Source organism: Jaculus jaculus, unplaced genomic scaffold, assembly GCF_020740685.1.
Source record: "Jaculus jaculus isolate mJacJac1 unplaced genomic scaffold, mJacJac1.mat.Y.cur u25, whole genome shotgun sequence".
Classification (NCBI taxonomy): domain Eukaryota; kingdom Metazoa; phylum Chordata; class Mammalia; order Rodentia; family Dipodidae; genus Jaculus; species Jaculus jaculus.
Window position 1 is genome coordinate 4,941,022 of NW_025423515.1, and position 144,179 is coordinate 5,085,200.

The following is a 144,179-nucleotide window of genomic DNA, read 5'->3' on the forward strand; positions in this document are numbered from 1 at the left end:
AAAGGTATTTGTATCATTTAACAGGGGGCATATGGGTGATGTCTGCTTGCAAATCCATGGATGGTAGAAGGTACTGCATCTGGTGGGTAGAGATTTGAGGGTGTTGATGTTGGAGTTAGGGTTTTTTCTTTGGCAGATATCATATGAGTCTGTAAGAGCTTTGAGAAATTGTTTGTCCAAGGTTTGAAAGGAAGAGAAAATAGAGCTTGGTTAGAAGGATGAAACAAAGAATGAAGGTATGAAAGAATCTCTTGAGTGAGGGGGACTTGCTATGCTAGGAAAGATGGGGAGGTGGAGGAGAGGTCTGGGTGTGTCAGGGTGATTTCATAGGCCAATTTTTCAGCATGGTTGTTTGAGAGGGAGATCTAGCGTTTGTCTTTCTGATGGCATTGGCATTGGATGAATGATTCCTTAAGGGGAGAAGAGTGACATCCAGAAGGTCTTGGATTATAGAAGCATTAATAATTGGGATCCCCTTTTCTATGAGGAAGCCCCTTTCCCTTCACATTGGAATATTTGAGTGGATGATGATATAAGCATATTTTGAATCTCTATAAATGTTAATGGAAAGAACCTTAGCCACAATTAGGGTTTGACTCAGGGTTGTTAGTCAAGAGTTTGGGCTTCTTGGAGAGGGTGATCATTGATGTGAATAAACAGTTAAAGGAGAATTATAAAATTCAGAACATAAATGTAAGTGAGCTTGGGGAATGGTAGAATGGGGGCAGCAAGCAGGTTAGGTGAATTGAATGTTGGGCAGGGCTGGAAGGACAGGTTATGATCAAGGAGGTATGCATGCAGGAATTGGGAGGCAGGGCCAGGAAGGCTTGATTGGTGAGGAGGCCTTTAAGGGAGTGAGAACAGTAGATGTTTAAGGGGCTATGTAAAGAGATGTTATTATTTTCATGAATTATTACAGGAGCTGCTGCCAAAACATGTAGGCAAGTGGGCCAGCCCTTGGTGACCATGTCCAGTTGTTTGGATAGAAAGGCTCCAAGGTCATAATTATCTCCTGCCCACTAGCAGAGGAGTGCTAGGGCCTGCCTCTGGTTAGTGTGAAAGAAAAGGCAAAACAGCTTAGAAAGGCCTGGTAATTTGGGGGTGGTAACCCCACCTAAAGCTTGTCTTAGGACTTTGATGATTGTATTTAGCATGACAGGAGTGAAGAGGGCTTCATCAAGGGATCTTCTACCGGCTTCACAGAGGGGTCAAGTACTGAGAGAGCAATTAGGTATCCATATGTGGAAGAAGTTCAAAAGGACCAGCAGTGACAGGTTCCTTTTTTGAGGCAGACATGGGGAAGTCTAGGAAAGTTTTTTTTTTTTTTTTAACCTCATTTGGGGGAATAGCTCAAGTCTGCTGTGAGAGAGATCTGATTAAGCTACAGTCTGCTGACAGGTCTCAGCTTTGTCTTTTGAGACCCGATAGCTGCACACAACTAAGGGATTAAGGAATTTTAGCAGTGTGTGTAACACAGATTTCATCGGCTGGACTACATAGGAGAAGGTCATCTATGTACTGTAAGAGATGGCTGGAATGCTGGAATGGAGCCTTAGGGATGAGAGATGCCGTTAGAGGGCCTGACCAAAGTAGTGGGGACTGTCCCTAAAACCTTGTGCAGGACTGCCCAAGTTAGTTGCTGAGCTAAAAATGTCTCCAGGTCCTCCCAAGTAAAAGTAAAAAGAGGATGTTAGTCTGGGTATAGGAGGATGGTTTAAAAAAAAAGGGCATCTTTAAGATCTAGGACAGTCAAATGGGTTTCAGTAAGTGGGACAGAGGAAAGGAAAGTGTAAGTTTTAGGGATGAGTGAGTATGTGTGTATATGTGACTCATTTATATTTTTGATGTCCTGGACTAACTAAAAAGATCATTAGGGTCTTAACCCCAAGGATGGGGATTTTGTGAGGATAGTTGACATGTGTTAAAAGTTGGGCCTTTAGGAGGCAAACAATTAAGGGCTTAAATCCCTTGTCAGTGGTAGGGAGTAGAGGGTATTGGTCTAGAGTAACAGAGGGGTGAGGATTTTTTTAAATCAACACAGATAGGCTCACAGTATTGAGCAATTGAAGGGTTTTCAGTGTCCAAAACTGAGGGGTTAATGGCAACAGGGGGAAAGAGGAGGCAATGTGATTCACAGGGTCTTCCATTCAAGTTCAACTGGAGATTTAAAACATGTTTATTGTATCAATTATAGGAACGTGGATGGACCCAGACTTTGAATTTTGAAATAACTTCCCTATGAAAGAGAGGCATAGAGCATTCAGGCATGACTAAGAAATAATGAGTAAAGCTTGAGACTCCAAATTGGCAGAATAAAGGAGGCAAAGGTCTGGGATTGGAAGGAGCACCTGAGGCCCCTATGACCATCATGTTAGAACTCAGTTTTCCCTTTTCTGGAAGTAAGAAGCAATAGGTAGGCCCCGGTGTGTAGGCTAAAGAGACTTTGTTCCCAGCCACTGTCCCAGTCACCCTGGGTTCATTTGGCGAATTGGAATTCCCAATGTGGGCTGAAGAATATGGGCTCCTTCATTAACCCTGTGGGAGTTGGGTGTTCACCAGGGTGTCCACAATGGCTGTCCCAAAGCAGTGAGGACTTGTGAATTGAAATTTCCCAATTGCAGCCAGGTGTGATTATTATCCAATTTTGGTTGTGGCCATTATTTGAGTGGAAATCTGAATTAAATGATTGCTGGTGCCCACCTTTAATGCCAGCACTTGGGAGGCAGAGGTAGGATGTTGCCATGAGTTCAAGGCCACACTGTGACTAGAGAGTGAATTCCAGGTTTGCCTGGGCTAGAGGGAGACCCTATCTTGAAAAACAAACAAACAAACAAAAATTGGTTTTATGGTCAGTCACACCTGATGATTCTAAATCTGATTTTATTCAACCCAATGTAGTATCCTTGTGAATGGAGAATTTAGAACTCATTTTAAGGATAGGCAATGCAGTGCTAGATCTTGGTATCAAGTTATCACATTATATCAAGGTAGATTGGAGACTTTACAGCTTGATGGAGATTCCAGAAATAGAGACAGGTGTCCCTAATCTTCTCCCTCTGGGAGGCATACAGCTGGAGGGAAGAGAGCAAGAGGACCCCTGGGGTCCAAGAGGACAGAGAACAACAGTTGAGGGTACCTCTGAACCACGTTTGAGCCTACCTTAATGATGTTTGGAAGGTGTTGGATGGATGGAGGATCAAATGGCAAGTGATGTTTGAGCTGGGAGTGGAGGGGATAGGAAAGGGAATAGGAGCTTGGAGAGGCTAAAAGACTGGGGGCTGAGTTATTCAAAAGTGCCCATAAAACCCAACTCCATGGGGCCTGCACCGCTTGCAAAGACAAAAGCTGCAAAAGCCAAAGCTCCAGTTAGTGTGCTGGCCTTTGTAGAAAATATGGCCAACATTTTAGCTCTTGATGGCACCCAGTATGAAAGGGGGAAAACTAGGGAGTGGGGAGAGTAAGAGGAGAGTTCAGTCCTCTGCAAAGAACCATCGGAGGTCTGGCTAAGCTCTAAAGTCTTTGGACTTTTGTCAGAGAGTAACTCTGATCAGAAGGTCCTTACTCTCCACAAGCAAGCTGCCAGTCCCCATGTAGTCCAGCAGGCTGAATGTAGGGAGGACAAAATCACCTGGATAGAGCCAGATTTGGCACCAGTTGTTTGAATTCAGGATTGACTAAGGTGAAGTGAGTTACCGAAGAACTGGGGAAGACCCAACCTCAACAGCACAGACTTTAATGGAGTGTATTGAGATGCAGCCTTCTCCCACAGGAAATGAGAATGGAGGGAGCATTGGGGATTTTAAGGAATTAGGCTTCAGATCAGCCTGAGATTGGGGAAGTGATAGAGTTACACAACTTTAAGTTGTCTCTATCTGCTGTTTCCCCCACCCCACCTTGGGAGTGAATAATAGGAAGACAGAAGCTCTTTTGTTAAGTAATTACCAACTGAGAAGGGATTAGGGCTGTTTCATAAGTGACCTGATAACTCTAGGAGTCTAGCCATCTTTAAATTTACCAATTTTGTGGTTGAAAAGAATTTTCCAGCAAGGTCATTGAGTCATAAATCCTTCAGTAGATAATCTAACAAAGCCAACATCCCCAGGGGTGTGTGTTGCTCCACACCCGTATTCCTGTCAACTGGGAAGTTCAGATTTCTGTTCTGAAATGATTTCCAGGTCAGCTTGGTGCCAAGTCAAACCCTGCCACCCATAATGACAGAAGAAAAAGAGAAAGGTATTATGAATCAGGGAATATCAAAGGCAACAATAGGTAACACCCAAATACCATTTATTTGACTATGGTAAAGTCAACCAAGGTTATGTGACAGTAATCTGTCATAACATGAAAGGGGAGATTAGCACTACCATTGCCGGCCTATATACCTGACTGTGTGGTAGTTGGCCCTGTTTGCTTTGGGTATGGCTTCCAATCATACCAGTGATGCGTGCTCACCTTGGTCCCTGTCTGTTTCACTATGGATCTAGTCTTCTGACCATTTGTGCTGGATGTGTGGCCAGGGGAGAATGAGTTCTCTGATGGAAGAGTGATGGGAGGGCATGCAAGATGCCTGAAATTGTACTGGAGCTTCTCAGTTGTTTCCATTTTTGTTCTCCTTCAGCGGGTGCTCAGTTGGTCCCTGTTGTCTTCTCCTTCAGGTTTGTTGACTTTTCAAGGAAGCTTATGTGATTAGAAAATCCCCTCACCTGGTTTCTGCTCTTCCAGCTATGTGCTGGCTGGGTGAGTGGGCATGTGAATTGGGACCGCTGGTGACTAGGAAGGATTCTAGCCAGTTTCCTCCTTTATGGAATATTTTAGTCGCCCCTGCTTCTCTGTGGTTGATAATAACTTGTACACCTTCTCTTTTAGCTAGAACAGTGCGTTGTGCAGGGTTTTTGTTTTTTTGTTTGTTTTAATTTTTGTTTTGTTTATTTCCTTCCCTAGCTTTCTTTGGCATGGCTGCTATGCCAACATCTTGCCTGGAGGTCTTTAAAAAAATTTTTACATTTTTCAATTAAAGAAAAAATATCACCACATTGGGGAAAGATGAAATATCGAGATTAGTCATCCTGTAGCCTCAAAATTTACTTTTGGGGTCCAGACATAAGATTTGTATTTAAATAATGAATGTTTTGCGTAAGTAATCAGTCATGATCAGTATTCATTTATCCATTCTTTTCTTAATTCAGTTACCTGTGCAAGGTGTTCTGAAATTCATGTTGTTTCATTGCCGGAATATTACGTAAACGTCCTCCAGTTTAGATTCTCATAGAGACATTTTTCCCCTCTGAAACCTCTTCAAGCCTCTATTCTTGTTCTTGGAACTCCCATGAAAATGGCTTCTTACAGTATTCTAAGTTTCTTCAATCTAAACTCAGCCACATGTCCTCAGATTCAAATGCTTACAACCTACATCATCACATGTATCACTATGATACCCCACTTTTTCGTACCCGTTTCTGTGTTAGTTACTTTCTCAGTGTAGGAACAAATACCTACCAGAACCAACTTGGGGTAGAAAAAGGGGTTTTGTTTGTTTTGTCTTAGGTTTTGGAGGGATCTCTTTCATTATGGTGAGGAAGGCATGGAGATTATTTTGTCCCATTTTCACTAGGAAGCAGAAGAACAGGAAGTAATGTTGGGATATAAAACCTTAAGGACCATTGTTCCTCTCAGTTACCCAGTTTCTCCAGCAGGTTTCCATCTGTTGATGGTACTATAACCCTGTACCTACAACCATCAGCTAGGGATCAAATGTTCAAACATAGGAACTCATAGGTATAGTCTTTATTCAAGCCACAGCAATCAGTAAGTTTTATGTTTAAGGTTTCATATTTTGTAATTTGCACCATAAGCTTATGATATCTTATGATATCTTGAATATATATGTTAGAGGTGTTGGCAAGTTGTGCTACAAAAGTAAATTGTGGAAAATTGAATTTTCCTCTTATTTCTGCAATAAGCCATAGTTCATTCAAAAGTAGATTGTTTACTCTTCAACTATTTGTAGTGTTTTTGGACTCCTCTTGCTATTTATTTCAAGCATTAGTTTTTTGAAATCTGATAAGAATTAAAAAATTCATCTCATTTTCGTGTTGTGTGTGTAGCCTTGCTCTGGGGACTACAATCTGATTATTTTTGAAAAGTTTCTATGTATAGCCAAGAACAATGTGTATTACCTTTTTATTGAACACAATGAGGTGTATATGTTTGGAAAGTTCAGTTGATTTAGGGTTTAACTTCTTTGTTATGATTCTTTGTTGATTTGTAATTTGAAAGAGTTATACCAGGTTGTTAATGGTTTTCATTTTCTTGTATGATTGTTTGCATTCACTTTGTTTTGTGCAGTATTCTTGCTAAGTTTCTTTGAAACAACAGGTAGTAGTGTCTTATTTCTCTGTCTTATCAGTTAGATTCTTTCATTTAATTGATCAATTGTTATTCATATTTATAGTTACTATTAAGAAGATATTGTAACTTATCATTTTGCTAGTTGATAGTCTGGTTGTTTGGATAATTGTTAAACTTGCATTAGCAGTTTGTCTCAGTAGCAAAGCTATCCTAGTCCTTGTTAGGTATATCCAGCTACTCACTAAGAAGCAGCATCTGTTTTTAAATGAAATCTATCATGCAATCATGCTCACAAGGTTAATCATTTTATGTTCTTCTTTAAATATTAACAGCATGATTTGTATCTTTACTTTTATCCTAGGAACAAATTGACATTAGTATCTGTCACAGTCACCTCCACACTGCTGGGATGAACCTCCAAACCAGATACACTTTATGAATAGAATAGTATTTACTGAAGCCTGTAGCTCCAGGGGAAGTTCCATCATGGCGGAGAACCTGGCATCCTTTCATAGGTCCATGCAGAGAGAAATACCACCAGTAGCACCTTACGCAAGTACACTCCAGGAACTCAAGGCAGAGCTCAAGCACTCTGCATATTTTTACATTGTATTTCAGTCCAGCTCCCAAATGTACCTTCAGGTTAGACCCTAGGATCTGCCCACAGTGACACCTCTGTCAGCCTGGTAGCTTTAAATCCAAGAAGCGTTAATAAAATCAATCTACTGGGGCATATCCATTCTAATGGCCACAACAACTTTGAAGGTTTAGATGATGGCTCAGTAGTTAAAATTGCTCATTTGCCACACTTGCCATGTAAAACATGAAGCACTGGTGTCAGATACATTTGGTATTCACTTTAGTGTCAAGATTCACTGGTGTTTCCATATATACAGGTTCATATACATTAAGATGATTAATTTATCAACATTAAAATTAAGGATTTTATTTATTTACTTATTTAATTATATGGGGGGGGAGACAAAGAGAGAGAGGCACAGAGAGGGAGCATGTGAGAGACAGAGAGACAGAGACAGAGACAGAGAGGGAGAGAGAGAGTGAGTCAATGGGCATTTCAGGGCCTCCAGCAATTGCAACTGACTCCAGATACATGAGCCACCTTGCGCATCTGTCTTATGTGGGTCTTGGGGAATTTAGCTGGGAAATGGAACCAGCCTAGATGTCCCTCAACAGATGAGTGGATAATGAAGATGTGGTACATTTATACAATGGAGTTCTACTCAGCGGTAAAGAAAAATGAAGTTATGAAATTTGCAGAAAAATGGATAGACCTGGAAAGTATTATACTAAGTCAGGTAACCCAGGCCCAGAAAGCCAAGCGCCACATGTTCTCTCTCATATGTGGATCCTAGCTACAGATGACTGGGCTTCTGCGTGAGAATGAAAATACTTAGTAGCAGAGGCCAGTAAGTTGAAAAGGAGACATAAAGGGTGGAGAAAGGAAGGGAGGAGGATACTTAATAGGTTGATATTGTATATATGTAATTACAATGATGGTAATGGGGAGGTAATATGATGGAGAATGGAATTTCAAACGGGAAAGTGTGGGGGTGGGGAGGGAGGGAATTACCATGGGATATATTTTATAATCATGAAAAATGTTAATAAAAATTAAAAAAAAAAAGAAGCTTCCCTTTGGTACTGTCAGCTAAAATCAAGCCTTTCTTTCCACGATCTGATCTTAGTCTGATGCTTTATCCGAGAATTGAGAAGGTGACTACAGCACAAACTTGGTGCCTGTTGGGCCTTGCCATGATCAGGCTAGAGCCGTCAGGAGATGGGCCCAAGCTGCCAGGCATGGTTAAGGAACACTGGACTACAGGAGGACATTCCCTTTCCAAGCCCAGCACACCTAATCTTGGGCTTTGCTCATTGCCCCATGACCCTTGGCCATTTATCTAGGAAACTCTTATCAGCCAGCAGCCTTCACACATCCCATCTCCCTGTGACCCTCTTTCCACCACTCTGTAGATCACCTGACTCTCTCCCTACATGCTGAACCTGACTCTTTTCTACATGCTTGAATGACCATCCCTAGGTATTTGCTAGTCAGTCCTCTTAGACCCTCTTCCAACTTTCAACTGTTTTTAAACCCATTTCCCTATCAATAAACTGAGCTATTCACTGGAGACAGCCTCATAAAAGTGGTTCTTTACCCATGCGCCTGGCTGGTCTCTCATGACTCTGTTCTCCACGGATGCCTGGAAGATCCAGGGACCTTCTGCTGGTACGTGAACCCTTTGAGATTGGCCAGGATAGGTGAGTACTCTCCCATGTGCCCTTCCTCCACATTTTTGTGAGCTGCCAGGTTTCTCTTTTCCCTCCTTTATTTTTGGTTCATGTCATTGCCAGGGAGCAGCCCCAATTAACTGTCAACTGAAGTCTCTTGGCCAAGGCCACTTTTGGCACTGACTAAAGGCCAGCAGTCTTCTCTCTGGGCCCTGACAGCTGGTTGGGTGTTGTCAAAGACCTATCTACTTTTCTGCAATACAAAATACAGGTAATACATGTACCTCTTAAAAGCCTGTTGGACAGGTCGCCGGTCTCTTAAACTTGTGGACAGGCTTATGTCCAGATCATTGGGGCATCCCCTGCAGTACTACTCAGGCCTGAGGGATGTTGCCCTCTTTTCTTGGCATTTTCACTCTTTTTCTGCCATGAGTAATAATGTCTCTCACCAAAAGGTAGATTAATGGCTCTGCTGAAAGTTAGAGGAAGTAATCTATCACAGAGGGAAGCTGCCTACTTCAGGGACTAAGTCCTCACAGTCACCCCTGGATGATTTCTGGGGATGCACGCAACCCCAACATTTGGACCCACATAGCTTATCTGGCTAGGAAATGAAAAGTGCAGGAAGGAAATTTCCCCTCACTCACTTGTCATCTCCTTTCAAGTTTCTTTGCTATGCAAGTGCTCCAAAGCAGCTTGGGACCACTGGCAGGATCATGCATACTGAGATAATGGTGCCTTGGCCCATAAAGGCACTAGTTTCCTTGGGCCCCTGGTGGTCCCACGGCCCCCTCCCATCCCAGCAGGCCCTGATGGTCCTGTGGACCCCCTATTTTCACAATGGCCCCTGGCTGTCCCAGGGCCCCCTCCCTTCTTTCCCCTTTGCAAAGCTAGACTAGGTGATACTTAGATCAGAATGTTAAAGTGTATGGATAAAGATGTGTGAGTGCAGGAAAGAATTTTTAGTCTAAGCCTAAACACCATGCCTAAAGTTAAAGAATTTTCAACTGTTTACAAACTTTCAAGGAACAAAAAGCTAATTTTCAGACCAAAATGTGTAAAATGCTTAAGCTTTACCAAATTTAAGACATAGGTAAAACATAAAATTTCTTTATGTTAATAAAAATTTCTATGGTACATAAAATCAATGGCTATTAAGATAAAGCTAAATTCATTAGTTGTCAAATGATAATTGTTCATTTAAAAGAGATTTGTTTAGCGTTGTCCTAGGATTTAGCTGGGTGTTTTGGCTCAAAAAGGACCAGATTCTGCTCTATGGTATGTAAAGTAACTGTTTCATTTTTGGCATCTTATTTCCAGTACTTATAACAAAATTAACTCTTAAGATACATTTACTACTGTAGGGTACAACCTCATGCTCAAACAGTGGTCCTTATCTGAATAGAAATACAAGCTCTGTGGTTCTGTTTCCAATGTTCTCTGGGTATTTGCTAACCACACAGGTATCTAAATTAATCAATTTTCAAACACAGGTGCTAAGAGTTTATATTGTCTTATAGTCCTTTTCTGACATGTTATAGGTTAAATTAATTGGTTTGTTTTTTAAATTAATTGGTATTATTTTCAAGATTGTTAACAGGTTTTTCTGTATTTAAAACTGTTAGGTATTTAAGTATAAGATGTAAGTATTATCTGTACCTCTGTTGTATGGTTTGTGCTGTCACAGAACAACAAAATTTTAAAAGGTTAGACAAAATGATTTTAAGAAGCTCTTGTGCCATTCTTTAAGTAAATTTATTTCATTAATCAAATGTACATACATCCAAGCTGGTGTAACTTCCTTTCTAAGTGTATTAATCACCTATGTAGAAGCCAAAGCCGATTGGAATCATTGGAGCAAAAAAGGGCCAATATTTTGGCCTGTGCTTCCAGGAGATGATGGGACACTTCTACACTGTCCTCCCCCCCCCCACAAGTCACCTGTCTTCCTGAGCAAGGAGAATACGGAGACACAAGCAAAAATTGGAGTACATGAGAGTCACAGTTGGGGTCCAATCAGTCCTTCTGACTTCCAAAGAGAAAGGAAAACTACTTGGTCAACACATCCCTGACTCATCCTAATGGAGAGAAAACACCAGTAACCTACAGGGCTACTTATGGGTCTCTAAAGTGGACTTTGAAGAGCCATCAGTGACCTCCAAAATTAATCCTTAATTAAATTTTGGCTAACTGCTTTGTCTTAAATACTCAAAAAGAAATGTATAGCCAAAGATAAAAAATACCTAAATATGCAAATGACCTATTAAGTAATACAACAGGAGCTTCCCAAGAGGGGAAACCAACAAGACCTTAAGACATTTTTTTCCCCATCTCTAATAGTTGTACTTCTGTAATAATGAAACACAGCAATAGACATCAAAGGGATTTTCTTTTTTTTTTTAACTTATTTATTTGAGAGTGACAGAGGAAGAGAGAGAGAGAGAGAGGGAGGAAGAGAGAGGGAGAGAATGGGTGCGCCACGGCCTCTAGCCACTGCAAACAAACTCCAGATGCATGTACCCCTTTGTGCATCTGGCTAACATGGATCCTGGAGAATTGAACCTCAAAGCAGGGTCCTTAGGCTTCACATGCAAGCACTTAACACTAAGCCACCTCTTCAGCCCCAAAGGGTTATTTTCAAATCTAGAATATTTAAGTAAGTTCTGAACCCACAATATATTTGTACAGCCTTTAATGACACCCAATGGCTCTCTATTGTTAAGATTAAATATTGTTTGTATGCTTCTGATAACTCGGCTAATATCTCATCTGTTTTACAAGCCATTTGGAAACAGATTAAGGCCATGTTAAATACTATTGTGCCATTCAATGAAAATTTCTGGAATTAAATCTCAGCCAGCTCATGCTCAGATGGCCCTGAGACAATCCAATTCCATCTACCTGGGTTCCCTGAACCACACGAAGGACTAATTTGCTATTGCATATTTCTCATAAACTCCTTACTTTTATTCTTCCTCCCCAATGTTCTCTTCCAAGACTATCTTTCTGCACTCCATCAGTGCACTTCCAGGGTCCATTATAATAGTTCCCCTCTGTGGGAGAGAATCTAACTGCCAAAATTTCATGCGCCATTCAGCAGGAAGTAGTAAATGATCTTCCTCCCTTGTCCCCCAGTAGCATTGAGAGTGTCTTCTCAAAAGAGGGTGAAATAAAGGGGGGTAGAGTTGGAGTGACTGGGCCTTGGAGGTAAAAAGAGTGGGAATGTTTTTCTTATCTCTTGCCCAATTCTAAAGAATTGTTTTTCCATCATGAGCACCATGTCCCTGGCTCTGTAAAGGACAGGCCTCACTCTCTTTGATGTCAGTCAAGATGTGCCTGTCTGCTTGTCCAGTCCAAAGCTGAAAGGAGCTGATATTTCGATAACCAGGATCACTTGTGTCAAGAGACCCATTTTCTTTTGGTGCAAAGGGGTAACCACCCCATGCATAAATGTTTCCTCTCCCACTTATTGTTCCCCAGTCTTGATTGCTTCACAGGCGTATCTCTATGAGGAAGAAGAAACAGCCTAAAAACTCAGCTGGTGGGCCTCTGTCTCTACATGCCTCTGTTGACCAAAAGCCTCTAATCTCTCCAGAGACAATTGAATTCTTTTGTGGTTGTCGTACTTCAAAACTGTTTACCCTTAGACTTCATTACTGTTGAATATTGGGGAACATGTGTGGTCTGAAAATAATGTTGTTTTTTTTTTTGTTAATGAATCAGATGTTATTAAAAAAATGTTAAAAGTTCCAAAAAACTCTAAAAGTAGCTGCTGGACCACTACAACCCTGAGCACCCCATCACCTGGTTCAAAAAACCTTTAATAACTTGGCTTCTCTCCCTCATTAGCTCCCTTCTTGCTATAGAAACCCTATTGCTTGTAGCCCCCTGTCTCATCAAATTTGTCATATAACAAATGACTAAAATTGCTAAGGTTGCTACTAATTAGGTCCTCATCCACCACCTAACTCTATCTGGACCTATGGTTAGTTATAAAGAACTCAGTCAGAATGACACTGCCGCATTACAAAAACAAAGGGGGAGTTGCTGGCAGGCACTTGTTGGAGCCTTCAGGAAATGCCCTGAGATGCCAGGCATAGCTAAGATTCCCCCCGCTACAGGACGCCACTCCCTCTCCAAGCCCATCCCACCTGAAATTAGGCTTTGCTCATAGCCCTCTGACCTTTGGCCAGTTGTCTGGGATACTCCCTATCAGCCAGTACCCTTCACAAATCCCATCCCCCAGTGATCCTTTTTTTGCCACTATGTAGATCACCTGACTCCCTACATGCAGGAATGAATGTCCATAGACATAGGCTAGCAACTTTTTAGTCCACCATCCCTGTAGGACCCTCTTCCCACTATCAACTACTTATAAACCCATTGCCCTATCAGTCAAGCAAGCTGTTCACTGAGACTGCCTCCCAAAAGTGGTTCTTTCATCGCACACATGGCTGGTCTCAAGACCCTGCTGTCATGGTTGCCTGGACGATCCAGGTACCCACAGGTGTAGGCAAGTTTCTGCTCTAAGAAACATGACGTTGTGGCTTTGGGTCTTTTGGAACTTATTTGCAGAAGGAATTTGTAATATTGGCCCAAAAGAAGCCATGTAGTGTGTGCAACAATGTTTGATGGACTATTCTGGTCAGAGTTTAGAGATCTGAATGCAGTAAGATCTATGGTCTCTGAGGTTTGGTTTATGATAAAAATTAAGAGATTTTTCTTGGCTGGAGTAGAAGAAATTTATGTGGATGTCTTATTGAAATTTTCCTGTGTCTTAAAAACTTGTGTGGGGTTGTATTTAGAAAAAGATAGCTGTGAGTAGATGGAGGTGGCACAGAAATATATAATCATTTCATGCTAGAGACAGTTCCTATTCAGCTGTAGTTCCTTGAGAATTGCTTAACAAACCATTGGGAATGAGCCAGGTGCTCTGCATTGCGACACCAGAAAGACTGTTGTCTCTTTAAAGTCAGGGTGCCTGAATACTTAAGGAGTGTCTTGCTGTTCAAATTCATCTTTATTCCCCACAAATTTACCAATTTCATAGCCCACCCAGTAGTATAAAGCATATGAACTGCAGGAATGAAATCATCATTAGAATTGCTGCATTTTCTTCAACATGGCCCCTAAGTAATGTGTAGCACAGACATAGTCCCTAAATGTAGACCTTTGGGGCCATGGCATAGATAAACAATTAGCTGCATTAGAAGCCCCAGTATTTTATTGATATCCCATATTGTAAGAGATTGGCAAGGAAAACCAATGCTTTGGGATAGGTTCTTCCCCAGAGTGTGAGCAGCACAGCTATAGGCAGCACTGGAATACCATGAACTTTTTCAGTGGTTACACACGTCAGAGTTGGAGTTAGTAATTGTACAGAGATTCTAGGATGAATAATGCAGATTGCCCAATTGGCAAAAGGTTTTTTTGGGGGTTTTTTTTTTTTTGGTGTTTTGAGGCAGGGTCTCACTCTGGCTCAGGCTGACCTGGAATTCACGATGTAGTCTCAGGGTGGCCTCGAACTCACGGCGATCCTCCTACCTCTGCCTCCCGAGTGCTGGGATTAAAGGCATGTGCCACCACGCCTGGCTTTTTTTTTTTTTGGTTTTGGCAAGAGTTTTTTGAGATTGTTGTTAGAAGGATGGTTCAAAAAATTGCCTAGTGTGTATGACCTGGAATTATCTGAGTTTTCATTGATTAAAGTATACTATTATTGGTTATTGATTAAAGTAACAATTGTATACTAGTAGATGACTTTCATTATCTAGCCACACTATAGAGCTAGATAACAGTTTCATATTTAAATGCTGAGTAATAATGAGGAAACTTCAAAAACTTCTTTATTTGTAACAGCCTTAAATATATCCAGTGTACCTTGATAAAAATCCTATCCCACCACCCTCTATTTTCTTCCTCTAACATCCAATGTACATTGAATCCCTTCTTTCCAATTAGTCTCTCATCTATTTTAATTTCATTTATTTTGCACTTATTTTGCAGGTTTTGTGCAGATAGCATCAAACACTCTGAATTCCTTTTTTTGTGTGTGGAATTTAGATGTAGGGTCTCACTCTAGTCTCAGATAGCCTGAAATTCACTATGTATTCTCAGCATGCCCTGAAACTGCTGGTGATCCTCCTACATTTGCCTCTCTAGTTTGGGGATTAAAGGCATGCACCACCATGCTTAGCTCTGACAATTCTTTCTTTTTTTTTTTTTTTTTTTTTTTTTTTTTGGTTTTTCAAGGTAGAGTCTCACTCTAGCTCAGGCTGACCTGGAATTAACTATGTAGTCTCAGGGTGGCCTTGAACTCATGGCGATCCTCCTACCTCTGCCTCCCGAGTGCTGGGATTAAAGGCATGCGCCACCACACCAGGCAGCTCTGACAATTCTTAACCCACCTCTTCCACAATGGTTCCTAAACCTTGGAGTAGGTGATAGTGATGTCTCATTTAGTACTGAGTATTCTACTGTCTACTCTTGTGTGTTGAACATACCCAGTGGTAACCGTCATATGAAAAAGGAGGCATGAACATATTTAGAGGGCAGATTGGTGAAAATAATATATCAAATTAACAATATAAGACAAGTAGTTCTCTAAAACTTATGGCTTGTTGTGGTGTTATGATTCAGCTGTCTTCTATAAACTTAGGTGTTCTGAATGCTTGTGTCCCCAGCTGCTGGCAATTGGCAATTGAAGCCTCCTAGATGCACTGTATTGTTATAGCCATCTTTTCCTTGCCAGTGTTTGGCAGACCCTCCTGATATTGATTTGCACGTGATGTTGTCCAGGAGGTGATGTCCACCCTCTACTGATTACATTATTTACCCTGCCATTTTGGAGCTTCACTTCAAGTGTGTAAGTCAAAATAAACCCCCTTTTCCTTAGAAGCTGCTCTTGGTTGGCTGTTTTCTGCCAGCAATGTGAAAGCAACAGCAACACCTCCCCAGATAGTGCCTTTTGATTAAGTATTCAGTACCAGGAAGAAATTCCCTCTTATGGAGTATGCCTCAAGTCTAATCACAGAGCATTTGATGTGCCCCATAATTGACATAGCACTATTGTACCAATTGATACATTTGACCTGGTTGAGTATCAATAAAACTTGCATGGCTCACCACAGGCTAACACCATTGATTACTTTTCTATCCCAACAGGTTACATAGCTCTTCCCAGAACATTGGTAGCCAGCTAACTGGGAGGAGGCTTCCATCTTTGCTGCAGCTTGATTTCCCAGAGAACTGCATCTCACGCATGTGGAGTCTTTGGCAAGATAGTCTTACCATTTGGTTCTGAAGGATAACTAAGGGTCTTGGCAACACTTGAAGTATTCAGTCACGTCAGTGGATTTTATGGCTAATAGTCAGTGAAAGACAACCTACCCTGGCACTGAATTTTTCTAATAACAATGCATTGCTTCTTTGTACAACAATATCTATCCCTAAAGTACTTCTGCTTAAACTGTATTTTTACATGCAAATTATGAGCTAGACAAGAAATAGGATTTAAATACCATTTATCTGTCAGTAAACCATTAGGGTTCAAGAGAAGAGAAAAAGCCCTACATTATTAACACTATTTGTAACATACATTTGAGCCATGATGTTTCAGAGTGTGTGTGTTCATTGGATTGGAGTTGCATGGCATAGTGGCATGCACAGTGCAATATGCTTGTGTGGATTCCTACAGAAACTGCAGTGAAATTGACTGATGTAACATGGTAGATTGTTGGTCAACAGCTTGAGTTTATTGTTTATAATATATTTGATCTTGTAATAATATCTGGTTATTATTTGTACAGAATCCTTTTAGGTTTGCCATATTCATTATGACCCGAGCATTGGTAACCAGACACCAAATGGAGTCAAAATCCACAACTTTATTGAGAACTTCTGTTACACTACTAGTATTAGGAATTGAACCCATGGCCTTGTATCTTCTCGGCAGGCATTGTACCATGTTGTTATGATACAAGCCCTAATATACATGCCTTTCCATTCCATTTCACTTTCATTAAAAATATTAATAATCTTAATTCAGGTATGGTGGCACAAGCCTTTAATCCCAGCACTTGGGAGGCTGAGGAAAGATTGAGTTCTAGGCAACCCTAATATTACATAGTGAATTCCACATCTATCTGGGCCGCCATGAAACCCTACCACAAGAAAACAAAAGCAAACCAAGAAAGAAAAACAAAACAAAGAAAAAAAAAAACAAAAATACTTATTTCGTTGAGTCACTACAGCAATAATCAGGAATGTTATTAGTCTTGAGTCTTTTCTTCCATGGCACAGCATATAAACTTTGTGGTTATTGAATAAGTCCCCACCAAGGTACACATAGAAGCATGAATCCCAGTTTACTAGTCCCTCATTTGTAGTCTTGGGTTGAAGAGAAATATCTCATTATAGGAGTTGGTGTCATTTGAAGACATAGCTGTGGACTTCACCTGGCAAGAGTGGCAGCACCTGGATGTTGTTCAGCAAAACCTCTACAGAGATGTGATGCTGGAGAACTACAGCAGCTTGTTGTTCTTGTGTGAGCTAAACTCCCATGAGTTTCTGAGTAGCAAATCCTTTCTTTTTGATTGATAAGTATAGTCATTATTACTAACATTTAGTATTGTTTTGTTATTGTACTCTTAAAGTAACATACTTAATGGAACATGTTTTATAAAACAAAGTGGCTTTACAGTGTACCCATATATAATGACAACAGTCTGTCAGATCAGCATTAGTTGCATGGTGAACACCCAAAAATTCTAGTAGCTATTTTGAAATGCTAATTTAAGTGTTGCTAGAAGTATACTAGCTTCTATGCTTTACAACATTAGAAATAGTTTCTTCCAAATACATCCAGTTAATTCTAACTATGCTCGTTCTATCCCTTTCTTGTACTCATTTTCCACATTTTAATTACTTGTTATATTTTCTACCTGTATTATGTAAACCTGGATTTGTAAGTATAATGTGAACATGCAAGATTTTTGTTTCAGTTTGTCATATTTCATTTATATCCCATGAAATTTGGGGGGAGACTGAAATCACATCTAATTCACTGTAATCATGGGGAGATGTGATAGCCCAAAGGAAAAATTATAAATTCCCCTTTCTGAGTGAGCTTATTGGGTTACTTAGAAAGCAAATGCTTCTATGATGCACATTTTCACTGCCAAAAAAATCAAAACCATAATATGTTTTTTATTGCTTATCTACACATTTCCAATTGGAATATCAAGTGAGAAATTTATAGCATTTATTTCTGGTTGTTAAGTGTTGATTGTCTATTTCCATTACGATAGACTTATGTCAGTATTGCAGCATTCTTGATTTCACTGATAAGACTGTTGAAAATCTCTGGACGGTCAGTAGAGATGCTTTGATTTAAGATTATGACAGTCAATTGATAATGCAGGAAATAGCTATATATTGTTTCATATGATACTCTACAATTACCTTCATACCACCATTGTTAATGTTTTCTTTTTATTTGGAGGCTGGATCTCACTGTATCCTAAGATATCTATATCTATATATCTATATCTATATTTATCTATCTATCTATATATATATATGTATGTGTGTGTATGTATGTGTGTATTATGTTAACGTTGTAGTTAACCTAACAGGGATCAGTTATAGAACTACAGCTGTTATGTTACAGAAGTCCACTTAATATAACATAGTAGTGACACAATTTATACAATATTTCCCAATGACAGGGAACTGTATGACCAAGCCAGATTTGATCTTCAAGCTGGAGCATGGATTTGCACCATGTAGTGTCTTAGAAGTCACAAGTCAAAGGCGTCCAGGCAAGTAAATGCATAATGTGTAGCATAGGTCAGTGAGATAGGAACCCACCAGGAATTGTCATGATAAATGTATTACTGTGACTCATCTTTTATGACATGGAGAAAATTCTACTCTTTTTCTGATATTGAATCATGTTTTCTAATTTGTTCCAAAAATTAATTCCCTGTATAGGTTATCTGGGAAAATGTGTTAGTTGTTGTACTACATTGTCACCTGACCGTCTTCTATATATTTCAGTACAATGACACTAGTCACTTTTCACTCTGCAACAAAATCAGAAGAAACACCTTAAGGAAGAAAAATATTTATTCAAGTATACAATTCTATAACAGTGGTTACAGTGTTGACCAAAAGAAAGTATTTAGCATAATTATATTCATAATTACCTGTGAAATTTAGGTGTAACTGTGAAAAGGCAGCGTCAGAGATTCCATGACAAGAAACAAGAACGCGTCTGTACAATGTGCCTGAGAATGAACATGACAAAATTATATTAGGTTCTTGAAATATAGGAAGTGTTTCAGAGATTTATAAATAAGCATTTGGGACTTTGAGGAAAGAAAATGTAAATGACAGTACATATAAAAGTAAGAAATCATCCATTCTCATGTTCTATATGAAATTAAAATGTAAAACCACATGTACAACATCAGGCCAGACTGTACAAAGAGCTCTTATGTCAAAAGTGGTATCTGTAGTGTTACTAGAAGTATGTGTCACTCGCATGTGTTAATTCTAGAGATACAGATCAGTATGGTTGTCACTTAATCTGTAACAGCAGACTCACATCAGAGAAATGCTACAATTAACCATTTAAAATTTTTTTATCCTGAAAACTTGGGTAGTCCAGGGCATCTTTATACATTAAATATTTATTTGTGGGAGATGGATACAAGAAGAAATATTCAATCTGACATGACCAATTGGAGAATTGCTGATCATGGTTTACATTAGAGTGTCCAAGGAGGGAAGTCTTGCTGTTCTCACTCTTCATGGTGGAGAGTCAACCATATTGCTTACTGATGTTCAAAGTATAGAGAATGTTAAGCCTATATTGATTATGCTGTTTGCCTTTAGACATTCTTATATAATAGTCACATGTTTATTTGTGAAATGACTGAAAATTATAAAACTGGGTCAATTATATGGGTGGAACCTTCCCCTTACCACATGTATGTGATTCTTGCTTGGGTACTTAAATCCCTGAATTGAACTAAAAGTAGTTGGTTCTCATTTTTCACTGTCTGATAGACAAGGTAGAGCCCTTGTATTTTTGCCTGTATGTGGAATAAATTTAGGACTCTTCCTGTTACGTCAATCTCAAGGTTGTCTAGTGGCTTTGTCTATAAAAATAGAATTTCATTTGCCTGCAGAACTGCCATTGATCTTACTTATGAGTCCATCCATCAAAGCATATACAATACCAACATCAGCAGGGAGCATAGAATGACTATATCAATCTATAGGTGAAGCAGCATTACTTCTGCCAACAATCACTTGTATAAAGAATGCAGGTGTGGGCTGGAGACATGGCTTACAGTTAAGTGCTTTCCTGTGAAGCCTAAGGACCTCGGTTCAAGGCTTGATTCCCCAGGACCCATCTTAGCCTGATGCATGAGGTAGCTCACATATTTGGAGTTCATTTGTAGTGGCTGGCGGCCATGGCATGCCCATTCTCTCCAACCTTTCTCTTTCTCTGTGTCTGTTACTCTCAAATAAACAAAAAGAATATAGGTGTTCTTCAACTTGTTTTTTCTCCTTACTTCTCAATTGTTTTTTCTGCATTTATAGCTTTGTTTTCATGTTACTGATAGTGTCATGCTTTTCATATTCATATGTTCATCTTTATTTTACTATTATTATTTTTCATATTCTAATGTCTTTTGTTTTTGTTCTTTCTCATGCAGATTTTTTTGAGTCATTTTCCTTCTCCTTTTCACCTTCATTCAGAACACTAATGATTGAAACAATGTTCATCTGTGATTATAATTGCATATTAGTACTTAAAAAAATAAAAATATCATATCCACAGACATTATGAAATCCAACATTGGGGGGAATCTCTGTGGGTTAATATGCTTTTTACCTAAGCATGAGTTCAGATCCTCACAATAAAACAGAACACTGAGAATCCTCATAGGGCAGCATTTTTGCAGATACAGTCTTTTACACCAGGAGGCATTGTTAAACAAAGGTAAAGACAATGAATGTCACCCAATCTTGACTTGTTATCACAAAGCATGCATTTTGTAACACACATTTCCAAACTGATAAACATTCACATATAAACATATAAGAAAAAAAAAAAAACCTATCTTCAATAAGTACCATAGAGAAAGGTGGTAGTCGCCAGATTAGAAACAAAAACATAACCTGCCCTAGGTTTTTGTAGAACAATATTATTGTAGAATTTGGAAGTAGTTGTTGTAAATAAACCAAATATCTGTAACGAAAATTTACACTCAACGTGTGCTAAAATGATGTGTAAACACTTAGGCAAGTAACTTCCAGTGGTAAATATCAAATAAAATATTTCACTGAAAGTTAAATTGTTAAATAAACTAAAGCCAAAAGAATTATTGTCTTCACAATAAACTAAACCAGAACTTATTTAGGAAGCAAGAAAACCAAACACCAAAAAAGTCTTACTGGACATGGTGGTGCATGCCTTTGATCCCAGCACTTGGGAGGCAGAGGTAGGAGGATCACTGTGAGTTTGGGACTACCTAGTGAATTACAGGTCAGCTTGAGCTGGAGTGAAACTCTACTTCAAAAAAATAAAGTTCATCTCACTTAGATGTCTCTATTAAGTTCTGCTAAATAGGAAAGTATTTATTGCGTTTGCACTTTGTTTTTTATGATATGCCCTAAATCAAGGAACTCTTTGTAGATAATATTAAAGAAGTGAATTGAAAAGTAGTATTATTAGAATTATTTTGAGTGATGTTTTTGTAAATTATAATACTGTACCAAATACTATGAAGCCCTTGTGAGGCAATTTATTTTTAGTATTTTGAATGTAATGTTTGTTTTTATTTCTCAGAAGTAACAAGTCAACAGAAAATGTACTGGACAAAGTCTGATCATTTTAAACAATGCCAGAATACCATTTACCAGAAGTTACATAAGATGTATTATCATGGAACAAACACAGGTGACAAGGTATATGAATGGAAGACAGGCTTTATCTCCAAGTCTCACTTGACTAAGCATCAGAGAACTCAAGCAGGGGAGAAACCTTATGACTGTAATGTATGTGGAAAAGCTTTCCTCACCCAGTCACTTCTCACTGTTCATTATCAAACTCACACTGGTTATAAGCCCTATGAATGTAGCAAATGTGGGAAAGCCTCTGTTCTGAACTCAGATCCTAATAAGTATCAGAGAACTCATACAGGTGAGAAGCCTTATGAATGTGGAAAAGCTTACATCACCAAGTCACAGCTTACTGTGCATCATCAAACACACACATGTGAAACGCCATATGAATGTTTGGAATGTAGAAAATCTTTCATCTCCAAGTCATGCCTCATGATGCATCAGAAAACTCACACAGGTGAGAAGCCATATGAATGTACTGAGTGTGGGAAAGCCTTCATCTCCCGTTCAAAACTTAATAGGCATAAGAGAACTCATACAGGTGAAAAGCCATATGAATGTACTGAGTGTCGGAAAGCTTTCTTCTCCAAGTCATATCTCACAGATCATCAGCTAACTCATGCAGGTGAGAAGCCATATGAATGTTTTAAATGTGGGAAATCCTTCCTCTACAAGTCAAAATTAATTACTCATTTTAGAATTCATACAGGGGAGAAACCATATGAATGTACTGAATGTGGAAAAGCATTCAACTCCAAGTCATATCTTATTAAGCATCAGAGAACTCACATAGGTGAGAGGTCATATGAATGTACTAAATGTAAGAGATCCTTCATGTCCAGGACACACCTAATGACTCATTGGAGAACTCATACAGGTGAGAAGCCATATGAATGTACTGTTTGTGGGAAAGCCTTCATCTCCAAGTCAGGTTTTAGTGTGCATCAGAGAACTCACAAAGGTGAAAAGTCATATGAATGTACTGTATGTGGGAAAGCCTTGTTCTCCAAGTCATGTCTTATTGTGCATCACACAGTTCACACAGGTGAAAAGCCATATGAATGTGCTCAATGTGAGAAAACCTTCATCTGTAAGTCACATCTTATTACTCATCAAAGAACTCACAGAGGCGAAAGGGCATATAAATGTACCGAATGTGAGAAAACTTTCATCCACAAGTCATATCTCATTAGGCATGAGAGAACTCATACAGGAGAAAGGCCATATGATTGTGCTGAATGTGGTAGAGCCTTCACCACCAAGTCATATCTTAAATTGCATAAGAGAACTCACACAGGTGAGAAGCCATATGAATGTACTGAATGTGGGAAAGCCTTCAACTTCAAATCACATCTTAATAGGCATCAGAGATCTCACACTGGTGAAAAGCCATATGAATGTACTGAGTGTGGGAAAGCCTTCACCCAGAAGTCACATCTCACTAACCACCAGAGAACTCACACAGGTGACAGACCATATGAATGTACCAAATGTGAGAAAACTTTTTTCTCCCAGTCATGTTTTATGACACATCAGAGAACTCACAGGTGAAAAGCCACGAATGCACTGAATGTGGGAAAGCCTTTATCACCAAGTCTTGTCTAAGAAGGTATCAGAGAACTCATACACGTGAAAATTCATAAAAATGTACTGCCTGTGGGAAATCCTTCATCCACAATCCAAAGCTCACTAAAAATCAGAGAACTCACAAATGTGAAAAGCCATTTGAATGTGGTGAAACTTTCATCTCCAAGTCAGATCTTAAGAAGCATTGGAGAAATCACACAGGTGAGAAAGCCATATGAATGTACTTAATGAGGGAAAACCTTCAACCACAAGTCATATCATAATAGGCATTAGAGAATTCACACAGGCAAAATGCCATATAAATATACTGAGTGTGGGCAAGGTTTCATCACCAAGTCATGTCTTATTATGCATTTGATAACTCACACAAATGAAAAGCCTTATGAATGTTGTAAATGCAAGAAAGCTTTCATCTGCAAGTCAAATCTTATTAGGCATCAGAAAACTCATAGAGGTGAAAAATCATATGAATACTGAAAGTGGAAAAGCTTTCATCTACCAGTCATGGCTTATTAAGTGACAGAGAACTCACACAGGTGAAAAGCCATATGAATGCACTGAATGTTGCAAAGCCTTCACCTCCAAGTCGTGTGTTAATGGGAATAAGAGAACTCACACAGATAAGCCAGATGAATGTAGTGAATGTGGGAAAACTTTCATCTGCAAGTCATGCCTAATGATTCACTGGAGAGAAAGCCTTCATCTGCAAGTCAAATCTTACTAGGCATCAGAGAACTCATACAGGTGAGAAGCCATATGAATGTGGTAAGGGTGTGAACACCTTTATTGGCAAGTCATATCTTAATAGGCATAGGAGAATTCAACACAGGTGAAAAGGTATGTCAGTAGGGGAGTGTCAGAAAGCTTTTCTCTCCACATCCCAGATCTTAATGATTCATTCATCAATGAATTAATACAGTTGAGAAGCTATATCAATGTAATGAATGAAGAAGAGCTTTCTTTGCAGAGTAAGACCTTAGGAAATGTCAAAGAGTACATATCAATGTATTAAATTACTCTGTATAGTTTCATCTTCAAGACATATCTCACTCTGCACTAGAGAACTAACACAGGTTTAAAGCCATATGAGTACTTAATTTGGGAAATCTTTTCTTGCTACGTTACAGCTTTTTAATAATTAGAGAATTCATACAGGTGAGAAGCTATATGAATATAATGTATGTGTGAAAGCTTTTATTGCTAAGTCAAATGTTATTAAAATTATAGAACACCAGGTTAGAATCCATATGAATATACTACTATAGGATAGTTATCAACTTCAAGTCACAGCTCACTATGCATTAGAGAACTCACAATTTAAAGAAACCCTATGACAATTACCCAGGACCCACATTAGCTAGATGCACAAGTGGGCATACACATCTGCAGTTCATTTGTAGTGGCCTGAGTCCCTGGCACACCCAGTCTCTCTGTCTCTGCCTCTTTCTCCCTCTGTTACTCTTAAATAAATAAGTTATAAAAACAAAAAAATAAAAATAAAAAGCCTGTGCCACTATCCTCAGTTGTTATTCAATTTTAATGTATGTAATTGATATAAGAGGTGATGGATGTAAGAATACTATCTGATATATGATGATCAAAAATGTTTTAATGGACTTAGGAGATGGTTACTTGGGTAAAGTTCATACCATGCAAGCATGAGAGAGTGACTGAATCTCCTTAACCCATGTAAAAATGCTAGTTGTGGAGTTGGCAAAATTATTCAGTGATTAATGCATTTCCTGTAAAGCCCTGTGACCAATGTTTAATTCTCCTGTACCTACATTAAGACACAATGAGAGTGTCACATTCATGTTGTTTGTAGCAGGTAAAGGCCCAGGCATTCATTCTTTCTTCCTCTTCTTACAAATAAAAAAAGAAAATGTGTGTGTGTGTGTGTGTGTGTGTGTGTATAGGTAGATAGATAGATACATACATACATATATATGAGATATTTTGCAATATTGCTTGTGGTTGTCCATGTTTGTAATTCCAGAAAAAGGAAGAAAGTACACACACAATCCCAGATCTGAGTATTTCAATTGTCTAGCTGTACTGATGATCTCCGAGTTTAAGGCAAGACTTGGTATGGATATATCCAACCTCCCAATGTCTTAAACAAGAGATTTTGCTAATAATTTAAACATGTCTATAACAAACACTAACATTTAATGGCCGTTCTCTTAAACATAGAAGCAAAAGTTTCAAACACTCCTTGCAAATAGATACAAGAATACATCCAAAATATCACTTATGACAGCAGCATGGCTATATTCTACAATTATAGGTATGATTCATAAGGTGTGATAGTTTATTTTAGTGTATTTTATGACCTATTCAAGCTTGTGTGTGGTCCTCGTTGTTTCCTCTGGATCCTATTAATGTTCAGTCTCTCCAGGGTCTATTTCTGTTTTCTGTTTGGTGTGAATGACTGAATTCAGGTATTGTTTTAATATTTATGTATATTAGGGATTTATTAATGGCCATCTCTTCCTCATATGTGCCATTTTCTCCCTTTTCCACCTCCACATTTTTTTTTTCCTTTTTGGTTTTTGAGGTAGGATCTCACTCTAACCCAGGGTGACCTGGAATTCAGGAGTCTCAGGGTGGCCTTGAACTCATGGCAATGTCAATTCTCCTACCTCCACCTCCCAAGTGCTGGGATTAAAGTTGTGCACCACAATGCCTGGTCCACCTCCACATTTTTTTCTTCCATCTCGTTTATTTCTTACCTATGTCCTATGTCTTAGGCTCAACCTCCACTCTACAGAGTATACCAAATCTTGGGTTCTCATGCAAACAACAAGGTGAAAGTTTAAGGTTGACTGGAACTTAGCTTTGCTTCATTCTTTTATCACCTGAAAATGTTCTACCTAAATAGAAATTATGATGTCCTATGCCTAGAAAAGAAAAATCTCACAATGTATACTGGAAGTTGAACATTTTGGTTTTTCTCCTGCAGTGCAAGCATTAGAAAGGGCATACAAAGAGCCATATTCCAGTAAAAAAAAGATTAAAAAAAATGTTAGTGGTCTTTTTGTTAGGTTTCCTTTTGATTGATTGGTGTCTTATTCCTGTTTATATCCTATATGCATTTTTTTGATTTTTATTTAATATAAATAGCAAGATAATATAGTAAGTTACCCACATATCTGAAACCGTCTGAAAGGCTACTAGATCACTAATATGCTTCACAAGTTTTAGGTGATTTTTTCATGCAATTTTATAAATTTTACAAATTTATAAAAAATATATAAATTTTATTAATTTTATTCCTACAAGATATAAAATATTTAAAGGCAAATAAATCAATAAAAACAATCAGTATTTTCAATCAAAATTTAAATTTGTGGCTGCAGAAATTGTATGGTGGCTATGGCACTTGCCTGCAAAGCCTAAGGACACAGGTTTGATTCCACAGGGCCCACATAAGATAAATGAATAAATTGGTATATGCATCTGGAGTTTATATACAGTGGCTAGAGGCCCTGGCATACCCATTCTCTCTATCTGCCACTCTCTTTCAAATAAATACAACAAGTAAATTTAAATTTCTTGTGTTTAGATACAAGTTTGTTATGGCCATATTAGAAGTTAAGTTTTAGTTTTCAGAGAGAATTTCAGTATGCTAAAATGAGAGAGAAAATGACAAAATGTGCATATTGATAGTTAGAAGTTCAAATCAGATATGTTTTATTTTCACAATATTTTAAATAACATTTTTACTTACTTAGATGTGAGGATATACATAAGACAGAGGGGAGAGAGTAATAAAATGGGTGTGCTAGGGCCACTTGCCATATTAAACAAATTACAGATCCATACACAACCTTGTGTATCTAGGTTTATGTGGGTGTTGGGAAACTGAAACTGGCTGACAGGCTTTGGAAAAAATGGACATCTAATCATTGCACTTCTTGCCCAACCCCTCTTTACATCCTTACTTAAGATTAATTTTATTTCATTTATCTTCAAAAAATATGTTCTTTTATACAAGTGTATACTCATTCCTTTTAATGTAGACACAGATTCTATTAGAATATAAGTGAAAAAATCATGAATTAATTTCATGTTTTCTAAAATTCAAGTAAGGAAAAGACCCACCTAAAGTTATCTGAAGACTAAACCTTACATAAACTCTAGAAACAATAAGAAATAATGACATCTTTGAGTCAAAGATGAAGTGTCACATATTTGAAAACAATCACCTATTCTCAGCATTGTAGGCATGATATTTTGGGAAAAAAAAAATCTATTTTAGGTATTCATATTTACTCATACACAAACTTTTAAAAAAGTCCCTCAGTATCTATAAGCAATTAATGTTGCTAGAGGAGGTGTTCACATGGTTCCATCTTTACACTTAAGATTATGGGATGGGGCTCAAAACACATCCTCACTAATGAATCTATGAGAAGTTAATTGTTGCTAGGAGGCAAAGACATTTTATTCAGCAGTGCAACTGCTTGGTAAGTTGTCTATGCTCGTGTAGGTAATCGCTCAACCCTACTCCTATTAAGTAAATAACTCCAATTAAACTCACTGAATTATCAATAGACTTGAGCATTGTCATTTCTTTGGACTGTTATTGATGCCCACTCAGTGGTGAACAGATGTTTTCCATATATTCCCAGGAGACAGTCACATAACACCTCTGAAAATATAATTACATAATATAGCTACATTTTTATATTTTGTACTAAAAGGCTTTTTAACAGGACTGTGGATATTTTTTCCAGTTTATAAGCTAGAATAAAGTACTCTAGGTTTTTCTTCTCTTCCCTGCCTACTGGCCTCTGGATAACTTACATAATAAGCTATTTCTATAGCTCCTTCTTAGGTTTCTACAAAAAAGTAATTCCTACACTGAGGAAGGTAAGTAGAGGACCTTCATGAGTTTGAGGCCAGCATGAGATAGTGAGACCCTGTCAAAGACAAAAATGAAAAGTAGAAAAAAATCCACAAAACATAATTACTCTAAATGTAGATCCATGGAGGAGCAACAACATGTTAAGTTTTCTCTTTAAGAGGAAGGATTGGGGCTGGAGAGATGGCTTAGCGGTTAAGCGCTTGCCTGTGAAGCCTAAGGACCCTGGTTCGAGGCTCGGTTCCCCAGGTCCCACGTTAGCCAGATGCACAAGGGGCGCACGCGTCTGGAGTTCGTTTGCAGAGGCTGGAAGCCCTGGCGTGCCCATTCTCTCTCTCTCCCTCTACCTGTCTTTCTCTCTGTGTCTGTCACTCTCAAATAAATAAGTAAAAAATGAACAAAAATATATTTTAAAAAAAAAGAGGAAGGATTGCCTTTCATAGAAGTTATGAAGAATAATGGTTTGAGCAACTGTGTTTATGTAGGTTGACTTGTGACCTTTGAACTGAGAAGCTACTAAAATGGTTTCTCATTTATGTGATTAGCAGCTTTACATATATCCTCTACAATGCAGACCTTTGAATTTCTGTATCTTCAACAAAAACTATTCTTAAATGGTGTCTTTAAGCATTTTCATATTTTTAAATTAAATCTTAATTTTGTAAGGTTACACTCTTTTTTGCCTTGTCTTCTGCCCTCCTACTGAGAGCTCTCAGCAGTGGAGTTATTGGTATTCACTGTGGATATCCTGAATACCTCAATCACTCTGGGGTTGGACATGCCTATGGACATTCCTATACACTGTTGGGCTGTTAAAATATGTCCACCCCTGCAGCAATGTTCCTTGAGCTTTGACTGGCATTTCAGTATTCTGATTTACTGTTGAATCTTCTACAGCAGCTAGTCTTCTGCTTTGATTAGTTTTAAGTGATCACAGTGGTTGATACCATCTCCCTGGAGGATGTTCTCAGGCTAAAAATGAGAGCAGTACTTGTATCTGTGCTTCCTCTGCAATGTCACTTGGCCCAAACCAAATGCAGTAGAAGTGACACATATTGTGGTAGGTAGTCAGCTATCTTTTCTTATCATATGCAGGTGAGGCCTGGGGAGACTTGATCATCACTGTGGTACAGATGAGGCCTGGGGAGATACAATCATCATTATGTTTCACTTGAGACCTGGGGAGTCTTGATATAATTATGTTATATAATAGAGCTGAGGACATATGAACATCATTGTATTAAAGATGAGGCCTGGTAGACCTAATCATCATTGTCTTACATATGGGGCCTGGGAAGACATGATCATCACTGTGTTACAGATGAGGCCTGGGGAAACGTGATCATGGAAACGTGATCATGATTGTGTTACATTTTAGGCATGGAGAGACAGGATCATCATTATACTACAGATGAGGCCTGAGAAGATGAATTTATCACCACTGTTTTACAGATGTGCCCTGGGGTCATGATCATCATTGTGTTACACATGAGGTATGTGGAGACATGATCATCATTGTGTTATAGAGGAGACCTATGCAAATGACTTGATCATCATTGTGTTACAGATGAAACCTGGGGTTACATGATAATCACATATGAGACCTGGGAAGACAAATTCATCATCATTATGTCACAGATGAGAACTGCAGAGACATGATCATCAATGTGTTACAAATGTGGTCTGGGTAGACATGATCATCATTGTCTTACAGATGAGAAGTGTGGAGACATTATCATTGTGTTATATGTAAGGTGTGAGGTGACAATATCTTTATTTTGCTACCGGGGATGACTGGGTAGACTTGATCATCGTTGTGTTACAGATGAGGCTTGGGGAGACTTGATCATCATTGTGCTACAGAAGAGGCTTGCGGAGATTTGATCATCACTGTCCTACAGACTTGATCATCATTGTGCTACAGACGAGGCCTGTGGAGACATGATAATCATTGTGTTACAGTAAAAGGCCTGGGAAGATGTGATCATCATTGTGTTATATTTGGGCCCTGGAGAGACATGATCATCACTGTGTTACAGATGAGGTCTGAGGAAATGACTTGATTATCACTGTATTACAGATGACATGCTCATCATTATGTTGGATATGAGGCCTGGGGGAGTCATGATCATCTTTGTGTTACAGATGAGCACTGGGGATACATGATTATCATTTTGTTACAACTGAGGTATGGGGAAACAAGATCATCATTGTATTGCAGATTGAATCTCAGGAAACATGGTCATCATTGTGTTTCAGAGGCCTGTGGAGACATCTTCATCATTGAGCTATAAAGCCTAGGGAGATGTCTTGATCATCATTGTGTCACAGATGGGGCCTGCAGAGACCTGAGCATCATTGTGTTACAGAACATGGCCTGGGGATATCTGATCATCATTGTGTTACATTTGTGCTCTTGAGAGACATGATCATCTTTGTGTTACAGATGAGGCCTGGGGAGAAATTATTATAATTTTGTTACATCTGAGATATGGGGAGAAAAGATCATCATCTTATTGCAGATTAGTCCTTGGGAAACATGATCATCAATGTGTTACAGAGGAGGCCTGTGGACACATGTTCATCATTGTGCTATAGATAAGGATTGGCGAGATGACTTGATCATCATTGTGTTACACATAAGTCCTGGGGAGACATGATCATCACTGTGTTGGAGATGAGGCATGGGGAAACGTGCATTTTGGTGTTAACCATGAGTCCTGGGAGGCATGATCATCATTGTGTTGCCTATAATGCCTTGAGAGTCATGAGTTTCATTGTGTTACAAATGAGGCCTGGGGAGATATAATCATCATTGTGTTACAGATGTGGTTGGGGGAGTCATGATTATCAGTGTTTCAGATGAGACCTGATGAAACATGGTCAATATATTACAGATGAGGCCTGTGAACACATGATCAACATTTTGTAACAGATGATGCCTGGGGAGACATGATCGTCATTGTGCTGCAGATGAGGCCTTGGGAGACATAATCATTTTTGTGCTACAGATCAGGCCTGAGGAGACATGATCATCAGTGTATTACAGATGAGGCCTGTGAATATATGATGAACATTTTGTTACAGATGAGGCCCCTGAAGACATAATGATCAATGTCTTACACATGAGGCCTTGGGAGATATCATCATGGTTGTGCGACAGATCGGGCCTGAGGAGACATAATCATCATTGTGTTAAAGATGAGGCATGGAAAGACATGATTATCATTGTGTTATAGGTGAATCCTAGAGTGACATGATGATCATTTTGTTACAGATGATACATGGTGAGACATGATCATCATTGTGTTACAGATGTGGTCTGAGGAGTCATATCATCATTGTTCCACATGAGACCTAGTGAGACATGATCAATGTACTACAGATGATGCTTGTGAATGCATCATCAACATTGTGTTACAGATGATATCTAGGGAGACATAGTCATCACTGTGTTACAGATGAGGCATGCAGAGACACGATCATCACTGTTAAAGATGAGGCCTGCTGAGACATGATCATCATTGTATTTCAGATGAAGCCCTGGGAGACATGATCATCATTGTGTTACAGATAATAACTGTAAAGACATGATCATTTTGTTACAAATTATTCCTGGGGAGACATGGTAATCATTGTGATACAGATGATACTGGGGTATACAATATCCTTGTGATAAAGATGAGGCCTTAGGAGACATGATTATCATTTTATTACAGATGAGGACTGGGTAGACTTGATCATTCTTGTGTTATAGATAAGGCCTGAGGAGTCATGATTATCAATGTGCAACAGATGAGGTCTGGTGTGATTTGATCATCATTGTATTGCAGATGAGGTCTGGAGATCACATGATTTTTACTGTGCTTCAGATGAAGCCTGTGGAGTAATGATCATCATTTTGTTGTAGATGAGGACTTGAGAGAAATGATCATTATTGTGGTACAGATGAGGTCTGGGGAGACAACTTGATCCTTATTGTGTTACAGATGAAGTCTAGGGAAACATGATTATCATTATATTGGATATGAGGCCTGGGAGTCATGATCACCATTGTGTTACATATGATGCCTGGAGAGACATGGTTATCATTATGTTAAAACTGACCCTAGGGAGACTTGATCATCATTGTGTTAAAGATGAATCCTAGACGACATGACCATCATTTTGTTACAGATGATACCTGGGGAGACATGATCATCATTGTGTTGCAGATGTGGTCTAGGGAGTCATGATTATCATTGTTCCTGATGAGACCTAGTGAGACATAATCATCAGTGTATTGCAGATTATTCCTGTGGGTATGTGATCAACATTGTGTTATGGATGAGGCCTAGGGAGACATGATCATCATTGTGTTACAGCTGAGGTCTGGGGAGACAAGATCATTGTATTACAGACTAGGCATCAGAAGACATGATCATCATTGGTTTACAGATGAGGCTTGAGGAGACAGTCATCATTTTTTGACAGATAAACCTGGGGAGACTTGATCATCATTTCGTTAGAGCTGAGGCCTTGGGAGACATCATCATTGTATTGCAGATTAAACCTTGAGAGACAGGATCATCAATGTTCTACAGATGGGGCCTGGGTAGATGACATGATAATTATTGTATTACAGATGAAGCCTCGGGAGACATGGTCATCACTGTGTTACAGATGTGGCCTTTGGATAGATGAATTTTACTGCACTTCAGATGAGGCCTGAGGAAACATGATCATTATTGTGGTACAGTTAAGGCCTGCAGAGTAATGATCATCATTTTGTTATAGATTAGGCCTTGGGGGACATGATCTTCATTGTGCTACAGATGAGGCCTGAATAGACAACTTGATCATTTTATTGTTTAGGTTTTTGAGTTCTTTGTAGATTCTAGAGATTAGACCTCTGTCAGTTGCATAATCAGCAAATATTTTCACCCAGTTTGTGAGTAATCTATGGTTTTGTTTATTGTATGCTTGTCTGTAACGAAACTCTTCAGCTTCATGTGATCCCATTGGTTGAGTGGCTGTTTAAGATTTGTTCATGAAGTCTTTTTTCCATTCCTACATCATGGAAAGTTCTTCCTGTATTTTCTTCCAGTAGTACCCGAGTTTCTTGTCTTAAATTGAGGTGTTTTATCCATTTGGACTTGAGTGTAGTGCATGGCAAGATGTGTGGATCAAGTTTCAATTTCCTGCATATGGTTATCCAATATGTCCAGCCCTATTTGTTGAAGATGCTGAGTTTTCTCCAGCCTATATTGTTAGGGCCTTTGTCAAAGATTAAGTAGCTGTAGTTGCTTGATCCAAAGTGCGGGTCCTCAATTCTATTCCATTGGTCTATACTCCTGATTTTATGACAGTACCATGCTGTTTTATTACTATGGCTTTGTAATATAGCTTTAGATCAGGTGTGGTGATGTATCCAAAGGTATTTCTTTTGCTGAGGATATGCTTGGATGTCTGAGGCCTTCTGCCTTTCCATATGAAATTTGAGAACTTTTTTTTTCTATCTCTGTGAAGAACACTGTTAGGATTTTAATTGGAATTGCATTCAATCTGTATATTGCCTTTGGTAGGATTTCCATTTTCACAATGTTAATTCTTCATATCCAGGAGCATGGGAGGTCTTTCCATTTTTTTAAGTGCTCCTCAATTTCTTTTTTGAATTTTAAAAATGTTTTCCTTGTATAGATCTTTCACTTCCTTGGTTATCATTATTCCAAGGTATTTTCTTTCTTTCTGTTGCTATTGAAAATGAGATCATGTCCCTTATTTCTTTCTCTGTATCTTTGTCATTTACATATAGAAAGTCTACCGATTTCTGTACGTTGATTTTGTATCCTGCTACTTTGCTATAGGAGTTAATCCCCTTCAAGAGTTTTGGGATGGAGTATCTCAGGTTTCTTACATATACAATCATGTCATTAGTTAATAGAGCTAACAACTTCTTCCTTTCCAAATTGTATCCCTTTTATTTCTTTCTCCGGTCTTTTTTCTTGAGCTAGGACTTACAGTACTATATTGAAGAGCAGAGGTGAGAGTGGACAACCTTGTATTGTTCCTGATCTCAATGGGAATTCCTCTAGTCTCTCCATTAAGTCTTATTTGGGCCTTAAGATCTTTGTATATTGCCTTTATTATGTTAAGATATGAACCAATCATGCCAATTCTCTACAATGTTTTGATCATGAAATGATATTGTATTTTTTCAAAGGCCTTTTGGGCATCTATCGAGATGATCATGTGGATTTTGTGTTTACCCTTATTTATGTGATGTGTTACATTGACAGATTTCTGTATGTTGAACCACCCCCGTGTTCCTGGGATGAATCCTACTTGATCAAGGTGGATAATGCTTTTGATGTGTTGTTGGATTTGATTTGTGATGATTTTATTCAGTATCTTTGCATCTAAGTTCATCAGGGAAATAGGTCAGTAGTTTTCTTTTCTTGTTACATCTCTGCCTAGTTTTGGAATTAGGGGTGATTTGGATTAGGGGTAGCTTCATAGAATGAGTTGGGGAGGTTTCCCTGATCTCCAATTGTGTGGCACAGTTTGAGAAAGATTGATTTGAGTACTTCCATGAAGATTTGATAGAATTTAGCGAGATGCCATCTGGTCGTGGATTCTTCTTTTGGGGGATTTTTTTTTTTTCTTACTTTTTCAATCTCAATGTGTGTGATAGGTTTGCTTAGAAGATTAATCTGCTCTGAGTTTAGGTTTGATAGATGGTATGTGTCCAGGAATTTATCCATCTCCTCCACATTATCCAGTTTTGTGGAGTAGAGATTTTCAAAACTTGGTGATTTCTCCCAATTTCAGTTATGTCTTGTGATATCTCCTTTTTCATTTCAAATTTTGTTAATTTGAAACGACTACTTTTTTTTTCTTGATCAAACTGGCCAATGGCTTGTCAATCTTGTTTAATTTTTCAAAGCAACAGCTATTGGGTTTGCCAATTTTTAAAATTCTTTTCTTAGTTTTCAATTCATTAATTTCTCTACTGATCTTTTTTTAAAAATTTTGTTATTTATTTTTATTTATTTATTTGAAAGTGACAGAGAGAAAGAGGCACATAGAGAGGGAATGGGCGCACCAGGGCTTCCAGCCACTGCAAACGAACTCCAGACGCGTGTGCCCCCTTGTGTGTCTGGCTAACGTGTGTCCTGGGGACTCGAGCCTCGAACCAGGGTCCTTAGGCTTCACAGGCAAACGCTTAACCACCGAGCCATCTCTTCACCCCTCTCTACTGATCTTAATTATGTCTTTCCTTCTGGAGCTTTTTGGGTTGTATTTTTCTTGCTTATATAGTGCCTTTGGGTGGATGGTTAGGTTATTGATTTGGGATCACTCTGTCTTTGTTATCAAAGCATTTAGTGCTATGAATTTTCCCCTGAGGGCTGCCTTCATTGTGTTCCATAAGTTTTTGTATAATGTGTTATCACCATCATTCATTTCTCAAAATTTCACAATTTCATTTTTTATTTCATCCACTATCCATTTATTGTCTAAAAGTTTGCTGTTCAGTTTCTAGGCACTGATGAGATTCTTGGTAAGTCTTTTGTTGTTAATTTCTAGCATTATAGCATTGTGATCTGATATCATGCAGGGAATTATGTCAATCTTCCTAAATATATGGAGGTTGGCTTTGTGACCCAGAATATAATCTATTTTAAAGAATGTCTCATGGCCTGCTGAGGAGATATATAGTCTGTGGATTTGGGATGGATTGTTCTGTAGACGTCCATCAGGTCTAAGTGATCTATGGTTTGTTGAGCTCTCTTACTTTCTTATTGAGTCTGTTTGGATGATCTGTCTATTACTGATAATGGTGTATTCAAGTCTCCAACTATGATGGTGTTGGTGGTTATTTCTGTTTTATTGTCAAGTAGGTTTTGCTTTATGAACTGAGGTGCCCTTGTGTTTTTGGTGCATAAAGATTTATGATTATTGTATCCTCTTGATGGATTGTTCCCTTGATAAGTAGGAAGTGGCCTTCCTTGTCATTTTTGATTATTTTTGGTTTGAAGTATATTTTATCTGATATTTATATAGCTACACCTGCTTGTTTCTTATTCCTGTTTGCTTAGAATATTGTTTTCCACCCTTTAACCCTGAGCAGGTGTCTGTCTTTAGTGGTGAGAATGGGTTTCTTGAATACAACAGATTGAGGGATCTAATTTTCTGATCTATCCTGTTAGGTTGTGTCTCTTGATGGGTGAATTAAGGCCATTAATATATAGGGTAATGACTGTGACATTGGATTTGATCCTTGCCATATTGTTTTGGTGTATGTGCTTTGGTGTTTTCATGGACTTTGAGTTTTGTTTTTTTTTTTTTTTTTGTGCCTTCTCTGATTTTGGTTACTGTGATCTGCTTCTTGTAGGCATTTGTGTTTATTTGATTCTTCTGTGTGGAGAAGTTCCTGAAATACTCTCTGTGGGTTTGATTTTGTGTTCATATAATTGTAAAGCTGAGTTCTGTCATGGAAAGTTTTTCTTTCACCATCTATTATGAGACATTCTTTTTCTGAGAAGGATAGTTTGGGTTGGAAGCCATAGGCTCTTAGACTTTGCTGTGTTTCATTCCAGACCCTTCTGGCTTTCAGGGTTTCCATTGAGAAGTCTGAAGTAATTCTTATGGGGTTACCTTTAAAAGTGATATCCTGTTTTTCCCTAGCTGCTTTTAGGATGTTCTCTTTGGTGTCAATGTTTAGAGTCTTAATGACAATATGTTTTGGAGAGTTTCTCCTTTGGTTCAGTCTGTTTGGAGTTCTGTTAGCTTCTTGTATCTTGATGGGCCTTTCTTTTGAGAGAGTGGGAAAGTTTTCTTTGATTATTTTGTTAAGTATGTTCTCCATACCTTTGTTTTGAAGTTCTTCTCCTTCTGGTATTCCAGTTATCTGTATATTAGGATGTTTATGTGTATCCCACAATTCCCTCTTGTTCTGTTCACAGAACTTTTTGAACTTATTGAAACTTTTGAACTGTTGTACTGTTTCTTCATCTTGTCTTCCAGCTTGGAGTTTCTATCCTCTACATGGCTGACTCTATTCTTGAGAGCTTCTAGAGAGTTTTGGACCTTTTAAATTAGGTTTGCATTTTCTACTACTTTTCTATGTATTGTTTCCATGTATTGTCTCCCTTTTCACATCATTTTCTGATTTTCTTGATGCTTCTTGGAATTCATCCTTGCATTTCTTTATATCTTCATTTAGCATTGCCAGCTGATTTTTGAGGTCCTCTTTTGGTTTTACTGTCCATCATATCTCTTAACTATGTAGTCTAACTATGTAGTGTAGTCTAGTGATGGCAGCATCCATGCCATTATCGGTCCTTTGTTGCTTTTCTGCAAGTTCTACCAGTAAGCTGGCCAGGGTTACATTGCTCATAGCTTTATTTTGGTGTTCTCTACCTAAGGTTTCTTCTGTTTTGAGTAGAGATGTTCATTGTAGGGCTGGTGATTTAACTGGATTTACTTGCATTTGATTTTTTATGTCATTTCTTTCGTGCTGTGGTCTGCCCATCACAGTGTATGGGCAGGGAAAGTTGAACTGTGGTTTAGATGGGCGGGTGAAGTGGTGCTTCTTGGGGGAGTTGGTCTGGGCTAGCTGGCAGGCAAGAAGATGGGCTGAGTGCCCTTGAGCTAACATGTGGGTGGGTGTATCAGCCTGAGCTCAAGTACAGTTGGAAGCTGTAGCTGCCTGAGGCCAGATAACAAAGTAGTCTGAGCTCTCACTTGGCACAATGACAAAGCAGCATGAGCTCCTGCATGGCAGGGGTGCCAAACTTTCCTGAGTGGTCAGAGGGAAGCTGAAGCACCAAAGCATCCTAAACTTGCATGGGGCGGAACACTGGGACACAGAAGAAGTCTGAGCTCACCTGAAACAAGACATTGGCAGTAAGCTAGTACAGCAGACAAGCAGGGGCTTGCACCTGAGGTGGTGCAGGCAGACCAGCAGACTGAGCCTGAGCTCACATGGGCAGGCAGAATGGGCTGGAGCAGTAAGTGGTCAAATGGATAGAGCAGGCTAAGCTTGCACAAGCAGGGATCAGCTGCATGTGTGTGGCTGGCAAATGGACCAATGGAGCCTGAGCTCCAGCAGGCTAGTGGGCAGAGCCTGCTCAAGATCACATGTGGGCAGGTGTAGCAGGGAAATCGCCCTGTGCAGTGAGGCAAGTGAAAATATGTTAGCCTGGGTCCCCTTTCCTACCTTAAATGCAGGGGTATCCTGAAGGTGGGATTGTGGTTATGGTGGCTGCTTGGGGGGGGGACTGTGGGACTCGTGGGCTACCTGCAGCGAGGGAATCAGTGATTCCCTTTTGTCACTTCTGTGCTGTCCCACTGGCAATCTATTAGAGATTGCTCTTCCCTAAAAGACTCTGTGAACCCTTAATTCCTTGCATTTCTTTCCCAGAGATGTGCAGCGAAGTTAGGAGGTTGCCATCTTGGCCCGAAGTCAGATCAACTCTCTTGGATCCCACATTGCAACTTGGTTTCCTTGTCTCACTCATCTCATTCTCCATAATGTCCCCTAGGATCCTCTGTACTGTCTTTGTGATATGTGATAGTATTGTGCTCCACATACAGAGCATGGTTCCTTAATTCATCCAAGGATAAACACTTCTGACATGTTGATTCTGTGCCATGTTCATTGGAAACAGTTCTAAAATAAACACAAGCGTGTACATATTTCTGTGATATAATTACATTTTTCATATTTGGTGGAATCTCCTTAGTGTGTTCATAATGTCTCTACTTATGTATATTTCATGAAAACTGTGCCAGTGTTTCCTTTGTTTCATATCTCAACAAACAGTGCTAATTATATTTAGTTCTCTCTTTCTTTGCTTATGGGTATACATATTTGTCCTTCCAGTTTGCTGGAGGGCTTGAAAGAATTAAAACGGTTAAAAACTTCCATATTATCCAAAGTGATTCACAGATTCAACCTAGTATTGAACAAAATTCCACTCTTCACAGACATTGAAAGAAAGTAGTTGTATGCTGGGCTTGTGAATGCAAGGTTATAATCCTTGCTATCCATGCAGGTAAGACAAAAGAATGTTAAGTGCAACAATTGTCTGGAGTACCAAGTGAATTCTAGGCTAGCCTGGACAACTTAGCAAGGCCTTGTCTCAATATAAAAAGTAAAAAGAGTGCTAGGGATATACCTCAATGTGGAGCCCATGCTAGCCTGTGCAAGGTCCGTGGATCAACTATGTTCAAGCCCCCATAATGGAGTGGAGGGTGCAAAATGAAAAAAAATGCTAAAATTCAATTGGAACTACAAAAAACCTTGGTTAGCTAATGTTTGGGTGGGGACACAGTAACTATATACATTATACTACTTGGTTCCTAAGCAGAGTACAACATCATAATAAACAAAACATCAGAATGTTAGAATAAAATCACAAACACTCATGCACACACATGTACATGCACACATAGAACAACATATAAAATGTACAAATAAACATACATGCTTCGTGGGAGGACTAATTTTCAGCAAAGGAGCCATAAATACACAATTTGAAAATGAAGGCCTCTTCAGTAACTGGAATTGAAAAAAAAAATAGATTGTAACCTGAAAAATAACTTAATTAAACCTTTATAGTATGAATACAGAACCAGCCTGAAGTTGATAAAAAATATGAAACCTAACACTAGGAAGCTACAAGAAGAAACAAATAAGAAAGTGAATCTTAGTAGCATTAATTTAGGCAAGGACTTTGTTTTCCCTTTTAGAGAAGAACCCAAAAGGAAAGAGGACATGTAGATGGTCCTAGTGTGCTCAGTCCACATCAGCAAATTTTCTGGGTTATTCCATTATTTTTATGTGTATAAAGGAACACTGAGTTGAAAATATTTGAGGTCTGTTTAAATAATTATCTTTGTATTATTTTATTTAGTTATTAAATATTTTTAGATTAGCATACAAAGTAATGGGCTTAATCATGACACTTTCACATAAGTATGTCATTATACTTTGTTCTCATTGGTTTCCCCATCATTTGACATCCCTTGGCTCATTCCCCCACCAGCTTGTTTCTTTTCTTCTCCCAGCTATTCCCCCTTAAACTTTATGACATGGATTCCATTACTATCTCTCTTTCCCACCTCCTATAATATGACCCCTTCCTGCCACAATTCTCTTTCTAGTTTCAGCACACACAGACAGACAGACAGACACACACACACACACACGCACACACACACACACACACCCCTTTAAATCTAGCTTCTACATATTAGAGAAAACATGCAGCCTATGTCTGTCTAAGAGTGGTTTATTTCTCTTAGAAAATGATTTTCAGTTACACCCATTTGCCTAAGAATGTCATTATTTCAATATTCTTTACTGCTGCACATAAGACACCAGAGTAGAAAAGGACTAGAAAGGAATAAGGAGAGGTTAAGCAAAAATACGTACAGTATGAAGAGCACATGTGCTTCTTGGTGCACAACCGTGCCCCTGAATGTCCCTTCTGTCGTCGCCTATAGATATTTTCTAGATATCTTCTCTCTCGTCTTTGTCTGTCTCTGTCTGTCTGTCTCTCTCTCTCTGTGTAGATATGTTTTCCCTCAGCATTTTGTGATTTTGTATCATGTGTACCCTGGCATTCTTACACAGGCTTCAGATGCTTATTGGAAAAGGTAAAAGTGAACTTCATGTTAAAAAAAGCACACAGTTGGACTAAAAGGATAGATTAAAAAGTATTAACTCCACATTTAATTCAATATTTAAATCTGCACTTTTTATCAGTTCATGGTCTGAGTTCAAGACCAGGATTTAATTTTGATTAGAATCTTCAAGGTGTAGTAAAAAAAAAAAAAAAAAAAAAAAGATAAATGGTTTGTTTAAAAGAAGTCATGATATGCAGAGACATTTCTCCTACCCATTACTGTGGGCTTACTCCACAATGCATGACCCATACCTCAACAAGGAGGTGCCAGGGGGAGGGGGTGGTACATGGATGAGCCTAACAATGGTACCAACTTGACTGTATTCACTGAGTACAAAACTAATTAGTAAAAACATAATAAATTTTTAAAAAGTGTGAAGAGGGCTGGAGAGATGGCTTAGTGGTTAAGCACTTGCCTGTGAAGCCTAAGGACCCCTGTTCAAGGCTCAATTCCCCAGTACCCACGTTAGCCAGATGCACAAGGGGATGCACAAATCTGGAGTTAATTTTCAGTGGCTGGTGGTATGCCCATTCTCTCTTCTGCCTCTTTCTCTCTCTGTCTGTCATTCTCAAATACATAAATTATACATATAATTTATTTTTATTTATTTATTTGAGAGAGAGAGATGGGCACACCAGGACCTCCAGCCACTGCAAACAAACTCCAGATGCATACACCCCTTGTATATCTGGCTTACATGGGTTCTGGAAATTGAACCTGGGTCCTTTGGCTTTGCAGGCAAATGCCGTAACCACTAAGATATCCCCCCAGGCCCATTGACAATTTTAAGTAAACAGTGGGATCATTTAGTGTTCACAGTTTAGTATCCCGCTTATTTCATTACCTGTATTCCTGGAGAGCTTTATTTCAACCAAGTAGAGGGTTTGTCAATGTCAGCTTCACTGCCTGGCAAATGTTCATGTTATTCCTATGCAGTAGACCTATGCTTCACATATTCTAAACATGTAGTACTGTCATGAAAATAGTTAATTTCAAAATGTTAGCTATGTCATAATGTTTTCATTTTAATGAAGGCATTAATCTAGATGCCAAATACTACTTCAATTGGATAATGTCATAAACTGCATGTTTCCCTTTTCATAGCTTTTAGTCTTCCACTTCTAAAAAGTTTTCTCTCTGTTGAGTTCCAGCAGTTAATTCTTCCTTTTGCAGCAGGATCCTCAGTCTGACATTTGGAATGTGGGAGTCCCCACGCACCAACCAACACTATACTCATTGAAAATTATAACTGGAATTTGATATAAACTGTCAAACTTTTAAAAAAAAAAAGAAGAGACAAGATGGAGAAATGGCTTAGTTGTTAAGGCACTTGTGTGCAAGAACTCTGTTCATATCTCCAGGTCCTACAGAGTGAGGCAAGTATGCATTGTTGCATAAATGCCACAATGGGGTACGTGAGTCTGGAGTTCATTCACAGTGGCTAAAGGTCCTGGAAACCTGTTCTCTTTCTCTCCTTCCCCCGTTCTTCCCTCTTTCTCCGTTTCTCAATAAAAGTGAGAGAAAAATCTAGAATACAGCTGTTATTGGTAACACTGTGGTCTGGTTGTCTGTGTTTTCTTTAGAAGTTAGGGCTGACATGTTAATGGACAGATTGTTAAAATAATGAAAGTTGTTTGGGGTCCTAAGAACAACCATTGTCACTCTATGAAATGTAGGTAGGATGAAATGAAGATGTGTCTGAAACATGGAGGATTCACAACTGGCCCTGACTTTGCAGCCATTTGTGTACAAGGGTGTTTATATATTAATAAAACAGGTTAGTGTAAGCAATTGAAAACTATTATCATTTTAGTTCTTCCTTTTAACTTAATCATAGCATTTGACTTGAGATATAAGATACTACATTTTGCAAAAACCCTATGTAGTCCATCCTATTTTTGAGAAAATATATAAAAGAGAAAAAAGGGTGTTTCATATTTATTAAGCAGTGACTTTTCCACCAGTAGGACTGCCTTTAATGAATTTTACTAATGACTCTGTAATACATGCTAAAAACTATATGAACAGACCTTCAAAAATTTTTTTTAATTTTTATTTATTTATTTGAGAGTGAGAGACACAGAGAAAGACAGATAGAGGGAGAGAGAGAGAATGGGCGTGCCAGGGCTTCCAGCCTCTGCAAGCGAACTCCAGATGCGTGCGCCCCTTTGTGCATCTGGCTAACGTGGGACTTGGGGAACCGAGCCTCGAACCGGAGTCCTTAGGCTTCACAGGCAAGCGTTTAACCACTAAGCCATCTCTCCAGCCCCAGAACTTCAAAATTTAATATGGGACAATAAAAAAGAATGCAGTGAGCCACTAAAGACTTAAATACTATCATTACTGTCAATAAATTGAATACTATCAATAAATTATTCAATGAGTATACCTTTAATATGTGCACATGCACATATATGTACATATATGTACATATATTTGTATATATGCTGTACATATTATGTATAATGCAAATATTCAAAATATATGTATATAAAGAGTAAGAAATGCAACTAAATGGAAGCAATATGTGAAGTATATCCATATCTGAATAATTAAGCCATATATTTCAGAATTAATTCCAAATAATTTAGCCATAATGGCAAATACTTACACTTGGACTTGGACAGTTGCTAAACCTCCTCATTACTTAGGACATTACCGGAGTAAAAAAGAATAATGTTTCTCCAAAAATGTCCATGCTTTTATCCCTGAAATCTGTGAATTCATTCCATTACAAAGCAAGAAGAATTGGCAAATTTAATTAAATTTATGGAGGTTGATGTGGAGCAATTTGTTCTGGGTTGTCCAGATGGGTCCTGTCAGATCCTCTGAATCCTGTAAAGCACAGAACTTTCTTCTGAAGCTGGCACATGAGCTGGATAACAACCAGGAAAAGTCAAACATAAAGGAGACTTGACTTGGCCTTGAAGAGGAAGCTTGATGTTCTTCAGAAGCTGAGGACTAGTCCTGATCAAAAGCTAGCTATAGGGGAAATGGGGGCCTATTGAAACATTCACCTGGAGATGCTTTCTGTAGGCAACCAAAGGATCCACAAGTGGATGCAGCCCAGCTCCCAGCAGAGAACACAGAGCACAGAGCTCTATTTTCAGTCTTGTGAGACCAGAAGCAGATATTAGCCAGGCCACCTGGGTTTCTGCCCTACAGAATTATACCCTGTTCAATCTCTGTATTTGTGATGACTTGTCAGAATATTAGGGGAACAAACTTTGGAGTACATACAATTATTTGATCCTTTATTTCTCTCAAGGCCATAGCTGGAATGTCTAAACAGTGTGGTTTCTTGCCTTCTGCTAATAAATCTTATTTTGTTGACCAAAACAAACACAAAAAAAAAAATGTAGGGGCCAAGATATTCTTAAGTAGGAGCAAATTTACCACAGTGGCTGTGTTTCGTTTATTTTTCTCTGAGCATAGACAAGGGTGCTATGTTCTTTCAGTTCTTGTTCTAGATAAGTAATATCAAGTTACCTGAAACAATAAGAGACATTGAGTATAAACTAAACATAATTGTGGTACACTTAGTACACCATGGTGAATGTCCTCATTTTCAGTTCTTCTTGAACATTTTCCAAGCTTAGACAGAGGTTTATTTATAACTCTTTTAATGACTTTGTTTTCCTGCAATGAATCCCTTCTCAGTATCTTTTTTGCATGTGTATGTGTTTACATATGTGTTTTTACATATGCACATGTGTGTAGCTGTGCATGTACATGCATTTAAATATATGTAGAGGCAAGAGTTTGAGGTCATGTGAGTTCTTCCATCATCATACACGTTATTTGCTGGGGAAGGACCTCTCACTTGAACCCAGGACTTGCCAGTGTGGCAGCTTAGCTAGCCAGATTGTCCTGGCTGCCCTCTTTCCCCCCCCCCCCCCAGCACTAGGATTACAGGTGGGTGGCCATGCATACCCAGAATGCATGTTGGTTCTGGGAATCCAACCTTCAGCTCTCATATGTGTGCAGAAAGTGTTTTGTCCACTGAACCATCTTACCACCACCTCTCAATATCTTGGTTGATAAACTTGAATTTAATCTTTTTCTTTCAAGTTTCTAACCCCATACTTATAACCTTAACACCATGACACATTTATATTTTTATGAATTTCAATAATAAATTATTTTTGACCATGTCAGAATACACAATTAAAACACCTCTAGATTTCCCTTAAAGCACGTCACTTTCTTTAAGTTCCATGAGCACTCTTGGCACTGTGACACATTTTTCTCTAAACAATATCCATTGGCTCATTTTTACCATTACCTCAGAGTCAACAATCTATTTTATAATGAATAAAATAGTCAGAGCTGCTTAAACAAAAATATTTGCTCCTGACTCCGTTGATGAAGCTCTGTTTTCAGTGGTATAAAATGTTGTCAACATAAAGCATTATCAGAAGTTTCACCTCTTGAATACATTTGACCTAACAATAAAATATACTCTTATGTTTAATGTAGGGTCTTGATATTTTTCTTCCTTTTTTCCTTCCCAATTCTCATCAGCACAAACACAACAATGTAGTGTTGGGTGGCCCTTCTGTGACTAGAAACTAGTGTGGGAAGATGAAAACAGGCCATCCTAGGAGATGCAGATTTTCGAAGGGCACCACTGATATGTAGAACAGAAATTCCACCTCAATCATATCTTCTTAAGTGAAGAAGTTCATAAAAATCATTTTTCTCTATATAAAGTCAGTAAGAACATCTCAGATCATGAAAGCTGCTGCAGTTAGGTTTGCATTGCTGGTAGAAATCACCCAACCAAGAACAGCTAATGGGAAAAAGAGGTATATTTTGGCTTACAGGCTCAAAGGGAAGCTACACGATGGCAGGGGGAAATGATGGCATGAACAAAGGATGGATATCACCCCCTGGCCAACATAAGGTGGACAATAGCAATAGGAGAGTGTGCCAAACACTGGCAAGGGGAAACTAGCTATAATATCCATAAGCCAGCCCCAACAATACACTCCCTCCAGGAGGCATTAATATCAAAATCTCCATCAGCTGGGAATCTACCATTCACAACACCTAAATTTATGGGGGACACCTGAATAAAACCACCACATTTGGCCTCTGGCCCCCATAAACTGATAATCATCCATGATATAAAATGCAATGCATCCATTCAACTTTAAAAGTCCCCATAGTTTTTATCAATTCCAATGATATCCATAAATCCCCATAATCCAAGGTCTTTTAAATGACCAATAATACCAAAAATAATAATCTCAAAAAAACTCATAATGCCACAGAATAAACATTTACACTGCAAAACATGGCATTAGGCATAGCTAGGAAATATTCACCTAATACAAGATTTAAAACAACCAGGGAAAACAGACTCTATAGCTTCAAGTCCAACAACCCTAGCCAGTGACAAAACTCCAAGCCCAATAATTAACCAGCAATAAGTTTCTAGCATTCCAATTCCACTCCTCCAGCTAGGCTACTCACCGTCCTCGAAAATTTCATCTTGGGCTGGCAGCTTTCCTTAACAGCCATCTCATGGTCCCAGAGTCTCCACTGGGTCTCCTTTGCAACCCATGTTTCACCCTTGTGGCCCCATGGGGTCACCATGCAGACATCCAGCAAACCTGCTTCACACTGCCCATCGCTATTTCCAAAACACAAGACCAGGTTGCAAACTCAAAGACCCTCTGTTTCCTGCATTTCTTATATTCCACAATAACAGGTAGGGTGCCAGTTGGTTAATCCAGTGGGTATAAAGCAGACTTTGAATAATAGGACACTCCTTGAGCACTCAGGCCCCTTCAAAGGAGTCTACATTCTTCCTGTTGCCCCAGTGCAGGTGAGCTGGCCAATCTCAAAGGTTGTAATCTCTTAATTGCAGTTGAATGGTCAGCAATTTACATGAAGATTTTTTTTTTCTGTGCCATATCCCTCTGCTCACTCCAGTTCATTTCTATGAAAAGCAAACCTGCACAACTTCTCAGAACACGGCAATAACTGCAAGCTTTCCACACAAACTGCCTTTAACCCAGTCTGAGCCTCATAAAGCCAAACCTCATAGTCCACAGTTCTTATTGCATTCAGATCTTTTAATTCTGGCCAGAATAGTCCATCAAGCTGTACTTACAGCACTACATGGCTTTCAAATCCTTCCACATTCCTCTTGAAAATCAGCTCCAGAAGGCCAAAGCCACACTGTCAGATGTCTAGCAGCAATCCCACTCCTTGGTACCACTTTAGTGTTGCAGTCAGGTTCACATTGCTGGTGGAAGTCACCCAACCAAGAGCAGCTTGTGGGAAAAAAGAGGTTTATTTTGGCTTACAGACTGAAAGGGGAAGCTCCATGATGGCAGGTGAAAATGATGGCAAAATCAGAGGGTGGACATCACTGCCTGGCCAACATAAGGTGGACAAGAGCAACCGGAGAGTATATCAAACACTGGTAAGGTGAAACTGGCTATAATTAATATCCATACACCTGCCCCTAACAATACACTACCTCAGGAGGCATTAATTCCCAAATCTCCATCAGCTGGGAATCTACCATTCAGAACACCTTAGTTTATAGGGTACACCTGAATAAAACCACCACAAAACCTCACACAGGTGCTGTTGTCTATGGCAGTGGTAATGCTTTAATTCCTAAGGTGGTAGAGACAACATCAAATAGCCTTTCATAGTATTATCAGGTGTTTTTCTGTTTGTCCAGTATTAATCTTAAGCTATAAAGGTCCCAAAGGAAAGTTTAATTAAGAAACAAATCATGAATAATGTATTTATGTAGGAAATACTAATTAGATGAGGAAAAGGTGTTATTTGCAATTTTACTGAAAAGAAAAGCAATAGTAATTACGTAATATCCCTGGATCAGGTCTTAGTCTTCACAGGACATTTCTCAGCACAAGGCAGAAGTGACCACTGTTCAGAGCTGAAGAGCGGGATTAACTAGAGGACAGGGTCAAGGTTGGAGTGGCCTCCATTCCTAATGCCTGGGCTGTAGCCCATCATCATGGTCTCAGAGACTGGCCCAGGTAGAGATGCTGCCAACAAGTGCACAGACTTCCTAATGAGGAGTTAGGTGTCTTAAATACTTAGTAATAAGATTTTTCACATGGTGTGTGGAAGGCAATATTTTATAGTGAACATTTCACACTGAAATCTTAATTGAAACTTAGCTAATGTTCTTATCCCAGAATGTTACATCAGCCTCCCTTCCTTCTATTATATAATTTGTTTCTCCCTCAATGAATGCCTTCAATTTTCAGGAGACATTCTGAAGGAAGAGATGCTAAATTGGAAAGTGTGAGCTATCACCCTCATTCCCACAATGGGGTTGTCAAAAGAGGCATTGTGATGGCTGACTCTCTCCTGTTCCAAGGCGGTTCTCAAAGCTTTTCCTGAAAGGAGGTTCCCCCCCAAAGTACAAATATTCTGCATATGAGGGCAAAATATTTCAACTGAACTCCCTGCTTAAACATTCCAAACAAACTCAGTGCCCAACAAGAAGCAATTCCTTCAGGACAAAGCCAAGAGAGTACATCCAAGCTTCCCTTTGTGCCTAGGTATTGATTCATTGCTGAAGTTGCTTGAATAGGTGTGTGGAAACAGAATTTAAAACTAGACAACAGACTTCAGATTAGCTCCTTTAAAAGCTATTAATGAGGAGTGCTCAGTGCCATATGTCTGAGAGCATGGAGGTCCTGGCGGAATTTCAGGATAGGAAGGAAAGATGTGTAAAGATGTGTGATTCCAGGTAAGTCTTTCCAGTGGTGAGGCAGTCCCAGGTGGAGAAGCAGGAGCTGAGGTGCAGATGCTGACAGCCAAGATGAGAACAAGCACATGGAATGCTGTCTCAACAAGAAGCTCATTCTCTGGTGAGGAGAGATGCCACCTCATTTCTCCGGGCTCCTAGGCCATGGGACATTTCAGAGAAACAGGCATGCAAGTACTTGGCCAAATTCCAGGGTCCGTATTTCCCAGGAGAGTGAAGAAGGAGTTCTCCCTAGTACAGAAAGAGCTCTCCACATTCCTCTTCTTACTTCACCTCCCCCGACCCAGCACCCACCAACGATCCCCATGCTACGTGTTCTCACGTGCACACCTTCACTCTCAGAGACGTAGGCCCTATTTATAAGCTGAACCTCGTATCCTCACACACATCCACTGTGGCTGGGACAGAATTCTTGAAAAGAAGCACCATAAAAGGGGGAAGTGTTTACTTCTGCTGTCAGTTTCAGGCTACCGTCCATCAAGAAGTGGGAGGCATGGAGTTGGGAGGAGGAAGCACCTGACCACATTCAATTCACAGTCAGGAAGCAGGGGAAATTCTGCTGCAGAGCCTGTTTGCTCCTTTATATTCAGTCGGGGACTCAGTCCACTAGGAGCCACCCACAATTAGGCTGGATGTTCCCAACTCAATTAACCTAATCTAAAAACTCCCACACAGACCGACATGCCCAGAAATGGTTTTCCCATAGTGATTCCAAATTCAGTGGAGATTAGCCATCACACCTACCCACCCACTCCAACACATTTACAAATGCTTTCTAATCCATGCATGCCTACTCTCTCACACTCATTGCAGACTCACACACTCACAAACAACATTTGAAGCAGGCAGGCATAGAAAAAAGCTTAGCAACCTGGGTTTCCATTTGGCTTGGCAATCAACACCCTTCTGTCTTAACAATGCACATAGCAACCTGTAACTCTCATCGGCATCAAGCTGTAAGCAATCAGTTACTCCTACTATTAACCCCTCGGCAATGCTTTGTTTCTATTTAAACATGTTCTAGTGTATCTCTAGGGTCAGGAGATGGTGGACAATTCAGCCTGAGCTGGTTTTGGCTGTGCACGCAGTCATATGCCCCATGCCCAACATAACTGTGGTGTCATGCAGCTGCTATTTTATAAATTTTATGATGCTGAATTTTCTGGGAAAACTTCGAAGGAAGATGTCTGTTTACCAGCTTCTACTTATGTGTGATTACATAAGGTTACTCATGTGTACATAGGGTTACAATTAGATTCATCCTGAGCAGGGACATGCACAGCAAAGAAAAGCTCATATGATCCAAACCAAATCAAATCAATCAAAACAGAGAACCACCCTCAGATCTCCCTAGAAACCAGACCCTTCTTTTCCTAGACATAATGTAAAGAATTCCCGGCAAGATCTCAGGCCCTTCAATGTCCCATGCAGGCTGCCTGCTACCCCTCTAGAGTGTCCCATGTAGGTTGCCTACTGTCCCCCCCCAAATGTCCCATGCAGGCCATTCACTGCCTCTCTGGAGCATCCCATGTAGGCTCCCAGCTGCCCCACGTGGCAGTGTATCCAAACTTGTACTTTCACTTTTCTTGTACTGAAACTTCTTCTGTTTCACTTTTTGTGTGTTCACCCTTTCCAATTATTTGAGTAAAGTGATAAGAACATTGAAACATCCACACAGATGCCAATAATAACAATTTTCCATGTTCTGCAAGCTCATGCACTCACGTTCTTGTTCTGATAATCTCGCTCTCTCTCTCTCTCCTCTGCTAACTCATCAACTTTTGATCTTAGCTCCAGTCAATAATGTTGACCATACAGGGAAGCTGAGATTCCACTGTGTACTTTCTCATCATCAATGTAATTATTGCATTCCAGGCCCTTCATGAGTAACATGGTTACAGAGAATGCACATCAAACATATGTGCAGCTTCTCACATTGAGCACTGGAGACGGGTATTTGTTGTGACCCAGAGGAATTAAACATCATGTGAAATTTAGTCTCATGTCAATTTTCAGCTTTGTGCTTCAAGTGATTTGCCCTTAAAAGAAAACTGGGCCTAGTGTGGAGTATAGCTTTTCTTCAAAAACTTGGGAAAGCTGTGTACAAGCACCAGTGGTGGGTAAATATTATCATCTTTAGAATTCCATCAGTTTAGCTGCTGGAAGAAGTCAGGTGCAAGGCCCTGGGGAGGTAAGGGCATCCATCGGATCCCGTTCTGTCGCCAGCTGGTTACAGGACAGCCGTCATCTCACTTCATCTTTTCACTCAGGTACTTACAGGGTTGAGTGCCCTCCAGAACACTAACTCACTCCTGCTGCCTGCAGGAGACCCAGGCAGAGCAAATGTCACTCAGCAAGGAGTGCCTTTCCATCTCCTGAGCTGGCTTCATGGAACAACGAAGACATATTCAACTTCTCCTTTTAACTCCTCCAGCAGAACATGCAGGATAACGACTTGGCAGAAAAGAACTTAACATATGAAGTGTAGACATGGGGGAAACAAGACTAGGAAACAGAGGGTTAAGAGACGTGGCTGCTGGGAGTGTTTGCGTCACTGTGGCATATATAGGACCTAGGGAGTTATTGAACATGAGTCATTAGGCTTCACAGGCAAGCATCTTAACTGCTAAACCATCTCTCGAGCCTCAGGTAGGAAGTTTTGAGCAAAAGGAATTGTGTGAAGAAATTGGGTATGCTCCACCACAGTCTTTGGATATGTATTCTTATAGTTGTGGTCCTAAATGATGTTGAATTCTTAAGTTTCGATTCACAGAACCCATGACAGTGTGATATAGATTGTTTTTTTTTTTTTTTTTTTTTTTGGACAGAACGATTATATTTGGGGCTGGGAGAAGGTAAAGTGTTTGTCTCATAAGCATGAGTATCTGAGTTTGATCTCAAGCCCCTATAGAAAATGCTGTGCATGGTGGTACACACCTGTAATCCCAGTGCTGGGGAGCCAGAGACAGGAGGATCATTAGTATTTGCAGTCTGGCTAGTCTGGCCTAATTGGTAAGCTCTGAGCCAATGAGAGATCATGTCTTTAAAAGAGTTGGATACTATTCTCAAAGCTAACACCCAAGGTTGACTTCTGGCCTCCATATATACAAGCTCATACATGTACACACACACCTGCACACACATACACATACATGTAAACAAGCATACCTACATATATGCACAGCACATGCAAAACGTAAAGAAATTATCTTTGATGAACACACACCATTTTATAAACAGAAATCACTTTAGATTCCCAGTACTATCACAATCAAAAAGCAAATTTGGAGTTGGAGATGGCTTAGCAGTTAAGGCAATTGCTGGCAAAAACAAAGGACCCAAAGCCGGGCGTGGTGGCGCATGCCTTTAATCCCAGCACTCAGGAGGCAGAGGTAGGAGGATCGCCATGAGTTCGAGGCCACCCTGAGACTACAGAGTTAATTCCAGGTCAGCCTGGACCAGAGTGAGACCCTACCTTGAAACACCAAAAAAAAAAAAAAAAAAAAAAAAAAACAACAAAGGACCCAGGATTGATTCCCCAGTACCCATGTAAAGCCAGATGCACATGCTTGTGCATGTGTCTGAAGTTCACTTGCAGTGGCTAGGAATCCTTGGTGAAACCATTCTCTCTCTCTCTCTATCTATTATCTATGTATGTATCTATGTATGTATGTATGAATCTATCTATCTATCTATCTATCTATCTATCTATCTATCTATCATCTATTGCTTCTGCCTCTTTCTCTCTCAAATAAATAAATAAAATATTCTTTAAAAAATAAGCAAGCTATTAAATAGGTGGCCAGTGTGTGGTGTGATGATGTTGTCACTAACTCATCTTATACTTGCAAATGCATGCTCATCTGCCTCTGAGAACATCTGCAAATGAGCACACACATGTGGCTGTACCTTCTCTGTACAGTCTTTAACATTCTGCCTATTGTGTGTCACTACCTTCCCATTCCAAACAACTACAATCAGTGTCACCACAGCCCACAGGTCCACTGGCTGAGACCCAGGGACAGCTTTCCCCCAGGTGTGGTCTCACCCTAGTAAGAGGTCTCTGCTGGATCATAACAATCTGTGACTCCACTCCAGATGAATCTGATTCTGCTGTCCTTGGAAGATCCCTTCCTGTCACCCATAAGAGTGATCTTTCCCCTTACCTTTCTTTACAGTGTTGCAGACTCACTCAGTATTAGGCAGCAGCTGCCACATTTTGCTTGAAAGGAGCGTCTGTCCTGCTAGAGATGAACCCATCCATTTGTCTTGTATCCAAGTTCAACAAAGAGAGGCTTTTAAACCATTTTATTCAGGAATCACCTTTATCTGTTAACATTCAGATTTCTAATGGGCAGACTTTAGCTACCAGGGCTTTTGAGAACTCTAAAGTGGTTCCTGTACCCAGTGGTGACAAAAGACCAAGTCTAGTAACAGATCAGTCATTGTGGAGAATTTACACCAGGCAGCACCACACAGTGTCTCAAAGCAGATGACTTCCTTGTTTGTAAAAGGAGCCAGGTCCCATTTCTGGTTTCCACATCAATAAGTTTCCAGCATCCTCCATGTCTGGAACTATTCAAGGTCTACTAAACTCTAAGCAATAGTGAGACCCCTCTGCTCCTGGTAATAGAAAAGTTTCTGAAAGTTACATATCACATTTTACCTTCCAACTTCAGTTGGGGTGTTTAATTCTTTACTTGTAAGCAAGAAGAAATGGTGTTGTATGGCTTTCGTTTCTTACTTCTTCCCCAAATATAGCACATATTAAAGGGTAATGAATGGCCTCCAGACTCATGGAACATCACAGAAGCTGGGCCTTCTTCATGGCAGAAGAAATGTAAAAGCTGAACGATGGAGAAACATGCTGGAAATACTGTCTTCTAGACATGACATGGGTGTCACACCCATGTACTCACATCAAGTGTGGTTTCCTGCACAAGTGTAAACCCATCAACCTTCTATCATGAATAGGGGAGGGTCCCAAGAGACCTCGCTACTCCTAGAGTGGCTGTTGGCAGTTAGTGGTTGCTAAGTTGCTTGTACTTTAGTAAATAAGTGCATACTCATATGCATGCAAGTGACCCTAATTTAACTCAGTAGACCATAAGACAGACATGGAAGTCAGGAGGGGATTAATTGGTAAGAAGAAAGGATTTTGTAGGAGTGAAAGGGGATAAGAGAGGGAAGTGTAAGGTGATTATGACAAATACATTACATACTTGTATGAAACTGTAAAAAAGTAATTTTTGGGGGGGGGGGGTTGGGGTAGGGTCTCACTCTGGTCCAGCCTGACCTGGAACTCACTATGTAGTCTCAGGGTGGCCTTGAACTCATGGTGATCCTTCTACCTCTGCCTCCCAAGTGCTGGAATTAAAGGCATGTATCACCATGTCTGGCTTAAAAAAAATAAAGTTTTAAAGTAACGAATCGTTTCTGTCTTTCACAGGTCTCCCATGTGGTGTTTATCGGCAGAAACAGCACAGCTCAGATATTATTTCAGACAACCTAGCCCAAAACCGTTAAGGTTCCCCAAGTACGTAAGTATAACCTCCTTGTAATTACTCCTCCAGGTGGCGCTGATGAGCTGTGCTTGTAGGGGCCACACCCCTGAGATGCTCCTCCCAAACTGAGTAGCACTGGGTCCCATACAACCAAGAGCATAGCGTCATGATGCTGCATAGCTTTCAGAGAAATTAAAGGAGGCTTCAATGGCCCTGTGGAATTCTAATCCCCTTAGATGATGACCAGAGGAATTCCAAGCCACTAATAGTCAGAGGGATCTGAACTATATCCCAGCTGTTCCAGTCACCACAAGAAACCTGAGTGAAAAGGCCTTCAACCCCAGTCTACCTACACTGATGGGGTCTCACTCCAGAGAGATGTCCACGTGAACCACCAATTTCCATGATGGGGACTGTGATCATTAACTTTTGTGTCAACTTGATCTGTTTAGGAATCCACATACATGCCCCTTAAGTGGGTCTCTGAGCTTGCTTCCAGGGAAAATTTACTAACTGAGGAATCTTTCCTCCAGGGTGAGTCCTTCCACAGAGTGGGTGCCCTGTCTTGGACAAGGGTCTTTATCTAAGGAAGCTTGGGGAAAGAAAGGATCTCCTCCCCCGACCTGCTTGCTGCTTTCCAGTGTGAACTGAAGACCAGTGTGTACTGAAAACCAGCAGCTTTCCAGAACACTCCAGGCTGGATTGGCACTGCTGAGGCATCCAGCTTTGTAGACTGAACAGCTACCAGCTTCTTTGGCTCTCAGGCCAGCATACTGCTGTTGTTGGACTGCTGTGTGCTACTCCAATAAATTCCTTTTTAATACAATTCATTTTATTGGTTCTCTTCCCCCAGAGAACCCTGATTAATACAGATTGTAGAACCAGAATGGTTCTAGAGAAACAGAATTGAAAGGACGGATTTCCCTAGTGGGCTTGGTGCTCTCCAGAGTTGGTTATCCAACTTCAGTTTTCCTAAAGGCTCTACTGGTAATAAGGAGAGCACTTTTACTGGTAAAACGAGAACACTAATAATTCATGGTGTGAACTATCTACAAAGCTCCATGTGATAGATGCAGTGGGTGATCCTGAGTCATATCTTGTGAAGAGCAGAAAATTTAGTGACTCTATGTCTAAAACTTTTGAATATTTGTGGAATAGTATGATGAATGATAATGATGGTTGGTTGCTTCTAGCATCTCTGGTTAAAGGATTAAGGGAATAGCAGAAGCTCAGAAAAGAAAATTCCAAGCCCGAGACCCACACACATGAGCTGAAGGCTTCTAAGGGTACCCTAGAGAAGAGTGTCCTCTCTATTCAGAATAGGACTCAAAGTGCAGAAAACCAAACCCAGGCTTTTATTGTAAGATTGGCTAACTTGCAATGCAAACTCAAATCCCAGCCTCATAGGCTCTCAGAAGTTAAGGTGGGAGCACTGATTGCAAAAAGAGTGTAAACCTATGACTTGGGATGAGAATGTGTGAGAATAGCTTAAGAACCTGGGGACATTGAACACTCAGATTCTGAAGAAGTTGTTTTGGATGAGAATGAGAATAAGAATGTCTTCTGGCCAAGATGGCGACCGCCTATCTGCGCTGCAAATACTGGGGAAAGAAAGGCAAGAAATTAAGGGTTATCAGGGTCTTCTTGCCAGTGGGAGGGCACAGAATGGGGAAAAACAGGGAATCGCAGATCCCATCTCAGGTGGATAGTTTATACCCCCATACAGCCACAGCACCCGGCGCCCCAAGCAGCTGTGCTCCAATAGCACATCTACCAGCCTGCTGCCTTGTACTCTGATCACACACCTGCTGGGACCTCCACCGCTGTGCTCCGTTTGCACACCCGTGGGGATCTCTACACACATGGAGACCTCAGCCACTGTGCTCTGATCACGCACGCTGGTCCGACGCGCTGTGCTCAGTTTGCACACCCATGGGGACTACCTCTGCTGTGATCAGGGGGCCACCAGACCCCCCGCTGCTGTGGTCCAATCGCACGCCTGCCAGCCAGCCTCCTCTGTGCCCTGATCCCGTGCCCACAGCAGCTGCCTCTGCACTACAATTGCACATGCAGCAGGACCAGTCCCACAGCAAGGGCCACACAAGCCCAGCCTGAGTCACTAGCACCAGCCCAGGTGCCATCCCCTACCTGTCTGTCACTGCCCATCCCCCACTCCCCTGTGACAGGACAGCACAGACTCTTTGCAGGTCCCAGTGTTCCCAGCAAGAGTTAGGCAGCTTCAGGGCTTGCTACCTCAGTCCCCTTCCAAGCTCAAAGGCAGGCAGCTTTGGTGCATTACTGGGTGAGAATTAAGGCAACTTTGGTGCCACTGTCAGGCAGTAGATATGCAGCTTTGGCAAGAGAGAGCCAAAACCCAGGCTTATTGGCAACTGCTCCAGGCTGCCTTGGATTCTCATTGAGCTAGAGCCAGGCGGGTCCACCCACCTACCTGCCCATACACTGTCATGGGTACACCACAGCACAAAAGAAATAACATGAAAAATAAAATGCAAGAAAATCCAGACAGATCACCCAGTCCAACAAGGATTACATCTAACCAAAACATAGAAGAGTGTTTAGGATCAGAACATCAAGTGGAAGCTATGAGCAATGCAACCCTGACGAACCTACTGCTAGAACTTGCAGGAAAGCAACAAAGGCCTGACAATTGTGTGGATGCTACCATCACTAAGCTAGAACAATATGATAAGACACTGGAAGGAATTCAAAGAGAGCTAAGGGAGTTGAGGGAGAGTGAAAAAAAAAGAAGACCTTAAAAATCAGCTGGCCATACTAAATGAAAACATAGAGAAATGCAAGGATGATTTCCAAGAATCATCAAGAAAATCATAAAATGAGGTGAAAAGGGAACTGGAAAGAGCAATGGATGTGATATATAGGAAAGTAGTAGAAAATGCAAAGTTAATTGAACAAGTCCAAAACTCTACAGGCTCTCAAGAATAGAGTCAGCGAAGTGGAGGATAGAACCCTGATCTGGAAGACAGGATGCAAGAAACAGTTCAAGAGTTCAAAAATTTCAGTAAGTTCAAAAGTTCCTGTGAACAGAACATGAGGGAATTGTGGGATACACTTAAACATCCTAATATCAGAATCACTGGAATATCAGAAGGAGAAGAATTTCACACCAAAGGCATGGAGAACTTACTTAACTAAATAATTGAAGAAAACTCCCCCCGGCTCTTAAAAGCATGGCCCATCAAGATACAAGAAGCAAACAGAACTCCAAACAGACTGAACCAAAGGAGAAAATCCCCAAGATATATTATCATTAAGACTCTAAACATTGACACCAAAGAGAACATCCTAAAAGCAGCTAGGGAAAAACAGCACACCACTTTCAAAGGAAACCCCATCAGAATTACTTCAGACTTCTCAATGGAAACCCTGAAAGCTAGGAGGAACTGTAATGAAACTCTCCAAACTCTAAGAAACTATGGCTTCCAACCCAAACTACTCTACCCAGCAAAAGTCTCCCTTATAATAGATGGTGAAAGAAAAACTTTCCATGACAAAACTCAGCTTTACAATTATATGAACACAAAAGCAAACCTACAGAAAGCATTCCAGGAAATTCTCCACAGAGAAGAACCAAATAACCAAACACAAATGCCTACAAGAAGTAGATCACAACAACAAAACCCAGAGTAGACACAAAAATTTCAAATTCCATGAAAATACCAAACCACATATACAATCATAATATGGCAGGGATCAAATCAAATCTCACAGTCATTACCCTAAACATTAATGGCCTGAATTCACCCACCAAGAGACACAAGCTAACAGGGTGGATCAAAAAATTAGAACCTTCAATCTGCTTCCTTCAAGAAACCCATCTTACCACTAAAGACATAAACCTCCTCAGGGTGAAAGGGTGGAAAACAATATTCCAAGCAAATGGGAATAAGAAACAAAGCAGGTGTGACTATATTAATATCGGATAAAATTGACTTCAAACCAAAAATAATCAAAAAAGACAAAGAAGGCCACTTCCTACTTATAAAGGGAAAAATCCATCAAGAGGATATTACAATCATAAATCTGTATGCACCAAACACAGGGGCACCACAGTTCATAAAACAAAACCTACTTGACAATAAAACAGAAATAACCACCAACACCATCATAGGTAGGAACTTCAACTCGCCATTATCAGTAATAGACAGATGATACAAACAGAAACTCAACAGGGAAGTAAGAGAGCTCAACAAAGCCATAGAACACTTAGACCTAGCAGACATCTACAGAACTTTCCATCCCAAATCCACAGACTACACATTCTTCTCAGCAGCCCATGGAACATTATATAAAATAGACCATATACTGGGTCACAAAGACTGCCTCCACATATTTAGGAAAATCAATATAATTCCCTGCATGATATTAGATCACAATGCTATATTGCTAGAAATCAACAACAAAAAACCCACCAAGAATCCCGAGGGCACATGGAAACTAAACAGCACAATCTTAAACAATAAATGGACAGTGGATGAAATAAAAAATGAAACTGCAAAATTCCTGGAATTGAATGACAATGAGAATACATCATACCAAAACTTATGGAACACAATGAAGGCAGTCCTCAGGGGAAAATTCATAGCACTCAATGCCTTCATAAAAAAGACAGAAAGATCCCAAATCAATAGCCTAACCATCCACCTAAAGACACTGGAAAAACAAGAAAAATCCAACCCAAAGAGCTCCAGAAGGGAAGAAAAAATTAAAATCAGAACAGAAATTAATGAATTGGAAAACAAGGAAACAATTAAGGCAATTGATAAACCAAGAGCTGGTTCTTTGAAAAAATAAACAAGATTGACAAACCTCTCGCCAATTTGATCAAGCAAAAAAAGGAAAGACTCCAAATTAACAAAATTCAAACTGAAAAAGGAGAGATCACAACAGACATAAGTGAAATTGGGAGAATCATCAGGACTTATTTCAAAAACCTCTACTACAAGAAACTGGATAATATGGAGGAAATGGATATATTCCTATACACATGCCATCTACCAAAGCTAAACACAGACCAGTTTAATCTCCTAAACATGCCTACCACACTCTTTGAGATTGAAAACGTAATAATAAAAATCCTCCCACAAAAGAAGAGTCCAGAATCAGATGGCTTCTCAGCTGAATTTTATGAAACTTTCATGGAAGAACTGAAATCAATCTTTCTCAAACTGTGGCACACCATTGGAGAAAAGAGAATGCTCCCCAACTCCTTCTATGAAGCTAGTATCACCCTAATACCAAAATCAGACAGACATGCCACAAGAAAAGAAAACTGAAGGCCTATTCACTGATGAACAAAATCCTCACAAACTGAATCCAGCAGCACATAAAAAACATTATCCACCTTGATTGAGTGGGATTCAACCCAGGAATGTAGGTAGTTCACAGGGAAATTTGTCAATGTAAAACACCACATAAACAAAGTTAAACAAAAAATCCACATGATCATCTCAATAGAGGCAGAAAAGGCCTTTGACAAAATAGAACATCATTTCATGATCAAAACATTGGAGAGAATTGGCATGATAGGTTTATATCTTGATATAATAATGGCTATATATAAAGCTCCTAAAGCCCAAATAAAACTTAATGGAAGGAGACTAAAGGAATACCCATTGAGATCAAGGACAAGATAGGGGTGTCCACTCTCACATCTGCTCTTCAGTATAGTATTGTAATTACTAGCTCAATCAATAAGAAAAGTGAAAGAAATAAAACAGATATAATTTGGAAAGGAAGAAGTTAAGTTAGCTCTATTCGCAGATGACATGATTCTATATGTAAGAGACCTGAGACCCTCTATCCCAAAACTCTTAAAGGTTGTTAACTCCTTCAGAAAGGTAGCATGATACAAAATCAATGCACAAAAATCAGTAGCCTTTCTATATGAAATGACAAATACATACAGAAAAAAAATAAGTGACAATGTCCCATTTTCAATAGCAACAAAAATATACCTTGGAATAATATTAACCAAGGAACTGAAAGATTTATACAAGGAAAACAAAAATAGTCAAAAAAGAAATTGAAGAGGGCTGGAGGAAATGGAAAGACCTCCTAGATAGGCAGAATTAACATCGAAAAAATGGCAACCCTACCAGACAATACACAGATATAGTGAAATACCAATCAAAATCCCCAAATAGCTCTTTACAGAGACAGAAAAATAATATCAGAATTAATATGGAAAGGCAGAAGGCCTTGGATATCCAAACATATCCACAGCAAAAGAAATTCCTCTGGAAGCATCACCATACCTGTTCTTAAACTATATTACAAAACCATAGTGATAAAAACAGCATGGTACTGGCATAAACACATGAGTAGAAACCAATGGAATAGAATTGAGGGCCCGAAATTTGGGTCAAGTAACTACAGCTACTTGATATTTGACAAAGGGCCTAACAGTATATGATGGAAAAAAATACAGCATTTTCAACAAATGGTGCTGGACAACCTGAATAACCACATGCAGGAAATTGACACTTGATCCCCACATCCCACCACACACAACAATCAAGGCCAAATGGATGAAAGACCTCAATATTAGACCAGAAAATCGGTTATGACTAGAAGAATAAACAGGAGGAACTTGCCATGGTATAGGAATGGGAAGAGACTTCCTGAACAAAACCCCGGTAGCAACGGATCTTAAACATTCACTCAACCAGTGAGATCACAGGGAGATGTAAATTTTCTTCACAGACAAACATACAATAAACAGAGCCAATAGATTACCCACAGAATGGGAGAAAATATTTGCTGAATATCCACCTCACAGATGCCTAATCTCTAGAATCTACAAAGAACACAAAAAGATAACCAATAAAAGTCAAACAACCTACTCACACAATGGTGAAAAGAAGTGGACAGGTGGTTCTCAGAGAAAGAAATACAAAGGGAAAACACTTAAGAAAATGTCCATCATCCTAATCATCAGGGAAATACAAATTAAAACAAGTATGCAATTCCACCTTACCCCAGTAAGGACAGCAAACATTAAAAAATCAAATGAAAATAAATGCTGGCAAGGATGTGGAGAAATAGGATCTGTCATCCACTGTTGGTGGGAATGTAAGATGATGCAACCATGCTGGAAAGCAATATGGAGACTCCTAAAGAGGTTGACTGTAGACTTACCAACAGACCGAATTATTCCTTTCCTGGACATGTACCCTAAAACTTCCCAGCCTCAGTCCAGAGACATTTGCTAAACCATGTTTATAGCAGCTCAACTGATAATACCTAACAGCTGGAATCATCCCAGATGTCCATCATTAGATGATTGGGTGACCAAGATGTTGTGATCTTTCCATTTTCTAAAAATTGCACAGTATTTCTGGGCATGGTGGCTCATGCCTCCAATACTAGGACTTCTGAGGCAGATGTACAAGGATTTCCATGAGCTCAAGGCTACCTTGAGGTCAGCCTGTGCAAGAGCAAGACCCTACCATGAAAAACAGTCAGAGTGTAGTTGTATTTTTTTTTTCTCACTGCTCAATAGAATCCCATTGTGTAAGTGTACACTACATTCATTATTCATTCATCTAGGGATGAACACCTGGATTGATTACAGTACTAAGCTATTATAATTGAGCAGCTATAAACATGGTTGAACAGATATTCCTTTGGTGAGACATGGGACATTTTGTATAGATGTCCAATAAGAAAATAACTGTGTTTGTTGATAGCTCTATGTTCATCCTTTTCAGAAATCTCCATATTGACTTCCATACTGATTGTACAAGTTTACATTCTCCCCCTAACCGTGAAGGACTATTCTTTTTCTTGTATATCCTCAAAAATATTTGTTTTTATTTGAATTTTTAGTATCACCATTCTTACTGTAGTAAGGTGGAATCCAATAGCTATTTATTTTGAAGACACTATGTGCTGCTTTGGCATGAAGAGGCCTGTCTGGAGTCTGGAAGAGAGGCAGTAGCCAGACAGTTAGCCTGTCCAGTGGAAAATATGTGAGGTACACACATAAAAAATGTTGTAATAAAGATTTATATTTAAAAAATAAAAAGAAGGAAATAATGACAGTAAGTACTAATGACAACATGCTCAACACTTTGCATAGAAATTTTATTTTCTGTCCCCACGGATGAATTTTCTCCCCTTCCATGGCAGGTTATCCCTACTTTCTCTGCATCTGCCTCTCGGAACTCTCCAGGATCAATCTTTGCAGATTTATAATCAGTGAGTAATGATTTTTTGTTCATTTTTTTGTTTGTTTTGTTTCAAGATAGGGTCTCACGCTAGCATAAGCATAACTGGAAGTCACTATGTAGTCTCAGAATGGCCTCAAACTCATGACAATCCTCTTTCCTTTGAATCCCATGTCCTGGGATGAAATATGTGGGCCATGATATTTAAATATTAAGTACATATGAAATAAGGTAATAAATCGGGAGAGTTGAGCCTTATATCATGTTCCAAAATCTATCTCTACTCACCAAAAAGAAATTACCTAAATTTGTGCAAATTTCTATAGAGTTCATATTAATAAAAACAGGCTCCTCATCACAAGCTCGTTTATTTATTTTATTTTCATTGTATTTATTTGAGAGAATGAGGCAGAAGAACAAAGTGAAAGCAAGAAAAAGAATGGGCTGGCAAGGGCCTCCTGCCACTAATAAAGAACTCCAGATGCATGTCCTACCTTGTATATCTGGTATACATGGGTGCTGAGGAATCGAACTGAGGTCCTTTGACTTTTCAGACAAGTGCCTTAACCACTAAGCCATGTATCCAGCCCTTCACACTCATTTATTGAAACACATAATGTCAAAGCAACAACAAAAAATAATTCCTTACTCAGGTTGTGGAACTTCATTGTGTAAACATAAAATATAAAGTTAAATAATGTGTGGAATCCTGTTTGTAGGTAAAAGTAAAAAAATGGAGAAAACAAAGCTAAAGTTGATAATCTGGCTCACCACAGCTTATTACTCTGTGTGAACTGAGGACAAGGATGCAGGTCATGTATCACAACAAAAGCATGAAGCTTAGTGTCTGCACGGTTATCTGGAGAGTGACTGGGAATTGCTGGACTTCCCATGATTGTTTTCCTTACGGTGTTCTCAGACAGTGGGAAACATGGGGTCGTGGGACACTGCCAGCATGCACTGCTGTGAGCCGTGCCTGGACCTCACAGCACATGCCGTGATGCTGACGGAAGTGAGGGTGTGAGGGTTCTCCCCACTGCTTGAACAACGGAAGAAACAGGACTGCCACATTTTCTTAAGCTATGACAAGCAGCAAAACTTTCTGACCTGTTCACCTCACATCTTGACTTGGAAACCCCAGTGAAATCCAGTGACATGATTTCAGGTGCTATTCATCCAAGTGGCCTGTTGAAATTAGTCTGAAAACAATTATGGAGAGGAGAGTATCCCGGTGGCATTCATACCTGGAAATATGTGAACTTACAACACCTGAAGCAAGAGAAGATCCTCACAACATGTTTTTCAACTGGTTTTATGACGTTGATGTAAACCACAGATGCAGAGCCCCTGGTGTCTCTTCGGTATTCCCCAAGGGAGAGTGGCACAGACTAGAAAGAGAAATTAGAGATATAAATATACCCTCTAGTCAGGAACATTAGTAAGGATGGATACACACACAAGCAGGCATCTGTGATGTGTGTATGTACCTGACACTGCACATTACATCTGAGGTCAGACTGAGAACTTCTAGACATGCGTTCCCTGATCATTTTCTTTGCTGTCTTATTTCTTTCAGTGCTTTCTGTCCACTTTTGCAGTTTGACAGAAACGGGCTGCTTTTGGAGAATAAAACAAAATACAGAAAGTGATGGAGATATGTGGAAGGATTGTATGTTCACAGTTGAAACGTCAAAGAAGCATGTGATAGACTATGATTCAATGAACATGCTTTACCGGTAAGTGTCACTTTTGTTACTTAGTTTTCTATATTAAAGTCTTGAGTAATGTGTAAAAGTTTTATATATGAGTACACTAACAGTTTTCACTCACTTGCACATTTCCTGCCAAGAATACCACTTATGAACGAATCAAAATTCATTTTATATTTTACTGAGCAGAACTTCCCCCAGTCAAATGTATCTGATTTGTTTAGACTTCAACATAGGTATTCTTGTTGCCGATTTGAAGTTTAATCCTACCTTGGTCAGATAGAGTATAGGGGATTATTTTAATTTTCCTGTAGTTGTTAAGACTTGTTTTGTGCCCTAGTATATGGTCTGTTTTAGAGTTTGGTTTTGGTGTTATCTGTGACCCTAAGTCTAATAGTGTTTGTTTGATACATCGGGAGCCCTCATGTTAGGTGCATATATGTTTAGGATTGTAACGTCCTATTGTTGGAGTGTTCCTTTAATCAGCACAAAATGAACTTCTTTATCTTTCCTCACTAATGTTGGTTTGAAGTCTCTCCTGTTTGATATTAGGATAGCAACCCCTGCTTTGTTCCTAGGCCCATTTGCTTGAAATACTGTTAGTCACCATTTCACCCTAAGACAGTATCTATCTTTTACTGAGACAAGAATTCCCTGGAGGCAACAAAGGGCTGGACTCTGTCTTTTAATCCAGTCTTCAAGCCTGTGACTTTTGCTTTGGGCATTGAGGACATTGATATTAAGAGTTATTATTGAAAGGTATGTATTTTCTCTTGCCATTCTTGATTTTTTGTGCTTCCTGTTTCCCCTTTATTTGCTTGTTTTAGCTGTTATTTGAATATCATATTTCTTCCCCTGTTTCCTGTGGTCTTTGTTTTGCTTTCTCTTCAGCATGAAGGATGAATATTTTCTGTACAGCTGGTGTAGTTGTAAGTTCCATTAACCTGCTTTTGTTGTGGAATGTTCATATTTCTCCATCAATTTTGTTGGACAGCATTGCAGGATAATGTAGTCTTGATTTATATTTGTTATCTTTCAGAATTTGAAACATAACATTCAAAGCCCTTTTCGCTTTTATAGTTTGTGTTAAATAATCTGCTGTTATTCTAAGTGACTTGCCTTTGTAGTGACTTGCTTTTTATCTCTAACTGCTTTCAATATACTTTATGTGTTCTGCTGTTTATTATTTAATTATAACTGGATCAAGAGAGGTTCTTTCAAGGTTTTGTCTCTTTGGTCTTCTAATTCCTTGAATTTTCGTTGGTATTTCTTTCCCAATTTGGAGAAAAGTTTTCTTCTATAATTTTGTTGAAAATGGCTACTAATCCTCTGGTTTGAAATTCTTCTCCTACTAATATAAGCTTAATTTTTCTGTTTGATCCTTTCACAGTGTCCCGGTTAACTTGAATTTCCCAACCATACCTTCCTGTTATCTTGTCTTGCTCTGTGTTAGACTGTATATGATCTGTCACCTGATCTACTTTAGATATTCTGTTCTCTCCTTCATCCATTCTACTAGTAAGAGTTTTCACAGTTTTTTATTATTATTATTATTATTATTATTTGACTGACTGTGCTCTTCAGAGCTCGAATTTCAGCCTGGTTTTATTTCAGTATTTCTATTTCTGTAGAAAGCTAGAATTTGCAGAGCACTTTCTTTCTACATGGCTTTATATTAGATCCTCCTTTCTTGAAAATAAACACCACTTGTCTTTGTTCAATATTAAGTGGATGACACAAAGTATCCATTCAAGTAGATGCTCACCTTTCACCCATGAGCACATAAAATCTGTGAGAAGGGCACAGATTTCTTCATCTAATCCTGGACAAACTTTTCTCATAGATGCTAATCTCTCAGAAAATAGGTTTATGAGATTCCATGATAATTTCTTCCTTTTGTAATAAGGTCTAGGGAGAGAAGAAAGGTGCTAAGTATACTCTGTTTTCCTATGTCTCTGTTTGCTTTTCTTTTTTGTTTATTTTATTGAGAGCTTCCATGATTTTAAACAATGTCCCATGATAAGCCCCTTCCACCATTTTCCTATTTGAAACTCCAATCTCCATCCTATCCCCCCCCCTCAATCAGTCTCTCTTGAATTTTGATGTCATGATCTTTTCCTCCTATTATGATGAATTTGTGTAGGAAGTGTCAGGCACTGTGAAGTCATGGACATCCAGGCCATTTTGTTTCTGGAGGAGCATGTTGTAAGGAGTCCTACCCTTCCTTTAGCTCTTCCACTCTTCCCTCCACCACTTTGGCAATGGACTCTGAGCCTTGGAAGTTGTGACAGACATGTCAGAGCTGAGCACTCCTCTGCCACTTCTCAGTGCCATGGTACCTTCTGTGTCATCCCAAGGTCATTGCCATCTGACAAGAGAAGGGTCTCTAACCAAACTTGAGAGCAGCATTAACCTGTGAGTATTAACATTAAGAGAATTTCTTAATGGGCAGTTGGTTAGCATAGTATATATGCTATCCAGACAGCAGCAGACGTTACCCCATTAGTACTCAGGAGTACACCTGTTTTAGGTTTAGAGAATCAGGGATATATTCCCTTCCATGGAGCAGGCCTCCAGTCAAGTTAGAGGGCAGTTGGTTTCCCCAAACAGATATGCCACTATTGTACCCACTGGCTCATTTGGCCTGGTTGGCCAAATATAAGGCTTGTAGTGTCCACTGTGGAGTACCTTCATGGCTGATTTCTATCTCCTATTGAACCAAATGCAGGGTGGCTTTTTTCAGCTATATGGCTGCTGATCTCCATGAAGGAGTATTTTAATTAAGCTCCAGCAAGATTTCTTAGTCACCTTCCTGCCAAAGTATGTGGATACTTCAGCAATTGTGAACTACCATCTATTCAGAGTAGGAAAAGAAGGGCCTCATCAATGGCCTCTAATGTTTTGAGGGCATCAGAGACCTCCAACAACTCACTGAAAGGTTTCCCATCCCTGGCACTGCAAATTATCTAGTAACAATGTATGGCTCCAGTGTGTTCCATTGTCCAAACCATAGGTTTCCATATGACTAATTTATATTTTCTTAACTTTTGATTAGCCATCCCTCCATCTTTCCTTTACTCAGTCTTTCCCCCTTATTTCGCATATGTCTTTTGATCTTCATTATTGTGTTCTTCTAATTACATATATAAAATAACATGCTATTAAGTACCTGCTCCCTCCTTTTCTATTCCCTTTATATCTCCTTTATAGCTTACTGGCCTCTGCCACTGAGTTTTACTCCTACTCACAAGGAAGTCCAATTATTTGTAGCTAGGATCCATATATGAGAGAGAATATGTGATCTTTGGTTTCTGGGCCTGGGTTACCTCATTAGTATAACCCTTTCCAGTTTCATCTATTTTCCTGCAAATTTCATAACTTTATATTTCTTTAGTGTTGAGTAGAACTCCATTGTGTAAATGTACTACATCTTCCTTATCCACTCATCAGTTGAGGTATAGGTAGGCTGGTACTATTTCCTAGCTATTGTGATTATAGTGGTGATATGATGGAACTAGTATCTCTAAGGTAGTGAGATGAGTCCTCAGGCTATATGCCTAGGAGTGGTATAGCCGGGTGATATGGTAGATCTATTTGTACCTGTCTCAGGAACCTCCACACTGATTTCCACAATGGTTGGGCCAGATTACATTCCCACCAACAGTGTAGAAATGTTCTTCTTTTTCAATATTCATACCAGCATTTATTGTTATTTTTTTCTACTTCTTTATTTTTAGATATTATTAAAAAATTAATTATGTTCTCAGTGAATACAGTCAATTTGGTACCATTTTTAGGCTCATCCATGTCCTACCCGCTCCCCCTGGCCCATCCTTGTAGAGGTATATGGGTCATGCATTCTGGAGTTAGCCCACAGTAATGTGTAGGATAAATGTCTCTGCATATCATGACCCAAAGTGTAGCTCTGACATTCTTTCTGCCCCCTCTTCTGCAAAATTTACCTGAGCCATGCTGGATTCATTTTTGGTCCACTTCAGTGATGAGGTGTTGGGGGCCTCTGGGTCTCTGGATCTCTGATTTGATAGGAGTTGATTTTTCTCTGTGTTGATCTTCTTCATCCGTGTGCTGGTACCTGGTTCACCATGAAAATAGCACCCTTGCTTCTTTCACCAATTGCTCTTAGTTTCAGCTGGGGCCATTTTGAGGTATGATTGATGGGGTGTCTCTCTCCTTAGGATTTATGCCTATCTAAAAAGAGAAGCAGATTCTCCAATGGAGAGTAACTTAGCACCAGACAAATGAGATAACTGCTTTTATGGAGAATTTAATAGGTGTAGGCCCTCTGGTAGCCCACGATCAATGGTAGCTTGATAATGGAGAGTGGGCTTATGTTTGGATATGGTTCTGACTTGTTTCTAAGCTCCAGCTATGGATCCCATACCACTGAGGGGAACGGTTAGACAAATCAAGAGTACTTGGTTTCCCACCATGGCTGTGTGCCACTATTGCACTTGTGTGAGCATCACGACAGTTTATTTGCTGCTAAGTAGGTTAGGCCATGAGTTGTTTGGACAGATATTGGTCATTTTAGCCCAGTTGCCCATGTAGTACCTTCTGGCACTAGATGTGATGACTGTCTGGGGACTGACTCTCTTCCAGCTTCCAGCATTGCCATTCAATTTTATGTGTTAACTGCATAAGGTGTCTTCAACAGTAGGGTCTTCTTACTTACTATTGGTGGGTCATCAAGTACTCTGACAGAAATATGTCTTTCTTTTAGGAAACCTTGTAAGCCTCTCTGATCAAAATCTCATTGTGGTTGATAGCCACATGCTGGTACTGGGAGTTATAGGTTAGTGACTACTAAGAAAGGGAAGAAAAAGATAATTAACATAAAAGAGTTAGAGAAGAGGGCGGGGGGAAGCTATACAAGATTAATGTCAGTTTTCATAATTCCCTTTCCAGTGTCTTGTGGCTAAGGTGTTTCTTCTAAGGGCCTGGTGAAGGTTCAGCCATTTAGTCTGCCTTGAAAGATGTAGAATTTTATGGTACCATTGCTGTTTGGGTCTAGATTTGTGTTTTGCATGCCCTCCCTTTCTCTCCCCACTCTCCCCACCCTTCCTATTGTCTAGTCCATGAGCTGCTTGCTGGGTATGTAAGGCATCATGGGTAGATTTAGGTTAGGTGCTGTAGATGAGTGAGACTATGTGGCAATTTTCTTTCTGTGATTGGGTAAATTCACTCAGAATGTATATGTTGTATAGATCTTTCACTACCTTGGTTAACATTATTCCAAGGTATTTTATTTTATTTTTTGTTACTATTGCAAATGGGACCATGTCCCTTATTTATTTCTCTGTATCTTTTTAACCTTGCATACAGAAAGGATACTGATTTTTGTGCATTGATTTTGTATCCTGCTACTTTGCTATAGGAGTTAATCACCTTCAGGAATTTTGGGATGGAGTCTTTGGTGTGTCTTACATATACAATCATGTCATCAGCGAATAGAGCTAACTTAACTTCTTCCTTTCCAAATTGTATCCCTTTTATTTCCTTCTCCTGCCTTATTGCTTGAGGTAGGACTTCCAGTACTATATTGAAGAGCAGAGGTGATAGTGGACAACCCTCTCTTGTTCTTGATCTTAATGGTAATTCCTCCAGTCTCTCTCCATGAAGTATTATGTGGGTAATATGTGGATAATGCTTTTGATGTGGTGTTGGATCTGGTTTGAGAGGATTTTGTCCAGGATCTTTGCATCTAAGTTCATCAGGGAAATATGCCGGTAGTTTTCTTTTCTTGTGGCATCTCTGCCTGGTTTTGGAATTAGGGTGATACTAGCTTCATAAAAGGAGTTGGGTAGCTTTCCCTGTTCTCCAATTGTGTGGCACAGTTTGAGGAACATTGATTTGAGTTCTTCCATGAAAGTTTGATAAAATTCAGCTGAGGAGCCATCTGATCCTGGACTCTTCTTTTTAGGGAGGTTTTATATTACTTTTTCAATCTCAATGAGTGTGATCAGTTCGTTTAGGAGATTAATCTGCTCTGTGTTAAGCTTTGATAGATGGTATGCATCCAAGAATTTATCCATCTCCTCCACATTATCTAATTTTGTGGAGTAGAAGTTTTAGCAATAAATCCTGATGATTCTCCCAACTTCACTTAGTTCTGTTGTGATTTCTCCTTTTTCATTTTGAATTTTGTTAATTTGAAGCATCTCTTCTTCTTCTTTTTTTTTTTTTTTTGATCAAATTGGCCAGGGGTTTGTCAATCTTTATTTTTTTATTCAAAGAACCAACTCTTTGTTTTGTCAATTGTCTTAATTATTTTCTTAGTTTCCAATTAATTAATTTCTGCTCTGATTTTGATTTTTTTCTTTCCTTCTGGAGCTCTTTGGGTTAGATTTTTCTTGATTTTCCAGTGCTTTTAGGTGGATCATTAGGTTATTGATTTGGGATCTTTTTCTCTTTTTTATGAAGGCATTGATTGCTATGAACTTTCCTCTGAGGACTGCCTTCCTTGTGTCCCATAAGTTTTGGTATGATTTGTTCTCATTGTCATTCATTTCTAGAAAGTTTGCAATTTCATTTCTTATTTCATCCACTATTCATTTCTTGTTTAAAAGTGTGCTGTTCATATTCCAGGGACCATTGGGATTCTTTGTGGTACTTTTGTTTTTAATTTCTAGCAATATATCATTGTGATCTGATATCATGCAGGGAATTTTTTCAATCTTCCTAAATATGTGGAGGCTGGCTTTGTGACCCAGTATGTGGTCTATTGTAAAGAATGTTCCCTGGGCTGCTGAGATGAATGTGTAGTCTTTGGATTTGGGATGGAAAGTTCTGTAGATGTCAGTTAGGTCTAAGTGGTCTATGGTTTTGTTGAGCTCTCTTACTTCCCTGTGGAGTTTCTGTTTGGATGATTTGTCTATTACTGATAATGGTGTATTGAAGTGCCCAACAATGATGGTGTTGGTGCTTATTTCTGTTTTATTGTCAAGTTTTTGGTTTATGAACTGTGGTGCCTCTGTATTTGGTGCATACAGATTTATGATTGTAATATTCTCTTGATGGATCATTCCCTTGACAAGTAAGAAATTGGCCTTCTTTGTCTTTTTTGATTATTTTTGGATTGAAGTCTATTTTATCTGATATTAATATAGCTATGCCTGCTTGTTTCTTATTGCTGTTTGCTTGGAATATTGTTTTCCACCCTTTCACCCTGAGGAGGTGTCTGTCTTTAGTCGTGAGGTAAGTTTCTTGAAGACAGTAGATTGAGGGGTCTAATTTTTTGATCCATCCCGTTAGCTTGTGTTTCTTGATGGGTGAATTAACTCCATTATTATTTAGGGTAATGACTATGAGCTTTGATTTGATCCCTGCCATATTATGATGGTATATGTGGTTTGGTGTTTTCATGGACTTTGAAATTTTTTGTGCCTACTCTGAGTTTGGTTATTGTGATCTGTTTCTTGTAGGCATTTGTGTTTGATTATTTGTTTCTTCTCTGTGGAGAATTTCTTGAAATACTCTCCATAGGTTTGGTTTTGTGTCCATATAATTGTAAAGCTGAGTTTTGTCATGTAAAGTTTTTCTTCCACCATTTATTATGAGGGATACTTTTGCTAGGTAGAGTAGTTTGGGTTGGAAGCCATTGGTGCTTGGACTTTGCAGTGTTTCATTCCAGGCCCTTCTAGCTTTCAGAGTTTCCCTTGAGAAGTCTGGAGTAATTGTGATGGAGTTACCTTTAAAAGTGGTGTGCTACTTTTCTCTAGCTGCTTTTAGGACTTTCTCATTGGTGTCAATGTTTACAGTCTTAACGACAATATGTCACAGAGAGTTTCTCCTTTGGTCCAGTCTGTTTGGAGTTCTCTTGGCTTCTTACATCTTGATGGGCCTTTCTTTTAAGAGACAGGGAAGTTTTCTTCATTTATTTTGTTAAATAAGTTCTCCATGCCTTTGGTCTATATTTCTTATCCTTCTGGTATTCAAATGACCTTGATATTAGGACGTTTACGTGTATTCCACAATTCCCTCATGTTCACAGAGACTTTTGAACTTACTGAAGTTTCTGAACTCTCAAACTGTTTCTTCCACCTTGTCCTCCTGATCAGAGTTTTTACCTTCCACATTGCTGACTGTATTTTTGAGAGCTTCTAGAGATTTTTGGATTTGTTCCATTAGGTTTGCATTTTCTACTACTTTTCTATGTATAATTTCCATCCCTCTGTCAAGCTCCCCTTTCACATCATTTTCTGATTTTCTTGATGCCTCTTGGAATTTATCCTTGCATTTCTTTATGTCTTCATTTAGCGTCACCAGCTGATTTGGAATTCATCCTTGCATTTCTTTATGTCTTCATTTAGCATCACCAGCTGATTTTTCAGGTCCTGTTTTTTTTTCCACTCTCACTCATATCTCTTAACTGTCTTTGAACTCCTTCCATTTTCTTATCTATTAGGTCTAATCTAGTGATGGCAGCATCTGCACGATTATCATACCTTTGTTGCTTTTCTGCAAGTTCTGCCAGTAGGTTGGTCAGGGTTGCATTGCTCATAGCTTCATTTTGATGTTCTGATCCTAATGACTCTTCTGTGTTTTGATTAGAGATGTTAGTTGTAGGACTGGGTGATCTAACTGGATTTTCTTGCATTTGATTTTTCATGTTGTTTCTTTTGCTCTGTGGTCTGTTCATTGCAGTTTATGGGCACAGTAAGTGAGTGGATCTGCTTGGGCTCAAGCACAATGGGATTATGAAGCAGCCTGAGGCAGTTGCCAAGCAGCCTGGGCTTTGGCTTTCACTTGCCAAAGCCACCTGAGCTCCTGCTTAGAAGGGGCACCAAATTTGCCTGAACTCTCACGTGGTAATGTGCCAAAGCTGCCTGTGCTCACACTAGTAGGGACACTGAGGCACCAAGCACTGGAGCAGCCCTAACTCTGGTGTGCAGAACACTGAGACCCAGAAGCACTCTCTGCTCCCCCGTAACAGGACCATGGCAGTTGGCTGGCATTACAGGAAGAGAAGGCACCTAAGCTAGTTGTTCCATTTGGTGGGCAAGTTGATCAAAGGAGCATGGGTTCCAATGGGTCAGCAGGCACAGCCTGGCCAAAGTCACTCGTGGGCAGGGGTAGCAGGGCTATCTCCCCTGTGTAGTGAGGCAAGTGGAACTATGTTGGCCTGGGACCCTTTTCCTAGAGTAATGCAGGAGTTTCCTGACACGGGGACTGTGGGTAAGGTAGCTGCTTGTGGGAAGGGCTGGGCTACCAGCCCGTGGGGTAATCAGTGATTTCTCTTTTATTGCCCTCTGTGCCCTCCCACTGGCAATCTATTGGAGATTGCTGTCCCCTGAAAGACCCAGTGAACTCTTAATGTCTTACCTTTCTTTCCTGGGGATGTGCGGTGCAGTTAGGCGGTCACCATCTTGGCCAGAAGTCTCCTAGGAGTGTTACTTTAATCAGTACAATGTGACCTTCTTTATCGTCCCTCACTAATGTCGGTTTGAAGTCTATCCTGTCAAATATTAGGATAGCAACCACTGCATTTCTCTGGTGGTTTAGAATGTTGAACATTTTCATAAATGAATTTAACCATTTTATTCCTTCTTTGACAGCTTCCTGTTGAGTTTTCTGCTCCACTGTTTGAGTGAATTGTTTAGATTTTTGAGTCCTTGTAGATTGTGGATGTTATGCCCCTGTCAGCTGTCTAACAGGCAAGGATTTTCTCCCCATCTGTGTGTAGTTTGTGGCCTATGTTTAGGGGATATTGTCTCTAGATAAGCATGTTATCTTCATTGCATTCCACTGGTTGAGGAATTTACTGTGTTACTGTGGCATTTTGTAGAGGGTTTACCTTTTGTTCCATCCTGTAGCTTCAGATCTTTGGGTCTTATTCTGAGGTATTTCATCCATTGGAGTTTTCCCCCTCCCATGGGGAAAGGAATGTGTCTAGTTTCATTTTTCTATATGTAGTTATTCAACATGTTCAGCAACATTTGTGGAAAAAGCAATGTTTTCTCTAGTGTATATTTCTGTTGTCATGTGTCATGTGAACTCATTAACCATTAAATGTTCATATAAGTACTAGATAGAGGGCTGTAGATATGGCTCAGTTGTTAAGGTGTTTGCCTGCAAAGCCAAAGAACCTTGGTTTGATTTCCCAGTACCCATGTAAGCCAGATGCACAAGGTGGAGCATGCATCTGGAGTTCGTTTGCAGTGACTGGAATCCCATATTCATCCATTCATTCATTCATTCTCTCCCCTGTCTCTCTCTCTACCTGCTTCCAGCTCTCAAATAAAAAAATAAATAAAATAATAAGAATTTTTAAATTGTACTAGACTGAGTAAATGGTTATGCAGAACTGATTTTAGCATGAAGTCAAAATATATCTACAGAAGAATTCAAATGAGCTAGAAAATATCACACACACACACACACACACACACACACACACACACACATACAAACAAGACAGGAGTGAATGTCCAGACGACATCACAGAGAACACAAAACAACAATGGAATGAATTCTAAGCGACATATACAAGTGCTGAATGAATTCCAAGACAGAAGAAGCAAATATCACAATCAAGTTGATATTTCTAAAGAGGATATTATAAGAGAATTCCATAAATGGATAGTATATCAATAAAAAAATAAACTGAAATGGTTCTGGAAATGAAAACATAATAAGTAAAATTAAAAGCTCTGTGGAAATAACCTCACATAGACTGCCTCACATGAATAATAGAATATTGGGACTTATACACAAGGTAAAAGAAATAAAGGTTCAGACAAAATGAATAAGATCAAGAAGTATGAAGTGATATTTTCAGTACTATGGACAGGTTAAATTTACAAATTATGTGAATACAATAAAATAACCCCTCAACTGAAAGTATCAAATTTATTGAACGAATTTGTAGAAGAAAACTAGGAGGAAAGATGCTATCCAGTTACAGTAGGCATAGAAAACAAGAAACAGACAGGACCCCTAAAGAAACTACCCAGACTCATGTTAGAGTAAAAACTACCAATATTCAGAATGAAGAAAGGGTACAGAGAGCTCATGATGGAAACATTGAATGACATATAAAGGCAAGCCCATCAAAATATGTGATTTTTCAACAAATGTAAATACAAGAAGACAGGCATGTGGTGCATCTCAGCACTGAGGAGGCAGAGATAGGAGCAGCACCACAAGTTTGAGTTGACCTTAAGAGTACATAGTGAATTCCAAGTCATGTGTGGAAAGAGTCAGAACCAACCTCAAAATAAATACCAGAAATGAATAATGGCATGTAAAGTAATACAGAAAACCATCTGACTGTTTTATGGTGTACACACTGAAACAAGCATGTGCCCACTGACACACATACAATGTTGTCTTCTAAAACCCTGAAGAGGACTAGTCCCCACATATACAAAGCAACATACCATAATCTAGATCACTACTGCATTTATTTTTCATTTCTTAAATATGAGACTTCTAACATCAAGATATGAACAGATTTTCTGTCTGGTATAGATCTTTTTCAAATTAATGTATGAACTATATAGTCTTTTTACCAGATTCTCATTTGTTTTAGATGAAGCCACCTCTGTATTTATTTACAACATACATACATTTATTACTTGCCTTTCAATGAATAATTACCAAAAACCCTAGTTGATCCCTATGCCCCATTGGTTCATATCCTCACATAAAGGTAAATGATTACATTCAGTAGAAAGCATACTTATTGCATGTACTACATGTCCACTCTAATTGTTTTGAAGATTATCCTGTTTGAAATTTCATGCATCATGATTATGGTGTTTCTTTTCAGTGTGCCAGTCAAAAAATATCAATATATTCTGACAATGATTTTTGTCACTGAGGAGATCAACAGAAATCCAAAACTTATACCCAACAAGTCTCTTAATTTTAACTTCATTCCCTCCAAGTGTGATGATTCATGGAATATCATCTCTTATATAACATCCACAGAATTTAAAGAGATCAGTTTTCCTAATTATAACTGTGAAATAATTCATTGTGGTGTATTATTTACAGGACCATCATGGGCAGCAAGTAGCAAAATTGGGACATTGCTGTCAATCTTTACTATAGGACAGGTGAGACACTGTGATATATAGCATTGAAATCTTATTTCCTTTATTACCATTCTCATGTGCTTAAGAATATTTCCAGTAGATACTTGGTTTATCCATGTATTGTCAGGTACAGTTTATAGAGATAATAACCAGTAATTTGCTGGATTATCAGAACTTACTTTTTTAAAAACTGGTAGTAAGAACTATAAAGACATACAATGGGATTTCCTACAACCTGTAAACTGTTCAGTACTTTTCAAGACTCTTATGGGTAGAGAACTACTAATAATAATTATGTGAGCCATCATCCTTCCCAACATTCTTCCCAATTGGTGATTAATACAACTGAGATCTTAGATTTAGTTTTCTTCTAGTATTTTTCATTACATTCATTTCTATGTTGTGTGTCCTTCAGATTCACTATGGCCAATTTCATCCTGTTTTGAGTGACCATTTTCTGTACCCTTATCTGTATCAGATTGCCCCCAAGCAAACAAGGCTGCCTTTTGCCATAGTCTCCCTAATGCTTCATTTCAAGTGGACCTGGATGGGGCTGGTTATCTCTGATGACGACGAAGGTATTCAGTTTCTCTCAGATTTCAGAGAAAAGATACAAGGAAATGAAATCTGTGTAGCCTTTTTGAATGTGATCCCAGTAAACATGAAGTTATACAATACAAAGGCTGAAGAATATTATAAACAGATTATGACATCATTGGCAAATGTTGTGATCATTTATGGTGAAATGAATTCTACACTGGAAGTGAGCTTTAGAAGATGGGTATATTTAGGCATCCAGAGGATCTGGGTCACCACCTCACAGTGGGATGTCATTGCAAATACAAGAAGAGACTACATTCTTGACTCATTCTATGATGCTTTCACATTTTCTAAACACCATCACAAGATCCCTAATTTTAAAAAATTTATTCAGACAATGAACACTTCCCAATACTCAATAGACTTTTCTGTTATGAGATCAGAATGGATGTACTTTAATTGTCTGGAGATTGAATCTAAATGTAGAACAAAGAGCAAATGTTCACCCAACACTTCATTAGAATGGTATGCAAGTCAAGGATTTGACATAGCCATGAATGATGAGAATTACAATCTATACAATGCTGTGTATGCTTATGCACATGCCTACCATGAAATGTATTATGAACAGGTAGATGTTCACCCAATAATCAGTCTATGCAGACCTGACTGTTCACAGGTATGTAGTGTCATCAATGTTACCTTCTAAGTGGTAACGTGCATGTTTGAACCCTGTGGCTGGGAATACTCTTGATTTTGGATGTTTGTATACTGTTTCATTCCCTATGAAGTGAGTCTGGACTGAATTTATTAGTTACTATTTTTAGGGAAAATACTTGACCAAAACAACTTAGCTGAGAATGGTTTCATTCTACTTCACAATTCAAGACTCTATCCATCCTGATGGTGACAACATGGTAAAAATAGCATTAAAGAAACTGTGTCCATGGCATCTACACTCTGTAAGCAAGAGTGTTGAGTACATGTGGTCATCTAGCTTTCCCTGATTAGAAACCTTGTCCCATAAAATCGTGTCATCTGCATTCAGTGTGAGCTTTCCAAGTTTAGTTTCCAAACTAAAAATTCCGTTGAGACATGACCACAGATTTATTTTCTTGGTGATTCTAACTCCAGTCAAGTAGACAACCATGACAAGCCATCACTGTGTGTACACATGAAAAAGATACTGAAATTACTGTCATCAGTTTTCAGTGATCTATGTTTTATGTGACACATGATCCACATATTATACCAAATATTTTATTTTTTTAATCATAAAGAGCTTGAAATCCATATGTGAGCTTGCTTTTTCCATTCCAAAGTATCTTGGTGAATTGACTGAGAGGCCACATGAGTTGTTAATATAATTCTGTATCTCTGTTATAAAGGAAGACCTTAATGGTTTAATGTTCTTGTGATGTCTACAAATGTAATGAGTTTTACACTTATCTCAAAAGGCTTACCTAATATTTGGTGATCAATTTTAGTAGCTTCTCTAAAAAGAAACTATAAAAATATAGTAATATTTAATTTGTCTGTGAAAATTCATCTATTTCACACTATTGGATATATGCAATAAAGTTTCATTCTCAGGGAAGGGTTGTAAAAACAAAGGTATTTACTCATGTCACTATGTTTATTTGAGTATGTACTTAATTGGAAAATGATACATTTCCTTTAGTTTTACCACAGACTGAAGAATATGCAATTTATTAACCCCATTGGAGACCTAGTGACTATTAATGAGAAAACAAAATATGAAGCAGACGATGATATTTTCCACATTTCAAATTTTCCACAAGGTCTTGGAATAAAGGTGAAAATAGGACAGTTTTCTTCATATGGTTCCCTTGGTCAACAACTGTCTTTGTCTGATGAGGCAATGGAGTGGGCCACAGGCGGTAGGAAGGTATGTTTACCTAATTGTAATGCGTTAGACATAAACAGGTAAAATCCTGTGGGGCCATGTGTGCCCCTTATGATTTGGTCAAGTGCAACATGTTCTTTAGGATTCTCTTTCCAGTATCCTAGATTTTATTCCCATCTTTTGAAAAATATTTGGACATGACAATTTATTTCATCATCATCTTCATAGGTATGACAACGTACAGTGTACTGACTGGAGTGTGACACTTCACTTTTATTGTAGGTGTGGATAAAAAGTTTAATAATTGAGATTGTTTTAACATATAGTTAGGAATGGAGTATATACCATTGCTAACTTTTACAGCTACGCTTATGGTTTTCCTCAGATTCCCTCCTCTGTGTGCAGTGAGACTTGCAGGCCTGGTTTCAGGAAGTTCCGACAAGAGGGAAATGCAGCCTGCTGTTTTGATTGTTTCCCCTGCCCAGAAAATGAGATTTCTAACACAACGGGTAAGTTGATGGTTTAGACAGTCTTTCTTCACTTTGACTGTTTTCTCTACCCATAGTGGGAACTTTCAGGGGCCTTGAGGGATGAAGGAACAGATAATAGATCTTCCTTATTTAATGTAATCATTTTGTTGAAATGATAAATATTCGTGACTATAACATTAACAGTCATTTTACTCCTTGAACCACATTTTTAGTACCTAGAGCCATTGTACATACTAGGTGTCCCACATAATAATCACTGTTTGAGGACTGGAGAGATGGGTTAGCGGTTAAGGTGCTTACTTGCAAAGTTAAATGATCCTGGTTCTATTCTCCAGGACCCATGTAAGCCACATGCACAAAGGGGCACACACATCGGGAATTTATTTCCAGTGGCTGTAGGCTCTGGCACACCAATTCTCTCTCTCTCTTTCTCTCAAATAAATAAATGAATAAAATATATTAAAAATCACTGTTTAAGATCCAAAGTTGATAAATATATTATTACTATCAAAACATGTCACACATACATATAATCTTCTTTGAATCTACACAAAATGAAGTGAATAAAAAGGAATCTTCCATACCTTTATTTTTCTGGGACCCAAGACATTGCTGATGGATATTAAATGCTCATAGATGTCATTTTTCTGGCTTTAAAGATTTATTTTATGTATTGATTGATTCACTATAGAGGTAGGGAGAGAGAGAGTGAGAATGAGAGTGTCAGAGTCTCTATTTACTAAAAGCAAACTGCAGATGTACGTGCCCATCATGTGCATATGGTTCACATGGACCCTGAAGATTCAAACCTGAGTCCTTAGTCTTTGCAGGCAAGTACTTGAGCCATAATCCATCTCTCCACCTCACCTCCTTCTTGGCTTTAGAGACATTTAATTTTGTAAACACTTTCAATATAAATATAATATCTCCTGAGTGTCTATGAAATAATTCAGAAGGAAGTTAATGTTAAGACTTTAGGACATAGCATATCATAGATATTTAAATCCTTTATCAAGAAACATAAGTATTCTGATTAACATATCAGGAGCATTGTTTCAGATGTACATTGAAGGATTTAAGGACATAATAGGAAATGTTCAGAGGTTAAAAATAAGAATAAATAGAAATATGTATCTCTGAGCTGTCCAGCCTACTAAGTTGAGCACACAATGGAAAAATAGTTTCTATTTCACCTTGTCCTCTATTTCACAGGTAAGAAAGCAAGACAATGGGCGTGGTATATTATAGTAGAACCTAAAGGCTGCAATAAATATGATCAAAGGGATTTAAAAAATGTTATGATTACTAAAACCTCAGTTGGGTTGCAAAGGTCTCTGGCCACTGCAGTCAGATCCCAGACACAGGTGCTACCTTGTGCACATGCGTGACTGACTCATGTGTCACCTTGTGCATCTCACTTATGAGGGATGTGTTGAATCAAGCATGGGTCATTGGCTTTGCAGGAAAGCATCTTAATTGATAAGCCATTTCTCCTGTAGTAGAAATAATAAGAAATACTTCATATGAGCAATGTTATTATAAAATTCTTGTAGGGCTGGAGAGACAGCTTAGCAGTTAAGGGCTTGCCTATGAAGCCTAAGGATCCCGGTTCAAGGATAGATTCCCCAGGACCCATGTTAGCCAGATGCACAAGGGGGCGCATGCATCTGGAGTTTGTTTGCAGTTGCTGGAGGCCCTGCTCTCTCACTTTCTATCTGCCTCTTTCTCTCTCTGTCTGTCATTCTCAAATAAATAAATAAAATAAACAAAAAAATGAAAAAAAGAAAAATAAATAAAATTCTTGTACACTACAACAAAATTATTTTATTCTTTTAAGAAAAACAATAGAAAAAAAAGAAAAACAATGGATCAGGCAAGTGTATTAGGTAAGTGAAGTGAATAAAATACAACTTTCTTAGGGTAAGGAGATGGTTCAGCAGTTAAAGCACAGGTGTGCTAACCTCACCATGTCAGTTCCACTCTGCATTACACGGAGAAAGCCTTATGGACAAAAACGTACATGTATCTGGTTCTTTTCAGACGTAGAATTTGAGGGGACCCCATTCTTTCTATATCTCTCGATCTCCCTCTGCTTATAAACAAATAAATAAAAATATATTTTAAAAAGGTTTGATTATCTCACTATAACATGATGGCCTTTGTTTTCTGATATTTTGGCTCTAGAACTACCTTAATTGTCAATCACAACAACTAATACAAGTACGGTTCACCTGCAAGACTTTTTTATGTTTTTTGCAGCGTGCTGAGACTAAGAAGTAAACACTGCCAATAATCTGATGATGCTTTGTGTTTTCTGTCAGATATGGATCAGTGTGTGAAGTGCCCAGTCACTCAGTATGCCAGCATGCAGAAAACTCACTGTCTCAAAAAAACTGTGGACTTTCTAGCTTATGAAGACCCCTTGGGGATGGCTCTGGCTTGCTTGGCTCTGTGCTTCTCTGCACTCACTGCTCTTGTTCTTGGGGTTTTTGTGAAGCACCAAGACACACCTATTGTGAAGGCCAATAATTGCACAAACAGCTACATCCTGCTTATTGCACTCAAGTTCTGTTTTCTCTGTCCATTACTCTTCATTGGGCATCCCAACAACACCAATTGCATTCTCCAGGAGGTCTCATTTGCAGTTCTGTTCACTGTGGCTGTGTCCACTGTTTTGACCAAAACAATTACTGTGGTTCTGGCCTTCAGGGTTACTGCTCCCGGAAAAAATATGAGGGGGCTCCTGGTATCAGGAGCACCTTACTTCATCATTCTCATCTGTACCTTGATCCAACTTGTTCTTTGTGGGATATGGCTGGGAACATACCCTCCATTTGTTGACACCGATCCACATTTGGAACATGGCAATATAATCATTGTGTGCAAAAAAGGCTCAGACACTGCCTTCTTCTGTGTCCTGGGATACCTGGGCTCCTTAGCTATAGGGAGCTTCACTGTAGCTTTCCTGGCTAGAAACCTGCCTGATGCTTTCAATGAAGCCAAATTCCTGACCTTCAGCATGCTGATGTTCTGCAGTGTGTGGGTCACCTTCCTCCCTGTCTACCACAGCACCAAGGGAAAGGCCATAGTGATAGTGGAGGTCTTTGCTATCTTGGCCTCCAGTGCAGGGTTGCTCGGTTGCATCTTTTTCCCCAAGTGTTACATAATTTTGTTAAGACCGAGTAAAAATTCTCTAAATATAATAAAAAAAAAAAAAACATATGGTCCAACCAATTAGTTTTTAAATTTTAACTCATATAACCTGTTGAAATTAAAATTTAACTCATATAAGCTATAGGAACCCTTGCACTATTGTAAGCATTAAATATTTAAAAAATGGCAACATATTTGTTTATGTGTATAAGTCTTATTATTAATTTGAAGGTTGTGGGGCAGGATGGTTCTGTGGAGCAGTTTAAGATTAAAAGGCATACATCACTTAGTAAACAAATGAAAGCCTATTGTGAACGAAAGGGTTTGTCAATGAGGCAGATCAGATTCTGATTTGACGGGCAGCTACCTGCACAGTTGCACTATTGTAAGCATCAAATATTCAAAAAATGACAACATATTTGTTTATGTGTATAAGTCTTATTATTTCTCTAATGTTGTTGATCAGCTTTCATGCACAGCCTTCAGGCCACCTTTCTTTTTCCAGCATCTACTCAAAGCCAATTTCAAAAAGTGGCATATGCCTCGAGATTATTTGCAGTTGCAAGAAAAATCATTTTCTCACATTTCTCTCAAATTCATAAATCAAGACACTTAGAACTAAACACTGCTAATGTACTGTGTAGTTGGTTTCTATTTGTCTTGAAAACTTGATATGTATCTGATTCCTCTTTCACACTGCTTCAAAAAACCTGCTATAGTTTGCTGGATAGAGCGAATGTCTTTGAGAATGTCTGAAATGTTTGTATTTGAGTGTTCAAAGAATATTCAGAGATACAGTGAGGGCATGTTTAGGACATAGAATAGTTTCCTTTTGAAGAATAAAGGCCTTATATTAACCTGTTCTCAATATTCCTTAGGGTTATTAAAGTGTGTGGAATCAACTGGATAACTTAGAAATGATATATACAAGCAAGGCTATGTGGACCATGGAAGGTCTTTGTCTATTATGTTAAAGAAAGGTGTGGCATTCAGAATCTGATGCAGTTGAGAATAAATTTGTCACTAAAATAATGTTACTTATCACATTTGTAATTTAGTGGCTTGTAGATCATGAAAACTTTGGAAGTTATGAAACCTCCAATGAAATAAACTCTTTTGGTTCTTATTTAAACATAAAATAGTAATTACTAAAAAAATTATGCATCATTGGAAGTAGTATGCCATCTGATGAGTATAAGTTACTACACAGATCTCATTTTTTATCAAGGATTAAACTGTTGGGGACAAACATTACAAGGTTGAGGGTATGACGAAGGATAATTAACAACTGGTTCCTAGTAGATCTTCATTTATTGCCCCTTTCTTGGAGCTAGGTTAGCTTTATACCTTCTTTTCTATCCTTAAACACACCACTCTCCATTTTACTGACATTTATTGTGAGACAGCATCCAAGTTACTATGCCTAAAAATTTTGAAATTTCATTTGGATATTTTGATCTGAAACTCTTAGCTTCCTACACAAAGTAACATGAAATAGAACTCAAATGTGAGGGAAGATATTTATCCATGCACAGGAGCAGAGAGTTCACTATCTGAAAAGTTGAAACTAATATGAATGGTTTAAAGCACCAGTTATTTGATGGGTTGTTGTAGAGAATATACACAAGAATGTTAGAAAAACTTCTGTGAGAGTGAAAATGTTGTTCATGTCCATATGAAAGACAGCCAGGCATGAGAAATAGTCCAAGAGGAAGCGATAAGTCTTTGCATTAATATTAAATTCTAGTAAAAACCAAAGTGATTATTTACTATATCATCTTTTTGTTGAATATTCATTGTCTTTCCTGAGTCAGTAGATCAGAATTTGTGCCCATGGAACATGAACTGATATCAAGCCTGAACATCTGTCTGGACAGTGTTATTTTGAATGTAATATGTAGAGAAGTATAAATATTAGTGCCCAAGAGAACAGCTCATCAGCAGTTTTATTTTGGATTGTTTTAGTTCATGTGAAACCCAGACTTCTATCTCACTCTTGAAAAAATAATATAAAAGATTCAAGCATTTATCCATTGCTTCTTTAAACACTGCATACATTTATGGTAGGATGCTTCTCCTTAATGTGTAAGATTAGAGACAACATCCAGCAAACAAGGGTGAAATATGAAGAAAAGATTCATAGATTATATGTAAAAGTAAACAGTACACCACATGCCTCGGTACACTAAGTATGCACTAGTATATTTATTCATCTAAAATTAGCTCAGCTACACACATCACAGTTCTCCTGATCTTGTTAGGACTGAGTGCGCATTTCAGATGCCTAAATTACATTCATCACTTTTCAGAAGTGTTTCATTTTCCACAATTTAGGCACTGCACACTCAAAGTAATTAAACTTCCAGATCTTTCCTCCACAAACAGGGATATGATAACTCTAGGCCAACAAATAAAAAACTTAACTTTAGAAAATGAATCTTTACTTTTTAGGATTTAAACTTTTTAAACTCTGGTTCTTATTTAATTAGGTAACTACGAAAATGGTTTACTTTATTGCTGGTGGCAACTTGCAACTTTTAGAGTAAATGAAGTATATTATATTTATTTGTAATGGGCCAGAAAGTAGATCATTTCATCTTTGAGATCACATGGTCTCTGTGGCTGCTGTGACACTCCACTGCTAGATTGTTAAAGCAGGTCTTGGTGATGCAAAATGGATGGATGTAACAGGCTTGGAACAAATCATCAGTTAGTATAGTATCATTCAGGTTTAAATAGCACTCATATGTTATGAATTTGAATTTCAGAACTTTTTTCACATGTGAATATTGAGAATCCTACAGTACTGATTGACTGCTGGAGGCCAATACTCTGTCATTCATTTTATGAAAAATTATAATTGGAACATATAGCCTTCTAAAATACACAAAATATGAAAATATTGAGTATTGTGAGATATACATCCATATAAACTTTTGATTATAATATTACAAAATATGGATTACATTTAGCTGTTGATCTTATGATTTTTTATAAATATAGATGAAAATTCCATGAATTTGTTTTGCACATAGACATGAATAAATGAATGATACTCCTTGTTATATATATGCAAGATAAAACTTGTCAAGCAACTCCCAGGTAAGATGATGGCACAGGAGCCACACCAAACCAGCCTAGGGAGGGATTTAAGCAAAATACACTCTTCTTCTAAAAAGTGAAGGAGTATAGGTTGTTCTTAGACACAACAGAGTAGCTAGAGAGACCAAGATCCTCCATAAAGGAGGAAAATGGTCAGAATCTCACTGAGGCACTTGCCACACACTGATCCTTGTGATCTACACACCTGCCCAGTACTGCCCTGCCATGAGCATCCAAGGAGCAGCAGCAGCGAAGACCAAACAGGGGATTTTTCAACTTTATCAGCCTTCTCACAAAGTTAAGAAATCTGCAGATCTACTCAGTAGCTGCTGAAAGGGACACAGGTGGAACTAGTGAACAACTCGAGAAGTCTGAACTCTCCCACCGCCCACCATCAGAACTGCAAATCTCAGGCACTCAGCCCCCAGTGACAGCACAGCCAGCGCAGCTGATAAGAGCTCCAGCTCCACACACAACGTGGAGGGACTGAGGTGGGCACTCAGCACTGGTGAGATGGGAAGACACAGCAAAAGGTAACTAGGCCGACTGACAAAAATAAATAAATAAACAGGTACATAGGACAGTATTGGAAGAACGATCTCTCTTCCCTTGTCCTGGTTGGTTATGGGTTATATAATCATTTTGGGCTTTACGATTTTCAGAGAACCTGTATTTTGTGGTTGAATATTGTTGCCTTTGATGATTTCATATTTATAAAGCGTTTGTATTTTGCTTCTGTCATTATTGGAGACAAGGTCTGATCCAGATCCAGGCTGATCTGGAACACAAATCTGGAACAGAAATCTCTATATCCCAGCTGAGATTATTAAGGGTGTAGAACAACATACACCCTTAAGGATTTTGGCTTCAAATGACAATTTCTTTCTTTTAATCCCAAAAATTACATACTCTGTGCTGGATTTTATTAAATTTGTATACTGCTCAGTTGAAGTTTTAAATTTACCAGTAACTTGTTCCACCCAGTCCACTAGAATACTTGCTTAGCAAGCAAACTCAACACATAGGACTACTTCAGCAGCTGAATTGGGATGCAAGAGCTACACCTGGTACCTTAAATTCATATCCTGAAAGTATGTTAACGTGGATGTCCACATCTAGGAACACTGAAGATAAGTAGAAAATTCAAGCATCAAATCAATCAAACAAACTTAAATCAAGATGAGACAAGCCATTTAAATAGACTTATAACACAGGATCCAAACAGTTATAAAAAGTCTCCCAACTAAAAAAATTCCAGGCCCAGATGGATTCACTGGTAAATTTTAGGAGACCTTCATAGAAAAAGTAACATCACTGCTTATCAAACTTTTCCATAAAATAGAAAATGAAGGAATTCTACCAAACTCCTACTATGATGCCAGCATCACCCTCATACCAAAACCAGACAAAGACAGAACAAGGAATTAAATTACAGGAAAATCTCCTTCATGAAAACAGATTTAAAAATTCAGAACAACATATTGCCAAAGAGAGTACAAGATGATATCAAAACGATTTTTTTCATGACCAAGTTTGCTTTGTCCCAGGGATACAGGGATGGTTAAACATATGAAATCAATAAGTGTAATACATCATGTAAATGGTGTGAAAGACAAAACTCACACAATCATCTCAATAGACGCAGAAAAAAAAGCATTTGACAAAATCCAAAATCCTTTCATTGTAAAAGTATTACAGAAACTTGGAATAGAAGGAACATATCTCAACATAATAAAAGCTAATTTTGACAAACCTACATAATATTAAATGGAGAAAAACTTGAAGCTTTACCATTAAATTCAGGAATGAAACAAGGGTGTCCACTGTCCCTACTTTTATTTAATGTGTTGCTGGAAGTCTTAGCAATAGCAATAAGGCAAGAGACATTTATAAAAGGGATACAAATTGGAAAGGAAGAGATCAAATTATCACTATTTGCAGATGACATGATTCTATACATAAAAAGACCTTAAAGACTCTAACAGCAGACTGTCAGAGCTGATAAACACTTTTAGCAACTTAGCAGGATACACCATGAATACACAGAAATCAGTAACTTTACTAAATACTAACAGTAAACATGTGGAGGATAAAATCAGGGACTCTCTCCCATTTTCAATTGCCTCAAAGAAAAATCAAGGAACTTGGAGATGAAGGATCTGTTTAAGGAGAACTTTAAAACACTCAAATGAGAAATGGTAGATGACAGAAAGAAATAAAAAGATATCCCCTGTTTGGGGATTGAAAAAAAATCATTTTTGTGAAAATGTCAATATTACCAAAAGCAATCAACACAATTAGTGCAATCCCCACTAAAATTCCAATGTTATTCTTCACAGAAATAGAAAAATCCTAAAATTAATTTGGAAGCAAAAAAACAAAACAAAACCCACCTCGAATAGCCAAAACAATTTTGAGCAACAAAAATAATGCTGGTGGTACCACCATACAAGATTTTAAGCTATATTACAAAACCATTGTAACACAAACAGCATATTATAGGCAAAAAGACAGGCATATAGGTCAAAGGAACTCAACAGAGGATGTTAATCCAGGCAGCTTCAGCCATCTGATTTTTGACAAAATGCCAAAAGTATTCAATGGAGAAAAGACAGCCTCTTCAACAAGTAGTGCTGGGAAAACTGGATATCTATATGTAGAAAGATGAAAATGAATCCTTTTCTTTCTCCATGCATAGGAATAAAATCCATGTGGATCCGGGACCTTAATTGCTAGATGAAAATGTAGGGGAAACCCTTCATCATATTGGCATGGCTATTGACTTTCTGACTATAACCCCAACTGCTCAGAAAGTAACAACCAGTAATCAACCATGGAAATCTCTTGAAATTACAAAGCTATTGTACAGCAAAGAATACTGTGAATAGAGCAAACAGGCAACGTACAGAATGGGAGAAAGTCTTTGCCATCTACACATGTGAGAGAGGATTAATATCCAGAATATACAAAGAACTCAAAAAACAGAACAATAAAAAAAAAATCAAACAACTCAATTAGAAATGGACCATGGAACTAAATAGAGTTCTCACTAGAAGAAATACTAATGGTATATGAGCATCTAAAAAAGTGTTCTGCATCCCTAGTCATCAGGGAAATGCAAATTAAAGCTACCTTAAGATTCCATCTCTCTCCTGTCAGAATGGCTACCATCAAGAAAACAAATGAAAATAAATGTTGGCAAGCACGTTGTAAAAGGGAAACCCTTCTGCACTGTTAGTGAGAATGTAATTTGGTACAGCCATTGTGGAAATCAGTGTGGAAATTCCATAAATATTAACACATTGTACATTCCTAAAACTTTTTTATTTAGTACAATGTTTAATTTCTTTGTAGTTGTGAAAGTAATTTTAATCACTGGTTTTCAATCAGGTAAGACATTACTTCCCATTTATACCATTAAATGCCTATATTACAAAAACAGAGATTTCAAGTAAATAACTTACATATCAATTTAAACGTGCTGAAAAGACAAAAGCAGTCCAAGAATGAGATAACTTATTTAAGTTATCAAGATCAAAGCAGAAACCAACGAGCTGGAAATACAACTAAAAATGAAAAATTTGATACAAAGAAGATCTGATTCCCTTGAGAAACTGAAAAAGATTGATATTCCAGTGGACACATTAACCAATCAAACAACAAAGAATAGTCAAACAAAGAAGCTAATTTAAAATGGAGATGTCACAACTGATTCCAGTGAAATTTGGAAAGTCATGGGCATATTACAAAAACTGTACAATGGTTTAGCGATTAAGCACATGCCTATGAAGCCTAAGGATCCAGGTTCGAGTCTCATTTCTCCAGTACCCATATAGGGCAGATGAACAAGGGGCGTATGTGTCTGGAGTATATTTGCAGCAGCTGGAGGCGGTGTTGTGCACATTCTCTCTCTCTCTTTCTCTCTCTCTGTTAAATAAGTAAATAAAAGTAAACCAAAACAAATTTTTTAAACTGTATTATACAGAATGGTATCGCCTGTAAGAAACAGATGAATTCCTTAGTTCATGTCAGTGTCCAGAAGAAAATTCAGAATTGGCTTTTTTTTTTTTTTTTTTTTACTGTGTGCTATTTCGTTTATTAATTTTCTGTTGTTTTGTTAAATGTCCTTTTCTGTGTCTTTTTAAAATTTTTGTATTCAGTGAATACAGTCAATTTGGCACCATTCTTAGCCTTCTCCCTGCCCTCCCTTCTCCACATGGACCCTCCTTACTGGGGTACATGAGACATGCATTGAGGGGTTAGCCTTTAGGAGGAAATGTCTCTGAACGTCATGACCCAATGTGTGGCTCTGACATTCTTTCCACTCCCTCATCGGCAAATTTCCCTGACCCATGTTGGGTTCATATTAGGTCTGCTTCAGTGTTGAAGTCTTGGGTGCCTCTGTATCTCTGGATATTTGGTTTGGTAGGGGTTGATTGTTTTCTGTGTCCATTTCCATAATCATTGTGCTGGCTCCTGGTTTGTCAAGAAAACAGCATTCTTGCATGTTTCCCCAATTTTTCTTAATTTAAGCTGGGGCCCTTTTGAGGTATGATGGGGTGGTTCTCTCCATACGGTCTGTCTATCTGAAAAAGAGAAGCAGATTCTCCAACAGACAGTAAAGTGAGCACCAAGTATGATAACCATTATATTTTGGAGAGAGTATAATGGAGAGCGGGTGCCTTGTTATACATGGTGCTGACTTGATTCCCAGATCCAGGTATGGGTTCCATTCCACTAAGCAGACACATCATGCAGGTACACGGTTGTGTGCCCATTATAAAGAAATAAGACGAAACAACTTAAAAACTTATCTAAACATCATCTATATTCACTGTTCTCTGCAAGTGATGAAAAATAAGACAGAAACAACTTAAAGACATATCTACACATCATCCATGTTTACGGTTCTGTGCCCATGTTGAGAAATTAGAGAGAGACAACATAAGACATATCTACACATCATCCAGGTTCACAGTTCTGTGCCCATGCTGAAAAATAAGGCAGAGACAACTTATAGACATATCTACACATCATCCGTGTTCACTGTTTTGTGCCTGTGATGAAAAATGAGACAGAAACAACATACAGACCTATCTACACATCATCCATATTCAATGTTCTGTGCCCGAGATGAAAAATAATTCAGAAAGAAAGACATATCTAAACATCATCCATGTTCACTGGTCTCAGCCTGTGTTGAAAAATAAGGGAAAACAACTTAAAGACATATCTACACATCATCCATGTTGACAGTTCTGTGCCAGTGATGAAAAATAAGACAGAGAGAATATAAAGATATATCTACACATCCTCCATGTTCAGTGTTATCTCCCTATGATGAAAAATAAGGCAGAGACACTTAAAGACAAATCTACACATCATCTGTGTTCACAGTTCTGTGACCGTGATGTAAAGTAAGACAGAGAGAACTAAAGACTTATCTACACATCATCCATGTTCACTCTTCCCTCCCTGTGATGAAATATATGGCAGAAACAATTTAAAGACATATCCCCACATCATCCATGCTCAAAGTTCTGGCCAGTGATGAGAAAGAAGACGGAAACACTTAAAGACTTATCTACACATCGTCCATGTTCACTATTCTCTGCCCTTGTTGAAAAATAAGGGGAAGACTACTTAAAGACATATCTACACATCATCTATGTACACCGTAGTGTGCCCATTATAAAAAAATAAGACAGAAAAAAATTAAGAACATATCTACAGATCCTCCATATTCACTCTTCTGTCCTGCGAAGAAAAATGAGACAGAGACAACTTAAAGACATATCTACATATCATCCATGTTCAGTGTTGTGTGCCCGTGATGAAAAATTAGACAGAGAGAAAATACAGATATATCTAAACATCATCCATGTTTCCAGTTCTGTGCCCTTGATGACAAATTAGAAAAATAAGGCAGAGACAAATTAAAGACATATCCCCACTTCATCCATGTTCAAGATTCTGACCAGAGATGAGAAAGAAGATGGAAACAACTTAAAGACTTGTCTACACATCATCCATGTTCACTGTTCACACCCTGTGACGCAAAATAAGACAGAAACAACTTAAAGACATATCTAAACATCATGGATGTACACGGTTGTGTGCCTGTTATAAAAAAATAAGACAAAACAACTTAAAAACTTATCTAAACATCATATATATTCACTGTTCTCTGACAGTGATGAAAAATAAGACAGAAACAACATACAGACATATCTACACATCATCCATGTTTACGGTTCTGTGCCCAAAATGAAAATTAGACAGAGACAACTTAAGACATATCTACAAATCATCCAGGTTCACAGTTGTGTGCCCATGATGAAAAATAAGGCAGAGACAACTTAAAGAAATATCTACACATTATCCGTGTTCACTATTCTGTGCCCATGATGAAAAATGAGATGGAAACAACTTAAAATCTTATCTAAACATCATCCATGTTCACTGTTCCCTCCCTGTGATGAAAAATAAGGCAGAGACAACTTAAGACATATCCCCACATCATCCATGTTCACGATTCTGGACAGAGATGAGAAAGAAGATGGAAACAACTTAAAGACTTATCTATACATCATCCATGTTCATTATTCTGTGCTATGATGAAATATAAGGCAGAGACAACTTTAAAAAATATCTACACATCATCCATGATTATGGTTCTGTGCCCATGATGAAAAATATGACAGAAACAACTTTAAGACATATCTACACATCATCCATGTTCACTATTCTCTCCCTATGATGAAAAATAATGCAGAGACCATTTAAAGACATATACCCACATCATCCATGTTCACGGTTCTGGCCAGTGATGAGAAAGAACATGGAAACAACTTAAAGACTTATCTACACAGCATCCATATTCAGTGTTCCGTGCCCGTGATGAAAAATAATTCAGAAACAACTTAAGGACATATCTAAACATCATCCATGTTCACGTTATGTTACCCTGATGAAAAATAAGACAAAGACAACATAAAGACATATCTACACATCATCCATGTTCACTATTCTGTCCCTGTGATGAAAACTAACACAGAGACAACTTAAATACATATCTACACATCACCCGTGTTCAGTGCACTGTGCCCATGATGGAAAATAGACAGGGAGAACATAAAGACATATCTACATATCATCCATGTCTCTGTTCTCTCCCAGTGCTGAGAAATAAGACAGAGACTACTTATAGACATATCTTCACATATTCCATGTTCACTGTTGTGTGCCTGTTCACTGTTCTCTCCCTGTGATGAAAAATAAGATAGAAACAACTTAAAAACTTATGTAAACATCATCCATGTTCACGGTTGTCTGCCAGTGATGACAATTAAGACAGAAACAACTTAAAGACAAATCCACACATCATCCATATTTACGATTCTATGCATAATGAGAAATAAGACAGAGAAAACTTAAAGACATGTTTAGGCAGAGACAACTTAAAGACATATCTGTACATCATCCCTGTTCATTGTTTTGTGCCCATGATGATAAATAAGACGGAAACAATTAAATTCTTATCTACACATCATCCATATTCACTGTTCCCTCCCTGTGATGTAAAATAAGGCAGAGACAACGTAAAGACCTATCCCCACATCATCCATATTCACGGTTCTGGCCAGTGATGAGAAAGAAGATGGAAATAACTTAAATACTTATCAACACATCATCAATGTTCACTGTTCTGTGCCCGTGAAGAAAAATGAGACAGAAACAACATACAGACATATCTACACATCATCCATGTTCACCGTGGTGTGCCCATTATAAAAAATTAAAACAGAAGCAACTTAAGAACATATCTACACATCATCCATGTTCACTGTTCTGTTCCGTAATGAATAATGAGACAGAGGCAACTTCAAGAGATATCTACACATCAACCATGACTATGGTTCTGTGCCCAGGAAGAAAAATAAGACAGAAACCACATAAAGACTTATCTACAAGCATTCATGTTCACTGTTCACTCCCGATGATGAAAAATAAGACAGAGACAACTTGAAGACATATCTACAAAACATGCATGTTCAGTGTTGTGTGCCCATGGTGAAAAATGAGAGAGGAACACTTAAAGACAAATCTACACATGATCCATGTTCACTGTTCTCTCCCTATGATGAAAAATAAGGCAAAGACAATGTAAAGACAAATCTACACCTCATCCACGTTCACAGTTCTGTGCCTGTGATGAAAAATAATTCATAAAGAAGTTAAGGACATATCATCTATGTTCACTGTTCTCTGCCTGTGTCGAAAAATAATGGAAAGAGAACTTAAAGACATATTTACCCATCATCCATGTTTATGGTTCTGTGCCTGTGATGACAAATTAGACAGAGACAACTTAAAGACATATCTACACATCATCCAGGTTCACAGTTCTGTGCCCATGATGAAAAATCAGGCAGAGACAACTGAAAGACCTATCTACTCATCATCCTATTCACTGTTATGTGCCCGTGATGAAAAATAAGACGGAAACAACTTAAAGTCTTATCTACACATCATCCATGTTCACTGTTCCCTCCCTGTGATGAAAAATAAGACAGAAACCAATAAGACATATCTACACATCATGCATGTTCACCGTTTTGTGCCCATTATAAAAAAAATAAGACATAAACAACTTAAAAACTTATCTAAACGTCATCTACATTCACTGTCCTCTGCCAGATATGAAAAGACATATCTAAACTTCATCCATGTTCGTTGTTCTGTTCACTTGATGAAAAATAAGATCGACAACTTAAAGACATATCTACACATCATCCATGTTCATTGTTGTGTGCCTATGTTGAAAAATAAAGCAGAGACAACTTAAAAACATATCTACACACCATCCATGATTATGGTTCGGTGCCTATGACGTAAAATAAGACGGAAAGAACATTAAGACATATCTACACAACATCCATGTTCACTGATCTCTCCCTATGATGAATAATAAAGCAGAGACAAGTTAAAGACATATCTACACATCATCCGTGTTCACTGTTCTGTGCCCGTGATGAAAAATAAGATAGAAACAACTTAAAGTCTTATCTACACATCATCCATGTTCATTGTTCTGTGCCCGTGATGAAAAATGAGACAGAAACAACATACAGATGTATCTCCACATCATCCATATTCAAAGTTCTGTGCCAGTGATGAAAAATACTTCAGAAACAAGTTAAGGACATATCTAAACATCATCCATGTTCACTGTTCTCTGCCCATGTTGAAAAATAAGGGAAAGACAACTTAAAGACATATCTACACATCATCCATGTTCAAAGTTCTGTGTCCATTTTGAAAAATAAGACAGAGAACATACAGATATATCGACACATCATCCATGTTTATGGTTCTGTGCCCGTGATGAGAAATTCGAGAGACAGCTTAGGACATATCTACACATCATCTGTGTTTACAGTTCTGTGCCCATGATGAAAAATAAGGCAAAGACAACATAAAGTCATATCTACACATCATCCATGTTCACTGTTCCCTCCTGTGATGAAAAATAAGGCAGAGACAACTTAAGACATATCCCCACATCATCCATGTTCACGATTCTGGACAGAGATGAGAAAGAGGATGGAAACAACTTAAAGACTTATCTACACATCATCCATGTACACTGCTCTCTTCCTGTGATGAAAAATAAGACAGAAACAACTTTAAGACATATCTACACATCATCCATGATTATGATTCTGTGCCCATGATGAAAAATAATGCAGAGATCACTTCAAGACATATCCCCATATCATTCACGTTCACGGTTCTGGCCAGTGATGAGAAAGAAAATGGAAACAACTTAAAGACTTATCTGCACAGCATCCATATTCAGTGTTCTGTGCCTGTGATGAAAAATAATTCAAAAAAACTTGAGGACATATCTAAACATTATCCATATTCACATTATGTTACCCTGATGAAAGATAAGACAAAGACAACATAAAGACATATCTACACATCATCCATGTTCACTATTCTGTCCCTTTGATGAAAAATAACACAGAGACAACTTATATACATATCTACACATCACCCGTGTTCACTGCACTGTGCCCGCGATGGAAAATAGACACCCCCTCCCACTCTTTCCCCTTTGAAATTCCATTCTCCATCATATTACCTCCCCATCACCATCATTGTACTTACATATATACAATATCATCCTATTAAGTACCCTCCTCCACTCCTTTCTCTAAACTTTATGTCTCATTTTAACTTACTGGCCTCTGCTACTAAGTATTTTCATTCTCACGCAGCAGCCCAATCATCTGTAGCTAGGATCCACATATGAGAGAGAACATGTGGCACTTGGCTTTCTGGGCCTGGGTTACCTGACTTAGTATAATCCTTTCCAGGACCATCCATTTTTCTGCAAATTTCATAACTTCATTTTTCTTTACCTCTGAGTAGAACTCCACTGTATAAATGTGCCACATCTTCATTATCTACTCATAAGTTGAGGGACATTAGGCTGGTTCCATTTCCCAGCTATTATAAATTGAGCAGCAATAAACATGGTTGAGTACGTACTTTTAAGGAAGTGAGATGAGTCCTTTGGATATATGCCTAGGAGTGCTATAGCTGGGTCATATGATAGATCAATCTTTAGCTGTTTTAGGAACCCCCACACTGTTTTCCACAATAGCTGGTCCAGATTTTATCCCCACCAGCAGTGTAGAAGGGTTCCTCTTTTTCCACATCCCCGCCAACATTTATGATCATTTGTTTTCATGATGGTGGCCAATCTGACAGGAGTGCGATGGAATCTCAATGTACTTTTAATCTGCATTTCCCTGATGACTAGTGACGTAGAACATTTTCTTAGATGCTTATATGCCATTCGTATTTCTTCCTATGAGAATGCTCTATTTAGCTCCTTAGCCCATTTTTTGATTGGCTTGTTTGATTCCTTATTATTTAACTTTTTTGAGTTTTTTGTATATCCTAGATATTATTCCTCTATCAGATATATAGCTGGAGAATATTTTTTCCCATTCTGTAGGTTGCCTCTTTGCTTTTTTCACTGTGTCTTCTGCAGAGCAAAATCTTTGTAATTTCATGAGATCCCAGTGATTAATCTGTAGTGTTATTGCCTGAGCAATTGGGGTTGTATTCAGAAAGTCTTTGCCAACACAAATATGTTGAAGGGTTTCCCCTAATTTTTCCTCTAGCAATTTCAGAGTTCCTAGTCTGATGTTAAGATCTTTGATCCATTTGGACGTTATTATTTTTATTTTTGATGCAATTGTGAATGGCAGTGCTTCTCTGATTTCATCCTCTGTGTGTTTCTTGTTAGCATATATGAAGGGGGAGAAGAATCTATTTTCATCCTTCGGCAGATATATATCCAGTTTTCAAAACACCATTTGCTGAAGAGGCTGTCTCTTCTCCAATGAGGTTGTTTGACATTTTTATCGAATATCAGGTGGCTATAGCTACTTGGGCATACATCTGGGTCCTCTATTCTGTTCCACTGATCTACATGTCTGTTTTTGTGCCAGTACAATGCTGTTTTTGTTACTATGGCTCTGTAGTATAGGTTAAAATCAGGTATGGTGATACCACCAGCCTTATTTTTGTTGTTCAGTAATATTTTAGATATTTGAGGTTTTTTTTGTGATTCCAAATGAATTTCTGGTTTATTCTATTTCCATGAAGAATGCTTTTGGAATTTTGATAGGGATTGCATTAAATGTGTAGATTGCTTTTGGTAAGATGGCCATTTTCACAATATTGATTCTTCCAATCCAGGAACAGGGGATGTTTCTCCACTTTCTAGTGTCTTCTGCAATTTCTCACTTGAGTGTTTTAAAGTTCTCATTGTAGAGATTCTTTACTTCCTTGGTTAGGTTTATTCCAAGGTACTTTATTTATTTATTTATATTTTGATGCAATTGTGAATGGGAGTGATTCTCTGATTTCATCCTATGTGTGTTTCTTGTTAGCATATATGAAGGCTACTGATTTCTGTGTATTTATTTTGTATACTGCTACATTGCTGTAGGTTTTGATCAGCTCTAACAGTTTGCTAGTAGAGTCTTTAGGGTCTTTTATGTATAGAATCATGTCATCTGCAAATAATGATAACTTGATCTCGTCCTTTCCAATTTGTATCCATTTTATGTGTGTCTCTTGCCTTATTGCTATGGCTAAGACTCCCAAAACTATATTAAATCAAAGTGGGGACAGTGGACACCCTTGTTTTGTTCCTGATTTTATTGGAAAAGCTTCTAGTTTTTCCCCATTTAGTAATATGTTTGCTGTAGGCCTGTCATAAACAGCCTTTATTATATTGAGATATGTTCCTTCTATTCCCAGTCTCTGTAGGACTTTTATCATGAAGGGATGTTGGATTTTGCCAAATGCTTTCTCTGCGTCTAATGAGATGATCATGTGATTTTTGTCCTTCAACCCATTTATGTAATGTATTACATTTATAGATTTGTGTATGTTGAACCATTCCTGCATCTCTGGGATAAAGCCTACTTGGTTAGGGTGAATAATCTTTTTGATATACTCTTGTATTCTGTTTGCCAATATTTTGTTGAGAATTTTTGCATCTATGTTCATGAGGGAGATTGGTCTGTAATTTTCTTTCTTTGTTCTATCTTTGCCTGGTTTTGGTATCAGGGTGACGCTGGCCTCATAGAAGGAGTTTGGTACAATTCCTTCTTTTTCTGTTTCCTGGAAAAGCTTAAGAAGCAATGGTGTAGCTCTTCCTTAAAAGTCTGGTAATATTCAGCAGTGAATCCATCTGGGCCTGGGCTTTTTTAGTTGGGAGATTATTGATAATTGTTCGGATCTCCATGTTTGTTATAGGTCTATTTAAGTGGTTAATCTCATTTTGATTTAATTTAGCTTGGTCATACAGATCAAGGAAATCATCTATTTATTTCAGATTTTCATACTTTGTGGAGTATATGATTTTATAGTATGTCCCTATGATTTTTTGAATTTCTCTAGAATCTGTTGTGATGTTACCTTGTTCATCTCTGATTTTATTAACTTGTGTCTCTTCTCTCTTTCTTTTGGTCAGATTTGCTAAGGGTTTATCAATCTTGTTTATCCTTTCAAAGAACCAACTCTTTGTTTCATTAATTCTTTGGATTTTTTTTTTTGTTACTATTTCATTAATTTCTGCCCTAATCTTTATTATTTCTTCCCATCTACTGATTTTTGGTTTGCCTTGTTCTTCTTTTTCCAAGGCTTTAAGGTGAAGCATTAGGTCATTTACTTCAGACCTTTCTAATTTCTTAATATAGGCACTTAAGGCTATAAATTTACCTCTTAGAACTGCCTTCATTGTGTCCCAGAGATTTTGGTATGTTGTGTTCTCATTTTCATTTGACTGTATAAATTGTTTTGATTTCCTTCTTGATTTCTTCATTGACCCATTCATCATTTCGTAGTGTATTGTTTAGTTTCCATGATTTTATGTATGCTCTATAGGCTTTATTGCTACTGATTTTTAGTTTAATTCCATTGTGTTCAGATAGAATGCAAGGAATTATTTCAGTTTTCCTTTATTTGTTAAGATTTGCTTTGTGTCCTAATGTATGGTCTATTTTAGAGAATGTTCCATGTGCTGCTGAAATGATGTATATTCTGAAGCCTTTGGATGAAATGTCCTGTATATATCTGTTAGGTCCATTCCTTCTATGACCTCATTTAGTCCAGATGCCTCTCTGTTTATTTTTTCCCGGGATGATCTGTCAATTGATGAGAGTGGGCTGTTAAAGTCACCCACCACCACTGTGTTTGGTGTTATCTGTGACCTTAGTTCTAATAGTGTTTGTTTGATGAATTTGGGAGCCCCCATGTTAGGTGCATATATGTTTAGGATTGTATTGTCCTCCTATTGGAGTGTGCCCTTAATCAATATAAAGTGACTGCTACGTCCACGGCGACCTCACCTGTGTAGCAAGCAGAAATGCTTCTGCACTGGAAGAGAGCTGAGGACAGAGGGCCAGCACTCCTCGGAGGGATGCCCCCGGTGACCCCTTGGCAGTCAGTTACTGTAAAGGTTCCTGCTGCCCATGAAGTCACGACGACCTAATTGCTGGCGCCAATGCTGTTTCTTTCCTGCTTTCTTCTAGCTGTTTGTCTAAGAACAGCTAATTCAACACTTATTAGTAATCATGCACGCAATCAGAGTACAAGAAACAATCTAAGCATTGAATGTGCCCCTCCTATGATTAGGGCAATGGAGAGAATGTATAACTCTACTAGGAATAAAAAATTAACTCTAGAACAGTTTTTAGATGGTGTAAAGTAAAAACAGCTTATGATGTTTGAGAACGATACTGAGCCTGAGAATATGAAAGTAGAAATATTGATCGGTAGTGTTCATAAGAAACATGACAGTTCTACAGAAAAGGAGTTACAAAACTTAGGCATTCCCACCAGGAAACTTCCTGGGGGATATGTTCAGTACTTGATCAAGGGCAGATGGTGGACTCCTAGAGCTGGAATCTACTTAGTTCCACTCCCCTATGAGGGAGGATATGATGAATTCGGTAATAGATGGGTGAATTATGAAGTAAAAAGGAGGCTATGGCATTCTCTTCCATTTATGGGAACGCTTAACAAGGAAGCGTAAGCCTTGGTGTTTATACAGTCCTTGGGGTATAAGAAATAAGTAACCTGTTATTCACCTTACACCTAGTTTCTGTTTGTATAATGTTGTGGTCAATGATACAAGGCGCCCTTCTTAAAAAATGGGTACAGTTCCTGCCTGATCAACATTACATGTATGCTTACAATAGAACAATACTCAAGATTGTTTAGATTAATGATTTCTGAGATCACTTGTTGGCTTGCTAAGTTTCTCTGTTCAATCTATATAAAATCTTCAGTAAATTGCAGCAGCATATTCAACTTGAGTGTGTCTGTCTGTCATTTCCTCGCCGAATCCCGAGTTCTCCCTGAGCCTTCGCCCTTGTTCTCCCTCGGTCCTGATCTCCCCGAGAGTCAGTCCGCGGCAGGTGGCGCCCGAACAGGGACCTGAAGGACAGGTAAGCTTTCTTTCTTTCTTTCCTCAGAACTTAGGATCGGCTCTCACCAGGGAACGGCCGTCCCGCCGGTAAAGGATCACCGGTTAAGAGTGAGTAATCATAAGGAAATCATGGGGCATTCAATGAGTAGAAATGAAAAGATGTTGGGGGTCATGGTACAGCGCATGTTGGCAAAAAATGGGTTTAATGTGTCCACAAAAGTTTTAGAAGAATTTATGCTTTTCTTAAAACAAGCTAGCCCTTGGTTCGTGGAGGAAGGTGCCATGACCTATGAGGATTGGAAACGAGTGGGACGTGAAATGCGTAGGTACGTCCAAAGAAATGGAGAAAAAAGTCTACCTGCCCAGGCATTTCCATTGTGGTTACAAGTAAGGGAAATTCTTACAGAAAAACCCTTTGAAGGCTTAATTAAAGAAACCGCCTCAGAGGAGCCTGATGAGGTAGTTATTGATAATGTTGAGGACAGGGAACTAAGACCCCTGATTCCGAACAATTCTAATTTAAAACCTTCTGCCCCCATCTTAACTGATGGAAAGATAGAATCTGATGATGACAATGATGATGATTGGGGGCTGGATGATGAAATAGAGAGAATGCATTTTGATGATGAATTTAGGGACCATACACATGGCCATCCTCCGGCAATACGGGGTAAATTTAGACCATTAAAAAAGACAAAAAGGCCTCCTCTGCCTCCAATGGGCTTCCAGGGAGCAGTTAAGGAGGCTCAAGCAACTGGGGATTGCTCTCTTGTTTTTCCAGTGTCTGAACGGTTAACAGAAAATGATGAACCTGTATGGGAGCCCATTCCTCTTAAAACATTGAAGGAATTACAGTATGCAGTTAGGACATTTGGCCCTTCTGCTCCTTATACATTACAAGTGGTAGATATGCTGTCAAGTCTGTGGTTGACACCCTATGATTGGTATCAAACAGCTAAGGCAACTCTTACTCCCGGGGATTATATCCTCTGGAGGACAGAATATGAAGATAGATCAAAAGATACTATTACAGATTCTATAAAACGCAGGGGTCCAAAACCTACCATGGCAATGCTCCTAGGCACGGATGCTTATGCTACAGCACAAGCACAAACTTCAATTCCTCGAAATATTCTTGAGGTCATTACTAGAAATGCGGTCCTGGCATGGCGAAAACTTCCTCCTCCGGGAACCAAGGGAGGTGCCCTAGCAGGCATCAGGCAAAGAAATGAGGAACCTTATCAGGATTTTATATCTAGGTTGGAGGAGGCTATCAATAGGATGCTTCCTCCATCAGAAGGAACTAATCTTCTCCTTAAACAATTGGCTTGGGAAAATGCTAATGCACTGTGCCAGGATTTAATCAGACCCATAAGAAAGACAGGACAAATACAAGATTACATTAAAGCCTGTTTGGATGCCTCACCAGCGGTGGTACAGGGAATGGCCTACGCTGCAGCCATGAAGGGACAGAGATTCAGCGCCTATGTAAAAAAGACTTATGGGGGAGGAAAAGCCTCCCCACAAGGACCTGGCCCTGTATGTTTTAAATGTAATAAGACAGGACATCTGCAGAAGGACTGCAGACAACAAAGTTCAGGCCCTAATAACAAGGGACCTGCTCCTGGATTATGTCCCAGGTGCAAGAAAGGAAAGCATTGGAAAAATGAATGTAAGTCTAAGTTCCATAAGGATGGGACCCCCCTGAATGGGGAAGAAAAAGAGGAAAATGAATCAAAAAACTAGGAGGAAGGCAAGCTCCTAGCCCAGAACAAAAGGGAGCTCCCCCTCAAGAGCAGAAGGAATTAAAATTAGATCCTCTTGCTCCAGAGTTTACTATTCATCAACTTCCTAGGGCTACTCCAGGGAGTGCAGGGCTAGACCTTGCAAGTAGTAAAGACATGATTCTCTCTAAATGGGATGGAATAACATTAGTCCCTACAGCTGTTTCAGGACAATTATTGCCTCAAACAGTTGGACTGATTATTGGAAGGAGTTCTAATTATCAAAAGAACTTTGAAGTCCTACCAGGTGTTATAGATGCTGATTCTCAGAATGATATAAAGATCATGGTCAGACCATTATCAGAGACAATTCAAATACATAAAGGACAAAGAATAGCACAGTTATTGCTGCTACCCTATGTTAACTTACCTAACCCTGTCCTGAAGAAGGAAAGGGATATGGGTCAGTTTGGCTCCACAGATGTGGTGGCCTGGGTACAGGAACTAAATGAAAGGCCCTTTAAGGTTATTAAAATAAATGGAAGAAAATTTAAAGGACTTTTAGATACCGGGGCTGATAGGACATGCATTTCAGCCTCTGACTGGCCTTCAAGTTGGCCTGTGCATAAAACAGGATCGTCATTGTTGGGCCTGGGCTCAGCCTCTGGAGTCATGCAGAGTACAGCCCTGTTAATGTGGGAGGATGAAGGAAAATCGGGTTATATACAACCTTATGTTTTACCCTCCCTGCCTTTTTCTCTCTGGGGTAGGGACATGTTAGAAAACATGGATCTAAGACTGGTTACAGCTGAACATTTGAGCAAACAGCATTTTATATAGGGGCCACTGCAGAAAATTTATTTGCAGATAAGATTAAATGGTTAACGACTGAGCCTGTGTGGGTTAGTCAGTGGCCCCTTACTCAGGAAAAGTTACAGGCTCTAGAGCAATTAGTTCAAGAACAATTAGAAAGAGGGCATATTATAGAATCTAATAGCCCATGGAATACTCCAGTTTTTGTTATAAAAAAGAAATCTGGCAAATGGAGACTATTACAAGACCTGAGAGCTGTTAATGCCGTTATGGAAGATATGGGGGCATTACAGCCAGGCCTCCCTTCTCCGGTAGCAGTTCCAGAGGGCTGGCAAATAATTATCATAGATTTACAAGATTGCTTCTTTACTATACAGCTAAATCCTGCAGACAGCCCATGTTTTGCATTTAGTGTGCCATCACCTAATTTTCAGAGGCCCTATAAGAGATATCAATGGAAAACATTGCCTCAAGGTATGAAGAATAGCCCCACCTTATGCCAAAAATTTGTGGATCAAGCATTAAAATTAGTTAGGAAAAAATATTCTATAGCTTATATAATACATTATATGGATGATATTTTGTTAGCACACCCTAATAGGGAGACATTAGAAAATTTACTTAAAGATACCATAGCACAGTTAACTGCTCATGGTTTAATTATAGCACCTGAAAAAATACAAAGGAATAAGTCATTAAGTTATTTAGGACAATGGATTCATAATGATTATATTCAAACACAGAAAGTTACCATCAGAAGGGATAAGTTAAAAACTTTAAATGATTTTCAAAAATTATTGGGAGACATTAATTGGATTCGTCCACATTTGAAAATAACCACCGGAGCTTTAAGCCCTCTTTTTAACACTTTACATGGGGATCCTGATCCAAAGTCACCAAGGTCTCTAACTCCAGAAGCATTAAAAGCATTGGAGTTAGTGGAAGACGCTCTTACTGCTGCCAAGGTGAAGCAAATATCTTATAATTTAGTTTGGCATTTGCTCATTTTTGCTACTCCTTATACACCCACTGCTTGCTTATGGCAGCATGGGGTACTGGAATGGTTGCATTTACCACATGCACAAACAAAAATGCTTGCAGACTACCCATTTATGTGTTCTTTGTTAATTGTTAAAGGCAGGCAAAGATCCAGAGAGTTATTTGGAAAAGAGCCACAAATTCTCATTACCCCATATAATAAGAGTCAGGTAGAACAGTTAATACAAAATAATGAAGATTGGATTTTGGCTTTACAGGGTTATACAGGACAAATTATGTATCATTATCCAAAACATCCTATTATAGAATTTACAAAATCTGTAGAATTTATCTTCCCTCGCTTTTGCTCTTTAGAGCCACTTGAACAGGCTTTGGTTGTTTTTACAAATGGGTCTTTTACAGGAAGAGCTGTGGTTTATGTACCTGAAAGTGAGCCTTTGATAGAGGAAACAGGCCAAACATCTGCTCAACAGGCAGAAATTAGAGCAGTAATTTTAACATTTAAAAATTTCTCTCAACCTTTTAATTTGTACTCAGATTCAAAGTACGTAGTAAATTTGTTTCCAGCAGTAGAGACTGCCCTTTTAGCAGGGAACTCTACAATTTTACCTTTGTTAAAAGATTTACAGAACTTAATTCGTTTAAGAAAAGAAAAGTTCTATATTGGCCACATTAGGGGCCATTCAAATTTGCCAGGACCTCTGGCTTATGGGAATGCTATGGCAGATATGCTGACTAGGTCAGCTATCTGTACAGTGGTAGAAGCACAAGAAAGTCATAGAATTCATCATCAGAATGCCTTAGCTTTAAAGAGAATGTTTAATATTACTAGGGAACAAGCTAGGCAAATAGTTAAACAATGTGGACATTGTCCCCCTGTCCACCACCCGCCAAAATTTGGAGTTAATCCCAGGGGATTAAAGCCCAATGTTTTATGGCAAATGGATGTCACACACTTACAATCCTTCGGAAAAATGGGCTATGTACATGTGACTATAGATACTTTCTCTCATTTTATTTTTGCTACTGCAAGGACAGGAGAAGCAGTAAAGGATGTAATACAACATTTAACTCAATGTTTTCAGGTAATGGGAATTCCTTCACAAATAAAAACAGACAATGGTCCGGCATACACATCAAAAGCTTTTAATGATTTTTGCTTGCAGTGGAAAATTGTTCATACTACAGGAATTCCTTATAACCCTCAAGGACAAACTATAATTGAGAGAGCTCACCAAATTTTAAAATTACAAATCGAAAGGCTGCAAACTGCTAATAAATATTTTTCTCCTCATCATATTCTTTCCCACAGTCTGTTTGTTATAAATCATCTAAATACAAATGAGCAAAAGAAAACTCCAGCAATGTTGCATTGGTCTCAAGAGCCTTCGGCTCCATTACCAAAAGTGCTTTGGAAAGACTTGCTGACCGGTTCCTGGAAAGGACCGGATGTCTTAATAACCTCGGGACGAGGGTATGCTTGTGTTTTCCCACAGGATGCGGACTCTCCCATCTGGATCCCTGACAGGCTCGTCCGGCCACACTTTACGCAGGCACAGGAGACGGCTAAAGAGGAACAACAAACAGCTGCTCCGACAGATGGAGAAACTGAAACTGAAAACGACACGGGGACATAATTTGACATGGACAAAGATAAGAACTCTCACTCGAGAAGCAAAAGAATTAATAATCAGCCAGGGAAAACCCCTGACTGCTTGCATGTATTTTGTGGCATTTTTGTCTCTGCTCTCCGCGCTGGCTGAAGTTCAGGGAATTCCCTATTGGGCATATGTTCCCAACCCCCCTTTGTTACAGCCTGTGGGTTGGTTAGATCAGGAGCCTATTAAAATCTTAACCAATGATTCTGTGCGCATAGGCGGAACTCAAGATTCTGAAGTCAGACTGAGTACCTCCTCTTTTAGGACGAGGGGTACCAATAGGCTGTTTGCGCACCAGCTATCGGACGTTCCTAACGGACGCTCCGGATAGAACAGATTGTGGTAAGAGATGGATGTGGGTTCTACAAATACAGACTTTAGGTTTTCCTAATTATAATGAGACACATCAACAAGTTACAGAATTGCCTTTACCATCCTGTATATTAAAATATAGAGACAGGAATCAGTATTGGGACTCTTCTCTCACAAAATATCCTGCTTGGTTAACTTGCGGCTTCCCGAATGCTGCTACATATTATAATCCAAAAAGCTCTGATGTTAAAATATGGGATTATTCTGCTTCCTCAGGGGAAGGCAAATATGAGAACTATATTAAAAATAATAAAGATAAATTTAATGGGTTTGAATTAGGAGATATGCTAGGGGAAAAAATAAAAAGATGGTTTTCTCGAGGCTATGTGGAACCAACCTGGGTAGCCACAGAAGGAAATATATCTAGAACTCATTCAGATTTATTCAGGTTGGTTGCCGCTGCAAATATGCTTCTTGAAAGACAGCCTAACACTACAAAACCTATACCTTATGGGCTTAAAGCTTGTGCTGCTTATCCTAATGCTCTATTGATTGCTCAACAAAATTTTGTTAATATTACTAAAGTAGGAAAATCTTATCAAATTCATTGTTATTCTTGTAAACTTACTAATTGTATCTCCTCAGGAGACACTAAAAATTTAGGAGTAATGCTCATTGTTAGACGGCCTCCTTATGTGATGTTGCCAGTAGAATTAGGTGATGATCCTTGGTATGATAATTCTGCTCTTCAAGTGTTAAAAACATTTAATGCACTATTGCAGCCAAAGAGGTTTGTTGCTGCTTTGATTCTTGGTACCGCAGCTTTAATTTCGATACTCACCACTTTCGCTATTGCTACTACAGCATTAGTAGAGGAAATCCATACAGCTCATTATGTTAATGCTTTAAATAAAAACATTACTTCCACCCTGATGGAACAGGCTGCCATAGATACTAAATTAGAAGCAAAAATAAATATTCTCGAGGAAGTAGTTCTGGCTCTAGGACAAGACCTAGCTAATTTAAAAACTACATTATCTACTAGGTGTCATGCTAGTTTTCAGTCAATTTGTGTTACACCTCTTCCATATAACTCATCAGAAACATGGGATAAGGTAAAGGCTCATTTGCAAGGAGTATGGAAGGATAATGATGTTACTCATAATATAGATAAATTACAAAAAGATATTTCTGCCATTAGTCAGTCTCATCTACAAATGGGAGGTTTAGAAACCATAGCTAGGGATTTAGAACAACAAGTTCGCTCTCTTAATCCTCTAGATTGGATTCAATACTTTGTTTTGATTGGCGTGCTGCTTTTATTAATACTTTTAGTGGTCTTTCTGTTTCCTATTCTTCTTAAATGCCTTTTCAGCGCTGTGGCTGCCGTGAAACAGGAAGTCTTTGAGCTTCATTTTAAAAACAAAAAAGGGGGAACTGCTACGTCCACGGCGACCTCGCCTGTGTAGCAAGCAGAAATGCTTCTGCACTGGAAGAGAGCTGAGGACAGAGGGCCAGCACTCCTCGGAGGGATGCCCCCGGTGACCCCTTGGCAGTCAGTTACTGTAAAGGTTCCTGCTGCCCATGAAGTCACGACGACCTAATTGCTGGCGCCAATGCTGTTTCTTTCCTGCTTTCTTCTAGCTGTTTGTCTAAGAACAGCTAATTCAACACTTATTAGTAATCATGCACGCAATCAGAGTACAAGAAACAATCTAAGCATTGAATGTGCCCCTCCTATGATTAGGGCAATGGAGAGAATGTATAACTCTACTAGGAATAAAAAATTAACTCTAGAACAGTTTTTAGATGGTGTAAAGTAAAAACAGCTTATGATGTTTGAGAACGATACTGAGCCTGAGAATATGAAAGTAGAAATATTGATCGGTAGTGTTCATAAGAAACATGACAGTTCTACAGAAAAGGAGTTACAAAACTTAGGCATTCCCACCAGGAAACTTCCTGGGGGATATGTTCAGTACTTGATCAAGGGCAGATGGTGGACTCCTAGAGCTGGAATCTACTTAGTTCCACTCCCCTATGAGGGAGGATATGATGAATTCGGTAATAGATGGGTGAATTATGAAGTAAAAAGGAGGCTATGGCATTCTCTTCCATTTATGGGAACGCTTAACAAGGAAGCGTAAGCCTTGGTGTTTATACAGTCCTTGGGGTATAAGAAATAAGTAACCTGTTATTCACCTTACACCTAGTTTCTGTTTGTATAATGTTGTGGTCAATGATACAAGGCGCCCTTCTTAAAAAATGGGTACAGTTCCTGCCTGATCAACATTACATGTATGCTTACAATAGAACAATACTCAAGATTGTTTAGATTAATGATTTCTGAGATCACTTGTTGGCTTGCTAAGTTTCTCTGTTCAATCTGTATAAAATCTTCATGAAACCTTCAGTAAATTGCAGCAGCATATTCAACTTGAGTGTGTCTGTCTGTCATTTCCTCGCCGAATCCCGAGTTCTCCCTGAGCCTTCGCCCTTGTTCTCCCTCGGTCCTGATCTCCCCGAGAGTCAGTCCGCGGCAAGTGACCTTCCTTATCTTTCTTGACTAACGTTGGACTAAAGTCTACCTTGTCCAATATTAGGATAGCAACCCCTGCTTGTTTTCTAGGCCCATTTGCTTGAAACACCGTCTTCCATCCTTTCACCCTAAGATAATGTCTATTCTTTGTAGAAAGTTGAGTTTCTTGGAGACAACAAATTGTAGGATCCTGCTTTTTAACCCAGTGTGCAAACCTATGTCTTTTGGTTGGGTCATTGAGTCCGTTGGTATTAAGAGATATTATTGAAGGGTGTGTATTTATGTTTGCCCTTTTTTTTTTGTGGTTCTGGTTCTACCTGTGCTCTCTTTTGTTAACTAGTATTTGAGTATTGCTTGTTTTTCTAGGTTCCTTATATGTGTGCTTTCCTTTTTCTTCATCATGGAGGATTCTATCAAGTATTTTCTGTAGAGCAGGTTTTGTCTTCAAATTCTCCTTTAACCTGCTTTTGTCATGGAATGTCCTTATTTCTACATCTATTTGAATGGATAACTTTGCAGGATAAAGTAAACTTGGTTGACCATTGTTATCTTTCAGAACTTGGAATACATCACTCCAAGCCCTTCTGGCTTTAAAAGTCTGTGTTGAATAATCTGCTGTAATCTTGATGGGCTTGCTTTTGTAGGTATCTTGATTTTTCTGTATACTTGCTTTCAATATTTTTTCTTTGTTGTGTGTGTTTGGAAGTTTAATTAAAAAAGAAGACATACCTACACATCATCCTTGTTCACTGTTATGTGCTCATGATGAAAAAGAAGACAGAGACAACATAATGACATATCTACATATCATCCATGTTCACTGTTCTGTGCCCGTGATGAGAAATAAGACATATACATCTTAAAGACATATCTACACATCAACCATGTTCATGTTCTGTGCCTGTGATGAAAAATAAGAAAGAGACAAAATAAAGACATATCTACGCATCATCGATTTTCATTGTTCTGTGCCTATCATGAAAAATAAGACAGATCCAACTTACAGACCTAACTCCACATCATCCTTGTTCCCGGTACTGTGCTAGTTATGAAAAATAAGACAGAGACCACTTTAAGACATATCTACACATCATCCATATTAACTGTTTTGTGCTCATTATGAAAAATGAGACAGAAATAACTTAAGGTCGTATCTACTCATCATCCATGCTCAGTGTTGTGTGCTCGTGATGAAAAATGAGACAGAAACAACTTAAGGCCATGTCTACACATCATCCATGTTCACTGTTCTGTGCTTGTGATGAAAAATGAGACAAAAACATCTTAAGGACATATATACACACCGTCCACATTCACTGTTCTGTGCTAGTGATCAAAATTAAGACAAAGACAACTGAAATACATATCTACACATGATCCATGTTCTGTCTTCTGTGCTCGTGATGAAAAATAAGACAGAGACAACTTAAAGTCATATCTATATATCATCCATGTTCATCGTTCTGTGCCTATAATGAAAAACAAGACAGAGAGAAAATAAAGACATTTCTGAACATCATCCATGATCAGTGTATGCTCCCTGTAATGAAAATGAAGAGAGACGACTCAAAGATATATCTACACATCATCCATGTTCAATGTTCCCTCCCTGTGATGTAAAATAAGACAGACACAACTTAAAGACATATCTACACATCAGCCATGTTCATTTTTCTGTGCCTATGATGAAAAATAAGGCAGAGACCACTTAACGTAACATCTAAACATCATCCTTGTTCACTGTTCTGTCCCATGTTGAAAAATTAGACAGTAATAACTCAATGATGTATCTATACATCATCCACGTTGACTGTTCTGTGCCCATGATGAAAAATAAGACAGAAACAAATTTAAGACATATCTACACATTATCCAAGTTCACTGTTCTGTGCCCATTATGAAAAAATGAAAAGAGACAATCAAGGAATTTTCTACAGAACATCCATGTTCACTGTTCTGTGGCTGTAATGAGAAGTAAGACAGAAACAACTGAAAGACCTATTTACACATGATCCATGTTCACTGCTTGTGCCCATGATGAAAAATAAGAAAGAGACAACTTAAAGACATATCTAGACATCATCCATGTTCACAGTCCTGTCCCCGTGATGAAAAATAAGACAGAGAGAACTTAACGACATATCTACATATCATCCATGTTTACAGTTCTGTGCCTATGATGAGAAATAAGACAGAGACAATTTAAAGACATATCTACACATCATCCATGTTCACAGTTATGTGCCCATCATGTAAAATAAGACAGAGACAACTTAAAGATATCTGCACATCATCCATGTTCACTCTTCTGTGTCTGTGATGAAAAATGAGAGAGAAACAACTTAAGGACATATCTACACATCATCCACCTTCACTGTTTGGTGCCCGTGATGAAAAATAAGACAGAAACAACTTAAGGACATATCTACACATCATCCACCTTCACTGTTATGTGCTCGTGATGAAAAATAAGACAGAGGCAACATAAAGACATATCCACACATCATCCATGTTCATTGTTCTGTGACGATGATGGAAAATAAGACAGAGACAACTTTAAGACACATCTACACATCATCCATGTTCACTGTTCTCTCCCTGTAATGAAAAACAAAATAGAGACAACTTAAAGACATATCTACACATGAGCCATGTTCATTGGTCTGTGCCTAAGATGAAAAATAGGCAGAGACCACTTAAACTAATATCGGCACATCATCCAGGTTCACCGTTGTGTGCTTGTTATAAAAAATAAGACCAACAACTTAAAAACTTATCTACACATCATCTGTATTCACTGTTCTGTCCTATGTTGAATGATTAGACAGTAACAAATCAAAGATATATCTACACATTATTCATGTTGACTGTTCTGTGCCCATGATGCAAAATAAGACAGAAACAATTTAGTGACATATCCTCACGATATCCATCTTCACTATTGTTACCCTGTGATGAACAATAAGACAGAGACAACTTAAACACATATTTACACATCACCCATGTTCACTGTTTTGTGCCTGTGATGAGAAATAAGAGAGACAATTCAAAGTTATATCTACATATCATCCATGTTCACTGTTCTGTGCCCATGATGAAAAATAAGAAAGAAACAATTTAGTGACATATCCTCACGCCATCCTTCTTCACTATTCTCATCCTGTGATGAAAAATAAGACAGAGACAACTTAAAGACATATCTACACATCATTCATGTTCATTGTTCTGAGCCTATGAAGAAAAATAAGGCAGAGACAACTTAAGGACCTATCTACACATCATCCATGTTAACAGTTCTCCACAGTGATGAAAAATAACACAGAGACCACTTAACATAATATCTACACATCATCCATCATCCATGTTGAACGTTGTATGCCCATTAAAAAAAATAAGACAGAGACAACTCAAAGACATATCTACACATCATCCATGTACACTATTCTGTGCTCGTGATGAAAATTAAGACAAAAAAAAACTTAAATACAGTTCTACACATCATCCATGTTCACAGTTATGTGCCCATCATGTAAAATAAGACAGAGACAACATAAAGACATATCAACACATCATCCATGTTCATTGTTCGGTGCCTGTGATGAAAAATAAGACAGAGACAACTTGAAGACACATCCACACATCATCCATGTTCACTGCTCTGTGCCTGTGATGAAAACGATGACAGAGAGAACTTAAAGACATATCTACGCATCACCTATGTTCACTATTCTGTTCCTGTGATGAAAATACGACAGAGAGAACATAAAGACATATCTGAACATCATCCATGTTCACTGTTCTCTCCCTGTAATGAATCTTAAGAGAGACAACTCAAAGATATATCTACACATCATCCATGTTCACTGTTCTATGCCCATTATAAAAATGAGAAAGAAACAAATTAAACTTATGTACATATCATCATGTTCACTGTTCTGTACATGTGATGAATAATAAGACAGAAACAACTTAAAGACATGTCTCCACATCATCCATGTTCACTGTTATCTCCCTGTGATGAAAAATAAGAGAGAGACAACTTAAAGACATATCTGCACATCAGCCATTTTCACTGTTCTCTGATCATGATGAATAATAATACAATGACAACTTAAAGACATATCTACACATCATCCATGTTCAGTGTTAAGTGCCCGTGATGAAAAATGAGACAGAAACAAATTGAAGACATATCTGCCAAACATCCATGTTATAGTTCTGTGCCCGTGATGAAAAATTAGACAGAGACCACATAAGACATATCTACATGTCATACACGTTCACTGTTCTGTGCTCATGATGAAAAAATGAAACAGAGACAATCAAGGACATTTCTACACAACATCCATGTTCACTGTTCTGTGCCTGTAATGAGAAATAAGACAGAGACAACTTAAAGTCCTATCTACACCTCATCCATGTTCACTGTTGGTGCCCGTGATGAAAAATAAGACAGAGAATTTTATGACATATCTACTTATCATCCATGTTTACGTTCCTGTGTCCATGATGAGAAATAAGACAGAGACAATTTAAGACCTATCTACACATCACCCATGTTCACTATTCTCTCCCTGTGATGAAAAATAAGACAGAAAGAACATAAAGACATATCTGCACATCATCCATGTTCACTGTTCTCTCCGTGTAATGAAAATTAAGACAGACAACTCAACGATATATCTACACATCATCCATGTTCACTGTTCTGTGCCCATTATAAAAAATAAGACAGAAACAACTTAAACACATATCAACACATCATCCATGTTGACTGTTCTGTGCCCATGATGAAAAATAAGACAGAGACAACTTAAAGACATATCAACATGTCATCCATGTTCACTGTTCTGTACCCATGATGAAAAATAAGACAGAAACAACTTAAGGACATATCTACACATCATCCACATTCACTGTTGTGTGCTAGTGATGAAAAATAAGACAAAGACAACTTAAATACATATCTACACGTCATCCATGTTCTGTCTTATGTGCTCGTGATGAAAATAAGACAGAGACAAGGGCTGGAGAGATGGCTTAGCGGTTATGCGCTTGCCTGTGAAGCCTAAGGACCCCGGTTCAAGGCTTGGTTCCCCAGGTCCCAGGTTAGCCAGATGCACAAGGGGGTGCATGCGTTTGGAGTTCGTTTGCAGAGGCTGGAAGCCCTGGCGCGCCCATTCTCTCTCTCTCCCTCTATCTGTCTTTCTCTCTGTGTCTGTCGCTCTCAAATAAATAAATAAAAAATTAAAAAAAAAAGACAGAGACAATTTAAAGACATATCTATACATGATCTATGTTCATTGTTCTGTGCCTATGATGAAAAATAAGACAGAGCCAATTTGAAGACACTTCTACATATCATACATGTTCATTGTTCTGAGCCTATGATGAAAAATAAGGCTGAAAAACTAAAGGACATATCTACACATCATCCACATTCACTGTTCTGTGCTAGTGATGAAAAATAAGACAAAGATAACTTAAAGACATATCTACACATCATCTATGTTCTGTCTTATGTGCTCGTGATGAAAATAAGACAGAGACAACTTAAAGACATATCTACATATCATCCATATTTGTTCTTCTGAGCCTATGATGAAAAATAAGGCAGAGACAACTTAAGGACATATCTACACATCATCCATGTTAATGTTCTGGTTTTGGTTCTGACCATTGATGAAAAATAACACAGAGACCAGTTAACATAATATGTACACATCATCCATGTTCACCGTTGTGTTCCTGTTTTAATAAATAAGACAGAAAAAGCTTAAATACATATCTACACATCATCCATGCTCACTCTTCTCTCCCTGTGATGAAAAATAAGACAGAGATAGCATAAAGACATATCTACACATCATCCATGTTCACTATTCTGTGCCTGTGATGAAAAATAAGACAGAAACAATTTAAAGACATATCTATACATGATCTATGTTCATTGTTCTGTGCCTATGATGAAAAATAAGACAGAGCCAATTTGAAGACACTTCTACTTATCATCCATGTTCATTGTTCTGAGCCTATGATGAAAAATAAGGCTAAAAATTAAAGGACATATCTACACATCGTCCACATTCACTGTTCTGTGCTAGTGATGAAAAATAGGACAAAGATAACTTAAAGACATATCTACACATCATCTATGTTCTGTCTTATGTGCTCGTGATGAAAATAAGACAGAGACAACTTAAGGACATATCTACATATCATCCATATTTGTTCTTCTGAGCCTATGATGAAAAATAAGGCAGAGACAACTTAAGGATATATCTACACATCATCCATGTTAACGTTCTGGTTTTGGTTCTAGCCATTGATGAAAAATAACACAGAGACCACTTTACAAATATGTACACATCGTCCATGCTCACCATTGTGTGCCCTTTTTAATAAATAAGACAGAGACAACTTAAAGACATATCTACACATCATCCATGTACACTATTCAGTGCCCATGATGAAAATTAAGACAGAAAAAAATTAAATACCTATCTACACATCATTCATGTTCACTATTCTCTCCCTGTGGCGAAAAATAAAACAGAGATAACATAAAGACATATCTACACATCATCCATGTTCACGGTTGTGGGCCTGTGATGAAAAATAACACAGAGACAACTTAAGGACCTATCTAACCATCTTCCATGTTCACCGTTCTGGGCACGTGATGAAAAAAAAGACAGAGACTTATTAAGTGACATATCTATACATCATCCATGCTCAGTGTTCTTTCCGGTGTTGAGAAATAAGACAGACACAACTTAAAGACATACCACAACAACATCCATGTTTACCTTTCTGTGTCCGAGATTAAAAGTAAGACAGAGACATCTTAAGTGCAATATCTACACATCAACCATGTTCAAAATTCTGTGCTCGTGATAAAAAATGAGACAGAGACAACTTGAAGACATATCTACATGTCCTCAATATGCATAGTTATGTCCCAGTGATGAAAAAATAAGACTGAGACATTTTAAACATGTATCTACACATCATCCTTGGTCATGGTTCTGTACCCGTGATGAACAATAATACATAGTGAACATAAAGACAAACATACACATCATCCATGTTCACTCTTCTGTGCCTGTGATGAAAAATAAGACAGAGACAACTTAAGGACATATCTACCCATCATCCATGTTCATGGTTCTGTGCCCATGATGAAAAATAAGACAGAGACTTCTGAAAGACCTATCTACATATCATCAATGTTCACTGTTCTGTGCCCCAGATGAAAAATAAGACAGAGATTACTTAAAGACATATCTACACATCATCCATGTTCACGGTTCTGTGCCCCGGGTGAAAAATAAGACATAGAAAACTTAATGACATATTTACACAACATCCATGTTCACGGTTCTGTGCCAAGAATGAAAAATAAGACAGAGACAACTTAAAGACATATCTACACATAATCCAAATTCACAGTTCTGTGCCTGAGATGACAATTAAGACAGAGACAACTTAACGACATAGCTCCACATCACCCATGTTCACGATTCAGTGCCCATGATGACAAATATGACAGAGAATTCTGAAAGACATATCTACACATCAAACATGTTCACTGCTCTGGGCCCGTTTTGAAAAAAAAAGACAGAGATCCCAAAAAGACATATCTACATATCATCCATGTTCACTGTTCAGCAGTTGTGACGAAAAATAAGACAGAGAAACCTAGAAGACATATCTACACATCATTCATGTTCACAGTTGTGTGCCTGTGATGAAAGATAAGACAGAGTCAACTTAAAGACATATCTACATCATATCCAAGTTCACTGTTCTGTGCCCATGATAAAAAATAAGACAAAGTCATCTTAAGGACATATCTACACATCATCCATGTTCACAGTTCTGTGCCCATAAAAAAAAAAAAAAGATAGAAAAAGTAATGACCTATGTCCACATCATCCATGTTCACAATTCTGTCCCCTGATGACAAATATGACAGAGACTTGTGAAAGATGAAAAATAAGACAGAGACAACTTAAGGAGCTATCTAAACATCTTCCATATTCACTGTTTGGGGCACGTGATGAAAAATAAGACAGAGGCAATGTAAAGACATATCTACACGTCATCCATGTTCACTGTTCTGTGCCCGGGATGACAAATAAGACAGAGACAATTAATGACATATCTACACATCATCTTTGTTCATGGTTCTCTGCCCATGATGAAAAGTTTATATAAGAGACATCTGAAAGACATATCTACACATCACCCATGTTCACTATTCTGTGTCCATGATGAAAAATATGACAGAGACTTCTGAAAGACCTATCTACACATCATCAATGTTCACTGTTCTGTGCCCCGGATGAAAAATAAGATAGAAGTAAGTTAAAAACATATCTACACATAATCCATGTTCATGGTTCTGTGCCCTGGATGAAAAATAAGGCATATAAAACTTAATGACATATTTACACAACATCCATGTTCACGGTTCTGTGCCAATGATGAAATATAACACAGAGACAGCTTAAAGACATATCTACACATAATCCAAATTCACAGTTCTGTGCCTGAGATGACAATTAAGATGGAGACAACTTAATGACATATCTCCACATCATCCATGTACACGATTCTGTTCCCATGATGACAAATATGACTTCTGAAACACATATCTACGCATCACACATGTTCACTGCTCTGTGCCCATTTTGAAAAATAAGACAGAGATCCCATAAAGAAATATCTACACAACATCCATGTTCACTGTCCAGTGGTCATAATGAAAAATAAGACGCAGACACCTAGAAGACATAGCTACACATCATCCATGTTCACGGTTGTGGGCCCATGATGAAAAATAAGACAGAGACAACTTAAGGACCTATCTAAACATCATCCATGTTCACTGTTCTGGGCACATGATGAAAAATAAGACAGAGACATATTAAGTGACCTAACTATACACCATCCATGCTCACTGTTCTGTCAAGTGTTGAGAAATAAGACAGACACAACTTAAACACATACTACAACAACATCCATGTTCACCTTTCTGTGCCTGAGATGAAAAGTGAGACAGAGACATCTTAAGTGCAATATCTAGACATCAACCATGTTCAAAGATCTGTGCTCGTGATGAAAAATGAAACATAGACAACTTGATGACATATCTACATGTCATCAATATTCACAGTTATGTCCCAGTGATGAAAAAATAAGTCTGAGACATCTTAAAGATATATCTACACATCATCCTTGTTCATGGCTCTGTACCCGTGATGAAAGATAAGACAGAGTGAACTTAAAGACAAACATACACATCATCCGTGTTTACTCCTCTGAGCCGGTGATGAAAAATAAGACAGAGACAACTTAATGACATATCTACACATCATCCGTGTTTACAATTCTGTGCCCATGATGACAAATATGACAGAGACTTCTGAAAAACATATCTATACATCACACATGTTCACTGCTCTGTGTCGTTTTGAAAAAAAAAAAAAGAGATCTCAAAAAGACATATCTGCACATCATCCATGTTCACTGTTCACTGGTCGTGACGAAAAATAAGACAGAGACACCTAGAAGGCATACCTATACATCATCCATGTTCACGGTTGTCTGCTCGTGATGAAAAATAAGACAGAGCCAAATTAAAGACATATCTACACAATATCCATGTTCACTGTTCTGTGCCCGTCATGAAAAATAAGACAGAGAAAACTTAAGGACATATCTACACATCATCCATGTTCACCGGTCTGTGCCCATGATGAAAATATGACAGAGACTTCTGAAAGATATATCTACACATCATCCATGTTCACAGTTTTGGGCCCATTAAAAAAATGACAAAGTAATAACATATCTCCACATCACCCATGTTCATGATACTGTGCCCATGATGACAAATATGACAGAGACTTCTGAAAGACATATCTATGCATCACACATGTTCACTGTTCGGTGCCTGTTTTAAAAATAAGACAGAAATCCCATAAAGACATATCTACACATCATCTGTGCTCACGGTTGTGTGCCCCGGATAAAAAATACGACATAGAAAACTTAATGACATATTTACAGAACATCCATGTTCACGGTTCTGTGCCAATGAAGAAAAATAAGACAGAGACAACTTAAAGACATATCTATACATTATCCATGCTCACTGTTCCATCCAGTGGTGAGATATAAGACAGAAACAACTTAAACACATATGACAACAACATCCATGTTCACCTTTCTGTGTCTGAGATTAAAATTAAGACAGAGACATCTTAAGTGCCATATCTACTCATCATCCATGTGCAATGTTCTGTGCTCAGGATGAAAAATAAGACAGAGACAACTTGAAGACATATCTACATGTCAACAATATTCATGGTTTTGTGCCAGTGATAAAAAAAATAAGACTGAGACATCTTAAAGAGATATCTACACATCATCCTTGTTCATGGTTCTGTACCTGTGATGAAAGATAAGACACAGAGAACTAAAAGATGAACATACACATGATCCATGTTCACTCTTCTGTGCCCATGATGAAAAATAAGACAGAGAAAACTTAATGACATATCTACACATCATCCTTGTTCACGGTTCACTGCCCATGTTGAAAAATATGACAGAGACTTCCTAAAGACATATCTACACATCATCCATGTTCACAGTTCTGTGCCCATAAAAAAGGAGACAGACAAATTAATGACATATCTTCACATCATCCATGTTCACAATTTTGTCACCTGTTGACCAATATGACAGAGACTTCTGAAAGACATATCTACATATCACACATGTTCAGTGTTCTGTGCCCATTTTGAAAAATAAGACAGAGATCCAATAAAGACATATCTACACATCATCCATGTTCACCATTCTGGGCATGTGATGAAAAATAAGACAGAGACATATTAAGTGACATACCTATACATTATCCATGCTCACTGATTCTGTCCAGTGTTGAGAAATAAGACAGAAGCAACTTAAACACCTACTACAACAACATCCATCTTCACCTTTCTGTGCCCGAGATGGAAAGTAAGCCAGAGACATCTTAAGTGCAATATCTGCACGTCATCCATGTGCAATGTTCTGTGCTCTGGATGAAAAATAAGACAGCAACAACTTGAAGACATATCTACATGTCATCAACATTCACGCTTTTTTGCCAGTGATGAAAAAATAAGACTGAGACATCTTAAAGATATAACTACACATCACCCTTGTTCATGGTTCTGTACCCGTGATGAAAGATAAGAGAGAGCAAACTTAAAGACAAACATACACATCATCCATGTTCACTCTTCTGTGCCTGTGATGAAAAATAAGACAGAGACAACTTAAGGACATATCTACACATCATCCATATTCACTGTTTTGGGCACGTGATGAAAAATAAGACAGAGGCAACGTAAAGACATATCTACACATCATCCATGTTCACTGTTCTGTGCCTGGGATGACAAATAAGACACACACAACTTAATGATATATCTACACATCATCCTTGTTCACGGTTCTCTGCCAATGATGAAAAGTTTATATAACAGACATCTGACAGGCATATCTACACATCACCCATGTTCACTCTTCTGTGCCTATGATGAAAAATAAGACAGAGACAACATAAAGACATATATACACATCATCCATTTTCATGCTTCTGTGCCCATGATGAAAAATATGACAAAGACTTCTGAAAGACATATCTACACATCATCCATGTTCAGAGTTCTGTGCCCATAACAAAAAGACAGAAAAATTTAATGACATATCTCCACATCTTCCATCTTCATGATTCTGTGCCCATGATGACAAATATGACAGAGGCTTCTGACAGACATATCTACGCATCACACATCTTTACTGCTGTGGGCCCGTTTTCAAAAATAAGACAGAGATCCCATAAAGACATATCTACACATCATCCGTGTTCATGGTTGTGTGCCCTGGATGAAAAATAAGACATAGAAAACTTAATGATATATTTACACAACATCCATGTTCACGGTTGTGTGCCAATGATGAAAAATAAGACAGAGACAACTTAAAGGCATATCTATACATTATCCATGCTCACTTTTTTGTCCAGTGGTGAGATATAAGACAGAAACAACTTAAACACATACGACAACAACATCGATGTTCACCTTTCCGTGTCTGAGATTAAAAGTAAGACAGAGACATCTTAAGTGCCATATCTACAAATCATCCATGTGCAATGTTCTGTGCTCAGGATGAAAAATAAGACAGAGACAACTTGAAGACATATCTACATGTCATCAATATTCACGGTTTTGTGCCAGTGATGAAAAAATAAGACTGAGACATCTTAAAGATATATCTACACATCATCCTTGTTCACGGTTCTCTGCTCATGGTGAAAAATATGACAGAGACTTCTGAAAGACATATCTACACATCATCAAGTTCACAGTTCTGTGCCCATAAAAAAAGAGACACACAAATTAATGACATATCTCCACATCATCCATGTTCACAATTCTGTCCCCTGATGACAAATATGACAGAGACTTCTGAAAGACATTCTATACATCACACATGTTCACTGCTCTGTGCCTGTTTTGAAAAAAATAAAATAAAAACAAAAAAAACCCCAGAGATCCCAAAAAGACATATCTACACATCATCCATGTTTACTGTTCACTGGTCGTGACGAAAAATAAGACAGAGACACCTAGAAGGCATACCTATACATCATCCATGTTCACGGTTGTCTGCCTGTGATGAAAAATAAGACAGAGCCAAATTAAAGACATATCTACACAATATCCATGTTCACTGTTCTGTGCCCATGATGAAAAATAAGACAGAGAAAACTTAAGGACATATCTACACATCATCCATCTTCACCAGTCTGTGCCCATGATGAAAATATGACAGAGACTTCTGAAAGACATATCTACACATCATCCATGTTCACTGTTCAGTGGTCATGATGAAAAATAAGAGAGAGACAAATTATAGACATATCTACATGTCATCCAAGTTCACGGTTCTGTACCCGTGATGCAAAATAAGATAGATACACCTTAAAGACATATCTAAACATCTTCCATGTGCACCGTTCTGGGCACGAGATGAAAAATAAGACAGAGACATAGTAAGTGACATATCTACACATCATCCATGCTCACTGTTCTGTCCGGTGTTGAGAAAGAAGACAGACCAATCTTAAAGATATACTACAACAACACTCATGTTTACCTTTCAGTGCCCGAGATGAAAAGTAAGAGAGACATCTTAAAACCCATATCTACACATCATCCATGTTCAATGTTCTGTGCTTGTGATGAAAAATAAGACAGCGACAATTGAAGACATATCTACATGTCATCAGTATTCATGGTTTTTTGCCCGTGATGAAAAAATGAGACTGAGACATCTTAAAGACATATCTACAAATCATCCTTTTTCACGGTTCTGTACCCGTGATGAAAGATAAGACACAGAGAACTTAAAGACAAACATACACATCATCCCTGTTCACTCTTTTGTGCCTGTGATGAAAAATAAGACAGAGACAACTTAAGGACATATCTACACATCTTCCATATTCACTGTTTTGGGCACGTGATGAAAAACAAGACAGAGGCAACGTCAAGACACATCTACACATCATCCATGTTCACATTTCTGTGCCCATAACAACAACAACAAAAAAATACAAACAAAATAATGACATATCTACACCTCATCCATGTTCATGGTCTGTGCACATGATGAAAAATATGAAAGAGAATCTGAAAGACATATCTACACATTATCCATGTTCACTGTTCTGTGCCTGTGATGAAAAATAAGACAGAGATAACTTAAAGACGTACCCACACGTTATCCATGTTCACTATTCTGTACTGTACTCGTGATGCAAATTAGACAGAGAGAACTTAAAGGCATATCTACACATCATCCATGTTCTGTGTTCTGTTGCTGAGATAAAAATTAACACAGAGACATCTTAAAGACATCTCTACACATCATCCATGTTCACGGTTCTGTGCCCTTGATGAAAAATAAGACAGAGACAACTTAAAGACATATGTACACATCATCCATTTTCACTATTCTGTGGTCGTTATGAAAAATAAGACAAAGACACATAGAAGACCTATCTACACATCATACATGTTCATGATTCTGTGCCCGTTATGAAAAATAAGAGTGAGACAAGTTAAGGACATATCTACATATCTTCAATGTTCACTGTTCTGGGCACCTATGAAAAATAAGAATGAGACATCTTAAGTTTCATTTCTACACATCATCCATGCTCACTGTTCTGTCCCTTTTTGAAAAATAAGACAGAAACAAGTTAAAGACTTACTATAACAATATCCATGTTCACCTTTCTGTGCCCGAGATGAAAAGTAAGACACAGACATCTTAAGTGACATGTCAACACATCATCCATGTTCACTGTTCTGTGCCCATGATGAAAAATATTACAGAGCCAACTTAAAGACATATCTATACATCATCCATGTTCATTTTTCTGTGGTCATGATGAAAAATAAGACAGAGACACCTCAAAAACATATCTACATATCATCCATATTCAGTTTTGTGCCCATAAAAAAAAAAACGACAGACAACTTAAAGATATATCTAAACATCATTCATGTTCACTGTTCTGTGCCCGTTTTTAAAAATAAGATAGAGACAAATGAAAGACATATCTACATGACATCCATGTTCACGGTTCTGTACCCGTGATGAAAAATAAGAGAGAGACATCTTAAAGACATATCTACACAACTTCCTTGTTCACAGTTCTGTACCTGTGACAAAAATAAGACAGAGAGAACATAAAGACAGATATACACGTCATCCATGTTCCCTCTTCTGTGCCTGTGATGAAAAATGAGACAAAGCCAAACGAAAGATATATCTACACATCATCCATGTCCACTGTTCTGTGCCCGAGATGAAAAATAATACAGAGACCACTTAAGGACATATCGATACATCATCCATGTTCACTCTTCTGGGCACGTGATGAAAAATAAGGCAGAGATACCTGAAAGACATATCTACACATCATCCATGTTCACTGTGTTTGTACCCAGAATGGCAAGTAAGACAGAGACAACTTAATGACATATTTACACAACGTCCACATTCATGGTTCTGTGCCCATGATGAAAAATATAACATAGACTTCTGAAAGACATATCTACTCATAATCCATTGTCACTGTTCTGTGCCCATGATGGAAATAAGACAGAGATCAGTTAAAAACGTACCTACATTTCATCCATGTTCACTGTTCTGTACTAGTGATGAAAAACAAGACAGAGAAAACTTAAAAGACATATCTGCACATCATCCATGTTCACTGTTCTGTCCCATGTTGAAAAATAAGACATAAACAGGACTTCCGGTTAAGATGGTGGCGTAGGTACCAAGCCAAAGCAGCCTGGGGGGAAAAAAAGACCAAAAATCCTCAGCAAAATACACACTTTTACTAAAAAGTGAGGTGTATAGGAAACTGAAGTGGCAGCGGAGAAGTAGGAGAGATCCAGAACATCCAGAGCCTGCACAGGCCGGCAAAAGCAGCCCCGGCAGCTCCACCAACCGCCGCGGTGGCGGGGCGCACCAGAAAGCCACCAGACTCGGCTCCAGCTGCAGGAAAAGCCAGGTGCAGGAGCTTCCACTCACACCGCGCTTTCTGCAACTCAGGAAACGTAAAGGGAGAGCGGCAGTGAGCAGCAGAGGAGCAGACCGTGAGGTAGAAGAACACGTGGAACAGCAAGAGAACCAGAGCAGCTGCGGCTCCCTCCCCTCCCCCACTGCCTGAGCCTAGCTCCAGAGAACAGAGCAGCGTCCCGGGACCCGGCCATGCCAACTTGAGCCGACAGTGGGACCCAAGCAGGAGCAGAATTCAGCAGCAACATCGGCAGCTCCGGAACCGGGACCAGCAGCCCCAGGAGCAGCAGACCCAGGAGCGTCAGCAGCGGCGGACCCAGGAGCGGCAACAACAGCAGACCCAAAAGCAGCAGCAGTTCCAGCAGCGGGGTGCTGATCTGCAGGGCCACAGTTACCAGGCTTGGTTTGCCCCACAGGAAAAGCCAGTGCCCAGCTCCAGAAATCAGAACAGCAGCCCGACGACCCAGACAGCAACTTGACTGAGACCAAACTCATCCAAGGTAACTGGGATTGCACCAGGGAAGGGTCTCACTTGGTCACAAGCTGACTGAGATCCCTCAACAGACCAGAAATCTTAACCTCTGTGTTGATAGAGGATCTGGTTGTTATAATAACTACTCTGGCATACATACTTGGAGCTGTTTTTGACTGAATGGGTACAGTGTTTAGTTAACTTTTAGAATCTACCTGTATTTTATTCCACTCAGCCTACTTGAATACTCCCAGAGCAGGGAAACTCAACCCCTAGGAGCACCTCAGAGTCTTAAGAGCCACATCTAACACCTTAAGCTCCTACCCTGAAAATATATAACATCAAAGCAATTGATACAGCTAAGAATACCCAGCTAGCTAGAAAATCCAAGCATTAACTTAATCCAAGATGCAAAAACATATACATTGTAACACAAGAAAAATGAGACAGAAACACGTTAAAGACATAGGTGCATATCATTCATGTTCACTATTCTGTGCCCAAGATGAAAAATTAGAAAGAGATCACTTAAAGACCTACCTACATGTCATCCATGTCCACTGTTCTGTACTCGTGATGCAAAATAAGTCACAGACAACTTAAAGACATATCTACTCATCATCCATGTTCAATGTTCTGTGCCAGAGATGAAAAACAGGACAGAGACAACTTAGGGACATACCTACACATCATCCATGTTCACGGTTCTGTGCCCGTAATGAAAAATAAGACAGAGATATCTTAAAGGCATACCAACACATCATCCTTGTACACTGTTCTGTGGTAGTGATGAAAAATAAGACACAGACAACTAGAAAACATATGTACACCTCATCCATGTTCACGGATCTGTGCCCATGATGGAAAATAAGAAAAGAGACAACTTAAGGACATATCTCGACATCATCCATGTTCACGGTGCTAGCCACGTGAGGATAAATATGACCAAGACATATTAAGTGACATATCTACACATCATCCCTATTTAGTGTTCTGTCCCGTGTTGAAACATAAGAGAGAAACAACTTAAAGACATACATACACAACATCCATGTTCACTCTTCTGTGTCCGAGAAGAAAAGGAAGACAGAGACATCTTAAGTGACATATCTACACATCATCCATGTTCACTGTTCTGTGCTCGTGATGAAAAATAGGACAGAGACAACTTAAAGACATATCTACATATCATCCTTGTTCACTGCTTTCTACACATGGTGAAAAATAAGACTGAGACATCTTAAAGACATATCTACACATCGTGCATGTTCACAGTTCTGTGCCCATGATATAAAATAAGACAGAGACATCTTAAAGACATATCTACACATCATCCATGTTCAAGGTTCTGTGACTGTGATGAAAATTAATAAAGAGACAAAATAAAGATGTATCTACACATCCTCCATGTTCACTGTTCTGTGGTTGTGATGAACAATAAGACAGAGACAACTTAAAGGCATATCTAAACATCATCCATATTCACTATTCTGTGCCCTTGATGAAAAATAAGAGAGAGACAACATATAGACATATCTACATGTCATCCATATTCACAGTTCTGTATCCAAGATGAAAAAATAAGACACAGACATCTTAAAGAAATATCTACATATCATCCTTGTTCACGTTTCTGTGCCCGTGATGAAAGATAAGACAGAGAGAACTTAAAGACATACAAACACATCATCCATGTTCACTGTTCTGTGACCATGATGAAAAATTAAACAGAGACAACTTAAGGACATAACTACACCCCATCCAAGTTCACTGTTCTCAGCACGTGATGAAAAATAAGACAGAAACATCTTAAAGACATATCTACATATCATCCATGTTCACTGTTCTGTGCCCGTGATGAAAAATAAGACAGAGACAACTTATAGACATATCTACACATCATCCATGTTCACTGCTGTCTACCCATGATGAAAAATAAGACTGAGACATCATAAACACATATCAACACAACGTGCTTTTTCACAGCTCTGTGTCCATGATAAAAATAAGACCAAGACATCTTAAAGACATATCTACACATCATCCATGTTCAAGGTTCTGTGGCCATGATGAAAAATAAGACAGAGACAACTTAAAAACACATCTGCACATCATCCATGTTCACTCTTCTGTGGTTGTGATGAATAATAAGACAGAGACAACTTAAAGCCATATCTCCACATCATCCATATTCACGGTTCTGTGCCCATAACAAAAAAATAATACAGACAACTTAAAGACATATCTACACAACATCCATGTTCACTATTCTGTGCCCGTGATGAAAAATAAGTCAGAGACAACATAAAGACATATATACATGTCATCCATATTCACGGTTCTGTGCCCGTGATGAAAAAATAAGACACAGACATCTTAAAAAAAATATCTACATATCATCCTCATTCACGTTTCTGTAACTGTGATGAAAGATAAGACAGAGAGAATTTTAAGACATACATACACATCATCCATGTTCAACCTTCTGTGCCTGTTATGAAAAAGAAGACAGAAACAACGTAAATCCATATCTACACATCATCCATGTTCACTGTTCTGTGCCCGTAATGAAAAATTAGACAGAGACAACTTAAGGACTTACCTACACATCATCCAAGTTCACTGTTCTGGGCCTCTGATGAAAAATTAGACCAAGACAACGTAAAGACATATCTACACATAATCCATGTTCAGTGTTCTGTGCCCAGGATGACAAATAAGACTGAGACAACTTAATGAAAAATCTACAAATCATCCATGTTCATGGTTCTGTGCCCATAATGAAAAATATGACAGAGACTTCAGAAAGACATATCTACACATCATCCATGTTCACTGTTCTCTGCCTGTGATGAAAAATATGATAGAGATCAGTTAAAGACATATCAACACATCATCCATGTTCACTGTTTTGTACTCCTGACGAAAAATAAGAAACAGACAAATTAAAGACCTAACAACACATCATTCATGTTCACTGTTCTGTCCCTTGATAAAAAAAAAAAGACAGAAAAAACTTAAAGACATAGCGACAAATCAATCATGTTCACTCTTCTGTACTCGTGATGAAATATAAGACAGAGACAACTTGAAGACATATCTACACATCATCTATATTCACTGGTCTGTACCCAAGATGAAAAATAAGACAGGTACATTTAAAGACATATCTATACACAGTGCATGTTCACAGTTCTGGGCCCATGATGAAAATAAGACAGAGATATCTTAAGGATATATCTGCACATTATCCATGTTCATTGTTCTTTGGTCATGAGGAAAAATAACACAGGGACCCCGTAAAGACATATCTACACATCATTCATGCTCACAGTTCTGTGCCCATAACAAAAAAAAGACAGACAAATTAAGGACATATCTACACATCATCCATGTTCTGAGTTCTGTGCCCATGAAAAAAATAAGACAGAGACTACTTAAAGACACATATACATGTTATCCATTCACAGTTCTTGTCTGTGATGAAAAATAAGACAGAGAAGTCCTAAAGACATATCTGCACATCATCCTTGTTCACGGTTCTGTACCCGTGATGAATGATAAGACGGAACAAACTTAGAGACATACAAACACATCATCCATGTTTATGGTTGTGTGCCAGTGATGAAAAATAAGACTGAGACAACTTAAAGACATATATACACATCATCCATATTCACTCTTCTGTGCCTGTGATGAAAAATAAGACAGAAACAACTTAAAGACATATCTACACATCATCCAGGTTCACTGGTCTGTACGCATGATGAAAAATAAGACAGATACATCTTACAGACATATCTACACATCATGCATGTTCATGGTTCTGTGCCTGTGATGAAAAATAAGACAGAGACACCTTAGATACATATCTCCACATCGTGCATATTCACGGTTCTGTGCACAAGCTGAAAATTAAGACAGAGACATCTTAAGTGAAATATCTACACATCATCCATGTTCACAGTTCTGTGCCCATAACAAAAAATAAGACAGACAAATTAAAGACATATCTACATATCATCCATGCGCACAGTTCTGTTCCCGTGATGAAAAATAAGACAGAGACAAATTAAAGACATATCTACATGTCACCCAAGTTCACGGCATGTACCCGTGATGAAAAATAAGACAGAGACATCTTAAAGACATATGTACACATCTTCCTTGTTCACAGTCCTGTACCTGTGATGAAAAATAAGACAGAGAGAACTTAAAATATATATACACATCATCCATGTTCAAGGTCTTGTGCTTGTGATGAAAAATAAGACCGAGACATCTTAATGACATATCTACACATCATCCATTTTCACTCTTCTAGGCATGTGCTTAACCATCAGAAAGAGACAAGTTAATGACATATCTACACATCATCCATGTTCACAGTTCTGTGACCCTGATCACAAATATGGCAGAGAAAACTTAATGATATACTGACACATCATCCATGATCTCGGTTCTAAGCCCATGATGAAAAATAAGACAGAGACACCTTAACGACATATCTACACATTATTCATGTCCAATGTTTGGTGACTGTGATGAAAAATAAGACAGAGAAAACTTAAAGACATATCTACACATCATCCATGTTCACTGTTCTGTCATCGTGATGAAAAAATAAGACAGAGACACCTAGAAGACATATCTACACATCATCCATGTTCACGGTTCTGTGCCCGTGATGAAAAGTAAGACAGAGACAACTTAAGGATATATTTACACATCTTCCATGTTCACCGTTCTGGGCACGTGATGAAAAATAAGACAGAGACATCTTAAGTGACATATCTATACATCATTCATGCTCACTGTTCTGTCCTGTGTTGAAAAATAAGACATAAACAACTTAAAGAAATACTGCAAAAACATATCTACACATCATCCATGTTCACAGAATGTACCCATGATGAAAAATAAGCCAGAGACAATGTAAAGATATATCTACACATCATCCATGTTCACGATTCTGTGTCCGTGATGAAAAGTAAGACAGAGACAACTTAAGGACATATCTACACATCATCCATGTACACTGTTCTGAGGATGTGATGAACAATAAGACAGAGACTACTTAAAGACATATCTACACATAATCCATATTCACTGTTGTGTGCTCAGGATGACAAATATACAAAGACAACTTAGTGACATATGCACACATTATTGATGTTCATGGGTCTGTGCCAATGATGAAAAATAAGACAGAGACATCTCAAAAACATATCTACACATCATCCAAGTTCATTATCCTGTACCCTGATGCAAAATAAGACAGAGACAACTTAAAGATATATCTGCACATAATCTATGTTCACTGTTGTGTGCCCAGGATGACAAATAAGGCACAGCCAACATAATGACATATCTACACATCATCCATGTTCACGGTTCTGTGCCTATCATGAAAACAAAGACAGAGACATCTTAAGAGGCATTTCTAGACATCATCCATGTTCACTGTTACGTAGTCGTGATGAAAAATAAGACAGAGACAACTTAAGATCTATCTACACATCTACCTTGTTCAAAGTTGTGTACTCATAATGAAAAATAAGACAGAAGGAACTTAAATACATATAAACACGTCCTCCATGTTCACGGTTTTGTGCCCGTGATGAAAAATAATTCAGAGACAACTTAAAGACGTATCTACACATCATCCATATTCACATTTCTGTGGCCATTACAAAAAATAACACAAACAACTTAAAGACATATCTACACATCGTCCATGTTCACTGTTCTGTCCCTGTGATGAAAAATAAGACAGAGACTTCTGAAAGACATATCTACACCTCATCCATGTTCACAGTTCTGTGCCCATGATGAAAAATAAGACAGAGATTAGTTAAAGACATATCTACACATCATCCATATTCATGGGTCTGTGTCCCGGATGAAAAATAAGACAGAGAAAACTTAATGACATATCTACAAATCATCCATGTTATGGTGCTGTGCCAATGATGAAAACTAAGACAGAGACAACTTAAAGACATATCTACACATAATCCATGTTCACAGTTCTGTGCCCAGGATGACAAATAAGACAGACATAACTTTATGACATATCTCCACATCAACCATGTTCACGATTCTGTGCCCATGATGACAAATATGACAGAGACATCTGAAATATCTACCCATCACACATGTTCACTGCTCTGTGCCTGTTTTGAAAAATAAGACAGAGATCACATAAAGACATATCGACACATCTTCCATGTTCACTGTTCAGTGGTCATGATGAAAAACAAGACGGAGACACCTAGAAGACATATCTACACATCATACATATTCACGGTTGTGTGCCCATGATGAAAAATAAGACAGAAACAACTTAAGGACATATCTACACATCTTCCATGTTCACTGTTCTGGGTACATGATGAAAAATAAGACAGAGACATATTAAGTGACATATCTACACATCATCCATGCTCACTGTTTTGTCCGGTGTTGAGAAATAAGACCGAAGCAAATTAAAGACATAATACAACAACATCCATGTTCACCTTTATGTGCCCGAGATGAAAAGTAAGACAGAGACATCTTAAAAGCAGTATCTACACATCATCCATGTTCAAAGTTCTGTGCTCAGGATGAAAAATAAGACAGAGACAACTTGAAGACACATCTACATGTCATCATTATTCACGGTTTTGTGCCAGTGATGAAAAAATAAGACTGAGACATCTTAAAAATATATCTACACATCATCCTTGTTCACAGTTCTGTACCTGTGATGAAAGATAAGACAGAGAGAACTTAAAGAAAAACATACACATGTTCACTCTTCTGTGACTGTAATGAAAAATAAGACAGAGACAACTTAAGGACATATCTACACATCATTCATATTCACGGTTCTCTGCCCATGATGAAAAGTTTATACAAGAGACATCTGAAAGACATATCCTCACATCACCCATGTTCACACTCCTGTGCCTGTGATGAAAAATAAGACAGAGAGAACTTAAAGACATATCTACACATTATCCAGGTTCACTGTTCTTTCCGGATTTGAAAATTAAGACAGAAAGAAATTAAACGCATACGTACACATCATCCATGTTCACTCTACTGTGCCCGGGATGACAAATAAGACAGAGACAACTTTATGACATATCTACACATCACCCATGTTCATGGTTTCTGTAAATAAGGCAAAAAATAAGACAGACAACTTAAAGACATAACTACACATCATCCATGTTCGCTAAGACAGAGACAACTTAAAGCCATTTCTACATGTCATTCATATTCACGGTTTTGTGCCTGTGATGAAAAATAAGACAGAGACATCTTAAACACATATCTACACATCTTCCTTGTTCACAGTTCTGTACCGTGATGAAAATTAAGACAGAGAGAACTTAAAGACATATATACACATCATCCATGCTCACGTTTCTGTGCCCTTGATGAAAAATAAGACTGAGACAACTTGAATACACATCTACACATCATCCATCTTCATTCCTCAGTGCCTGTGATGAAAAATAAGGCACAGAAAACTTTAAGACATATCTACACATCATCCATGTTCACTGTTCTAGGAATGCAATGAAAAAGAAGACAGAGACAAATTAAAGACATACCCACACATAATCCATGTTCACTGTTCGGGGCTCAGTATGAAAAATAAGGCAGAGAGAACTTAATGACATATCTACACATCATACATGCTCACAATTCTGTGCCCTTGATGAAAAATAAGACCGACACAAGTTGAATACATAGTGACACATCACCCATGTTCATGGTCCTGTGCCCATGATGTAAAAAAGACAGAGACATATTAAAGGAATATCTGCACAACATCCACATTCACTGTCTTGTGGCCACGATGAAAAATAAGACAGAGACATCTTAAGAGACATATCTACCCATCATTCATGTTCACTCTTCTGTGCCCATGATGGAAAAATTAGACAGAGACAACTTAAAGACATATCTAGAAATCATTCATGTTCACTGTTTTGTATCCATGATGAAAAATAAGACAGAGACATTTGAAAGACATATCTACACATCATCCATGTTCACGGTTCTGTGCCCATGATGAAAAACAGGACAGAGATATCTTAAAGACATATCTATACATCATCCATGTTCACTCTTCTGTGCCTGTGATGAAATATAAGAGAGAGACAACTTAAAGACATATCTACACATAATCCATGTTCACTGTTTTGTGCTCGGGATGACAAATAAGACAGTGCCAACTTAAAGACATATCTACACATCATCCATGTTCACGGTTCTGTGCCCATGATGAAAAACAAGACAGAGATATCTTAAAGACATATCTATACATCATTCATGTTCACTCTTCTGTGCCTGTGATGAAATATAAGAGAGAGATAACTTAAAGACATATCTACACATAATCCATGTTCACTGTTTTGTGCTCGGGATGACAAATAAGACAGTGCCAACTTAAAGACATATCTACACATCATCCATGTTCACTGTTCTGTGTTCGTCATGAAAAATTAGACAGAGACATCTTAATGTCCTATCTACACATAATCGGTGTTCACGGTTCTGTGCCCGTTATGAAAAATAAGATAGAGAACACATACAGACATATCTACACATCATCCATGATCACTGTTCTATGCCTGTGATGAAAAATAAAACTGAGAGAACTTATAGACATATTTACACACCATCCATGTTCACTCTTCTGTGCCTGTGATGAAAAATAATAGAGAGACAACTTAAAGACATATCTACACATAATCCATGTTAACTGTTTTGTTCGAAGGATGACATATAAGGTAGAGCCAAATTAATGACATATCTACACATCATCCATATTCACAGTTCTGTGCCCACCATGAAAAATAAGACAGAGACATCTGAAAGACATATCTACACAACATCCATGTTCACTGTCCTGTGCCCGTTATGAAAAATAAGACAGAGATCACATGAAGACATATCTACACATCATCCAGGTTCACTGTTCTGTGCCCATGATGAAAATGAAACATAGACAACTTAAAGGCATATCTACACATCATCCATGTTTACTGGTCTGTACCCATGAGGAAAAAAAAAAGACAAAGATATCTTAAAGACGTATCTACACATCATGCATGTTCACGGTTCTGTGCCCGTGATGAAAAATAAGACAGAGACATCTTAAAGACATATCTACACATCAATCGTGTTCACTTTTCTGTGGTCATTTTGAAAAATAAGACAGAGAGAACTTAAACACATATATACACATCGTCCATATTCACAGTTGTGTGCCCTTGATGAAAAATAACACCGAGACAACTTGAAGACATAACTACACATCATCCTTGTTCACTGTTCTGTGGTCATGATGAAAAATAAGACAGAGACAACTTAATGACATATCGACACATCATCCATGTTCACAGTTCTGTGCCCTTAACAACAACAAAAAAATAGACAAATTAAGGACATATCTACACATCATCCATGTTCAGAATTCTGTGCCCATGATGAAAAATAAGACAGAGACTACTTAAATACATATCGAGATGTCATCCATCTTCACTGTTCTTGTCTGTGATGAAAACAAGACAGAGAGGTCCTAAAGACATATCTACACATCATCCTTGTTCACGGTTCTGTACCCGTGATGAAAGATAAAACAGAGAAAACTTAAAGACATATAAACACTTCAACCATATTTATGGTTCTGTGCCTGTGATGAGCAATAAGACTGAGACAAGTTGAAGACATGTATACACATCATCCATGTTCACTCTTCCGTGCCTGTGATGAAAAATAAGACAGAAACAACTTAAAGACATATGTACACATCATCTATGTTCACTGTTCTGTGCCTGTGATGAAAAATAAGACAGAGACAACTTAAAGACATATCTACACATTATGCATGTTCACTGGTCTGTACTCATGATGAAAAATATGACAGACATATCTTAAAGACATATCTACACATTGTGCATATTCACGGTTCTGTGCCAGTGATAAAAATAAGACAGAGACATCTTTTTTTAAAAAATTTAATTTATTAGTTTTCTTTTTCTTTTCAGTAAATACAGGCAGTTTGGTACCGTTGTTTAGGCTCATCTGTGATGTACCCCTCCCATTGGACCCTCCTTGTTGATGTAAATGGGTTGTGCATTGTGGAGTTAGCCTCCAGTTATTGGTATGATAAATGTCTCTGCAAATCATGACCCAACATGTGACTCTGACATTCTTTCCGCGCCCTCTTCCACAAAATTTCCCTGAGCCATGTTGGGTTCATTTTTGGTCTGATTCTGTGCTGAGGTGTTGGGGGCCTCTGAGGCTCTGACTGATTTGGTAGGAGTTGATTTTTCTCTGCATTGGTCTCCTTCCCCTTTGTGCTGGTATCCAGTTCACAGGAAAACATCGCCCTTGCTAGTTTCGCCAGTTGTCCTTAGTTTCAGTTGGGCCCCTTTTGAGGTATGTTGGGGCAGCTCTCTTCTTAGGATCTGCGTCTATCTGGAAAAGAGAAGCAGATTCTCCAACGGAGAGTAAGTTAGCACCCGGAAAATTGAGATAGCACTTACTTGTTTGATAGACAGTTTGATAGGTGTAGGCCCTCTTATACCCCGTGATTGATGGTAGCTTGATATTGTAGAGTGGGCTTGTGTTTGGGTATGGTTCTGACTTGTTTCCCAGCTCCAGCTATGGGTCTAGTACGATTGAGTGGATCAGTTAGCCAAATCAAGAGCAATTGGTTCCTCACCATGGCTGTGTACCACTATTGCACTTGTGTGGGCATCACATCAGGTTATTTGTTGCTAATTAGGTTAAACAATGAGTTGCTTGGACAGATCTTGGTCATTTCCCCCAGTTGCCTATGTAGCACCTTCTGGCAAATCTACAAATCATCCATGTTCATGGTTCTGTGCCCATGATGAAAAATATGACAGAGACCTCTGAATTACATATCTGCACATCATCCGTGTTCACTGTTCTGTACCCGTGATGAAAAATAAGACAGAGATCAGTTAAAGACATATCTACACATCATCCATATTCACTGTTCTCACTCGTGATGAAAAATAAGACAGAGACAACTTAATGACATATCTACACATCATCCATGTTCATTGTTGTGTGCCCGTGATGAAAAATAAGACAGAGATCAGTTAAGAACATATCTACACGTCGTGCATGTTCACTGTTCTGTGTCCTTGATGAAAAATAAGACAGAGACATCTTCAAGACATATCTACTCATCATCCATGTTCATTTTTCTGTGGTCGTGATGACAAATAAGACAGAGACACCTTAAAGACATATCTACACATCATCCAAGTTCACAGTTCTGTGCCCATTACAAAAAATAAGTGAGACAGCTTAATGACATATTTACTTGTCATCCACGTTCACTGTTTTGTGCCCGTGATGACAAATAAGACAGAGACAACTTAAAGACATATCTACACATCATTTATTTTCGTGGATCTGTTCCTGTGATGAAGAAGAAGACAAAGACATCTTAAAGACCTATCTACACATAATCCAAGTTCACGGTTCTGTGTTCATAACAAAACAATAAGACAGACAACTTAAGGACATATCTACACATCATCCATGTTCACTGCTCTGGGCACGTGATGACAAATAAGACAGAGACAACTTAAAAACATATCTTCACATCATCCATTTTCACCGTTGTGTGTCCATGATGAAAACCAATAGAGAGAAAACTTAAAGACATATCCACATGTCATCCATTTTCACTGTTCAATGCCCATGATGAAAAATAACATAGAGACAACTGAAATACATATCTATATGTCATCCATGTTCACCGTTCTGTGCCAGACACAAATGGCCTGGATATCTATGACCTCACAGTGCCTGACAGTACCTATACAAGAACATCATAATAAGAGAAGATGATGACATAATAATAAAAGACTGATTTATAGGAGGAAGGGATATGATGGAGAGTGGAGTTTCAAAGGGGCAAGTGGGGGAGAGAGGGAAGTACCATAGGTTATTGTCTACAATTGTGGAAACTGAGGCAGCCTGGGAACCAAGTCTCAAACAATTTTAAAAATTCAGGGCTTGAGAGATGACTTAGTGGTAAATGTCCTTGCTCAAAATGCCTATGGACTGAGGGTCCTACCTTTCCTCTGGATCTTTCATTCTCTCTGTCACCTCTTCTGCAATGGATCCTGAGACTTTCATGATATAATTGAGATACTTCAGTGCTGAGCACTCCTCTGTCACTTATTCTCAGCATCGTGGTGTCTTCTGAGTCATACCAAGGTCAATGTCACCTGGAGAGACGAGTTTCTCTAACTAAACTGAGAGTAGCATTAACATATGGACATGAACAGTAAGAGAAGTACTTACTGGGCAGTTTTGTGAGCATAGTATATACATTTAGCCAGTCACCAGCAGACGTTACAACCTTGGGCTCATGACTACCCCTGTTGTTTATTTTCAGTATCAGGTATGGATTCTGTCCCATGGAACAGGCTCTAGTCCAACTAGAGGGCAGTTGTTTTCCCCCACAACAGACATGCCAGTATTGCATCATGTGGTGGTTTGATTCAGGTGTCCCCCCATAAATTTAGGTGCTCTAAATGCTAGGTTCACAGCTGATGGAGATTTGGAGATTAACACCCCTTGAAGGCAGTGTATTGTTGGGGGTGGTCTTATGGGCATTATAGCCAGTTTCCCCTTTCCAGTGTTTGTCACACTCTCCTGTTCCTGTTATTCACCTGATGTTGAACAGGGGGTGATGTCTATCCTCTGCTCATGCCATCATTTTCCCTGCCATCATGGAGCATCCTCTTGAGTCTGTAAGCCAAAATAAACCATTTTCCCCAGATGATGCTCTTGATTGGGTGATTTCTACCAGCCATGTGAACCCAACTGCAACAGTAAAGTGTACTGAGAAGTGGGATTGCTGCTAGACATCTTCCTGTGTGGCTTTAACTTTTTGGAGATGATTTTTTTTTTTCTCAACTTGTATTAACATTTTCGATGATTATAAAAAATATCCCATGGTAATGCCCTCACCCCCTCCACTTTCCCCTTTGAACTGTCATTCTCCATCATATCCCTTCCACATCTCAATCAGTCTCTCTTTTATTTTGATTTCACGATCTTTTCCTCCTCTTATGATGGTCTTGTGTAGGTAGTGTCAGGCACAGTGAGATCATGGATATCCAGGCCATTTTGTGTCTGGAGGAGCATGTTGTAAGGAGTCCTACCCTTCATTTGGCTCTTACATTCTTTCAGCCATCTCTTCTGCATTAGACCCTGAGCCTTGGAAGGTGTGACTGAGATGTTACTCAGTACTCCATTCACTTCTTTCCAGCACTATACCTTCTGAGTCATCCCAAAGTCACTGCCATCTGAAAAGAGAAGATTCTTTACCCAAACTGAGAGTAGCATTAATATAAGGGTATAAATATTAAGAGAAGTGCTTACTGGGCAGTTTGATAAGCATAGTACATACATTTTCCTAGATATCAGCAGATGTTACACCCCTAGGGCTCATGACTACCCCTGTTTTAAGTTTTCAGTATCAGGGATGTATCCCCCCCTCGTGGAATGGGCCTCCAGTCCAGTTGGAGAGCAGTTGGATTCCACCATGACATATGTGCCACTATTGCACCCATTGGTTTATTTGGCCTGGCTGGCCAACCATAAGGCTTACAGTGTCCACTGTTGAGTATCTTCACTGGTGGTATCTTTCTCCCATTGAACTACACATAGAATGGCTTCTTCCAGCTTTCTGTCAGCTGGTCTACATGGAGGATGTTATCAGCTCAATTCAGCAGGATTTCTCAGTGGCCTTGCAGCCCAAGTATGTGGAGTCTTCAGCAATAGTGTCTTACCATCTATTCCTGGTGGGAAACCATGGGCCTTGGCAATGGCCTATAATGTTTTGGGGGCATCAGGGACCTCTCTGGCCAACACTCACTGGAGGTATCCAATCCCTGACACTGAAAGTTTTCTAACAATGATCTATGGTTTGGGTACTTAATAGGTTGGTACTGTATATATGTAAGTAGAAGAATTGATTAAAGGGGGTGAAAAGGCCAAATGGAGTTGATTTTCAAGAGGAATGTAGAAGGACTTGAAACCTTGGTCTAAGAGATGACTTGTAGTACTGTAAGTACAGCTTGATATGGACTATTCTGGTCAAAGTTTAAAGACCTGAATACATTAAAAACTGTGGGCTGTGAGGTTTGGCTTATGAGGGTGAGAAAGGGCTTTGCCTGGACTGTGCCAGCAGTTTGTGTGAGAAGCTTGCTGTTGTTCCTGTGTCCTCAGAAGTTGTGCAGGGTTGCTTTGCATATAAATGGACTGGTGTGAGCAGAGGGATATATCACAGAAAGAAATCTTTACGCTAAAACTGATGCCTGTCCATCTGCAATTGAGAGATTACTACCTTTGAGATTGTGCCAGGTGACCTGCACTTGGGCAACAGGAAGAATGTAGACTCTTCAGGGGGACTGAGTGATCAAGGACTGTCCTGTCCTGCAAAATCTGCTTTAGTTTCCCCTGGATTAAAAAGTTGGCATTGTGGAGTATAAGAAATTTAGGAAAGACACTACCAGTTAAGATGGCAGCGTAGGTACCATGCCAAAGCAGCCTGGGGGTGGGGAGGACCAAAAGAACTCAGCAAAATACACACTTTTACTAAAAAGTGAGGTGTATAGGAAATTGAAGCAGCAGCGGAGAAGTAGAAGAGATCCAGACCATCCAGAGCCTGCACAGGCCGGCAAGAGTGGGGGCAGTGGTAGCACACCAGAAAGCCACCAGGCTCGGCTCGAGCCACAGGAAAAGCCAGGTGTGGGAAGCTTCCACTCACACCAGAGCTCTCTGCAACTCAAGAAACGTGAAGGGAGAGCAGCAGTGAGCAACAGCGTAGCAGACCATGGGGTAGAAGAACATGTTGAACAGCAAGAGAACTAGAGCAGCTGCAGCTCCCTCCCTTCTCCCACCACCTGTGCCCAGCTTAAGCAAACAGAGCAGCAGGAACAGAGCAGTAGTCCCGGGACCTGGCCACACCAAATGAGCCAACAGCAGGACCCAAGCAGGAGCAGAGTTCAGCAGCAACATCAGAGGCTCCGGAACTGGTAACAGTGGCCCCAGCAGCAGCAGACCCAACAGCAGCAGACCTAGTAGCGGCAGCAGCAGCAGACCCAGCAGTAGCAGCTTCAGTGGAAGCAGTGGCGGTGGACCCAGAAGCAGCAGCTACAATGCAGTGGTGGCTCCAGCAGTGGCAGCTACAGCAGCAGCAGAGGCAGCAACAGTAGTGGACAAAGCAGCAGCGGTGACAGATCCAGAAGAGGCAGCTTCAGCAGCAGCAATTCCAGCAGCGGAGGTGCTGATCTGCACGTCCACAGTTGCCAGGCTTGGTTTGCCCCACAGGAAAAGAGAGTGCCCGGCTCCAGAAATCAGAACAGCAGCCAGATGACCCAGGCAGCAACTTAACTGAGACCAAAATCATCCACGGTAACTGGGATTGTACCAGGGAAGGGTCTCACTTTGTCACAAGCTCACTTGGATCCCTCAACAGACCAGAAATTTTAACCTCTATGTTGATAGAGGATCTGGTTGTTATAATAATAACTACTCTTGCATACATACTTGGGGCTGTTTTTGATTGAATGGGTACAGTGTTAATTTAACTTTTAGAATCAACCTGTATTGTATTCCATTCAGCCTACTTGAATATTACCATAGCAGGGAAACTAAACCCCTAGGAGCACCTTTGTAGACACTCTGAGAGTCTTAAGAGCCACACCTAACACCTTAAGCTCCTACCCTGAAAATATATAACATCAAATCAATTGATACAGCTAAGAATACCCAACTAGCTAGAAAATACAAGCATTAACTTAATCCAAGATGCAAATATATATACATTATAACACAAGAAACACTAAAAAGCAAGACAATATAAATCCACCCAAAAGTGTTACTGCATCAGAAATGACCACCAGTGAGAACGAGTTAGAGGAAATGCCTGAGAAAGATTTCAAAAGAATGATTGTAAATATGTTCAAAGAAGTCAAAGAACAAATAAAAGGAGTTAAAGAGGAGATCAAAGAGGAAATCAAAGGAATCAAAGAAGATACAGGACACCAATTTCATGAAATAAAGAAAGCAACACAAGACATAAATAAGGAAATAGAAATAATAAAGAAAACCAGTCAGAATTACTAGCAATGAAGAACACAGTTAATGAAATAAAAAAACCCTGTAGAAAATCTCAGCAGTAGAATGGATGAAGTAGAGGACAGAATATCTAAGCTAGAAGACCATGTGGCAGACGTAATACAGTCCAACAAAGAGAAAGACAAACTTACGGAAAAGTATGAGTGGAAATTTCAAGATATTAGGGACACTATGAAAAGATCAAATATTAGAATTCAGTGCATAGTAGAAGGGGAAGAGTTCTACTCCAAAGGCATAGTAAGCATCTTCAACAAAATCATAGAAGAAAATTTCCCCCAAATTGGGAAAGAGGTGCCAATACAGATACAGGAATCCTTTAGAACCCCAGCTGGACAAAACCTGGAAAGAACCTCTCCTCACCATATTATAATCAAACTTCCAAACACACATACCAAGAAAAAATATTGAAAGCAGTTAGAGAGAAAAATCAAGTTACCTACAAAAGCAAAACCATCAGGATTACAGCAGATTATTCAACACAAACTTTAAAAGCCAGAAGGACTTGGAGTAATATATTCCAAGTTATGAAAGATAACAACTGTCAACCAAGGTTACTTTATCCTGCAAAGTTATCCATTCAAATAGACGGAGAATTGAGGACATCCCATGACAAAAGCAGTCTAAAGGAGTATTTGAAGACAAAACCAGCTCTACAGAAAATACTTGATAGAATCCTCCATGCTGAAGAAAAGGAAAAGCACACACATAAGGAACCTAGAAAGAAAAAAAAAAAAAAAAACAAGCAATACTCAAATACTAGTTAACACAAGAGAGAACAGGTAGAACCAGAACCACAAAAAAAGGCAAACATAAATACACACCTTTCAATAATATCTCTTAATATCAACAGCCTCAATGCCCCAACCAAAAAAGGTAGGATTGCAGACTGGATTAAAAAGCAGGATCCTACAATGTGTTGTCTCCAAGAAACTCACCTTTCTACAAAGGATAGACATTATCTTAGGGTAAAAGGTTAGAAGATGGTGTTTCAAGCAAATGGGCCTAGAAAACAAGCAGGGGTTGCTATCCTATATCTGAGAAGGTACAATTTAGTCCAACGTTAATCAAGAAAGATAAGGAAAGTCACTTTATTTTGATTAAGGGAACACTCCAACAGGACGACATTACAATCCTAAACACATATGCACCTAACAAAATTCGTCAAACAAACACTATTAGAACTAAGGTCACAGATAACACCAAACGCAGTGGTGGTGGCTGATTTAAAACCCCACTCTCATCAATTGACAGGTCATCCCGGGAAAGAATAAACAGAGAGGCATCTGGACTAAATGAGGTCATAGAAGGACTGGACTTAACACCTATATACAGGACATTTCATCCAAAGGCTGCAGAATATACATTCTTTTCAGCAGCATGTGGAACATTCTCTAAAATAGACCATATATTAGGACACAAAGCAAATCTTAACAAATTCAGGAAAATTGAAATAATTCCTTGCATTCTATCTGACCACAATGGAATTAAACTACAAATCAGTAGCAAGAAAGGCTATAGAGCATACACAAAATCATGGAAACTAAACAATACACTACTAAATGATGAATGGGTCATTGAAGAAATCAAAAAGGAAATCAAAAAATTTATAAAGTCAAATGATAATGAGAACACAACATACCAAAATCTCTGGGACACAATGAAGGCAGTTCTAAGAGGTAAATTTATAGCCTTAAGTGCCTATATTAAGAAATTAGAAAGGTCGCAAGTAAACGACCTAATGCTTCGCCTTAAAGCCTTGGAAAAAGAAGAACAAGGCAAACCAAAAATCAGTAGTCGGGAAGAAATAATAAAGATTAGGGCAGAAATTAATGAAATAGAAACAAAAAGAACAATCCAAAGAATTAATGAAACAAGGAGTTGGTTCTTTGAAAGGATAAGCAAGATTGATAAACCCTTAGCAAATCTGACCAAAAGAAAGAGAGAAGAGACACAAATTAATAAAATCAGAGATGAACAAGGTAACATCACAACAGATTCCAGAAAAATTCAAAAAATCATAGGGACATACTATAAAAGCATATACTCCACAAATTATGAAAATCTGAAAGAAATGGATGATTTCCTTGATCTATATAACCTACCTAAATTCAATCAAAATGAGATTAATCACTTAATTAGACCTATAACAAGCATGGAGATCCGAACAGTTATCAATAATCTCCCAACTAAAAAAAGCCCAGGCCCAGATGGATTCACAGCTGAATATTACCAGACTTTTAAGGAAGAGCTACACCATTGCTTCTTAAGCTTTTCCAGGAAACAGAAAAAGAAGGAATTCTACCAAACTCCTTCTATGAGGCCAGCATTACCCTGATACCAAAACCAGGCAAAGATAGAATAAAAAAAGAAAATTACAGACCAATCTCCCTCATGAACATAGATGCAAAAATTCTCAACAAAATATTGGCAAACAGAATACAAGAGTATATCAAAAAGATCATTCACCCTGACCAAGTAGGCTTTATCCCAGAGATGCAGGGATGGTTCAACATATGCAAACCTATAAATGTAATACATTACATAAACGGGTTGAAGGACAAAAATCACATGATCATCTCAGGAGACACAGAGAAAGCATTTGACAAAATCTAACATCCCTTCATGATAAAAGTCCTACAGAGACTGGGAATAGAGGGAACATATTTCAATATAATAAAGGCTATTTATGACAAGCCTACAGCCAACATATTACTAAATGGGGAAAAAATGGAAGCTTTTCTACTAAAATCAGGAACAAGACAAGGGTGTCCACTGTCCCCACTTTTATTTAATAAAGTATTGGAAATCTTAGCCATAGCAATAAGGCAAGAGACACACATAAAAGGGACACAAATTGGGAAGGAAGAAATCAAGTTATCATTATTTGCAGATGACATGATTCTATACATAAAGGACCCTAAAGACACTACTAGCAAGCTGTTAGAGCTGATCAAAACCTACAGCAATGTAGCAGGATACAAAATAAGTACAGAGAAATCAGTAGCCTTCATATATGCTAACAACAAACACACAGAGGATGAAATCAGAGAATCACTCCCATTCACTATTGCATCAAAAAAAAAAAAATAAAGTACCTTGGAATAAACCTAACCAAGGAATTAAAGAATCTCTACAATGAGATCTTTAAAACACTCAAGTGAGAAATTGCAGAAGACACTAGAAAGTGGAGAAACATCCCTTGTTCCTGGATTGGAAGAATCAATATTGTGAAAATGGCAATCTTACCTAAAGCAATCTACACATTTAATGCAATCCCTATCAAAATTCCAAAGGCTTTCTTCATGGAAATAGAAAAATAATCCAAAAATTCATTTGGAATCACAAAAACCTCAAATGTCTAAAATAATACTGAGCAACAAAAAAGAGGCTGGTGGTATCACCATACCTGATTTTAACCTATACTACAGAGCCATAGTAACAAAAACAGCAATGGTACTGGCACAAAAACAGATATGTATATCAGTGGAACAGAATAGAGGACCCAGATATAAGCCAAAGTAGCTATAGCCACCTGATATTCGATAAAAATGCCAAAAATACTCACTGGAGAAAAGATAGCCTCTTCAGCAAATGGTGTTTTGAAAACTGGATATATATCTGCAGAAGGATGAAAATAGATTCTTCTCTCTTGCCATGCACAAGAATTATGTCCAAATGGATTAAAGACCTTAACATCAGACCAGAAACTCTGAAACTGCT

General features: G+C 38.6%; 2 protein-coding genes across 2 annotated transcripts; both read left to right on the forward strand.

Moving 5' to 3' along the window:
• The first annotated feature begins 6,834 nt into the window (after positions 1–6,834).
• On the forward strand, positions 6,835–63,148 carry LOC101595523 (zinc finger protein 345-like). The gene is made up of 6 exons (XM_045141396.1): positions 6,835–6,990; positions 17,014–17,140; positions 18,324–18,416; positions 21,461–23,008; positions 23,126–23,304; positions 63,044–63,148. Exons 1-6 carry the CDS (start codon positions 6,835–6,837, stop codon positions 63,146–63,148), a joined length of 2,208 nt encoding a protein of 735 aa, XP_044997331.1.
• Positions 63,149–63,335: 187 nt separating this feature from the next.
• Positions 63,336–85,535, forward strand: LOC123457515 (vomeronasal type-2 receptor 116-like). Its single transcript, XM_045141397.1, has 11 exons — positions 63,336–63,485; positions 75,575–75,881; positions 75,987–76,009; positions 76,308–77,069; positions 77,567–77,570; positions 78,026–78,066; positions 78,114–78,341; positions 78,685–78,808; positions 81,112–81,972; positions 84,433–84,485; positions 85,344–85,535. Exons 1-11 carry the CDS (start codon positions 63,336–63,338, stop codon positions 85,533–85,535), a joined length of 2,745 nt encoding a protein of 914 aa, XP_044997332.1.
• The last annotated feature ends 58,644 nt before the right edge of the window (positions 85,536–144,179 follow it).

Bases quoted from the DNA above. Each gene is read 5' to 3' on its own strand.
- LOC101595523 (XM_045141396.1), top strand. From the start codon at position 6,835: ATGGCGGAGAACCTGGCATCCTTTCATAGGTCCATGCAGAGAGAAATA. The intron at 6,991-17,013 runs GTTAGACCCTAG...ATCTCATTATAG, and splicing joins GCTCCCAAATGTACCTTCAG to GAGTTGGTGTCATTTGAAGA. The intron at 18,417-21,460 runs GCAAGTAAATGC...TTTATTTCTCAG, and splicing joins CACAAGTCAAAGGCGTCCAG to AAGTAACAAGTCAACAGAAA.
- LOC123457515 (XM_045141397.1), top strand. From the start codon at position 63,336: ATGGAGAGGAGAGTATCCCGGTGGCATTCATACCTGGAAATATGTGAA. The intron at 78,342-78,684 runs GTATGTTTACCT...GGTTTTCCTCAG, and splicing joins GGGCCACAGGCGGTAGGAAG to ATTCCCTCCTCTGTGTGCAG. The intron at 78,809-81,111 runs GTAAGTTGATGG...GTTTTCTGTCAG, and splicing joins TGAGATTTCTAACACAACGG to ATATGGATCAGTGTGTGAAG.